General features: G+C 28.7%; 2 protein-coding genes across 2 annotated transcripts; one reads left to right on the top strand and one right to left on the bottom strand.

Moving 5' to 3' along the window:
- Positions 1–10,317: 10,317 nt before the first annotated feature.
- LOC139426860 (putative RNA-directed DNA polymerase from transposon X-element) lies at positions 10,318–13,995 on the top strand. Its single transcript, XM_071186973.2, has one exon. It carries the CDS (start codon positions 10,318–10,320, stop codon positions 13,993–13,995), a length of 3,678 nt encoding a protein of 1,225 aa, XP_071043074.2.
- Positions 13,996–37,377: 23,382 nt separating this feature from the next.
- LOC107451220 (neural cell adhesion molecule 2) lies at positions 37,378–132,244 on the bottom strand. Its single transcript, XM_071178756.2, has 16 exons — positions 131,792–132,244; positions 86,158–86,496; positions 82,050–82,160; positions 75,192–75,395; positions 62,211–62,507; positions 61,025–61,315; positions 59,734–60,021; positions 57,796–58,098; positions 50,806–50,934; positions 50,083–50,107; positions 48,236–48,327; positions 46,437–46,561; positions 45,198–45,396; positions 41,079–41,209; positions 39,811–39,906; positions 37,378–37,908 (listed from the first exon to the last, which is right to left on the bottom strand). Exons 1-13 carry the CDS (start codon positions 131,889–131,891, stop codon positions 45,376–45,378), a joined length of 2,325 nt encoding a protein of 774 aa, XP_071034857.1. The 5' UTR covers positions 131,892–132,244; the 3' UTR covers positions 37,378–37,908; positions 39,811–39,906; positions 41,079–41,209; positions 45,198–45,375.
- Between the last annotated feature and the right edge of the window lie 11,935 nt (positions 132,245–144,179).

The raw sequence follows: 144,179 nt of genomic DNA, 5'->3' as shown, positions 1-144,179 counted from the left end.
GTGGCAACTTTGCCATAATGCCTTATGGGTAATTTTAATACCACCATCATTCTGTGGCAGATAAAGAAGAATGTTAATTTTCTCACAACCTAGTGATATGCGTGTTACGATTACAACAGTTGAATAAATTGTTATTCAGCAATTTTTTTCGAGAAATGTTTGACTTAATATAAAAACGATATTTTATTTTTTATAAATTATAAAATTATATTTTTATAAAGAATAATGATAATTTTTAGAAAATTCTTTTCCACTTAAGAGTTTCATGTACTTCAAAACTTTTATATTGAACACTTCTTAAATCAGTCATGCTTGTATAGATTTCCGAAATATTTGCTTATCGACTAATATTGATTAATTCGCTCCCTAAGTGTTAGATAAAATAATAAATTTGCTTCACATCTAAATAAATATTGAAAATCACAAGATTATGTTGATTTATAGCAGGGAAATATTTCTAAATTTAATATATATAGACACACACTTCAATATGTTTTTTACCATGATTTTACAATAAAGTAATTTTTTTGAATTCCGGAAACTTTTCACATTCCAATATAATTTTGTTAAACTTAAAATTTTTGAAAGTTTTTGAAATATATCATAATACTATTTTTCATATCATAGTATTAATTATTTTGTTATATTTTTATAGTATGGTAAAACTAAAAATTTGACAAGTCATGGCTTATTCAAAAATTGGTATAAAATATTTTCAGTGCCGGTGTTATTTTCGATTTTATCTTCCCATAAATTTTACGAAGTTTTAATATCAAAGATTCATGGTTATTATTTATTTCAAAACATATTATTAAAACATTGTAAGGGCTTATTATTATAGAAATAAGAAAATGCTTATATTTAACTATGCATAATTTGAAAAAATGGAGAATTAAATAATTATATTTTTGGTTGGGGTTTTAAAAACTTATTAGCAATATATTTACAATTATTAACAAAAGATAAAGTGTAATATTAATGTTCTTTAGAAAATGAATGCTTTTGATGTGAATAGTAAGAATAAAAATGTAGAATAAAAACGTGTAAAAATGTACAATAAATATAATGTAGAATAAAAACGTGTAAAAATGTAGAATAAATATAATGTAGAATAATGTAGAACAATAAAAATGTAGATTGTAACTAAGGCTATATGCTAATGCCCCAGGGGTATCATAATAATTAGTTCCTCTTTTCAAATTTTCAGGAAGATATTGTTTTGATATAATACCATGATTCCCATACATGTATAATCTTTGTTTAGAGTTGTTTCCAGATGTAAATTCTGTAAACATGCAAATAGCATATCTTCAAGCATTATTATTTTATTAGAGAAAAAATCTGTTCTTTCATTTTTCTTTTCCAGCCCTGTAATCTCAAGTGTTTCAGTATTAATTATAGTATAATTAATACAAAAATAAATAATTTTTTCAGCCGTCATTTTTTTTTACGAACACTCAGCAAGATATTCTAAGATACATGAGAACTTACTTTTTGAGTGACCCATGATAGAAATTTCTTGTGTAAATATTATAGTTTATGTTTGCTTATTTAACGACAGTAAATGAAAAGTTTTACTGTTCCAAACAACAAAAAAATTGTTTTATTGTTTTCTCAATTTTCTTCTCAAGCCCTGTAATCTCATGTGTTTCAGAATTAATTATAGTATTAATAAAACAAAAAATAATAAATTTTTTACCCGTTTTCCTTTTACAAACACTCAGCATAGTATTTTAAAATACACGGGAACTTACTTTTTGAGTGAGCTATGATAGAAATTTCGTGCTTAATTATTCTAGTTTATGTTTACCTAAAGGGGAACACATTAAAAGGAAGTTCTACTGATCCAAACCCCCAAGGAAATGTTTTTGCCAAATTTATGAGGGAAAAAAAATATTAATTTGAATTTTACGTATTTCAGTTACTATTGACAAAAGAAATGAAACGCTATAAGGCTGTCCTAAAACGAAACAAAAAATACATTTCAAACAATTAAATCATGCATCCTACATAAATTCGAATAAAATTTGTTAATAAATCTCGTTTAAAAAATATACATTGAAAAGTAGGTATTTAAATATTTGGATGAATGTCTTTTTCTCCATAGTGATATATATAAAGAGCACAATCGTTCGCAACATTCAGAAATATGTAATTGTTTTCATAAATTAAACTATTTAATTTCAAATTTTACTGTGGATTCAAAATCTAACATAAGTTTAATTTCAATATTCAATGAGTTCAAGTAATTGTGACGATTTTTCGGCATACACATGAAATGGAACTTAATAACTTTATATTGAATCTGAAGCTTTTATTTTTATTTAATATTAAATTTTAAAAAAAAGTTTCTAAATATATTGCACAAATAATTGTTTCGGTACAGCAAATAAATGATTAAACAAGGATGTAAATGGTCTATTCATAATACATATTTATTTTATTATTACTGTTAAAACATCCGTCAATTTTAGTTTTCTATTTTCCCTTTATAGTGCTTTTTGAAAACCCTAACACTTCTTAATGAAATTCATTAGAATTAGAAAGTTTTTCAACAAACGTTAGATCGAAACACTTTTATTTATCTTTGATTCTTTTCCAATTGCTCTTCATCTTCTTTTTTCCGTTCTTAATGAGCATTGGTGGATTGCATTTTCCCATAACAATGATTGGAAAATGAATGAAGACGGAAGAAACTAATAAGACTAAGCTTTTTCGTTATACTAGTATTTCCATTGATACAATGAATTTCCTTTTTTTTACTAATTACATGGATAAATTCAAATTCTACTTCAGAGATTTGAGCCACAAAAGCAAACACTATGTTTTTGAATTTTTTTTGACAATTTGAAATTAATATTTCTTTCTAAGAATTCAAAGAATTTAAATGTAAGAAATGTCGCTTAATTAGAAATAGAATTTAATATTACATAAATTTAAAAGGGTATACCATAGTCATCTTTTTTGTTCAAATTTTTAATCTGTTGTAAGTCAGAGTTTTGTCATTTCAATTTTTAATGCCTATTCCAGGTTCTAAGTATAAAGATTTTATATATTTCACACATTTGAGTCATTTATGAGCAGTTGTTTGCCTGTATCACATTTTAATATTATTTTGTAGTAATAACTGATTCGTGTGTGCAAAATAAATTTAAACTGCTCTTAATATTTAAAAAAAAAATTATTTGTACAAATGGAGATAAAAAAGGATCCAGACATGTTTAACTACAGGAGTACAATTTAATCGAATCACTGTGATGCCACAATTGGCATACATATTTAGTTTCTATCTTTTAAAATATCTTTCAGCACTTAAGCTGATTTTTATTAATAGAATTACATTTAAAATAAATCAAAGACTTAATCTTTTAAAATGAACACAAAATATTTATTCTTTGCTTATAGATCAATGTAACGGATACTTCTTATTTCATTACTAATGCAGACTTATTAATTCACTGTCGCCTCTAAACGAAAACAAAAATCTATTTATAACTTTTAATTCTAATTTCTAACCGCAAAAATGTTTCAGTTGCATGGTTGTAATAATTCTCATAAATTTATTGGCGACACGTGATCGCCAAGGTATTTTTTAAACCCAATATTGATATGCTGGTTGGCTTTGTTTCGGCTATGCTATATTATGATAATTCGCCAATTTTGGATCTCCTACCCATGCTTGTGTGTTCATTGGGAACAAAATTACATGGACTTTTTAATTTGGCTTTTGATTAGGCAGGTTGTGGGGGATTTATCTCCCATGGCCTGTCCTTATTAATATTATTATGCAAAGTTGATTCAACTGAAATTCTTATGGATTATATTTATATTTTGGTGCCTCGAGCTCTGCAAGAATACTAAATAAAAGCTTTTTTATTAAATATGATCCGGTTCAACTGTTAATTTTCATCACCCTTCTGTTTTCATCGCAATCTTCAATTTGTCAGTATTCTTTAACTTGGCCCACTATACCAATACAAACTCCAACCTCACCTGATATATCCATCATCTCAACATAAATTGGCACCCGGAATCTTCCTTCTTCATAATCACGTTTAAAAAAAAACAATTATTAAAGTAAATCTCTAAAGGAAACTTAAACTTTACGAAAAATAATAAAACATGGCATGTTCATATAGTGTAATCAAGGTTGAACATTTCAAAGACAGATTTCAAATAGATCAAATGTATTTAAAGCGTACCATCGCTTTTTGTCATCTAATGTAAGCTTATAAGAGTGATGCAAGCTTAATCTTTTTCAAAGATATTTGAAATCGAAGATATTTAGAAACACAGATCAGGGGAGAGAGCACTCGCTGCCCTGCCCAATAAGGTGATCAGGGTTCGAGTCCCAGCTATGGTTGGTCGATAGGAATTCCAGACACTGCTCGCACCGACCACAATGCTGATGCAAAATCACGGATCATGGGTTATAATCACTTTTCCGAATGGTTAAACATGTGAGGTTTTCGTGGTATTCCCCTTCATGTTACGCAAATGTGGATTAGTTTCATCAAAAAATTTCTCCATAAAGGCAAATTTTCCCCAATACTTTATCAAATAGTTCCCTTTTCTTTTGGATCGAGCTCAAAATTACAAGACTGCGGAGTTGAACAATGGCAGTCGTAAACTCAAAATTGAGTCTGTTGCTTAAAGACGGTGATAAGATATGATAAGATATTTAAAAACGTGTTTTGACAGGAAAGTTAAGCTAAACGTTTTTTAGGCAATAATACTACACTAGGGCAGGGCTATAGAGAATAGAAGGGCTGGTTCACTCCTTTGAAGTAGCTCTCACCGCGCCAATCCTCCCATTTTCTCTAGTGACGTCACTTTGGCGCAAAGCTCGCACTTTTACTTCAAGAACGGGAGCTTTCGGCCTTACTAGCTCTAACTAATATTGGAGCATTTCTTTTTGCGACATATTCTAAGACATTTGTTATTTTCTATAATGACTTTCCTCAGTTTTTGCAGCAAATTTACACAAATTTAAAACTATTATAGAAATGCCAGTTTGCGCGATTGCAACTTGAAAAAATTTTGATAGAAAAACAAAAGGAAAAAATATAATTTTCCGCGTGTTCCCTAAAGTAAATGAACAACTATGTAAAGAATGGATTCCGAAATGACACAGTTAATATAAAACAGCAATACGTTTATTCTGTCGTTAAGAACTTTTATAAAAATTCATTATCTAAATAGAAACCGCCTCGTTACTTCAAAAAGAAAGGCAGGTGAAAAAAATGGATAAAGTCAAAGAAAATTAAAATGTAAATAAAAAGTATAAATAAAATATATAGTTGGAATTCTCCTAATTTCATATCATATTTTTTAATGTAGTTAGTCTTAATATTTATGATTTTTTTTTAAAAACTATACTCTCTTAAATTTAAATATCTATAAATTATACCATCGTAAATTTAAATATCTATAAATTATATCATCGTAAATTTAAATATCTAATTGTAAAATTTCTAATGTCATTATGAATCTAAATTATTATTTTGTTTCAGTAATTATCGTTTAAGTTTGATGTTTCCTAATGATAAAGTATGAACAAATGGCTATTAACGGCATATTTTAAAATCGGGGATTCTAAATTTAACTCAACTTATTGTTATTCTAAATTTAACTCAACTTATTGTTATAAAAGAATATGTAGATAAAAAAGTGTCGATATATACTTTCATTTTTCTTAATAATTAAAGTTAAAACTGAACTTTTTAAAATAAAGTATTTATAGTGTCATTTCCGCCAACTAGTAAAATATTTTTATAAGTTTGAAATGGTATTTTTTTAAATTTACTGGCCAAGAAAGTTTTTTTAAACTATGTTTATGAATGGAAATAATGTGTTAATTACCTAAAGTTTGAAAACTAATAACCAGAAAATGTCTAACTTATTTTTACAAAGAGAAAGATGCAAAGTTATAATATCTTTGCGTGCAATCTTCCGAGATCCGTGGACACAGTGACGTCATGAGGAGGGAAATCGTAGCTTCAGTTCTAAGAGCGGAGTGAACTAGCCCTTCTATTCTCTTTATCCCTGATACTAGGGTATATGAGTATTCCTAATATTGGCTGTGCCGACTGTTCTGTGTAGGGGGCAGGGAACTGTCCTTGCATCAGAAAGGTTTTGGATTCGAATCCCGGGTAAGGCATGGATGTTTCTTTCTCTCTGTGTGTTCTATGTCCTTTCTCCTTTGTGCGTGTGAATGTGACCCGACCTTTAAACGGGTTTGCGGTTGAATGAATGGTGTGGCAGAAGTCGAATTCTTGGCCATAGATGGCCTGTATACTTCTCCAGCCTGACAAACAATGTTGTTGCCATCGTGAGAAATAGACTCGTTATGAGTCCACATCTGGTTATTCTGACTGTTAACATAAACATGTCGGGTTAAGTAAATGGTAACCTTAGTATAATAGTCCATGTTATAAGAAGTATTTCTTCAAAAACAATTACTGTGTCTCTGCTAGCTTGAAGCTTATTTCATGATTTCCAGAGAGTTAGCTAATTTTTGGCCATTTATCTTATGTTCATAACAGAGTTTTACAAAATTTTGGCTGCTGAATATAAGAACAGATTTTTAGATCAAAACTGCATAGAAAGTTACGTAATTTTATAATATACGATAGTTAATTTATATTATTTTTCACAAGAAAAAAAATAACATTTCTTTCATGATATTTTGGTTTGCATGCATCAAATTTCATTCCTTATTTAGTTTGTGAAAATTCACTTTGATTTGTAATTTTTATTTGACTTTAGCTAACTTCAAGAAATATTTTCGTATTATTTTTACGCATAAATAACATGTAAAACCATGTCAGCAGTATTGAATCAATTTCCAACATGGGCTTATTTCAGACTTATGCGATTCTTTAGCATGTTAAAATAAATCTGTTTTCCAGAGTTTGAAATATTTGTCCTTTGAAGCTACGCTTAATGAAGGCAGTATTTGACAGAGAATAAATAACTTTCCTTTGATCTTAATATTTTGCATTGATCAAAGAATATTTTGAAATATTCAATATCCTACGAAAGGAAGTATATATTTCATAATATTTTATGATTTTGTGAGTTATTTGCCGAAGATTGCAATTTTGTTTCTTATTGTGTAATTTATTAAAAAAATGGCTCTTTTTTTTAAAAAAAACAACAACTTTATTTTAAGTAGGTTCTGCTAAAACAAAATTGGTAGCAATTTAAATAAATTTTGAATTTTAATTATATTTAAATCAAATATATATTAAATATATCAATAAATAAGGAGATGTTATATGATAATATGAAGTGATATATGAATTCGATTATTTGAATTATTAGCCGCTAGCAGTTTTATTTCTTATAGTAAAATGTAATATCAAAACAAAAAAATTTAAAGCGTGGATTTCTAAAAAGCAATGAAAAATGGTTTCAAAAATAAATTTAAAATGTCAGATATATTTTATCAAAGTAAGATGAATACATTAATACAATTTTGTCCATATTTCAGATATTTGATCGCCAGTTCACGAATAAAAGAAATAATACAATTAGAATTTAGGCGGTGCATTCTAAAATTATTGAACTCAAATACTTCAAAATAAATTTGAAATAGCAAATGCTTAATATATAATATCTATATATTAAACTTAATAATAAACTAATACAATATAAAGACTAATTATATAAAGAATAATAATAAAGAAATGTTTCATTGTAATTTTACTACATGGATCTTCTTTTAATAAAACATATAAACAAAAAAAGGTCATAAAATACAGCCCTAAATACTAAGCAAGCTATAAAGTTAAATTGGTCACCCATAAAAATTACTATCATGTTGATGATACTTGTTATCGCAAGGTTTTCTCTGCATTTAAAATGTTTTATTAATGCCTTTTAAATAATGATTCTTACAGTACAAATATAGATAAAAGTGGAGTAAGACCGGATTTGGGGATCAGACAGAGTAACCTCGATTGTTTTGAAATTAGCTCTGTTTTCTAGTGGACACATGTAATAGAATTATATTTTACTAGTCAAGAAAAATGAATTATTAGGAGAAGAACGAGAGAATTATTGTTTATTAGTCAAGAAGAGGGATCTATTCAATTGGCGTGTTCTTGTTGAGTAAATCTAATAGTTTTTTTGAATATTTTTATTGTTTCCAAAAACCGATGAACAAGTGTAACTCCTAATCTCCATAATACCAACAAGAAGTCTTATAGCAATCAGTCTTTACATTAGAAGCCCCCCCCCAGGGGCACACTCTTGTGTGACGGGCGCGGCGCACCCGGGGCCCCGAGCTGGACCTGAGCATTTTTCCATTTCTCTCTTGCGACGGTCCTGTTTTGAGTTTCCGACTTTTCATCAAATATTATATTGACCTAGTGAACGAATTTTATTTCATTCCATTCAAAAACACTGTATATTATTTACAGACTATAGATCTTCAGATTTCTGTATGTTTTTTACTGTTTTTGTCGATATTCCTGATTTATGATGTTTCACCTATTTATTTTAAGTAACCAATTTTCCCCTAAAGTAAACAGACTAACAACGTTAGCTTTTGCTGACCAGCACGTTTGCCGTGTGCTGCGTCTCGTAAGGTGGAAAGGGGGAGCCTGGAGCTACCTGTCTGCTCTCTCATACGAGTGTGGCGCCCAAGGGGGCATTTTCATCTCGGAGTTAGTCGACTGCGTACTCTTTGGCCCCTGCTTCACTGTAGACGAGTGGAAGGAGGTTAGGTCCCCCTCCCTTTCAATCGGCTGGTAGGGCATGCGTAGCACCCTGCTAGGGACTACGTGCTGCATCAGGAGAGTGCCCTTGAACTGTGATAGTTTTGGCGGATCCACGCTCCCCTGTTGTAGTGCTATACCTGGAGCTACCCTGAACAGAACACCGAGGCTGAGCTTTTCAGAGCCGGTGCTTCTTTTCCCCTTGTTGGGCTCGATGGTGGGCATGGGAGTGCCCAGATGAACGTTTTTATGAGCTATGGAGTTACCCAAAGATTCTGCACACAGTATCGCAAATACATCTAAATTTGATCTATCCAAATGTCCCAACTACGACCCAGCAAAATCCAGATTTCTAGTTCTTAATTCTAAAGACAAAAAACTTAGTACTGTTTCACCATTCATTATTCAAAAATTCTTAGAATCCCAAATCGGAAACCCTAAAAATGTTCGTCAATTGCCGTCAGGTGATTTACTAGTTGAAACCAATTCTAATAAGCAAACCATGTCACTTCTACAATCACGTAAAATAGATAATATATCTATAACTGTTACTCCTCATAATACCCTCAACATATCAAAAGGTGTCATTACAGTTCAATCATTACAATATCTCCCAATCAGCGAGATTATTGAAGGTCTTTCTGATCAATCAGTTGTTGATGCACGCCATATAACCATTAAGAGAGGCAAAGATATAATTACTACTCAACATTTAATATTAACTTTCAATTCCGCCACTCTACCAACTGACATTAAAGTAGGCTATATTAATTGCAAAGTACGACCATATGTTCCTAACCCTCTTCGATGTTTTAAGTGTCAGAAGTTTGGCCATTCGACTAATCACTGCAGAGGTAAAGAAACCTGTTCTCGCTGCAGTGAATTTGGACATACATTTCAAACTTGCACCCGGCCTGAAAAATGTACCAACTGTTCAGAACCTCACTCCGCCAACTCCCGACTCTGTCAAAAATGGAAAACGGAAAAACAAATCATCAACATCAAAGTTAATCAAAATCTGACATACACTGAAGCTAAAGCTAAGTTCTTAAGTTCACAACCAAGACCTAATATTTCATATTCTGCAGCATTATCCAATAGTAAACCGAAGATATCCATAGGTATTCAGTATGACGCAGCTGATACCGAACCAAATAATACAAATTTCAAAGTACTATTGCCTAAACCAACAGCAAGCTCAACTAATAAAGAGCATTCTCAATCATCATTAAAATCACAGAACTCTGGAAAATCTGTTATCTCTCGTACAACCCCTTCACAAACCTCTACAGAAAAACAAAAATATCTGAAACTGACTCCACAATTGGTAACTGCGTTACAGCAAAAACTTACCCAATCTCCACTAGTGACTAAACACAAATATATACCAAAGAGCAGACAAAATAAATTTCATAAGAATAGGCCAAAACAATCAAAAGACAAAGAACAGGAATACTTACAATCAGATGCAATGAGCACAGACGAAAACACTGCAGATGAAATTTCAGATACACAAATGCAAACAGATAAAGGGTTGGAAACACCACCCAATCTCTGTCCAAAAAATACTAAATCTAAAAATCGGAAGCAATAAATGGCTAAAATAATATCTTGGAATTGTAGGAGTTACAACACTAATAAACCTGACGTTATAGATATAATAAATAAGTTCTCTCCGTGTTGCATTTGCTTACAGGAAACATCACTAAAACCTATTCATCGAACTAAATTACACGGATATAACGTCATCAGGAAGGATAATATAGGCAATAGTAAAGCTTCAGGTGGAGTCATGATCATGACTTCCTGTATGTATCCCTCTAGTATGGTTTCACTAAATACCCCTTTGCAGGCAGTTGCTGTCCGCCTTAGTATTCAATATTTATTGACAGTATGTTGCATCTATCTCCCACCTCGAGATGATGTATCTGAAGCAGATCTTGATGAACTTATTGCACAACTCCCACAACCTTTCATTATAATAGGAGATTTTAATGGTCATAATCCCATCTGGGGTAGTTCGGACACAAATAGTAGAGGAATCTTAATTGAAAAACTTATCAACAATCATTTACTCAGTCTTCTCAATTCTGGTGAGAATACCTATTTTCACGCCCCTTCACAATCATATCATGCCATAGATTTAGCAATTTGCAGCTCATCTCAATATCCATATTGGTCATTTTTGGCTCATGATAACCTTTTTAATAGTGATCACTTCCCTTTAATACTAACTTATACAGGCAGCAGTAACTTTCAAAGTTCCCGCATGCCACGGCTTAAAATGAGCACTATGAACTGGAACAAATTTAAATTCATTGTAACAATAACTGAAAATTTGATAAATCAAACTAATATAAATGACGCGGTAGAACATGTCACATCGAATATACTTGAAGCAGCGAAACACTGCACAAAGATGACATCAGCTAAGCTCCCAAAACATCCTAAACCTTGGTGGAATCAAAACTGTTATCAAGCACAGAAAGAACAAAAAAAACAATGGCAGATCTTTCGTAGACACCCAACCACAGACAATCTAATTGCATTTAAAAAAGCTCGGTCTATAGCCCGAAGAGTTCGAAGAAATGCTCAAAGAGCCTCGTGGAAAAATTATGTCTCCTCAATAAACTGTAATACACCATCAATTGAAATCTGGAAAAAAATTAAAACTATATCCGGTAAATATTGTGAACACATCATACCTATTCTCAAAGTTAATAATACACATATCTCTCATATCCCTGATATTGCAAATGCTCTGGCTGCTGCTTTCTCTGAAATCTCAAGCGCTTCAAATTATAAAGAACCTTTCGCCACGTTTAAGAGAAATATGGAAAGAATTAAATTGACGCCAAAAGACGACACAGATTGTAACTATAACCGGCCATTTACAATAAATGAACTCCAATATGTTTTAAAAAACACCCGTCCTTCAGCACCTGGACCAGATGAAATCCATTATTCAATGCTACAAAACCTGCCCGATAGAGCTTTAGTGCTTCTACTTCAATTATATAATCGTATCTGGACAGAGAGAATTTTTCCACAGAACTGGTCAACAGCATATGTTATCCCCATTTTAAAACCTGGCAAGAATCTCGAAGAAACAACAAGCTATAGACCAATAGCCTTAACTAGCTGTTTTTGTAAACTTTTTGAAAAGATGGTGAACAAACGTTTAATATTTTTACTTGAATCGCGAAATAAATTTTCTCCGTATCAAAGTGGTTTTCGTAGAGGCCGCAGCACCTCTGACAATTTACTAAAACTTGAAACCGATATCCGTCACAGCTTTCTTAAAAATCAACATTTTGTTTCAATATTTTTTGACATGGAGAAAGCATATGACAGGACATGGAGATATGGAATCTTGCGTGATTTAATCAATTGTGACATAGGTGGTAACTTATTTTATTTTATCAAAAACTTTTTATCAAATAGGATATTTAGAGTTAAACTTAATTCAACTTTATCAGATGTTTTTCCCCAGGAGCAGGGTGTTCCTCAGGGAAGTGTTTTAAGTGTGACACTTTTCATTTTGAAAATTAACGAAATTTTAAATCAACTTCCCCCGACTGTCTATGGCGAACTGTTTGTAGACGATTTTAGAATTTCATGCCGATCTGTCAATATGTCTCTCATTGAACGACAACTACAAATAGCTGTAAATAAAATTTTAAAATGGGCAAATGAAAACGGTTTTACATTTTCTCCACATAAAACTCATTGTGTTCATTTCTGTCGTAAACGTGGTATGCATCTTCATCCTGAGATAACTCTTAATAATAACGTGATTCCTGTTCTAGCTGAAACCAAGTATCTAGGCATGATTTTCGATGAAAAGCTTACATTCAAACCACACATATTTTATATTAAAAGAAAATGTTCTCAATCACTTAACATTCTTAAGGTCCTCACAAACTGCTCATGGGGGGCTGACATGGACGCAATGCTTAAAATATACCGCTCCGTTATCCGTTCCAAACTTGACTATGGTATTTCTGTATACTCATCAGCCCGCCAATCTGTATTAAAATATCTGGATACCATCCATCATCAAGGACTAAGAATTTCATCAGGTGCATTCAGGACTTCACCAGTTGAGAGTCTGTATGTGTTATGTTCTGAACCTTCTCTGCATTTTCGTCGATATAAGTTATCTCTGGACTATTATTTTAAAATAAAAGCGAATCCTCTTCATCCACTTTACTCTTGTGTTTGCCATCCACAACTTGTTACTCACTTCTCTTCACGCCCGTCTTACATTCCTTCATTTGGAATAAGAATCACCAACATTTTATGTGAACTTAACATTTTAAATTTTGAGGTTTTTACTTACACAGACGCTATCCCACCATGGGTTGACTTTACAGCTTGTGTTTTAAACGTTTTTAATAATTTGAAAAAATCCGAGACAAACCCAACAGTTTTTACCCAAAGATTTTACGAACATCGTCATCAATATATGGATTTTACGCCTATTTACACAGATGGATCGAAGCATGATAACCATGTTGGTTGCGGTGTTGCTTACGAAAGTTTTAATATGTCTGAAAAATTTCTTCACGAAACTTCAATTTTCACTGCTGAATGTTATGCTATTTTGCTAGCGCTTAATTTTATTTCAGACCAAACTAAAAATAAATGGATAATTTATACTGACTCTCGTAGCTTTATATCTAGTGTTCCTTACATTGGAAAAAACCCCATAATTCAAAAAATACAAAACCACTTTATGCAATTGCAAGTCCGAGGGTTCAACATATATTTTTGTTGGATACCCTCACACGTCGGCATTCTTGGAAATGACCGTGCTGATATCATAGCTAAAACTACTCAAAACTTAAGCAGTAATCTCTTGACATGTTTGGACCTCAAACACATTTGTAAATCTTCAGTTCATCAAGCCTGGAAAAATCATTGGAATAGACAAAATAATAATAAATTACATGAAATTTATCCTAATCTTGATAATTGTAAGACATTAACTGTTGATCGCAAAACCCAGACTTTAATAAACAGACTACGTATCGGGCATACTCGTTTTACGCATATGCATTTACTGGTAGCCGAACCTGCACCCAGCTGTACTCTATGTCAAGTTGACGTTTCAATTAAACACATATTAACTAACTGCAAACGATTCAAATATTTGAGGAAGAAACTTTTCGGCAGATTTTATCCCAATCTTTCATCCCTACTTAGTGACCCTATACATCACAATTTAATCAAGTTCATCAAAACAATAGGACTGTATTCACTAATATAAGAAAAAGTGCTATTCTTTTACCTAGTGACTGGCGCAGTATAGCCACTTCTGGCTCTTGTGCCATTAAACTTTAACTAACCAACCAACCAACCATTAGAAGCCATTTTACAAAATGGAATGAAAGCACTGACACTTGCTTAATTATCTTCCTTTGTATCACACCAGCATTCGCATTTCTTATTTGCATTGTTTTTCCAATTAATGTATATTTGGTTGAATGATGTCCAACATAAATAAGTAGTTGGTATGATGAAAATATAATAAATCAAAAGGAATTGGAAATATATTATTTTAGTAGTCTGAGATTTGATGCCGCATGTGTAAAGATTAATGTTAATCGAAAGATAACTGAAATTAGTTAAATAATTTAAAATGTTAGTTAACTAATTTGAGTTTTCTTAAGGGGAAGTATGCAAGCAAACTTAACTTGCAAAATAAATAAATAATAAAAAAATAAAATAAAGCTCTAAATACGAAACAATGTAGAAACAATAAAATTCACAGTAAACAAGTACCACCCACGTTTAATCCAGACAATGATTCTGTCAACATAAGTAGATTCCTAATTTATTTCAGTACACCAGAAATGAGCTTGCATTACGCATTTTGGTCCCAAATGACGGTGATTTATACCAAATGAATTAAATTAATATGTTCGTACTGCTTCTGTAATTTTGTTAGGAAGATGGGAATCAAACATAAGAATATTTGCATAGCAATAAAACTTAACCATAACCACTCAAAAATAACTTCTTAAGTAAGAAAAACATTATATCCAATTATTTCAAACATCACAAGCGTTCAAAAGTTCACTTTATAAACTACATCTTCCATTTTAATTTTTACGTTTAAATACTAAATTTTCAACAATAGCAGATTTACCTAGTTACATAAGTAAAGTGTTTGAATAAATTCCATTTATACAGTCATAAGTTTGCCACTTTTGAACAAATGTAAGCAAGCGTGTGCAATTTCGATGCTTGGTAAACAATGAATAGTTGAATGTTTTTTTAAAGAACAATGCCTGAAAATGGAAAACAGGAAATGGCAGTAAAATGAATAAGTTTCATTTAAATCATCTCTTTTCCCTGCGTTTTAATATAGCTTCTAGCTGGTAAATGTAAAGTAAAGTAAAGAAAATGTAAAGAAATAAGTTTATGTAAAGAAATAAGTTTTAATAATTTAGTTTCACTTAGCAGAAAAATAAGTATATCGTAAAACGTAAATTTAAATGAGAGATTTACAGTTCAGCAAGAGTTCTCAAAGAAGTAAGAGCAAGAGATAAAAAAAACAAGATATACAGATGTTATTTTTTTAACCATGATAGAGCTGCAAAATCTGACTTTTTGTTACTTAAAAAAATTTTAAAATTAAGGTATAAATTTTACGATAAAAATAAATTTTATGATAAAAGGGATTTTACGGATGATGCACCCAAAAGGCCAGTACTTTTTGCTGTAAAGTCCATTTTTACTGTCAAATTTTACGGAACAAGGAATCGGATATACCTTAATTTTTAAAGTTGTGTTTACCATAAGATCACTGAATCACTGCAATTAAATAAATACTACTCTTAAAATTATATTCTAATAGTTTACCATAAAATTGAATTTTTTGAAAAAATTAAATTAGCATTTATCTGAGTTACTCTTATAATTTGCAACATCAATTAAATATCTGCAGTCATGGTTCATGAGATGCTAAAAAGAAACTTCGGAAAATGAGTTGCTGTGACGTCACGGAGTCACGTTCTACATGGTTGTTTATCGCAAAAAGTAACATCAAGTATATCACAATTCAGATCCATTATAAAACGGGAAATAACGAAAAATGTAAAAATTTCACGATCAAACTACACTGAAACTTACTGGCCCTCAGGGTGGTGTTGCAATTTACCGTAAAATCATTTTCACCGGGACTTTTTTTTATTTCATTTCCAATGAGCTGCACAATCAGTCTTCCCGATGAGCAGACCTAGTGCGTTCTCCAGAAGTGGTATCCACTCTTTCAGGACCACCACAATGGGTGAGATACCGTTGGCCATGTTAATTTGGACGTCTAGTTTCTGCCACACTAGATGGCAGCACCGAGACACTATTTGGATGCTGAAGTGCACTAGGAATTTAATTTTGCCGGATATGTCAAGAGCCAATAAGGCACTCCAGGGATCTTTTACTTGCCGAATAATCATACGACATGGCAGCTGAGGATTTTCTGCGTTCCGAAAATCGAAAATCCGGTGTCTGGGCCGAGGATCGAACCCGCAGACTTGGGCTCAGAAGGCCGACGACAAACCAACTGCGCCACCCAGCCACCGAATTTTGTCATGGAACAAATTATCCAATATACCGTAATTTTTACAATTATAATTACCGTGATTATTATAAATATTGCTGTAAACCAACTTAATAAAATATTACCTTAAAAAGTACGGTATAATTTTCTACGGTAAAATTAATTTTACAGATGATGCACCCAGAATTTCTTCAGTGTAGGCATTTTTCATATAGCACTTCTTGCAAAAAATGAAAATGCGATTTCTTTTAAGATCTAAAATAAAAAGACGCTGCAAAAAAGCGTGAAAAAATGATAAAATAGGAGTTTAGCAAGATAGAAATGTTTTATGTTAATACTTTTTTTCTTTTAGTATACGTAAAATTACTTACACTTCGAGAATAGATATGACTGAAATAGCGTAAACAAATAAATCATCCAAGATACGTTATGTAAAAATATTTTCTACCTCTCCCTATTTTCTCTGGAGAGAATTTTTTAGAAGTAAATAACACTGGAGCAGAATAATAAACAGAGTTAGAGACGTGGAAAAACACATTTTGTTTCTTGATCTACAAAGTGTAGAGGGCGGACGAGACTGAAGTAAGTCAGTTGTGAAATGACATGAAACCAGACTTGCTAAATAAAATGCAAATGAATTTCACCTTAATTACAGTAAGTGAACAAATTTAAAATACAACTGTTTTTTTAATTAAAATGTCCAATTATAAGGTACATTTAAAACAATCAATTTTATGAGAAACCTTTGATTTGCGAACATTTACAAAAGATGAATTATTATCATAAAAGAGGTTCAACATCAAATACGAATTGAGCAGCAAAATGCCCAGTTTAAGGACAGTCAGGTAATTGAAGATTATCTAAACTGTTGTTCATTTTATTTGTTCAAAACTAATTTATCTTGTTAAGCTATCTGTCTGAAGCAAATTTCTAAATATTAAATTCATAGATACACTTGATTCCTCTACGACTACTAAACGGGAAATCTGAATTCTATATGTCTGAATTTTAATATAGTGTCTAGTTTATTTTATTTTAAGACCGGCGTTTAGCAGCAGACTCAATTTTTAGTTTATGACTATCACTGTCCGACTTGTAATTTTGAACCCAAACCATTGATCGTGGGTCACCTCCCTGGATGGTAAATGCTGGTATGGTGTTTTTTTTTTATTATAACCGTCGTTGAACAGCCCACCCAATTTTGGATTTCGACAAATAATATTCAACCCCTTAGCCTTGTACTTTTGAACCCAATCTGCAAGACAAGGAAATTTTTGAGTCAAATATTAAGAGAAATTTGCCTTTGTGGAGGACTTTTGGATGGAACTAACCCGAATTTATGCTGCATGGAGAGAAAGACCATGGAAATTGCCCGTGGTTAGCACGTCGGTAAAGGGACTCTAACCTATGATCTACCATTGAGCATGATTTACGTCAGCACTGTAGTCAGTGTGAGCCGGGTGTGGAATTCGTATCGACCAGCCATTGCTGAGTTTTGGTGGAGTTCACCTCATTGCATGACGAATACTCTTTCCTCTGAGCCACAACGGCTCACTAATATGGTGTGTTTGTAAAAAGTGCGTTTACGAAACAAGTGGTTCTGACTGGTACAGATAGAAATCCAGAGGCTTAATTTATACCGTTTACCTAAACTGCCTAGAGTATGATATTTATTTGACTGCAGATATAAATCAAAAGTGTGACAGTCTTAAAATACTCTAGGAATAATTTTTCTGGATATAAGTGTGAAGTTAAATTCATTTCTTTACCAGCCATTTCTGAGTTTTGAAGGAGCTCACCTCATTGGAAAACGAATGCTCTATCCTCTGAGCCACAATGGTTCACTAATAAGGTGTTTTTGTAAAAAGTGCGTCTACGAAACAAGTGGTTCTGACTGGTACAGATAGAAATCCAGAGGCTTAATTTATACCGTTTACCTAAACTGCCTAGAGTATGATATTTATTTGACTGCAGATATAAATCAAAAGTGTGACAGTCTTAAAATACTCTAGGAATATTTTTTATGGATATAAGTGTGAAGTTAAATTAATTTCTTTACTAAGTGGAGCAATATTTAGATAAGTTTTCATACAGATCGTCACTAGTTTAATTCTCATTGTTCATCAGTTGATTGTTTAAACTAAATTGATATAACCTTCTGCTACCTACCACTTTAGCTTCGAAAAAGGCGTTGATTTTAAATTTCAAATTCCGGTAAAAAAATTACATTTCTAACATATTATAATGGGTACGTATATTTATTTTTGAAAAGTAAATGCTCTATTTATCTCCTTGATATATTGATTTATATTACGTTACTGTGGCTCATTGCTCAATTCATTAAGCTGGCATTCATCGAAAATTTTAATGTCAGTGGTGGTTTGAAACCTTCCCAGATCCATGAACACCAACTTATCTGGTATTTAATGTCGGTCAGTGCTCATTCCTGACTACAATGACGCTCTCATGTTTTTTGCCTCGAAATTGTTGAGCCTTAACGTTTGCAAATTCATTGGCTAACAACTGCAGGACTACCAGTACTTCGCAAAACAATGAGAAGATATTTTATATAGAACATTTGCAATAAATTGAATAATAATGGGTCTATTCCACTTCATTAAACAAATATTTTTAGGTTAGGAAAACTATTTTAGTTCTCCATCTACTCGAAACATGATATATAGTAAAATTTAATTCTAGTACACCTTATGTTTATGTATACAATGTCGAACTAAATTTCTATTTTGTGTAAAATCTGTTCACACTGAATAAAAATAAAACAGCAACACGCTGCAAATATTCTTAAAAAGGATACTAAATATTTATAAGTAGTTTTTTCCGATACACAAAAATCTTAAGAATCATTCCTTGCGAACGAAATTTCTTTGGGAATTTGCATGCATACCTATTATAGTTTAAACTTTATAGGTATTGAAAATTTCCATGAATATTAAACAACCACTCCTTTTTCTATAGCTTCTTTTGAAGCTTAAAATGTATGTAGTTTGGGGAAAAAAGTATTGTCAAGTAAAACGCAAAAGATTACATGTCACTGGAAGTAATCAACTTCTGGGAGAACGGAATTTTTTTTATTATGCAAGGTAAGATTTTATGCAAATTATACATTTGTTACAATTTGCGATAACAAAAATAAAACGCGACATCTTTTGCATAATGTTGAGCTAGGGTATTCATAATATTTTATTCGGTTTTCAGTATTATTTGATTTTTCTCTGCAAGAAAACAATAAAATCTGTAATATATCATTAAAATGGGAATTATTACCAAACATGATTTTTTTTAATCCATTGGTGGCTCTCTGCGTAAAAAGTCCCCTTACAGAAATTTAATGAATTTTCGCAGGGTTTGTTTGAGATTGTTTTTGAGGGTGTCAATTTTTATTTGAGGTTTATTTGAAGCTGATTTCAAAAACAACCTTAAAATATCAACCTCCCCAGGTATTTAACGTCATTTCATTTAAACTTTAGGTTGTATTTAAGCTGATGGAAATCTGATTTAGAGCAACACAGCTTAGGGTGGTTGTTTTTGAGATGTACGGATTATTTCTTTTGCACTTAAAGCAAATACAGATATGTGAGGTGTGAAATATTTCACACAATCTAAACTAAATTATTTCTAAGTAATATATGAGGTTGATTTTTTGAGGTATAAATGATGTTGAAATTGAGGTTCATTAATGAGGTTATTTTGGGGCCAAATATAATCTCATTTTCTACCTCAGGTGTATTTATTTTGCCACTGTCAACCTTAAAAAACCCTCAACTCTTTATTTTTTGTAAGCATCGTATTTTAGCATGCACTTTACTCCGCATAGCAAAAGCAATACTGGTTTTTCTATGTTAATAGATAGGACAATAGTGTATTGGGGTGAAACATACTCCTATTTTTACCCAATATCTAAACCGCCGATGGGAAATAAATGGACGAAGAATAGTAATATATTTTCCGAACAATATATATTGAAATAAACAGTATATAATGCACAGAGTGTCTACTTCTTTAAGAGTCCTCCTCTTCCAGAAAAATTATTTTACTGTGTTCACGTCAACCTATAGAATTATATGACTGCACATATAGGTATAATTGTTCGAAATTTTCCTACATTAACTAATTAATGTTTGAGAATATTTTTTATCATATTATATATTATAAGGTGCCCTATTGAATTTAATTAGCGAATTTAAAACTTTATGAGTTTAAGTGAAACTTTTTAAAAGTTTAATTTTTAAAAATAGTTGAAAATTTTAAGAACTAAATTTAGTAAACTAAGTTCAATAGAACTAATTTTAATGAATACCATGAAACAAACATTAGTCAGAAATATTAATTAGTTACTGGGAATATAGAAAAATTCGGACATATAATTATCTGAAGGTTAACACGGACGAAGAAAATTCATTTTTCTGACCGAAGGGAACACTTAAGACCATCATGTTTGGTTGCTTTTTTTATCTTTTAAAGTAGCCAAAACTTTTCCAGGCCTCATTCATCTATATTTTAGTAATCATTTTGGGCAAGTTCATAAGACTTTCTTAAGAGTTTAAAAGAATATGACACTAAATCTCTAATGGCAACATTGTGACGTAATAGGTTATTTGCATAAAACTGTTAAGAAGTCATAATGAAGTAGCCGTTGAGTTTGTAACAAATGTTTATCTCCCATAAAAAAATTGGTCCTCTTTCAAAAAAAACTCTTATAGATGTACGTCTTCAATCATCATTATCATCATTTGAGATACACACTGTATGTAACTCGGTTTGTTAGAAATGTTTAATACCATTTTTAAATCGATTGCAATTTTCGGGGGAAATATTATTCAAGAATAATTCCCTAATCAGGATTTTTTTAAGAATTAAATTATTGTTATAAATTTGACTGTTTTCAGATTCTCGATCAGTATATTTGCTTTTGCATGATTTAAGTTTAAAAAAAAATCCAGCATCATCTAATCAGTTTTTATTTTTATGTTTATGAGCAGTAATAAAAGTATTTTTCTTTAAAAAAAAATACTAATACACGGATACATGCAAGCACTAAATTTCCGAATCCAAACTATTTAGAGCATAATTTTGTTGCACTTCATTATGAGAAAAAAATTTTCCAAATGCTGTTTTCCGTAATCTAAAACAGCGACATCTTCATTTTCTGACTTTTTTGAAAGACATAGTGCTATCAAAGGCATAGTACTGTCAAATGATATCAGAGCAAAATAATAAAAAAATCACTAAGAAAATGAAAATCGAAAATTTAACAAAAATAAATACTACAGTTGAAGAAACATCTTACTGCTCGGTATTGTCAACGAAGTTGCACAATGCACCAAAAAAGAAACAAAAACGGACCACCTGAAGATTGTGTTTATCCCCTATATTTCGGAGATCAGAAATTGGAATCCGTTGAAAAAGGGTATGTTAATTCGGAGAAAGTATATTTATGTGCCTGATTTCGTATCTAAAAATATCGTCTGTTCTAATTAGTTACATACATGAGGTCATCCCCTTAAATTATTGTGGTTGAGTCATTGAAAGTGAAAATCTGGTCATTAGATGAAAAGTTACTTAGGGTTGTCCTTTGTTTTGGTGCACTGTACATGTACGTATTGAAAACCACAGTTTTCTAATGCATGCATAAAAATGCCGTTTCACATGCATTTAAAAATGTGAAAGAAGTATTAAAACTGTGGAAAAAATTTAGATTTAAAAACAATTATAGAAAAAGAATCAACAATTTAGTCCCTATGCATTTATATTGTTAAACAAAAACTGGTTTGAAAACAAATTATGCTACTTTATTAAAAAAAAATAAAAAATATAAAATAAACGGCATTCTTCAAATATAATTTCAATGTTATTAATTTAATTCTTCATTCTGTTGCTTTGTTTAATTCTGCTAATTAATCTGTGGTTTCGAGAAGAATTTGGTTTTTTATCTCTTAATATTTTAATTATTTTAAAGTAAAATTTAAGACTATGAATAATTCGATTTACATAGAATTTTTTAAGAACATTCTAATTCATAATGCATTATAAGATCTAAAAAGTGTATTTTTTCTTCACGTAATAATCGATCTTTTTTAACCAAACCTTTCATTGTTTTAGATTTAATCTGTAAGAGGTATTATTGATTAAAGTAACTATCATTTGTTTAGAATCATTTTCTCCCTCTTTTCGTAAATTGAAAAAAGAACATATGCCAGTATACATTACAAAAATCACTAATTCATAGTAACTCCTAATTTAAATAGTTTTATTATTAAGAGCTTATCAATTATAGATATAGATATCAATTATTGATTTATCAAATATGAATTATAGATATATCAAATATAGCACATCAAATATAAATTATAGATTGATCAATTATAGATTTATCGAATATAGAATTCATTTAATTTTTTGAATAAATTAATTCAACATATTTATTTTTCTAAATCCGCAAAAAAATTTAGTGTGAATTTCAATTATCAGCCATTTATTGTGTCAATTTCCAGTCATGTCAATATTCAGTCAATTCCCAGTCATTTATAGTGAATTTCTATTTTAAATTAATATTTAAGTTTTTTTCCTTTTTCCGTAACAGTTAATGCTATTGATATTTGCATAATGTTTATTTCATAAGATCGATTTAAACTCTTAGAATTTATTCGAATAAAAATATCAATTCACTTTTCTGTCAAAGAAAAATTTTGTTTTACGTGCACAATTAATTTTTTTTGTCTTCCTTACAAGTTCAAATATTAGGCTTCTATGTAATGACTAACAAAAAACTACAATAAAATAAGTAAACTTATCCATTAGTGTAAACTCCCATGTCCCCCTGTATCTTAATAAAAACCTTACAAAGCGAGCTTACTTTTTTTTATTTACATTATGGAGTTAAATTTTCTTTCATTATTTAAAACTAACTTTGTGAAAACAGAACTTATTCATTCTAATCATGTAAATTATGATTCAATTTTACTTGATATCTCACAAACTCTATTTTTAAAAATTGTTTTGTCTGTACCATTGAAATTCATCATCATCCAATTTATGTATATTAATAAGATTTAATCCGAATATATTTAAACAAAAAGTAAATAACTGTAAAAAGAATGAATAACACATTTGAAATCTCGGTATTTTAATCTGCTTTGCATATTAAATCAGGGGCTGCAACAGAATTTATTATGAAATAGATGTAGAATAAATTACTTTTTGACGTAAGTGAAACAAAGTCTTCATCAAAATATTATTAATCTAAATCCGTTCAATTATATGAAACCAATTATCAGCACGTTATCATTTATTTTCTGAAAATAATCATTTCATATCTATTGACGCTCCAGAAAACTGCGGAGAAATTCTATTACATTATTAATTGTGTATTACGTTTGTCGTGACATCTAATTACTCGCGCTGCACATCATAATTTATTCAAATGCTGATTACGTTAATATAAGCAATATTATTCTCGCTTTGCATTTTTCGTGTTTTCGAGAAATGTCCTACACATAATAATTAAAATTTTCTTCTGGAATTTAGTTATCGAAAGATTTTGCTCTAAAATAACAATTCATGAGATGATACGATTTTACTGTTGAGTATAATTTACTTTCCAAAAGGTTTAAACTTTTAATTGCTCTAAAATGTTCAGATATTTGTTTCACTAATCTTTTATTTATATACTTTAGTATAAAACTAATATTATATTTTTAAAATTTGATTTTCGTTATTGAATTTTTTTCGTTAAAATGTACATAATTTCTCTTCACAATTAAAATTGTGTTACGAAATCCGGACATAATAGAAGGGCAAATTGATGAAATATTAATGCTTAACAGGCTTTTATAGATAAAGCATTTTTAAACTAGCTTAAGTTTCACTTTATGTTGAAATGATCAAAATTCGATAAATAAAGTGTGTTAACTAATGTAATTCTAACTTTCCGATTAATTCTAACTAATATAATTCTAACTTCAGATAATGTTAACTATTTGATTTAAATGAATATGATAATATTCGATTTTCATGATTAGAATAAAAAGTAATGCCCAAAGAATAACTGATATCGTAGTATTAATAGATAAAGTAGAATTATCGAACCAAATATAAAAGTTAGTGGCATTATCTGAAACCAATTATTAGCACGTTATCACTTATTTTCTGGAAAAAAATCATTTTATATCTATTGATGCTACTAAAAACTGCCGAAGAATTCTATAACATTATTAATTGTGTATTACGTTTGTCGTGACATCCAATTATTCGTGCGGCACATCATAATTAATTCAAATGCTGATTACGTTAATGTAAACGTTATCATTCATGCCTGTATTTTTCATGTTTTAGAGAAATGTCTTACACATAATAATTCTAATTTTCTTCTAGAAATTAATTACCGGAAGAATCCATACTAACGTTACAATTCATAAGATGATACAATTATATCATTAATTTACTATCCGAATGGTTTAAACTCATAATTGCATAAAAATTTATAGAATTTTTTTTTAAATTTTTTAAGTACACTGATAGAATTTTCATTCTAAAATTAGGGGAAAATAACCGTCAGCAGTCTCATCCAATTAACTGTCAGAACATTTTTTACCTCTTCGGTATAGAAACAGTTCAGAAGTAGTATAGTTAAAAAACCATTAATACCACTATAAGGTTTTTTAACCATTAAGACTAATTTTTTTTGAAAAAACGCCCGATAAAACGGTAATTTACTGGACTTTGGAGCTAGATTTTTGGTTAGGTAATGGGCAATGGAGTTGGGAGTGCAGGATACTGGAAACTCTTCCCGTGAAGAGAATGGGGGAAATATCTTGATGTCAAAACTGGGACTGAAGCCCCCGTTTTGCCAGTCATGAGATTGACAGATTTATCCTCTCGGCTATAATCTGTACCCAACTGCTGCAAACCATAGGGCCTCATTAGGTGGTCCAAGTTGGTGCGAAAAAAATTCTGATTGTTTAACTGTATTTCGTATGATTTATAGCGACTGCACTGTGAAAAATTCCAGTATAAGTATATATTCAAATTACGGTATAATGCACCGGCACTCCGGGTGCAACATGCCTAAAATCTATTTTCAGTAACAGTTATTTTTTTCTTGTCCCGCAGTAGACAGATCGTAAAAGCGTGATTCCAGTAGAACACTGAAGTCAAGCATATCTGACAGCGGTCAGTAAGAGAGCGGGTGACCACTTTGATCAGTCTGCTTTGGGACCGAGGGTGAGCAGTATTGGTCCTCATTAAACTGCACTACCGTAAAGTACCCGACTTCGCGAGCATATTGCCGTACTACCAAAGCGAAGGGAGCCATCCCCTCTGCAGAAGATCAAATTTGCGATTTCATGTCTTCGGATCATTCTCAGAGATATTTTCTAATAATATCTACGGTACTTACTACCGTAAAAATTACGGTATAACAAATATTTTGTTCCTTAATATGTTCTGGTTAAATAGATTTTACTACTAAAAACAGCTCCTTGAGTGCGGTACTTTTTACTGGATTTTATCCGGTAAAGTGATCAAAATTTGATCCAGAATTTTCCACAGTATACTACATTTTCATATTCAAGATTGTGACAATCATGATTCAAAGCCATCGCCTATATGATATAATATTTAAGTAACTATTTGTTTAAGCTGAGGTTTTTAAAATGCAAGATTTGGCTTGGATAAAAATCCATTTGGGTTGATGTAAAATATGGAAACGTGCATCACAAATATTAATACCGGTAGAGTACCAAAATTAAAATCCCCACAAACAATACAATAAAAAAAGAAACTTATTTTAATTTTAGAGCTTACAAATAAAAAGTGAAAACACATACATATCATTCAATGCAAGAATTCGAATTTTCGAATAACGGAAATCTCTTTTTTTTGTCATCTGGGTACCAGGATGCCTAACATTATGCTGTAGGCTTTTACTTAAGATTAGCATGGAAATAAGCCTTAAGGTCTAATCTTCGGTGATAGAAATTTTTATCTGCCACTTCATAACTACAATTGTCCTATTGACCGGTTACTTCTTATACACCACAGCCTATATACAGATTTCAGAAAAAAATTGAGTCTTTGAGTTGAATTAGAGGTGTGTCTTGATGTGTGTCGAGATAGAAAACTCATCTGTAATTTTATACATTTCTTTTATTAGCACTTGTTATTATGATTATAAGAAAAATAACATCGGCATGAGATATTTTAACAAAAGTTAGATACTTTCAAAGCCTTAATTTTAAATGTGCAATTGCCTTCTCTCTCGAAACTACAGTTTTTTAATGATATTTTCAGTCATTCATTTTTATCGAATAGTATAATTTTGAAGTATTACATTTACAAAAATAGGTCACATAAATATTACAACATCACAGAAGTTCGGTCACATCATCCAGGATTCAAATTGCATACGAACCCATCCTCGGAAATGTCATCATAAGCCGCTAAGTGTACTTCCCTAATATGAACTGTTTCTACTTGTGCTTCTGAACAGGTCATAACAGGATAGCGCTCCCAGCAGCGTACGACGACATTTCCGAACAATGGTTCCATTGCAATTTTAATCCTGACTTGCCTTATCTTTCCCAGAAATTTGTCACTGCATTTATGTGACCCTTTGTTGTATATGTAACGATTTAAAAATTATACATTTGGATAAAAAATTGACTGAAAATATCATTAAAAACTCTAAGTAAGGTAGAGAAACCGAATGCACATTTAAAATTAGCTATATCCTATTATGCGTCTCCCTATTACATACAGAGTTTTAAAAATTATACATTTGGACAAAAAATATTCTTTTAAAAGCGCACCATACGTTTAGGAGTATCAGATTTGAGATCCCCACACATGAATCAGACAAAATCAAATATTATTATAAATGCAAAAGGAAAATGCTCCCTAGTATAATTAACCCAAAAGTTTTTTCACGAAAATAAATTTTAGTTATGTTTAGTTTTTTTTACTATAACTTACAATAATTATACAATTCAATTACATAATTTGCAAGTTTCGGTACAAATTTGAGAGCAACCATTAAAGTAATAGCAATTGGATTAATCTGATTTCAGCTTGGAAATTGCATTATACTACTGCCTTACAAAAGAAAATTTCAAAACTTTCATAGAAACAATTTAAAACTGTTCAATACAACGTTGTAGTCATGTAAAAGTTTCAACGAATTTCGAAATAGGGAATGTCTATCAGGATTTTTTTTTACGTATACGGATATAAAATCTACAAAGTGGGTGAAGCTCGTAAACTAGTTACCTTAAATATAATAAAAATAGTAGAGCTGAATAGCTTCCGAATACAACTTTTCTAGTCATTTCAACGAGTAGTTACCTGAAAGTTAAAGTGAGTTTAAAAACAGAAAATGGATACAGAAATACGTCTGACGTAGAGATAAAGAGGACGCAATGTTCATTCCTTTTCCATGCACAAGAAAAGGGAAAGAGAGATTTTCGTAAAAGACTGCCTTCCAATACTTGTTTCTTTTTATCTATTTACTATAATGCCTTACTAGTCAAGCTGAAGAAAAGTTACTATTTCAAAAGGTATTTCTAACATTCTTTTAAAAAATTGGAGAAAAAGGATACACAAAATGCATGTTTAATCTTAGAATTGCTTGAGAAATTTAAAAAAAATATTATAGATACATTTTCATGAATTTAAATCTATTTATCTAAAAATACATCAAACATTTCTCACATTTATTTATCAACATTTTCCTTACATCAAAAACTTTAAAATATTCTTCTGCATTCTCGTTTACTTAATACTTTTTTAAATCAAAACTTGCAGTAAAACTACTCAAAAAAGGTAAAATATATTTCAGTCATGAACTGATTTTTTTTTATTACTTTGCTCAAAAAAAGGAAAAAAAACTGTCCTTTTTTGATTTAAAATATGAAAGCACTGCATATTTGAAAAGCTTAGATGAATTTAGACATACTGTTTACAGAAAGTATTTTTTTTTTTTGAAGAAAATATTTTTTGAAAAGATTAAATTTAACATAATTTGATGTCTTTTAAGTTGATTTTTAAGCTTTACTTTCTGCAACTAATTTTAGTCAAACGTATTTCTTTCAACTAAAAAATTTTAAAGTGCATTTTTCTGATTTAATAAAATGAGATGAATGCAAATAAAAACGGTTAATAAATAAAAAATAAGACCCGCAGGTTGCTTTTGAGTAAAATTAAAGTGATATATAGTTAAATAAATGTTGGGCGCAACATTTATTTAATAAACATTATTCCGTCATTATACTGCAGTACATTTAAAGTAATATTACAATCATTGTTTCAGAAGTATATTTTTCTAATGTATCCACCAAAAAACGACAGTTATTTCTATTACAGCTCTTCAGTTATTATTAGACTGTAAACTACAATTATACAATCATAACTGAATAATATAGTAACTCAATAATATAGTAATAAGACACAATCAGGTTATACAGTAATTCGAAACACTTTCTTCGAAAAGTGAAATTTTTTTATCACGCTGTTCCCTAATATTTTGTCCATATCGAGCATTGCAATGTTGTATTTATATAAATAGTAGAACAGTACATATAATTATTTATTTTCCTTCGTAGAAATTGTGGTATTTTTGATTGAAAAAGCACATTAAAGTTAAAAGAAAAAAGATACCGTAAACCGGGGCGAGTCTACCCATTTTTTTCAGTTTGTCAACTTTCAAGTGGTCAAACTTTTGTAAATATTAAAGAAAAAAGGCTTTTAATAGGTGTTTCGGAATCGCTATTTATCCCTCTTTAAAGCTGTGAAATCGATTTTAGAAAATATTAACAGTTACGCTGTTACTGTATATTTTTATAGAACTGCTGACAAATCTCTCGTATGGGGCGAGTCTACCCATTCTACTAAAATGAATGTTAACAGTGTAAATAATCAAATTTTACTATTAAATTGTTATTTTAGTTACCACATGGGATATGTATGAAGTAAAATTCATAATTTTATTATATATTCCATTTTTTTATTCATAAAATAACACAAATTGAGTATTTGATCGATTATCACATTTTGATCACAGTTTTGTTTTTATAATCATTAACATTATAAAATAACATTTTTTTCTGATTATTGTTGATAAAAATAAATTAAAATTAATATAAATTTACAATTAAATAATTAATAAATAATAATAATTAAAGATTATTAACAAAATCGAAATTCAAACATTAGGAATCATGAAAAATCCTTTCCCCATTCTTTTGGGAGGTGTCATTTTTCTTACAATGTTTTCTCGTTTAAATATAATATTAAATAAAAAAAATTAATTTTGTAATATAAAAATTGAAAAAATTGGTAAAATAAACATATTTTATATTTACATTTATATTTAACCTATAAATTTTTTATTAATGATAAACTTATCAATGCAGAATTAAAATAATATAATAAAATTCATTTAAAATTACTTAATTTTAATGTAAACAAAGTTCTAAATTACATTATTATGCTTTATTAAAACTAAATACGAATGGGTAGACTCGCCCCGCGAATTCTGGCTTTTTGTTCACAACAGCAAAACTTACATTCTGTTTGTTTTTTTTCATATAAAATTAATGTAATCTTAGTCTTAGATAAGTTTATCACTTAACCACAGTGAAAATAGTAATAATAATAATATACTTACTGAGCACCAACTAAAAGTTTGCTGATTTTCAATACTAATCTCTCAAAAGACGTTTGAACAGGTCGGTTAAAAAGATGACAAATAAATAAAAACGGATCAAACTACTACAGCTCCATCTTCCTTAGAGACTGAACTAAGTCCTCCGTCGGTAAAAAAAAATTTATTTGCAATTTAAAATAGTGAAAATTAAATAAAACTAAAATGGGTAGACTCGCCCCTGGATGGGTAGACTCGCCCAGGTTTACGGTAGCAAATAATGGCAATAAGATACGACAAAATCAAAAATTATATAAATATGAACTGCTTCAGAACTGCTATGGCAATTAAGGTGATTTTATAGATGGTACAGAATAAGAAGTAAATTAATTCTTTGATCGTGAGGATCGTCTCTTTTAAGTGTAATATGATGACAATATTATTATTTGAGGCTCACAGCATCCTTGCTGAGCTACAAGCTAGTTTTGTTGTTTATATTTCAATGGAGCTTGTAGAGCAATATTGTATATATTTCAATAGAGCCTATAGTTCAATGTTGTCTATAGTTAAATAAAGTTTCGAGAATTTTTTTATGAACAGAAATAGATAAAATAAATTCATAAAAAATTTTCATTTTTAATAAAATATTACTCTGTTATATCTTAAAAAAATTCGGAAAACACTCTAATATGAAGAAAACTAAACTTTCCAGCATGCAAAATACCTCTCCCCGTTTCCTCCCATTCTACCCAAAATTTCACTATGGATGAATTCTAAAACCAAACAGGTAATAGAGCTCACAAAGAGGTCGAGAAAAATTGAAAAAGTAGGACTTTGTACTTTCTTCTCTAGTGAAAAACTGTTAGAAACAAAATGTCTTAAATGTTTTTTTCTGATATATTATAAACTATTTTTTGATGGATTCCCATCTGCACTATAAGTGCAATAGAATTACACTTCTTAGAGCAGCGTTTTACAATGAAGCACTATCTTTTATGCAATTTTTTGAATCTTCGAAAACGCTCTAGTGAAGGTGGTTTGAAAATGTGGTTTATCATTATATTTCTCCAACAGCATCAAATTAAAATCTCATACATTTTAGGAAACAAATCGTATTGTTCGAAGTGAATAATTTAATATGGTAAAATAATAAAAAAATTAATTTTTCCGAGTTTAGAATAAAAAGTTTAGTCAATATCTAAAGAACTATTTAACATAATTCATTCAATTATTTTATCTGGAAGTTTAAAATTTATTTTATGCATATTATGTAAAATATAAGATTCTTTACATTTTAAAAGGATATCAAATTTCATTTACATTTAGGTTTCCTGCATTCAGTTTACATTTCTTGCATTCGAAAGACAAATCCTGGAAACTATATTTACGAAATATTCTTATCTCAGACAAACACGCAAACCACACTCGTGTGGCAACGCATTTAGATTAGTTTATAATTATAAACTAAGACACTGAACCATTGATGTGATGGTTTTGGCGACACTTCCATTAACTCCTTCCTCACTTTGCTTCTAATAAGACTCAGCGATGTGGTCATTTGATGTCTCAAAAGACACTTAACGATTTGACGATATTAATTCCTGATTCAGCCAAGTATAGTTCTTTAACTGCTCTGATCTTCACGCTGGCAAAATTTCAATAACGCTATTATATTGAGTTTCTGAGTCAAGAAACATAATTTAATACGGATTGGAAAATCAGTCATTCACACAGCCCGGATGTATGGAAACATAAAAATTGTTCTCGTTATTTCGATATCAATACAAAAAGATTCAGTTTTATATATTGTAAAGCTAAAATGTTAACTAACTTAAAAAAATTACTTTTTCAACTTATTAAATTTAATTTTATATACCAGTAATGTTCATTTCTTAGAAGTAAATTCATCTGATTCTTCATTTGTAATACATTAAAAAGTGAATCTGCAGAAAGTTGAAATAATATTTGTATGTTCAGGATGCTTGGACCTTCCTTACTATGCATAATTAGAATCATTATCATAAGTAAAAGTATGCATAGTATGAACTAAGGCTAACAACGTTAATGAGCACAAATATATTTATAGAATACAGACAGCTGCTTCGGATGCTCAAAGGGCAACCCTCATCAGTGCAACAGATGTCATCGGAGCATCTGAGCATCTGTGCTACAGAGATGCATCAGTGCATCGCTGTTGCACTGATGAAGGTTGCACATCGAGCATCCGAAACAGCTGTCTGTATTCCATAAATATATTTGTGCTCTTTAACGTTGTCAGCCTTAGTTTGTATTTTTGCACAAAAGTCACCCACGTGTGTATTTAAGCATAGTATGATCGTAAAATTTATCTAAAATGAAAACAAAAGCACAATCGTCATCTGATAATTCGTTGTTTTCTGTCAGCATCCGTATGAGCCAGAAGAAGAGTTTGTATCAACCACCTAACCCAGGGATTCGTTCCTAGGTCACCTCTTTGAGAGGGGAGCACTAGACCCCAGGTATACCACGGCTCCTGTTTTGATATTTATTACAATTGCTTTTATTACAATTTTTCAGATTCCGTATGCCTTTTTTTCCTTTCTTAAATATTGATTTGCGTCCCCTTATTCGCACATACCTTTACGTTTTCATTTTTGATAAGGATTCTACATTCAGAGCAGCCTTCACAGAGCACCTTGAACTTAAGAAAAGTCTTACATTCAGTAGATTTTTAGACAAGATTTTATATTATATATTTTTTTAATTACGTTTTATATATTGTGTTGCTTATTTGCGAATTATTTATTTTGACTTAAAGTAATGCACTCAATTAAGTATGTAAGATTATTGCAACTAAGTTATAAGTTAGATTCTTTCCTACAAAGTTATCTTCAATTTTTTCGCAGATAATGAATCCTTTTTTCAGTTACTTTCTTTAATTAAAGATCTAATTTCCCCGAAATAATCTCGAATGATCCTGATTCTGAAGGCACATTTGTAACCTATGCTAATTAAATAAAGCTACGCATTAATTAAATCACGAAATCAAAGGCTAAAACTAACATTTCTATCTGGCAATGACTTCTTTTTTTTCAATCCAGATTGTTTAGTCCATATAGGGAAGGTAGCTGCAAGGAATACTGTAAGTATTTATTGGAAGTGAAAGTAAACTGAAATGGAGTTGTTTCGATAATAGTTTAATATGGAAAACAGGTTATAATTGAAAAGTTTTATTATTATATTTATTAGATATTTTTAAATGTAACAAAAGTTATCAAATGTTAAACAGTGTATCACTTTGTAGAATTATTCAAAAGTGTCATAAGACTTCTGAATCGTACCATATCGCATGATTTATATCTAAGGGATGCAGAATTTACGTTTTTAATGTAATGTAATCTTAATCAAACGTTTCCTACGCAAATAATGGGGGAATGTTGAATAAGATGATGCAGTGCAGTAAAGCTGAGTGATTGTGTCAAAATTAATTTTGTTTTCTAGCGGACAAACACTGAATTAAATTTTACAAGTAAAAAAAAAGGACCTACTGTATTTGTTCATTGTTGTTTAATTCTCGGCGACTGTGTATATAAGTTTGTTTTACTATTCCAACTCTATAATGTTCCTTTATATTAAAACTATTCACATTTTTTGGTCATTACAATTACAAAAATTATTTTTAATCCTACTTAATATACGTATATTAAAGATTCATGGAACAATAAAAATTTAGTACAATAGTGATTTGCTTTCGTTCAATTAGCTCCTGTAATAGTTTAGTTTAATAATCTCTGCTTTTAGGGTAAGAACGGGTACGACCTGGCCCACTCCTTGATGCGAATGCTAAGCCTATGAAAGCTGCAGTGTGGTGGAAGAATATGAAAGCTACATCAAGTGTAAATTACATGTATAATATTTTTAAATTGCAGAAGTGACTGGTACATTTTCACTAAAATTCTAGTATTTCTGAATTCCCCATAGACTTAGCATGTACACCCTAGCTTACCCAGCTAGTAGAATAAGACCGGGTAATTAAACTTTTTTCTAGAAAAAAGTGACTACAAGTTTTATACAAGTTAGTTACAAAAGAAAAAAAATGGCCTTTTTACGGATTAGTGATTAGTTACCGATATAGTGGCCGGATCATTTAACCAGCTGAGATGAAATATATCAGATATGGTAGGCTCGGAAACTCGACATTTTCGAAAGGAAACATCAATTGTTTTCGTCGCAAAATGTTCAGCGTTTGTAAAGACCCTAAACAGCGTTAAAATGGTGCGCTTATCAAAACAAAACAAAAAAAGGGACGTGCTATGCTCAATGCAAAAAGAGAAAAAAAAGCAACTCTTGACGCGGCTAAAAAATGGCTCACGAAGGATATTCGCACATGCAGAGTCAAGACAATAACCACTGAATAACGTTTGCCAAACATTGAATGTAGAAGACTTATAAAAAGTAGGGTTCTTTATTTGGGACCTTGCTAGCACATGCCGACGAAATGATTTTGGCGAAGAAAATTTGGGGTAAATTAGTAAAACTCTTTTATCAAATTGGGAAGAATGCTATGAAAACTATACATGATTACCGTCGAAAATATGCGTAAATATGTGACTCGTGTTTCCCGAAAGCTCTGCTTGATATCTTGATAAATTCGAAGAAACTGGCTGTCTCAGTGCCTGTGATAGGCAATGATCCGAACGGTCAACTATTCCTCACAGCGCTGCTATTGAAATGCATTAAATAATGACTTCAGAACAAAGACAAACTGAAAACCGCTCTTGTATTTAATATATCAAAATAAACAGTTCCAGTACTAATACGCTCTGTTCTGCTCATATTTCAATACCGATATCAGAGCGGCCAGATTTTGGTCGCGAGGTTAACAATGTATCAACAACGTATTGACTTTGAGAGTCAGTTTCTTATCCGATATAATTGGGATAACAAGTGGTCTCTTCACCCATTATTTAATGTCTGCTCACAGGGTCTTATAACAGCATTTTAGCAATCGTATCATCTCCCATCCTTTTCTATTTCTCTGGTCATCATCAGTGATTGTTGTCTGACCTCCTCGCATTAAAATATTTATCCTGCGCCACAATTCTGCATTTATTGCCCTACCGCAAGGCTACCTTTTGAGCGTTAGTTGTCAATAGCAATAAGTTTCTATTGTCTGTGATGGTACAGCTATAAAGACTGTTTGCAGAATGTTTCAAAACCCTTATAAAAGGGTTCATTTGTCTCGCTTACATTTTTAATATATGGATGGTCAAACTACAGGCCCAGATAGGTTTAATTGAATCATTGGAAAAGCCTTAAATGACTGTAAGACCTGTCATTTACCTTGAAGAGTTGAAAAAACTGGAAATACAACATTGGAAGTTTCACATTGGACATTGGAAGTTTCAAAAATTGGCATTATAAATTTCTTAAATTGTCATGAGGAATTTTCAAACATTGGCATGAGGAATCATCAAAAGTATTTATTGCATATTGTCAAGGCAATAAGTGAATCTAATTTTGCTCTCAGGAATCCATTATTATTAAGTAATACCGTTTGAGTTGCTGTCGATTTGGGGATAGAGCTTTACCCTCCCAATGAGGTGAACCAGCTTTGAATCCCAGGGGTGGCTGGTTAATACAAATTTTACTTCCGGTTCACACCGATGACAGTGCTTACGTATAATATCCTCAGTGGAAGACGAATAATGAGTTAGAATCCCCTTGCTGTCTGGTTAAGTGTGAGATATTTTCATGGCTTTCCTGTCCATTTAACGCAAGAGCCCAGTTCCCGCCCGGTGTTTGATCCAGGACTTCCCTTATCTTTTTGCTGGTATTGGCAAGTGGTATTAAAAACAACAACAACAGAAGAAAACCTTATCCTTCACATACAAGTTTCTTTTCACAGTTCAAGGATATTTATGACTGCAGCTTTCTTTCTTTTGTTTGGAGGAACCGAAGTATTAAGAATGTATCACAGGATTTATCTGTTTTAAAATAATTAGAACAAAACAAAGAAATTAGCTGTTTCAGGATAAATCTTTGAAAATGAGGTATCAAAAAAAATATATCACATATCTATTAAATCTAACTCTGACTTAATAAATTACTGAAATGGTACCATTGCGGGAAATTAATAGTAAATCAATAATGCATATAAATTATTAATGCATTAGAGGTCAGTGAATTTTTATTTTATGAATTTTTCTTTATATTTGGGCTTCGCAATTTTAGTTTTCTCAATAAGTGAAGAAAAAATTTGTTTTGCCAAGATTAGTAATTAAGAGACATCACTAGAATATTTCAAAATTTTTTAGAATTTATTAAATATTTGCTAATATTTTTTAAAAAAACTAGCCAGAGGGATTTAACATTGATCAAAAAATTATGCTATACATACATATAAACTTTTGTGAATTTAACTCAAAACAATGTCAATCGATTATTAGCTGCAATCATTAGATAAAAAACTTAAATATAATTTTAGTCTATTATTATTGGAAATAATATAAACTAATATTTACTGTTAAGCAATATTTTCTAGTTTTCGAAGTTATGGCAATAGTTATTTATCTCTTTAAGTTTCATTTCAATATCAATCTAATTAAGTTGCAATTTATCTATGAGCTTATAATTTATAAAACATTATTAAAAAGAATTTCACTCCAAAGTTTCATGGAATTCCGTAGAAAGTATAAGTGACAAAATAATTATTATTTTTTTGTCTCAAATGATTTTTTTTTAATTAAAAGTTTTTTACATGCCATTTTTTTCCTTCTTTTAAATATCATTTCTGGAATAAGAATTTTTTTAACAATACCTGTTAGTGTAACAACAATTTAAAATATAGAACTATTATCAAAAATGAAATAAAAATATGAAATCAAAAAAAAGTTTAACTAACTGTAAAATCTCTCTAATGTCATTAAATATCATTGTCTATAAAATATCATTATTTATTATTATAACGCCTTGTATATTTTTTTCTTGCTTCTCTGGATATAGATCAGCAATAAATATTTACTCGAAAAAATATTCCTTTAATGCATATAAATATGAAGTTTTATTTATGTAATAACATAAAGATCATTATCTATCTCTCAATTTTTATAATGATTAACTTTCAAAATTACGTGAATTACAAACGTATTACAAAATTACGTTTTACAATTAGGATTATTAAAAGCGTTTTAGGATACAAGTGTATGATAATGTGTTGTTTATTTAATATTTGCGACTAAAAAGTTAAAATCACCATGGATGCTAAAATTCTGCTTTCATAATTGTTGAAATACTGACAGTGCAGTAAAAATTATTTTGTTTGAACTCTTGACGAAATGAAAAATATTGATTGAGCAAAATCCTGATTGTGCTAATTCAACTCTTAAATTTTCATCTATTTAAATTAAACATTTAAATTTGCAAGAAGCTTAAGTAAAAAAAAAACAACGATGAAACACCATCATTTATTTATTATCTTTCTTTCAAAAATTATGCAAACACAAGTTTAAATACATTTTTTTTATCAGAAAATACAAAAATAGATTTCCACAAATAGTTATGATTATAACACTCCAATGAATTGGCACAGTCTTAAAGTTGATGATATTTCTGTTTTGATCGATCTTCTTCAAAGAAGGCACTTTGTGAATTTTGGTGTATATTTTGAACCATTTATGTGCAGTTGATCGTGCTCTTTCATTTCCATTATTAGCTGAGCAGTATATTTTATACATTAAAGAGTTCAATCAAAAGATCAACATAAAATCTCCATGTCTCATGCAAGCTCTTAGTGTAAATAAATTAAAATAACAATTTCGAGAAACAAAATTAGGAAAAAAATGAAAACTCCTGATACAGAACTACGGAATTAGAAGATTTTCATGAGTTTTGGATTTCATTTTCTTGGAAATAATTTTGTTGTTCGTTATAGGCATGTCGCACAGCATTTTCTTCTCTGGAATTGCTTTTAATTTCTCGAATGCCTGAAAAATAGTCATTCACTTTATGTATGCGTGAGTAATGAAATAGCATATAATCTAAATAACTTTTTTTTAATCTAATGATCATATTTTTCATGCTAAGATTTAAGCAATACATATTAAACGTGCCAATCAATGCAAGTGATATTTAACTAACGAACTCAATGGCCAACAACAACAACGTTTAGGGGCAAAGCAACGAAGAGTCTTGAAGCGGATTTCAACCCTACTCTCCTACTAACCACTACTTTTGTTGCGGAGGAGAAGAAAAGTTGTCTCTTTTCATTTATTGTTGGCTTGTTCTGCCTTTTTACCCTATTGTTAAACAAACTGTACCATTAATTAAGATATTTCTTTGAAAATACATTTATAACATCCATGTTGATAAAATCTGTTAACACATTTTGACATAGAAATAAGGAATAAAATAATGGTTGGCGGGATGCAGCATATCCAACCATATCTTAAAAATTACATTTAAAAGTTTAATCTACTCTCCAAAATTATTAGAAGAATAAGTTAGCAGGCAATTACTCCTCCGCCATTATTGAGTATTAGAATTTCAATGCTTCTTTCAGAGAAATTAAGGTTTTGTTTTTAATTTCGTAGTTTAAAATATTATCTGTGCTAGTGACTTCTCATATCTATGATGTCTTCACCCATTTCAAGATGCTTCTCGAACAATTAGGAATAATACTTGAAAGTACAGTGGAAGACTGAAGGAGAAAAACTGTTCCATTTTTGTCCATTTTTCGCAAACATTGCAATCGGATCAATGTTTATTGCATTTTGAGGTTTACTAGGCTTTTTAAATTATTAATGTGAAAAGTTGATTCTCAACGAGAGTTATTTCAGTGTGAAAATGAGCCATATTGTGGAAAAAGCTCTTCTTGTTGCCTTACAAAAAAATTTTTGCTCCAAATCAGCTTTCATAGGCATAAACACTCCTTTTCGCTCCGTCAGTAAGAGGAATCAAGACTTTTTTTAAAGTGCTTAATTATTCAGAAAACTGTAGTATGTAATAAAACTACATTTTGTATATATTATTCAGAACATTACATATGAGTTATCAATTTTATTACTTATAAATATTGTGGCAACTAACACTATAAAGGGTTGCTATAACTCATAAATTATACTTTGATCGTTGATATACACAATTAGCTGCTATGAAAAAATTTCCAGATCAAATTATGGAATAAAAGGACTGCATATTGGTTCATAAGCCGTAAAATCCATTTTTACCATAAAATTCGTTTTAACTGTGAAATATTATACCGTCAATTTTAGAGTTATTTTATTTAGATAAAGGGAATCAGTGATTCTAGGGTAATTATTAATGAAAAAATTACGGTATGGGACATTTTTTGTTCCACAAGATTCTCTAGTAAATATGGATTAGCCTTTAAATTAATACGATTTAGATGATCATTATGAAACAAAAATCGAATAGATATTGAAAAAGAAACTTCTCAGTATATACTGGAATAGATTTTGAATAATATATTTACTTATTTGTGATAAGAAGAGTACAAAATTATTTTCTATTTGGAAACTAAGAGAAACTAAGAGAAAACTAGTAATGTACTAAAAGTTTAAATAATTGTTAATATATAATTGGTAATTGTGTAGATATATTGTTTTGAGTTTATTTTTAAAATCTTTATTTAATTAAATCATGGGAAAAAAACTTTAAAACACTGTAAACAATTAAATCTTTTCATTACACTGAAATTTGTTTCCTAATAAAGTTAAATTATGTTCATAAAGTTAAAAACTAGAAACTTCTCATTTTTGTTTTATTGTATATTAATCTGTTGTTATTATTCCATTATAGTTATTTAATATTTTCTAACTAAGCGCAGATTAGAAATGCATGTTTACTTAAATCTGAAATGAACTTACCTGAATTCTAGATGAAATGTTGAAACACTTTTGGATCAATATTTCTATTCGGCGTCTTCCACTTTCAGGTGTGAAACAAAAACTTGTTGTTGGACTCTAAAAAGTAAAAATTTACTGCATTTTGCATTATTTATCAGTAGTGAAAACCTACGTTTTCGCTTCAGTATTTGATTTTTTTAAAGTGTAAAACAATGTAAAAAATTTCAAATATATTTTTGCTCTAGATAGATTGTAAAAAGAGTATATTAAGGTTTCACATGCTGAGTGTTTCGAGTCAAATGAATTACGTGAACGGATTTTCGAATTATATAGCATTATTTAGTAATTTTTATTATTTTGTTATTGTTATTATTTTGTTATTGTTATTATTTTGTTATTGTTATTATTTTGTATTACTTTATCACTGTAATTAAATATATGAGCACTTTTGTTTTCATCCAATTATAATTTAAGTACCAATATTTTTTTTTTAATATTTAAAATCAACTTACTTGTATCTTGATTATACATTAATAACAATGCTCATTAGTTAAAACTTTATTTGAAAACAATAATGTTTTTTATATAATTGTATTTTTATTTTTACAGCAGAGAATTTCATTTATGTACTTAATTGTGAGTAGAGTATATTTTTAAAGTGTTATACTTTACATATAGGCTCACTTATTTGCACGAAAATCAATGTATCAAGTATATATATATATATATATTCAAAATGTAGAGAAAACAAGGGAAAAATACTGAACAATGAAAAAAGAACAAAAAATTTTAAAAAATCCGGAAAATAAAAGATATAATCTTTTCATTAGCTCACATGATTATATCAGCAAAAAAGAGAGGATGAACTGACGAAAAAGTGAGTTGATAAAAAGGTTATATCTTTTATTTTCCTGATTTTTTAAAATTTCGTGTCCTTTTTTTTCCTGTTTCTTGTTATTTTCATTTTTATTATTACTTTTCTTTTCTTCCCCTTTTTTCATTGTTCTGTAATTTTCCCTTGTTTTCTCTACATTTTGAACTTATTTTATGAGTTCTATTTACTTGCAGCTTATGCGCAATAATTAAAACTTGTTGCTTTTCTTTATAGAATTTAGGAATTTATTTTTTACTTAAGAGAAACATATATATATATATATATAGTTCATACAGAGTAAAAATGGCACAGCACCATTGAAATAAAACCTAAAATTACAAATATAATAATGATAATAATAATAATACAAATATTCACAGAATAGCTTTAAGATTGTTATTAAAAATTGTCTCACCTCTGTTATTTTCCTGACGTCTCGTAATATAATAATTTTATGAGATAATTTTCTGTAATTGATTAATTTTCTGTAATCGACTTCGTCTAGAAACAAATGACTGATAGCAGATTTGCGTCAAGAGTAGATAGCTGAAATGACAAAATGAGGGCTTTACCACATTTCAAATTTCTAAGTAATGTTATTATGTAAGCTTACCGGGTAAAAAGTAGTTAATATATCATGCATTTGGAAGTGGATATATGATGTTTTGGTGATCTTTTATTATTATAATTATTATTGTTGATTGATCCTAATCTCTGATCTGACAAATGACGTGGATCAGCCTTTTTCTTTCAATGTTTTTAATTGTTTTTCTTCTCAGTAAACATCTTTATGATTATGATTTTAATAATCTTACGTTTCGACTTGAAAATATTAAAGGACAAGTGATTGGAATTATTAACAAAGATTCTCCCCATTTCATCTCGATTGACCTCCGAAGTCACCTAACCTGAAACAAATTGATAATTTAATACGTGTTGGAACCGCTCGCGAACCACCAATATCTGCACCCCTGTAATTTTACGGATTCTGAATATTCTTCAGCAAGTGACTTTAACTGGTTGAGATTTATCTAAAACACCGTGGGAAATCCTTCATTAACTGAATCAGTTATCACGTTCAGAAACGCAGATGTAGGGGTTTTTTTTATTTCCCTTGGTGCGATTATTTTTCCTGTCTTGTCCGGACAGCTTAGTTTAAATTATTAACTATTTTAAAGTTTGCAAACTAAACGAGTATAATAAATGTGATTCATTTGTAAAATAGATGTCTAATAGATGTAAAAAAATAAAATAATTTCTTTGATTGCAATAGTTTACGTTATTGAATTTTTCACGCTATAAATGTAGGGAAAAAATTAAAATTTATACTTGGCACACACAAAAATCATTGGCCGGGATAGCCTGGTCGGTAGGGCGCAGGGGGCATCTCCGAGAGTTCGTGAGTTCGAACCCCGCCAGCCAAAGACTCCCCGTGCAGTAAAGTGACTGATGCACGTTAAATCTGTCGAGTCACAAAAGTCCTCCATGTTCCCATAAGAAATCATTATCTCTGGGGGTACTGGATTGGAGATCGATTGTTCTCTGATTCAGGTCAAAATTACGATCTGTGGATGAATGAACGGACATATGAATGGTTCCGCCCTATAAACGGGTGCGATGTATGGTGTGGCGGAAGTCTAATTCTTGGGCATAGATGGCGCCACTGGAAAACAAGAACAATCGCACACCCTCTGCCTAAACAGGCATACGTCAGCAACAAAAATCATTTAATAGAAGGATGGAAATAGCAGTCTAATTTATAGTACAGAACTCATATAAAGTGTTTATGATCTGAGAAATAAACCTTGTTTTTTCAAGGAGAAAAAAAGTTTGAGTAAAGTAACCGTATTGTGTGTGTTGTGTATTAACGACATTTCTAGTAGAAGGAACATAAACTCACTAATCTTATTATTTTTATAAACTTGGTACAAAATTGGACGGTAAATGTAGTAACAAGGTCAGTTTATTTTATGTAGTGGTAGGCTATGGACCAAAATTGAAAGGTGCGCCCGAATGGCAAGGACTTCAGACTAAGAAAGACAGCTAGAACTCCAACAGTGCAGCTATTTACCCCTCTGTTGAAAAATATCATAATAAAAATAAAAAAGTTTTCGAAATTTTCCAGATTTTTACCACATATTACAAAATTGCATTTCATTGTTCTTACCGAGCTTTTGGGTGTAACCAAAAGGCCTGAAACACGATACATTTTAAAATATTCCAGTGAGTTTGACCATACTTTTTTTAGTGAGAAAAATAGAAGCTGATCAAGCATAAATTTAGTTTATAGCAAACATAGATAAACGTGATTTATTTGGTAAAATAATCCAAAAAATCAGACTACTTTATTTTATTTTAGAAAAAAAACACATTTTTCTTCAACTCATTCTTGCTCAATGAAGAACCGAAAAAACAGGTTAAAATCACAAAGATCATTGTTATAAAAGTCAATATAACACAAGATAAAACTTCACCAAAAGTAATTTTTTAAGGAGTAAGTATTTGAGTAACTTGACAATTCTAGTGAGTGCTTAATGTTTATTTCTTACTCAGTAATTACCAGCAACTTTTAATGGGAAGTTTCAGAAAATGCATTTTAAAAGAATTTCCTTTTTTATACATTCATTTTCCTTTTTATATATTCATTTTTCTTTTTATGTATTCATTTTTCTCTTTTTATATTCCTTTTCCTCTTTATATATTTTTTGCACAGGATTATATACTTTATGATTTATCTATGACAGCACTTTTCACATATTTGGATGTTAATGCAGTTTATTTTAAGTTCAAGTTAGATTAGAGAGTATTATTTGAAATTGATGGAAAGTAAATAATCAATCTCTCAGTTTTAATTTTTTGGCATTTTATGTGAAGTCCTTAAATTAATGAACTTAATCGACTTTTCAATTTCTTTCTTATTAAAATAAATCACATTTTGTAGTATTTTTTTTCATAATTTCTGGTTCAATTTATGACATCATTTAGTTTGAAAGTAAGTTTAACAAAAAATCTGTTTTTTGGCATATAATTTAAAGCAGACTATTTTAAGAGGAACGGATTGCCATTTTAATATACTTATGCGCACAGAGAAAAAATTATGGCTAAAATGATGGATTGTAAAAAATTCTGTATGTTAAAGATATTACTGATTAAAAATTTATTTACACAATTTATTTGGTAATTTACCACTCGCTATGGTAACGATCGTTATCCGGAAATTCTGGTTTTCAAAATTATAGTTCTTATTACCATACATTTAGTAACGGATACAAAACTAAAATGTAAATTTAAACAAAATAAATGATTCTAATGCCATGCTCTAAAGTATCACAATAAAATTTTCAAAATGTTCTTTAAAACATCTCACTCTTTGAGGATTTTAACCTTTTAATGCATATGGCTCTTACCAAATAGAATTGCAATAATCTGTTTACACTTCTATGCTTTATTTAAAATAAGGGTTTATTTAAATGGTTGACAGAAGTTAGATGACAACTAATTATTTCTTTTTCTAATATATTTCTCAATTATAACGAGGAAGAAAGGGACATAAATGTTGGTTTGAAATGTTAAAGTGCTTTTAAGATCCTTAACTCAGATATATGGAATTATTTTGTCTGTTTTATCCATCTTTTATGAGGCTAGTGGAATTAACTTGCTTTCCCACGTACATAAGTAAATTTCTTTGTATATGCAAAGAATAGCATTAAAACTCATTCCATTTTGAAAAACAGAGAGCACAAAATTGAGAAAGATGGAAAGAATATGCATCTAGCGTTTCTTTAAGAATGGTTAGCGAGACACTGAAACCGTATGGTGAAGAATACCTTTAGAATTAATTCGAAATGAAATAGCGAACCGTTTTGAGACCTCCGTTACTGAGGGGTATTGTCATTTCAAAAAGCACTCGGGAGTGTAGAGGTAGCTGGTTCAGTATTTTTGCGCCATATTTCCTGTTTTTGTGCAATTTGTTCCGATTTAAAAAAAAAGAAAGGACAAGCCATTCTTTGTATTAAGCACACGAGCCTGTATATGTACCCTAACCAAATTTGCTTATTTGATGTTACACACCCAAGTTTACGGAGAAATTCGAACCCACTTTCTTTACTTGAAAGAATAAAGGCAAGACCACTTGGCCCGGAAAGCACATGTAAAGCGAAAAAATGGAATATTAAGTAAATACTATGCCATTGCTTATTTATTGTTACACATATATATGCAGATTTGTGAGCTCATTACAAAGCACGATTCATTATAAGTTCTTGTCAAATTAAATAATAGACAGAATTGAAGAGAAAACTTTTTCTGCGAAAAAAAATTTAAAAGAAAACAATGATGATAAAACAAAGAATAAGAAAAAAGTGGAATCCGATTGGAATGACGGTGGCTGAAAGAGGATATTCATACAGAATACATCAATTCTAAAGAGTATTAGCGTGTGGCAAAAAACGTAAATCATAAGCCAGGAAAAGAGAATTCATCTAATTATCATACGTCATATAATTTATTTGAAATAAAACAATGTTCTACTCACCACTGGTATACATTTATCAGCTTTTCTGGTATTTCCGATCCTTTTACATTAGTCTAGAAGACCAACTATATGTTTGATTACACAAGGATTTTTGCTTCGCTTTTCCCTCTTTGAACGACACAATCCATGATCCATGCCTGATACACCTTCTAAAAAGTACCTTGCTAAAAGATACTTATTAAAAGGTACTCTCCTGCGCCTGAAAATGACATTACTTTTTGATGAAGTAGTTTTTCCATTTTTTGTAAACTAATAAAATATATTGGTATTGGCATTTTTTTGTAAACTAATAAAAATATAACACATGGATGTTTTGTATTTGTTTAAAAGACACAAATTTGACTATATTAATCATATTTGACAGAAATTAGAAAACACTCAGAATATATTGATTGAAATTATTCATTTTTTAAATAATTTCATTTATTCACATTAAGTTTGAAAAGAACAGAAATTTTTGATTAAAAATTTTGTGATTATTTTGCAGATTTATTTTGCTTTGGATTTGATTCGGAGTATTTATTTATAGTTATTAAAGAGTATCTCTAAAATTGCAAAAAAGACTGATAATAAGCTTTTTTTAAATCAGCAATTTTTAAGTTTCTCAATATATGTGTCATAAAATATCGTTTTGTTAAAAATTTATAAATCTTTTATTATTAAGGATCATAATGAAATGTAAATCTCTAAAAATATTTCCTCAATGTTCACGTTATCATTTCTATTTCAAGCAAAATATTTAAAGTGAAAATTAGATATATGATTATTTATAACACAATTTTTGGTTTTGAAATAAAAAACAAATAGGAAAATATTGATTTTATAAAAATGTAAAAGCACCAAATTACATGCAAGTGAAAATTACGTATTATAAAACGGTAATTTTACAAAATTTATAAAGATATTTAAAGTTTAAAGTTTTTTTTTATTTGATAATATTTTCCTTTATACGACACATTTATGCTAATTTTTAAGATAAGAGCATGAAAATCAATTTCTAGTTTTTGAAAATCCTATTTCTTTTATCATTTTATTTCCGAAAAATCTTGTTGAATTGTTTATGGTTTTGCTTTTTAAAGATTGTATAATTTAAAATGCTTTACTTTTTGTCTCATTTTTTTTTCTCGAGCACACTTTCCTTCATTGTTAATATTTTTGCTTTGCTTAGTTATGAAATTTTCTTATTTTTTGAATCTTTTATGTTAAAATAAGGAATTAAGAAATTGCGTGAGAACTTACAAATATACTGTCTCTTCTACGTAGGGGTTCGTTATTATCAAGATCTCCTGGATATGAGGACGTTGGAGACTTATCTCTCTGCTTATAGAGTTGATTGTCTATAAAGCTGGCCATAGTTATTACTTCTACAAAATCGAAACAAAGTGTTTAAATAAATGTTTAATGTTAAATATATGTTAAATAATGTAAAATAAAAATAAGATAAATAATTTTTTTCACATTTATTAAACCGTAAAAATAAAATTTTAATCGTACTTTTCGAATTCTTATTTTTTTTTTTATTTCTTCCTCCTGTTATTCGCACTATGCTGTTTTCAAAGTTTTTGGCTATTGTTAAGGTTATATTTCAATCTAATCATTAGACAGCCATTTGAACTTCCTCTTTAAAAAATTTAAATGTTTCTCACTGTTACAGTTCCATATAAATATTATATTGGTAAACGAACTATTTTATTTTATAAAAAGTAATATTATTCTTAGTTATTGAACTGTTATCAGATCTAAATCATTTCGTAAGAAATTATACTATTCTTACTGTTACTCTTAGCCATTACATTATTAGTATAACTGCGTTGCTATACGAAAATTCAGACCATTTTTATTGTAATTTTTTTCCCCAATGCCCACCTCGATAATGACCTAGGTCATACAGGCACCTGAAAGGCAGATTTGTTGGTCACTCTTTCAGGGGTACCATGTTAGGTGGGCCAACGTTGCCCCCACAGTAAGGACAGATAGTACAGAGAAGGAAAGAACATCCATGCCTCCTTGCCCGGGATTCGAACCCAGAACCTTTCTGATGCAAGGGCAGTTCCCTAACCCCTACACAGGTCGGTCGGCATTCGTATTGTAATAGAACAGTCTTTTGGCACATTATGTTAGTCTAATATATAAGTATTTTAATGTTTTTTGAAGAATATAACTTTTAGACTTTTATTTCTGTCGCATTTTAATATTTGCATTCAATATTCGATATACATTTCAATATTCGATAATTTTGCAATATCTTCCTTCACAAAAGCTTAGGTTATTCTTACTGTTATAGTTCTATATTTGATATCCCATTGTTCGAATTGTTTTTAATGTCTTAAATCATAATATCATAATAGAGGTTTTGAATTACTATGATATTTTGCAAATAATGAGTCTAACTCAATAGAATCTCTTTCCATTCTTTTTACTTGTTTACTCTCATCTCAATTGATGTTGAGATAATATTGAATATCAAATTTATTTCTCTTATTACCATGCAAAATAGTTGTTAAAAGCATTGGTTTTGAATAAACTATAGTACATTATTCATTACCGTCATTTAATATAATCATATTAAGTAACAATAACACTTAAGTTTTTTTTTAATTTGCTATTTCCAATGAGCTGCACATTCGGACTTGCCGATGAGCAGACCTAGTGCGTTCTCCAGAGGTGGTATCCACTCTTTCAGAACCACCACAATGGGTGAGATACCGTTGGTCATGTTAATTTGGACGTTTAGTTTCTGCCACACTAGATGGCAGCACCGGGACTCTATTTGGATGCTAAAGTGCACTAGGAATTTAATTGCGCCGGAAATGCCAAGAGCCAATAAGGCACTTCAGGGATCTTTTACACAGCACTTAAGTAATTCAATCATCTTAAAATTGAAAAAATAAATTTCTACTCTTTAAACTTTTTTAATAAGTTTAGCATACATAGCAGATTTTAAATCAGATTGTATTTATTGATATTCTATGTAATTTTGTTGTTACACATTTTGAATCGCGTTTAATATTTTTTAAATATCTTTGGGTGAAACTTACCAGGCGTCATAACAGTTGGTTTTTCCTCCTCATCGGACGTACATATACAATCTCTGTTTCCATCTTTGCTATTTTTCAGCAGCGAATCACATCTAAATAGAAATAAAAACATTGCAAATAGCAAACAATGAAATTACATTTGATAAAAATGTTTATGAATTATGTGAATTAATTTTAAAGTAAAGAAAATAAATTAAGATACATTTCAAAATGAACATCTTCATCATCAGTTATGAAAAAAAAAAGATTATGTAAGGAATTTTAATTGGACATTTGATAACATTTGATAAATGGAAATAATTAATTCATGCAAATGCATTTCCTTTAAAATATAGAATTTATTATCATACTATGGGATCTATCCTAATCTTATGAAATAATTTAAAAATATAAGTATTTAAATTGACATAATAATTTCCATGATGTATGTAATAATAAAGATAGGTATTTTTGACCTTCTAACCAATCCATTTAATGCCATTTTCTTGTCAAATTAGCTTTGTTACGAAATAATATGGAATATGATACAGTCGAACGCGTTATAAAATATATTGTTACATTCCTTAAGCACCTTTATCTCCATGCGGAATGCAATATTAAAAAATAAACATTAAATAAAATCCAAAATCGCTCTTTAAATCCAAACTTTTTAAATAAAATTTATTTAAAAAGTTTGTGACATATTATGTCATATCCTCAATGGCTCCTGATTTTAACTAATAATTGAGCAATTAATTTTTTAGTTTCATTTAGAAATCAATTTCAGGGTTAAGCTTTAGATGATATAAATAATCGGAATAATTCAAAAAACAGTTGTTCCGTTCTTTAATATACATTACTTTTTAATATACATTTTTTTTTACTATATATATTATTTTTATTCCAACCTCACGCACTATTTTAATTTATTACTTTTGTTCTAATATATTTACTTTATTCTAACATAGATAAAACGTTCGTTATTTTGAAAAACAAATTGACACATCGAGTTCTAAAAATTTTAGTTTGAGACTTAACAAAATATTTTTCCTCTTAAATATTTTTTCTCCAAAATACTTTATGGATCGTAGTTTCAAATGAAAAAAAAAGAATTACTTGGAAAATTGTACGGAATAAAGTTAAATAACTGAAATTATGTCTCAATCAATAAACAATGTAACTCTAAGTCTCAATATAGTTTATCTTTTAAATAGCAGAGCATTTTTCATACGATTAACTGCTGAGCCATCGTAGCTAGAATCGAGATTAAGCTTTTCCCTAACGAAAAATCATAAGAAAATATTTAATCATGTTTCTAATGCTTTAACGAAACTATTTTAAAATAAAAAGTTGAAGGAATTTAAGGTTTTTTTTTAGTTTAATGTGTGGCACCGATAACAAGTTTTCTATATCTAGCAAAAATATATGCTTACAAATACGGTTTCATATATATGTCTAGCAAAGATATACGTATGTTACAAAGATACAGTGATAATCAGCGCTATTTTTTAAAAGTAAATTTTTTTTTTGAAATTTTTAAAATTGTTAATAATTTTTTGAATTGTCTATTGAATTGTCTGAGAATTTTCAGTTAAATTATTTGAATTGTCTGAAGTTGCACAATTAGTGAATATAAATATTACGAAGCAATACGGATACATCCAAATATGATGTACGATAAATATTATTTATCGTACGCAATAGTTAAATCTAGCGTAATTCGAGTTTAAAATGATTTTAGATTTATGTGAAATGCTTGGATTTACAGGTAAAAAATAAAAGAACACGAAGAGATAAAAGTTAAAAGGACTTAATATTATGGTAAGCGAAATGTTAAGTTCTAATAAAAAATCATAGTTATCACTTACGTTTTAGAATTTCTTTTGACATTTCCTGAAAGATAAAATAAAGTTCAAATGATTAGAAGAAAATTAAAATGCAGCTCATAAAATAAAGCGTATAAAATAAGTAGAAATTTTTTTTGTTATACTTCCTTCGAATTCTTGAAGATTTTTGATTTATTTGCCGAATGAACTTATGTATTTTAACTTAATTAACAATCAAAGCATATTTTATACTAATAACTGACTTTTTTAAAAACTTTCCTTCCAAATAAGTAATTTGTTTTTTCTGCCTTTTAATAACAGAATTTAATGTATATTTTTAAAATCTCGATAAGAAATTAGAGTAAAAAAAAAAAATAATAATATATATGTATATATATATATATATATATATATATATATATATATATATATATATATATATATATATATATAGGTTTATTCATAATTCCCTCCGGGGTTTCGAAGTGTTATAGTAAAAAAACGAAAACGAATAATGCAAAAGAGAACATATCAAATTATTCTGAAAGTATTCAAGTTTTAATTTAAGCAGTTGCCGGTAGATGGCAGTAACATGTACCACTGAAGCCAGTTGTAGTAAAAAAAATGGCGTTTACGGCTGGAGGGAATTATGAATAACCCTGTATATATATCGAGAGCGCTATTTAAGGAGCACCCTGCATATAGTGATATTACTTTTCATCTAAATTCACAAAATAATTGCTAAGTAAAATGCAAAACACTTACTTTTCTGCTCCAACATGCGCCTTCTTAACTTTCTGATGAGAATTACTGTTATTCCAGACAAAAGTACAACCAAAATGACAGCAGCGAGTATTACAATCATAACCTGAGATGTGAACTGAAATCTGCTCCCTATATATGCATCAAATCATAATATATTTTATTTTAAATATTTTTAATTTAAATACTAAAAGAGTTCAAATCAAAAATTTTAAATTTATGGAAATATATGTAACTATAGATGTATTGCTTTTACATATACACATTTTACTTATTTTCAAAAGTAGTTATGAAGATAATGGCCAGATGGCACTTTAATGCGAAAGTTTAAACTTAATCGGTATAAGAAACAACAACGTGGTACTATATGTCAGCAAATTGTGTTCTTTCTTAAGAAGAATAAAATAAACAACACGTTTCTAATTCCTTCTGATTTCAGTAAATTTATTTTAAAATTCATTAGCAATTTAAGGGTCTTTTAGGTATATGCTTATCAATGGTTGTAAAGAAAAATAAATAAATTTTGCTTAGTGAAAGTTAAAGTGGAAAACAATTTCTTTGAAAATCATTACCCTATATGGTAATGTCATTTCAGGTAAAAAATCCACATATGTGGTTAATAAAAAGAAAATAAGTGATATTTTAACTATTCATTTGGTAATTTTTCCATTCACATAGTTAATATTCTATTATTCAAAATTATAGTTCTTATAAGCACATATTTAATGAAAAATACCAAAGTGAATAGCAAATTTAACCTAATATATGCTTTTTATGTCATGCTCTAAGGTATCATGCTAAAATTGCCAAATTTTATCATTTATTATAAACCATACTTTTATCACTTATACTTTAAAACTTATAAAACTTATTACGAAACTATACACTTTATACATAGTTAAGCATTTTCATACAGCAGTTGCGGCCGTTAACACTTTATAAATATATGTTATCTAGTATTAAATTTTAATGCGAACATACTTATACAAATCGTAACTGTATAAGTATGTAATACGTGCATACTTATACAGTTTACTAGAAATTCAAGTTTTCAAAAGTATAGCTCTTATTTCCATACATTTAGTAAACAATACAAAACTAATAAGTAAATTTTACGAAATAAACGGTTTTTATGCCATATTCTGAGGTATCATCATGAAAAAATGCCATATTTTATCACATTAACCAAATTTTAACACATATCATAAAATGTTACTTTACTGTTAAATTTAACAAAAGCGTTATTTAAGCGCTTCGGTAAAAATTACCGAGCTTTTTGATGATTTGATTTCAATAGAGCCAGAATTTTACTTTATTCTGGTAGTTTTGAGCTTCCTTTTTCCCCATTTATAGATAACACACAACATTTTCCGACTTCGCAAATTTTTGTTTACTCATCTGCGGTAATGACGGCAAAAGTATACAAACAACTGAAACTGCTTCATAGTTTATTGATTTTTTAATTATAAACTTATTTTTATAGATTGCATTGTCTAAAATCGTAAATATTATTTTTGGACTAAAATTTAAATAGCTAAAAACAATAGTAAATATTTTTATAGATTGCATTGTCTATAATCGCAAACATTATTTTTGGACTAAAATTTAAATAGCTGAAAACAATAGTAAATATTTGTATAGATTACATTGTCTATAATCGTAAATATTATTTTTGAACTAAAATTTAAATGACTAAAAACAATTGTAAATATTTGTATAGATTGCTTTGTCTATAATCGTAAATATTATTTTTGGACAAAAATTTAAATAGCTAAAAACAATACTAAATGATAAAAAATGCATTTCATAATAGCTCCAAATGTGTCTATTTTGACTTTTGAAAACTATTTTATCTTAATTAAATTGTCCGAACAATTTGGACTATAATTATGGTCATTTAAATTATGTCATAAATCCGAAAGAACTAATTTTTTTTCCGTTTCTCAAAAGCGCAAAATCTCTTTCTGCTTTCACTTCATTCTTTCGTTAAACTTCCCTTCTGCGTGGATTATTTATTTTCTTCAAAAAAATACACCACTGAATAGAAATAAATATAAAATATTCTAAAAATATTCACATCCATGCCTTGAAGGTTAACGGAAATCCAATATTCATTCCCGATATTCACTTCTGGAAAGTTACAAAACTATTGCTCCGAATTTTTCTACGTTTGAAAGAGTGTTTTTTTTCTTATAAAAACATTGATCTTATTTTCTTAAATTCATTTAAAATTATAGATTTTACCACTTTTATCTCTTTATTTTATTTTTAAAGAACTCTCTGGCACTCTTGTTTGTAAGAAAAATATTGGAATGCGACAAAACTTTCAAGTTGTCATAAAGAAGTTTGAATATTTATTTATTTATTTTCCTTTTCATCAAGTTTGGATGAGGAAATTGAATTGCACTAGTAAAAATGTATTAAATTTTCTATTTCAAAAAATCTTGAAAATCAGTTTTCTTTTGCTCCGTTATTTTCTTTCTAATAAATGCCATTGGATAACAATATAAAAATGTTTCAAGATTTGAATACTTGAAGTGACGAAGTATTTATCTATTTTTTTTGGTTCTCTGCATTTTTAACATAATGCAAAATAGACATAATTTAAATTACTTGAAAATGGCTGTTTTCTGTGATTCATTCTTTGGTACTAGAAACATATCGTGGAAAAACTTAGAAATGCAATAATTATTGAATTTAATTATTTCTAAAAGTTTGAAAAATGTTTGTCTAGGAAATTCATCAATGTTTATTAGTTGTTCATCTAAATTATTTTTGTTAGTATGTAATAATCCAAATAGTGTTATTGATAGGAGAAACTTTTTTTTAGAATTCCTATAATTATAGTTGCGTATTATTTGCAATAGACAGCATGGGCAGCTAAGATGCATTTAATCCATGCCTTTAATTTACTCATTGTAATATTGACTGCTTTATTCCATTATTTACATTGAATTATTAATGAATCAACCAGATTTGAAATAGGATATAAATTGTATAGACTCTTCAATTTTACTGGTTAAAATTATGAAAATTATTAATAAAATGTTAATTTAGTAAGTTGTATGAATCTGGATATATTTTTTTGTCTGCAATAGTTTCAACTCAGTGTATTATAAACCAAATATTATGTCCAAGATATTGATTTATCATTTTTATATCAGATTCATCATTCTTATTTACACTTTTAATTAGTAGCCTAGCACTAATTGTTACTTACGCTTAGAAAAAAAACTTAGTTATTTCATAAGTCTACAAAAATGCAATAGACGTCCATTCATTTGAATACAATGAAGTTGTTTCATGGAATGATTTCCCGTCAGACAGAGATTCAAATCAATACAGTTTCTTTCATTTTGTATTGATTTGGTTTTTCTAATACCGTAATTGACAATGACAATGTTCCAAAAAGAGGATATATATCGCAGTAAAGAATATCGAGTGATAGGTAAAATTATGTGTTTTTTTTAAACATACACACAAAATCGAGCATGTGACTTTTAGATGTTTAAGTAGCATATGCCATGTGTCTTAAAATTAATGATTTCAACAAAAAAAGAAGGAAAAGCAGCTTCACCGAAAAAATGAGTATTCTGTGATAAAAACCATTGCATTTTATCTAGTAAGTAGGGGAGAGTGGGGTCAATTGTAACAGGGTACGATTGTAACAGAGCAAAAATTTCGAGTGTCGGGCTCTAGATTTGGTTCCTAGGTAGCGCACAAGGTGTATTTAATAGATATACATGTGCACCCCTGCTGGCAACCATTTTTATGTACTTTTGAAAGAGTTACATCACAAAAGATATTTTCACACTACGTAAGTACTTTTGTTGGTATTAGAATATTATATTAAAACAAAGTAATTTCGTTTAAGCAAATAAAAATTATTAACCGAATATGTAAGTGGACACCTTAATTAACATTTCAATAAAAAAAATTAGTTTTGTTAATTAACTAGCATTGATTTTAACAAATGAAGCTAAGCTGAAATGGCGTCTTGGGAACGAGTGTAACAATAAGTAAAGGGACGATTGTAACAGCTGAAAATAAATAATCTTGCGTTTACAAACCATTACTTAACTCTTTAAGTACCACCAATAGTTTCCTATATCATTTATATTGTGTTGCATTATTTTATTTGTCCCCTTTCACTGCATAAATTAAGATTTTTAACCCCTTAAAGCTAAAAGTTTAACCCTTTAGGTCTCTGCTCATTATTATTTTTACTCCTAAAATATCACTACTATTTTGATCTATAAAAAATATATCACAACTATGATAATATGTGTAATTAACTATGTTTTAGTTGAATTTATGAACTGTTACAATTGACCCCGTAAGTGGGGACAATTGTAACAAGTGCATGACTGTCAAAAATTGTTCCTAACTAATATAATAACATTTAAAGTAAAGTATTTATTTTTTTTCTAGTTGAGGATAGTCTACTTTACTCGTCTGTCAATTAATATTAACAATATATTGGACTTTTTAGTTAAAAATAGTTTAGTAAAAAATGTTACAATTGTCCCCACTCTCCCCTACATAATATGTATATGATTTTAAGATAAATATAGGTACACTTTTTATTCCCTGGGAGAAGAAGAGGAGGTAAAAAGGATAATACACTTAAACATTGCTATCAAGACAATTGACTCAGTCCTCTTAATACTATTTTAGATTAAATCAGTTATAATCAATTTCACGGGAATAGGGTTGATAGAATTTATGGTACGTATTTACCCTACCCATCATTTATCCTGCTACTACCATTTATTCTGGTATTTACCCATCAGGTATTGCTATCTAGGTAAGTAAAGTAATGATTCTTGATGTATTTATTTAATTGAATGAGTTCAAAACAGGGTTGATAAGATCAGTATTTCAAGTATTATAAAAGCTTCACTTACAAAACATACAGTTTCATACTTAGCTTATTAACGTCTGCTTTATACAAATAAGATTAATTCAATTCAGCGTATAAGAAATTCAACAGAAACAATACCCCATTTCAGCGTACTGATAGCAATAATTTAATCTGTTCCTTTTTTATCTCTTCTTCTACCCCAGTATCGATTGAATACAATATGTTCAAAATCTTTAAATAACGTTAATGTTATATTTAAGCAATGATTAAAATCGTATGTATTTATTATGAAATGCGCAATTATTGTATATTTTAATAGTATGCAGCTTTATTAAAAACTCAATTAAAATAGAAAGAAAAAGATATGAAATGCTTGTAGGTGTTCTGCTCATAAAACTAGGTTTTTAACATCAAGTTTTAAAATAATTAAACATACAGATTATGTAGTCAAAAAAGTGCTTTGTTAAGAGAGAAAAGTTGACTAAATACAATTTTTTTTCAAAATAATTACTTTTACTGTGCAGACAGGTGACAAAATTAGCAGACATCCATGCAAATAGTTTCTAATGATTAGTTTGTGGTACAGAAAAAAAGGTATTATTTTATAGTTTTCTGCGCCATAGTTAATGGCGTGATTTGCATATGAACTTTGTGATTAATCTTAAATTTTATTTGATTAAAATTCTGGTTTTCTCAGAAAAGTGTAATATTTTATATCCACTTCTGTTTTATAATTAATTTTAAATCACGAATAATTTTTGGAATATCAGACAGTTGGATCTAAGACAGAAATAAGGAGAATATTAAGTATTTTATTTCGTGAACATTTTTGCTAAATCGAAAAAAGAAAAATAATACAATCGGTTTGGAATTGATTCCAGTTTTAAAAGGTTAATAAATAGATTAAGTTCATTTAGGATTGTGAAATAATTAATTATATTTAATTTTATATGGCAGGGAGTTTATTTGTGGCTATGTACTTTCGTTTCATTAGATTGATTAGATGAGGTGTAACTTACTTAAATATAATAAAACCATGAAAAAATTTAAAGTTCTGAAAATTTAGAGAACTTTTCACTCGATAGGGAACTATTTAGAGAGCTAACAACTGTAACATTTCGCAAAATGTTATATTTTAACCAATCACATACTCGAAATAAGGAAAAAAAATGTTTTACATCATAGTACACTCATAGAATGTTCGATTGAAAATTGTTAAATAACAATTTATTTCATGCTTATTTTACCATATTCAAACACAACCGTCAAATAACCATAAATAACAATAAGAAGGTATTCCGTTTATTAACTGTTTTCAGCTAATAGAGTTAAAAAACCAGAAATTCATCGCGCTAACAAGACCTACCTAATTAAGTCTCTTAGTTCCTTACAGATGGGACCATATTATAGCCGAGAGGGTTAATAAATTTACGAGATGGCAAGACAACGAGAAATAACGAGATGGCAGCACAATAAACTCGCTTAACACAAACAAGTTCTGTATTTCCCATCTCCTACGATAGATGAAATAACCCAATAAACTTATTAAACCGAATTCCTCGGTTCAGTTGACAAACCTCAACTCACCCACATTCATAAATCTCAACTCCAATGCCTGCTAGTTTTAAATGGTTAAGCAACGGTATACTTATGTATTCACGGTTTTTTAGCCATATTATTTATAAATGATTTCAAAACCTTAAAGTTAGAAAATGTTATTTACAGTAAACTTTACTGAAAATTGGACGGACAGACTGCTGATGGTCATTTCACTGTAATTTTAGAATGAGAATTTTGACAGTGTAGAATTTTAAACCTTTTGACTTGTTTCAGACCTTCAAAACACAACGTTACCCTTCAGGATGATACATGAATGATAATAATTCAGCAATAACTTGGAAATATTAATAAAATTTAACACGTTAATAAATGTTTCCCAATTCATTTGGAAGTTTTCATTGCACACGCGGTCGTCGCCACAAAGAGCATCAAGTTTTGCTTGCTAAATACATGTCAACCTTTCTACTATGTAAAAAACAAAGTTTTAATTTTCAAATATATTTTTTACTTCACTTTTCTTGGGTTCATTCAACTCATAAAACGAGAATATTTAAACTAGTAATGCATACCTTTTCTTTGATCAGCTTGTTTAGAATGAAGTGTATTTACTCGTAGTACTACGGCTTGGCTTCTTCCTTTTGTATTTACAGCGTACACAACGACCACAAAGCTAGTAGCTGATGGTAGATCTCTCGCCAAAAAGAAAGGAATATCCGCCGTATGGTTGCCTCTTAATCTATGTAAAGCTGTATCATGAACCTCCATGACGAAATATTGACGTAATCCTCCATTTAATCCTTCGACGCACTCAACGCGAAATGAATGCTGGGTAATGTTCATTACGGTACAATTCTGAACCGGATCGGGTGGACCTGATAAAAAATATTGAACAAGTGTAAGATTGAATACATGATTTTTATTTTATTTAAATGTCGATAATTTAGATTACTCAGCGAATATTGTAATCTTGAAATATAAAAAAAAGCTAAAATCATTTTTTTAAATACTTAATTGAATTTGAAATACGTTTTGAAATACGTATACACTGTAAACAATTCCAGATCAAATTCCAGTAAAACTAATATAGCTTGAAAACTTATAAACATAATATAACTTAACATCACTCAATAAAAAAATATGTTATCTTCAAAAAACTTGCATAAATTCATTTTAGTAGCATTTTATATATATTTTATATATTTTTCTGTTTTTAACAAGTTATTGTATTGTAGTTTTTATTCCATTAATAGTGAATTTTTTTTTTCTGGAACACGCAGGAAAGAAGAAAAAAATATCACACCAATATTTATTAAGTTTAAATTAACGTTATGAGGGATTTAACTAAGCTAAACAATAAATAAAAGAGCTTCATGCAATCAGAGACATCTCGAACAAAAATAATGAGGGGATTAATCCTTCTTTGATATAAATAATCTTTGTTTTCTCTATAATAAGATCAACATTTCATATTAGATGTTGATTTTTATTTAATTTAAATGTCGACTATTTAGATTACTCAGCGATATTGTAATCTTGATTAATAAAAAAAGGCTAAATTCGTTTCTGAAATACTTAATTGAATTTGAAATACGCTTTGGAATGCTTATAGACTGTAACAAATTCTAGATCAAATTCCAGTAAAGTTAATATAGCTAGAAAACTTATAAACATAATATAACTTAACATAAGCATAACACTCAATAAAAAAATAATATGTTATCTTCAAAAAACTTGCATAAATTCATTTTATTAGCATTTTATATATCCTTTATATATTTTACTGCTTTTGAACACTTACTGTATTGTAGTTTTTATTCCATTAATAGTGAAATTTTATTTTTTCTAGACCACGAAGGAAAAAAGACAAAATAACACACCAATATTTATTAAGTTTAAATTAACTTTATGAGGGATTTGACTAGGCTAAGCAGCTTTATGAAATCAGAGTCTTCTGGCACACAAATAATGAGGGGATTAATGTTTCTTTGATATAAATAATCTTTGTTTTCTCAATAATAAGATCAGCATTTCATATAAGATGTTATTATGTTAATTATAGCAAAAGATATGTCAAAATATAGACGTAAGCAAAGGAGTAGTACCTCGGGCGATTTATTTGTCATGTAGTTGGTTTGACATTTCTGTGGTTAATAAAAATAAAATAAGGTGTAATATGAAATGTCTGAACTTCTAGTAAATGAAGGGCCTGGGGTAATATAGTTATAAGCTTTTCGTTTCTCAAAAGTCGTATCATTTTTATATCTAACGGTTTCCTAATATTTAATCTCTAAGTTTTAAAAATTAACACTTCATAAATATATGTTATCTTGTTTTAAATTTTAATGCATATATATATTTATAGAAATCATTTTGTTGAGAAACATTTTGTATGTTGTCAACAACGTCTTGTTCGCAACATTTATTACAGAATTTTATGTATTTTATGATGCGTGCTATAGATAACAAACAAAATTTTTCAATTCCTCCCAACTTTTTTGGTTACTTGCCTGCTGTAATGACAGTATAAACACAAGGTTCCCTCTGTATACCGACGCTATTGCTGCTTGAGCAAGTAAGTGTTCCATAGTCGTAGTCACTCTTTGTATTAACAGTAGCAGTGCTCCGAGTTCCTTCACTAACAAAGGGTACCTCTTCCATATTTTCTCCGGACTTGTTGAAACTCCAGTGAAACGTGACGTCAGTCGGGTCAGCATCCACTTCACAGACCACTTTGACTTCTTCATGCCTCGTGGCACCATAGAGTATCTTTTGACCAGGTACACAAACTGGAGAGTCTAGGGAAAAAAAGTATTTTCTTCCAGATACGGTTTTTTTTCTCTATAAAATATGTGAAATAAATGCAGAAGATTTTATTGCACACAAAATTACATTTTCTAAAAATTAAGCAAATTAGAAAAAAAAATATGCTTGTGCAAAAGGGGTTCACTTTTCTACTTTCACACATTTACTTTTTTTAAATATTGTAGTTATGCTTAGCAGAACTAAAGTTTTATAAACTGATTCTATTTAAAAACAAAAAAAAATATGTTTTGCATAATTTAATGAAAATAAAAAATAAAAAAATTACTACTAAAGAAAAAAATTTATTCTCCGTTTAACTAAACATTGTTTTAAATATGCAGTTATTTTCTTTCAAATTCATGCTTTGAAACTCTATGGTTTTCTTCTGATATTTTTAAATGCATAAAAGAATTAAATAAAATTTAAAAGAAATATGGTAAAGAAAAAGTCAAATTTTGAGAAATTAAAACCTGGAAGAAATAAAAATAACGACGCAATTATATGAGTATAATCATACCATTAAAATGAGAACTGAATCAATGATAAATAACTATATAGATTTACACATTTAAATATATGTTTAACAACTATAAAGGTGGGTGTTGGAATCATAGCTATTTTTATTCTATCTGAAATTGGGTCACACAGGCAGAATTTGTTTTTTTCTTAGAAAAGAAATCGAAACAATTGAAATCATGTTCAAAATTTTCCCAAAACCTTAAAAATTGTAATAACATGGAGGGTGATGGGCAAATTTACAGACAATGTGTTGAATTTCCACACATTTAAGCAGAGTGTTTCTGAATAACAGCTTTAAAATCGTCATGAGAAATCATATTTAAAATCCTTTTATTATTTAATCACCAATTTTTGGTTTCAAATCAAAAAAACAAAATATGAGTCAAAGCTTTTACACCTCTTTACGATTGTTAGGATATTAAAACTAAATTCAGTCTTAGTTCTATTAATCAAGATTTTAAAATAAAAGTAACTTACATTGTATTGATAAATAGAGAGCTTTGCTTTCTCCCATTCCTTCTGAGTTTGAAGCTGAGCATGTGTAATGTCCTCTGTTTATTCTTTGCACCCTTTGAAGTACTAAAGATTGATTACTGATTATTATTCCTGCAGACACATTGGTGTGTAGTTCTCTGCCTTCAAAAGACCAGCCAATTTCAGAAACCCAAGGATTCGCCCGAATGTCACATTCCATGTAAACATCATTACCTTCCTGGATTCGAAAATGTCTCAGTTTGCTGCCTAATCTTAACGCTAATTGAGGTTTGTCTGAAAATTGAAATGAGGTCAAAATAAGCAAGTCATCAGCAGAAATAACGTAAAAAAGCTTTAAGAGGGCTATTTGGGATTGATTTTGTATTAACATTAATTTTTAATGAGTTAGTCAAACACTACCGGATATTTCTCATTATATTCTTGAAATTAAAAAGATTAATTTTTTTTCCTAATCCTACTCCTTACGTTTTTAATTTCGATGAATAAAATGTAATATGCATGTAATATATTTCAGTTGGATCAAAATAAATTTTCATTGTACAAACATAATAAAAATAATGATAGTAGAGTAGGAAGTGGTTATTAAATATTTGCATTTGGTTATTAATTTCAATACCCTTATCAATTGGTTCACAAAATGCGTTTTAAAGTTTTTTTCCTCAAATTACCCTCTTTGTAAATTCGAATAGGTTTGTAAAATTAAACTTTTTCTTCTTTTATAATTATCATAAACTTTTGATTCTTAAATTTAATTATTCTAATGGTTTTTCTTTGTTTGATATAAATCTGCAATCAAACGTAAAGAATGTGGTTCAAGCAAAAAAAAAAAAGCCTGAAATGAATAAACAAAAGCAGTTAATGAAACTATTTATAAAAACTTCAACCATCCCTTGTAAGACACAATTGTATCTGCTAAATCTCTACTAAGACACTAAACTGCTTAAAATATATTTTTGTTGATTCGTGCAGTTTTAGCACATTTTATAAATTACCTAATTAATGTTTGTTCATCTGTATGAATTTAATTTCTTTAAAATGCATGTGTGTATATTTAAAAGACACCAATTATCCCTGAAAACGTCAAAAAAGAATTATCATTTACTGCATCACATGCCTGAATGAAGTAATGTTATTATTAAATGGAATATAGAATTAAAAATGTGCTTACAGTGTATTTCTAGATCCCAAGTATCATCAAGAGCTGAACCTGCAATGAGAGGGTTTTCTGCTCTACACGTCAGCTGTTTCCCATTATCTTCAATGGATGGTCTAAAATTGAGGACACTTGTTGTGAAGTTGCCATCAGTCGAAACTGTATCTTTGTTGTGTTTCAGTCGAGTTGCTCCCATCCACCAAGATATAATTGCGGGTGGTTTGGAACCAGCACTTTTGCAGAGTAAATCAACGGATTTTCCTGCAGACATGGATCTTGGACCGACATCCAGTTTGACTGACACTGGTCTAACTAAAATGAGCAAGACACATTTGAAATTATCAACTTTCCTCTGTATTATAGCCACAGATAGTTTAAATAGATAACGGGCATAATAAACGGGCATATAATTTATTATATGCTCGTTTAAAAAAATCATTAAATCGTAAGGAATTAATATTTAATGTACAAAAGGAGTTCATATAGATAAAGTTTAATATATGAAGTACAAAATTCGTTTAGTTTAAATGAGGTTATTTTATTTTGATTTTTGAATGTTGGTTTATAGATATGTATATTTAAAATTATAAAACTAAACTGAACTCAGTGGCGCGACAGCTCATAGAGGGCCAAGGCCTACTGTGCCTATCTCAGTTTTCTTGACCTTGGGCTCAGGGGTGCAGGAGCAGATGTTCCGGTCAGGTGGTCAGCCGAACGCTGAACCCCCAGTGCTTAGTTCCCCAGCATGCTTGGTACTCAATTATCGACACACTGAAGGAATGAAAGGCTGAGTCAACCTTGCCCGGCTCGAGGATCGAACCAGGGACCTGCGGCACGACAACTCGAAGCGCTACCACTCAGTCACCGGATTTAAATTTCATTTGTGTAAAATATGGATTCAGAAATCAAATTCTTCGCACTCACTGACTTATTCCTTTGTGGTTCTTCATTGTTTAGTTTCAAACCTTATATTTAGAATGAAAAGAAATAAAAGTCATTTATAGTTAACGAACTAAAGTGAAACTAACTGTAACAAGAAATTCCTTTTACGAATCGCGATACTGTTCAAATTTGCTTCAACTTGAACTGGAGTGCTAAATTAAACAATATTATTTTGTAACCTAATCATCATTAAAATTAGACATACAATTGTTTGCAAACGGAAACACAGATAGCTTAATCAGTGTTTATTAATTTATTTTAAACAGAAATATAAATAGTTCAACCAGTGATCACAATTTTAGCTTCACCAGAAACACAGATACTTTAACTAGTGTTTATAATTTTATTTTAAATGGAAATACAGATAGATTAACCAGTGTTTACTATTTCAATTTAAACGAAAACATATATAATTTAACTAGTGTTTATAATTTTAATTTAAACGGACGGATAGTTTAACCAGTGTTAATTATTTAAATTCACACGAAAACACATATAGCTTAACCAGTGTTTATAATTTTAATGTTAATGGAAACTTAGATAGTTTAAGAACTTATTTAGTTTGCTACAAGGTTTCACGGTATTATGATTTAAATGTGTCAATTTAGTTTAATATAGAAGGGTTTCTTCGAGAAATTGAGATAAAGCATCAAAATTTCTATAAGCAAGCATTACTTAAACTTGGCAGGTAATTTGTTTAGTTATCCATCGCTAATAAAAATCTAAGATTAATATGAAAGTCAATATGTAACACACTACCCTTTAAGAAAAAAATTTAGATTCTGTCAATCACCATGAAAAGTTTTGTGATAAACATAATTAATGCAATTTATACAAAATTACTTTTTTAGTCTAGCATTTCCGACAGATAATTAAAGAAACTCTATTGAAAATGTAAAATAAATGCCATAATATTACCATAAAATTAATACCATTCCATAACTTAATACCGTAATATTAATACACTTAATACCGTAATATTAATACACTTAATACCATAACATTAAATTAATACCATAATATATACTTTGGTCACATTGTTTTTAACAGTATTTTATAATTTCTTCACATTATCCACAAATTTATACGAATTTGATGAACCCTTATTATTTGTTGCATAGAAAATAATAATACAGCATGAAATGCAATTGTGTCCCTCTTCTTACTTCTAAAACTTTTGTTTTGAATAACAATTCAATTAAATTAAGCCCTACGATTAATCAAAATATCATCTCTTTTTTGTAGCAGTTACAGATTGTCACACATAAAATTGTAAGCTAGCTTTTGGAATTGTTTTATTATAAAAATAAAATTCTTTTAGTTTTAATCAGATTTAGATACCTAGGTATAAGAAAACTATATATATAACTTTATTAAATGTTTTAATTAGCATAAAAATGGAATGATAATGTGTTATGCAAATAACCTAATCAGCAAGAGTAACTAGACATTATCTCCAACCACGAATGTGGGTGTATTATGAATAATTAATTAATTTAATAGGATAAAAGAATCCAGTATGACATCTTCATGTAAGATTAAATTAACATTGTTTCTCGGAATTAGAACTTAAAAATATAACATTTTGTTTTTCTTTGATCTACAATTTAAAAATTCTAAGATTTCTAAGTTTTTAAAAAAAACCTACTGCTTTATTCTTTGCAAATTTATTGAAAGAGATTGAGATTTTCTTCTCATTTGTATACTTTAAATTACTTAAACTTTTTACTTGTAAATTAATACTGCAATTTAAAACTTTAATTTCTTGCACTACATATCTTTCTTACTACTTATTTATTAAAAAAAATTTATTTGTTTTAAATGTAAATTCCTTTTAAAAATTAAGAAGAGATTACAAAAAAGGTGTTTATTTTCAAATTTCAAAAGTGCTTCAGAATTGTATAATAAATAAAATAAGTTTCCATCCAAAATTATCTGCAAATAATTCGGAGAAATTACAGTTTTCATATGATGCAATTTAGAAATTCGCTCTCCTGTTCGTAACTCATAGGAATCCTATTGAATGCATGCCTCAAATAAATTATTATTTCAACTAAAATTTTAAAAAAAAGTAACAAGATTTAAAGTGGAAAAAAACGTCAAAACAATCCAAATATCAACTCGTTTTATCAATTTTATGTCTTATTATCATATTTTATGTCTGATATGCAACAAATATATGCTATTCTAAACACGTAATTACAAGTGTGTTCATGATTCATATATTAATTTAAATAAAATTAAGAAAAAAATATCCCTTCAACATCTATTGTTAAAAAAAATGCCATAAATAAAGACAAATATCATTTTATTATACGAAGTAATTTTTTAAGTGGTTTTATTAAACTCTTCGAAATTTCTCTGAAAAAGCAGTTAAATAATATTTAAATTGATTGTTATTTTACCACATTCAAACAAAGCAGTCAAATAACCATAAATAAAATGTTATTCAAACTGATAACTGTGAGAAAAATCGTTTATTAACTGGTTTCATATAGGGTTAAACAACAAGAATTTTATCGCATTAACTAGACCTACCTAATGAAGCCATGTTTTTGTCGTATGCCTGTTTAGGCAATAGGGGTGCGATTGTTCCTTTTTTTCAGTGGCGCCATCTATGGCCAGGAATTTGACTTCTGTCACGCCATTCACACAACCACAACCCGTTTATAGGGCGGGTCACATTCACACACATTCGCACACAAAGGAGAAGAGGCATAGAACACAGAGAGAGAGAGAAAGAAACTTCCATGCCTTGCCCGGGATTCGAACCCAGGACCTTTCTGATGCAAGGACAGTTCCCGGTCGGCAATGAAGCCATTTAGTTCCCTGATAATAGGCACATATTATTGCCGAGATAGATAATCTGTGACCTCTCATGACTGACAGAACGTGGATTCGAGTCTCAGCGCTAGCACCCCTATATGTTCTCTATTCCCTTCAACACATGAAGACCTTCCAGTGTCCTGCACACCCCAATGTGTGACCCTAGGCGGTTAGAAAACGATAGTATCATTTTCGCTTAGATGGTAGAACTATAAAACTGTTAATCTATTTCCAATGTCCAGTGAAACATCAGTTTGTGGTTTCACAACTGTAAAGGTAAAAAGTGTTTCTTAATTAATTGGAAGCACAGGCTGATGCCAGTTATTTTACCATAATTTTAGAATGAACATTCTAACAGTGTACGATATTTTTATTTTTAAATTTACTCTAACGCGTGAAATTCATTTATCGAACCAATACGTTTGTTAATATTAATTTTTAACAATATAAATAAAAAAATTCTTCTTTGGAAAGGTAAAAGAAGAAAACATGAGGTAAAATTAAAAAAAAAAAACATTTATTTTCCAACAAATACTTTGTTTATAGATACTAATACTTCCGTTAGTAAAATTAAAGTGATTTTAATAGTTTTACAACCTAGATAAAGATAAATATTAACAAGGAATTTTAAAATTATTATATTTAATTAAAGATCCTAAAAAGCATATCTAACCAAACGAGATATGTATTTATTACTTTTATTTTAAATATTTTTATTAATGAGCTACTTTTAATTTAAATAATTTCGTCTTCATATTTTTTTTATTTAAAATCATTTTAGGGCATTACGTTAAGCTGTAAATTTTATTTTCTACTATAAATGTTTCGAAAAAAAGATGAATTGAGAAAAAGAGATTTTTTTTCCAGAGTTGTAAGATTTTCCAGAATTCCTTATTTGGCCAAAGTATCAAATTACTTTTGCCTGAACGTCCATCTTCTTTTTCGCGATATTGCTTTTTCCGGGTAAAAATGGAGAGAACATTGTTGAAATGTTTTGAAATCTCCAAAAAAGCAATAAAAACATCAAACACTTCAGAAAGAGTAAAGGTTCGTTTCAATTTCTAAAGAAAAGGAAGAAAAGAAAATAATACCTGAAGCCGTTAACCTTTAAGCAATAAATAGTATAGTAAAAATAGTGAAATTCATAATTTCACTTAGCTAAAAAATATGTGGTTATGTACTTGCCCCCACCCCCTTCAAAAAATGTTTAACCAAATTAGAAAGCATTTATTTCTTTTGGAATGGGAACATGATTTAATATTTTATGTTTTAAATAAACCGCCCCATGCAGAAAATAAATGCTTCGATTTTTCTAACTATTTTTTCAAATGAAGACGACTATGTTTCAATTATCCAATCAGTGAATAAAAACTGGAAAAAAAGTATAATTAGGGTTGAACTAGTAATCCAAAAATATAAATATTTCTAATCGCCCTCGTGAATGAAAACAGAAAACAGAAAATAGTTTTCGTTTTTAGTTTTTCGAATTGTCCTTTTCAATATTGAAACATTTATGTATATGGCATTTTCCTCTCTAATATTAGTTTATCCCTTTTTTACCTCTTTCTCTAAATCTCTCATTTTTTTAGTTACTAGTTGATTACCCATACTGTGTACGGGTTGTAGGAAATAAATTGACATTATTCATTGTAAACAACTCTACAAAATTCTGCTCAAAACTGAAAGACATGTATACACACACACACACACACACACACACATATATATATATATATATATATATATATATATATATATATATATATATATATATATATATATATATATATATATATATATATATTAAAATAGTGCAATATTCACGCAGTGTTAGTATGTACCAAATATACCAAAACACACTGTACCTATGTTCAATGGACTCAAGTTACTGCATTTTGTTTACCATCTTTTATTGTATTTTACTTTTCTTATTGTGATGTAACTACAGTCCAATAAATTTGCCATTGGAGGTAAAAAAATTTAAAAAAACATTGTACCCACGTTAGTATATTTAGTACCTATTGAAAGTGTAATAATTATACAACAAGTAGTGCTAAAACCGAAATTAATTAGGCATCATTTGCGTCAATTATTGTACGGCGAATTTTTACGCTTTTTTCTAAGTGAATTAGCAGCATTTTTTAAATTTTCTTTTCAGGATATAGCTTATTCATTTACTACCTGTTACCGAAAATAATTAAGTACCATTGGCATGAAGATGTTTTTTTTTTTAATTTTTTACTTTTCTGCTAAAGGAATTTAGGCCATTACTCCATCAATTTTGCTTTTTAGTGCATAGCTAATTTTTCCTGTTTCAGCTAGTATCTATAACCAAAATTAATTAAGTATCATTGTTGTCAATAATATTTTGCTGTTTTTTTTGCGTACTTCCTAACGGATTAGTATTATCTCTCCATTAATTTTGTTTTCAAATAGGCAGCTCCTTTTTTTGCAAACACCATTAATTCTAAATTATTTTGTTATATAGAAACACAATTTTGTAGCATAACTACATACAGAATATACACGTTATTTCAGATAGATTTAGAAATACTATTTTTTTATGTAGCTCACCTATGCCTCCACGTTCCCATTGATTTAATCTGACAAAACAAATAGAAAAATAACCATAAAACAGCATGGAATATTTTTCTAAACAAGCTGCAAGCTGGTTAGCATTACTGAAGTTATCTTTTAACTATTTGAAAATCAAAATCACCTACGGTATAATTTTTCACAATCACTTTATCTGCACCAATGAAAAATCTCCTATTCTTATTCCATTTATTCTATTAATCAAATATCGCACCCAGGCTACCTGACTGAAATTTTTCAGTGGTTTTTAAGATCAAAAGCTATACTTTTCCCTTAAACCCATTGTTTTAATTTCAGGATGATAGAACTAACCATCCTGGATCATAAGTGAGGCAACCACACAGACAGAAAAACGCCTCATTTTATTATTATGAATTTTATTTCTAAACAAATAAAAAGTGAAGCAATAAAATAGTCCGGCCTGCGAGTGTTGCTCCGTTTTTTTCCATTCAAATGTTACGTTTTTATTATATGATTCATGAAAAAATTCATTGGTTTCTTCCTATTGATAATAAATTTACATTATAAAAAGATCTGAATAAGTTCAAGTCAGAAATAAAACATTCTTCCAATGACAGTTTTTACATTGAAATGTGAAAGAAAGCAACAGATACTCTCGTAAAAAAGTGCCTTCAACAATATTTAGATAAAAAACTGAACTTTTACCAAATATTTTTGCTAATTAATCATAAATAACGTAATTAACACCAAGAATAGAAGCTATCTTTTTTCTTGCTGATAATACACTTTGTTTATAAAAATATACGTTTTAAATAAAGCATTTATAAGTAGTTTAAAATTTAAGAATAAACAGATTTATCTAAGTTTAAAAATAAACAGAATTATCACATTTGTAATATGTCTGGCGGATATGAAAAATTTAGATATATTCTTAAATCATAAAACAATGAGAAAGAAACTAATAATTAAAACACTGAGCATGTTTTGTAATGCGAATTCAATGGAGATCGTTTTGCAAAACAGCAATTTTTATGTTGACTGTATTTGCTTGACTATGTACTTTTCAAATCATACAATGCATAATATTCATCGAACTTTAATCCATGATTTTCCAAACATTTTTTTTCAAAAGTTGAAAATAATTGTATAAAAACAAGTAATTATCTAATGCGATAAAGAATAATTATTTCGCGATATAATTTTTAGAAACTTAGTTTTCAATCTCACAGTATCGTTGAACCAAACATCATGAATTGCACCAAATAAATTATCAATTTTCTTTTTTTATTTCATATAAAATTTTATTTGAATAAAAAATAACAATATAAAATGCAATCGGTATAATATTATATAATGCTCTCGATTATACATAAAAGTTTAACATTGAACCATTTCAGAGAATTTTAAACAATTTGTTTAGATAATTATAACGTCTTCACTATTGCTTTAAAACCAGTTAAAAATTTTCAGTTCACTAAGTTCGGTAGCAGCTTTAATACTATATAATGGCTGAACTAGCTTAGCATCACAAAATTCCTACATCTCATCCTCCTCTTACTCTTACATCATCTTACATCTCATCAAGAATACTAAAATCCCCATTACAAAAAAGTAAGGACTTTTTAGGTCGTTTTGAGGTTCACAGGTGCAAAAAATACACCTGAGGTAGAAAATGAGGTTATGTTTTGCACCAAAAATAACCTCATCAATAAACTTCAATTTCAACCTCATTTGTAGCTCATAAGATCAACCTCATTAACAGCTCAGTAATAATTATAGCTGAAATCGAGTGAAATTATGCAGAAAAATTAACATGTACAACTCCAAAACAACCTCACTCTGCTGATTAGCGGGAATAAAACAACTTCATACGCTTTGATTATAATCCTTGGGAGGTTGATCTTATAGAGTCGTTTTTGAACTCAACTTTAAATAAACTTCAAATTAGCCTTAACACCTCAAAACGACCTTACACAAACATCAAAAACGCTTTAAATGTTTGCAAGGGGTCGTTTTCCGCTTAACAAAACAATCGAAATTTTTTTTATTTATAATCACAATTGTTTTGATTTCAATAAAAACTTATTGCAATGACAATAAAAATACATTCAATCCATTTGGAGAAATTCCTCACAAAACATAAAATGAAATCAATGAATTTTAAATATCCTATATTCGAAACAATTGACAAAAAAAATTCTCCCTTAAACTTTCAAATTATATGAACGTCGATAGCGTTGAAAGAGTGTTTAATCAATTTTTAATTTGCGCAGCACATAAGTGCAGAAATAAAAGTAAATACATATAAAATGAAACAAAATCTATGTATTAATGAGAAAAATCCAAACAAGGTATTCAATTATCCGTCCTGCTCAGGAACTTAATATTGTCTCCGAAATTTTAAGATTAAAAAATATGTTTATACAAAAGAAAACAAACCATTTTGAAGAATGGCTTTCCTCCCCCTTTCATGCCACGATCGATCAGCTCAGAATGAAAATAAAACAAATTTTAACTCCCACGGAACCTACCTGATCAATTTAATAGATTAAGCACTTTATGAAATGGAACTCTTTCAGAAATATCGTGGAGAGGGGGAGTTTTCCTTTCTCTTTTTTTTTGTTCTAATAGAAGTTTTAGAAAATTCGAATCGAACAATGGCTGGTAATGATCCAACCTGTGCGTGACGCTTGCCTTTGTTTGCGAGATTTAAAAAGAGAAATGTTACGAAAAAGCCAGTTTTGATTTCTTGGCCGTCTATTATTTGAGATCATTGAACAATGGAGAACGTGTTTTCTGCCTTTATAAGCTTATTTAATTTTCATATTTGAAGGTAAGATTTTATTCGTTTCAGGATCAAAATTAGGGAATAAATATTGAAAGATATTGTAAGAAATCACTGCATAAACGACATACACAGGAAAAAATTCTAAAAATGTCAGACTTCTTTTTAAAGACTTACATTGTGCATTTCAATTCGACTTCCATTTCTTTTTTTGGAAACATTGAAAGTCATTAATTAGTTTCGAAATTTCTAACAAGCAACTGCAAACACCCATTTCATAGATTTGAACTAATTTGATTTCTTCCGTGTTCAGGACATAAATTGGAAAATTAACAAATTATAATGATAGCGGCATTCAACGACCAGAACGGAATTAAGTGTTTACAATTCTTAAATTGCATTTTATGGGCATTCATTTCATTTTTATAACATAAGAATTTTATGCGTAAATGTGCACGATTGATTATTAAAAAGTAACGTACACTTAATTTAAACTCTAAACATTACTTATAACACCAAATAAATCAAACGGCTGAAAAAAAATTGCAAGACTAATTAAATTCATGTTGGTGAGAGAAATTTTATGAATTATACTGTTGAGTTTCACTCCAAGCTTTCTTATTGAGAAACAACCTAATGAAAATAATTATGATCCTTTCGATTAGAAAACTCATTAAAAAGTAAATATAATTAGTGTGCAACACATAATTATGATAAAACCACAACTAAATATCTCTATTATAAATTTTTACATAATAAGCTAATATTTTATGATTAAAGTACAGGGCATGTCATAATTTCTTTCACGATGAATGAGGCTTTCAACAAATAAAATATTACCAATACATCAATATATTTTACTTACCTTGTAAAGAAACATCAACATTTTGTCTACCACTGTTCAATTTGTGAAACTTTGGTGGTGTGGCAGTTCTCAAGTCTAAAGTCTAAGTCTTTCTACACTGGCTGCATCGTATCACGTTTAATGGTAGCGAAAGAGGCTATGAATGATGATGCGTCGTTGAAATTCTGTTAAATCGCTTGGTGTGCAGGTCACAAATGTATAATGTGACCCCAGAAAAAAAAAGTCACAGAAAATTGTGTTAAGTCATGAGAGCCCGGTGGTCATGGAGGAAGTTGCGTCTCGTTGTTTAAACCGCGTTCTATCCATCGATGGCACTCGTTATTTAGGAAACAACGAATGTTCAATAAGGATAGGGAAGACCAATCTTATTAAAAAATGAACGATACACAATATCCCTGTAACAGTACAAATATCCTCAATCGCAGCATATGTAGGTAAACAACGCCATTAACTACAAATTGACTTAAGTCTGTCTTTTTTCTAAAGATTCATATATTGAAAATTTGCGGAAAAATTGATATTTTTTACCAAAGTAAAATTTGTTGATGTATTGGTAATATTTTATTTGTTATAAGCTTTTCGAAAATAGGTCTTCCGATTTGTGACACACTCTCCGTAATAAAAGAACAACACCACTAGTTTAAAGCCTTTAATTTCGAATAATAAACATAACTGAAAATGCAATAAGAACAACTATTATTAATAAGAAGGGATTAAAAGTCTTTAAAGGCAAATATCTTTATAACTTTTAGAAGTTATTTGCCAAATTTACAGCAATTGCATGCAAATTACAAAGTCATCTGGATGCTTCTCATTTATTACTGACTATATCAAATGATTTATTTATGCAATATGCATGCACGAAACAATAAGACGACAATTACATTTTTGATGTACAGAGATATTATCTGATATATGACTAAAGTAGTAGGCATGTATTTCAAACCAATTGATAGTGATTTCGTGCCAGCGTCTTCATATATTCCTATTTGCTAAATCATAAGCACGGTTTAAGATAAATTTTAGGAGATCTGCGATTGAAAATATATGCATTTAATTGTTCATTAAAAACATAACTACATTGTTGCTTTCTAAAATGAAAGAAATAAAACATAACAATGGCATACATAACTCTCAAGCAATGTCATGCAAATATAATGCGTTAAAAAAGTAACGTTTATATCTATAAATTTATGATTTATATTTTCCCCTCTATTTCTTTTTTCTACGAGAGTTCTGCTCTCTCATGTGAGCTAAAATCAATCTTAAATATTGTTCTGGGTGACGTGACTTACCATTCTTTGTGTAGTACGAGCTGGTCTTCTTTTCAGGTTGATTTGATTGGATCAGATTTGTTCCGATAAGAGAATATTGAATTGCTCGGGGCTAGATATAAATCTTATGTCTCCATAAGAATATTAGATAAAGCATTCCAAGTACTGATATATATATATTAAGTAAAGTGCGTCATCAAATCAAATGAGCAAAATTGACAAGAATATTGAGAGATATTTTGATTTTGAATAAACTCTGCTTTTCCAAATAAGTATGCGAGTAAATGTGGGAAGATGTTACTTGGCATTTTTGTAGTTCTTAAATTGTTTTTTTCCTCAAAAAAATTGTATGAAATTTATAGAACGTAAAGGATTAAACCAAGAAATATGGCCCAGGTAAAATTACTTACAAAAATTGTTTATATATATATATATATATATATATATATATATATATATATATATATATATATATATATATATATATATATATATATATATATATATATATATATATATATACTATATATATATACTATATATATATACTATATATATATATATATATATATATATATATAAATAGAAGGAAACTCAACGAAAGTTAAGAAAAACAATAAGTTTCATTGTTTTGCGGATATAATCGTGTGGGCTGATGAAAAGATTATATCTTTTTCTTCCGGTTTTTTTAAATAAAATTTCATCCTTTTTTCTTTTTTTTTTAAACTGTTGTTATTTTTTTACTTATTATTCCCCCAAAGAAAAATTATGTCTATAATTTTTCTTTGTTTTATCTTCATTTTGAACTGATTCATTTCATTTTTGAATATATATACATACAAAAAGGAACATATGTAAGTTACATAATAAGCAATTTAAAATTTATCTTGATCAGTTTCTGTTATTTCAAACATAAAATAATTTTTTCTAACCTTATAATATGTATAAGTGCACTTATACATTTTTATAATTTATCAGATTGAGTTAAGTTCTACATAATTAAAGCAAATTAATTATCTAATATTCAAGACAAATTTATTGCAGTTGTGCCCTCCCCTGTTCGCTGACATTCCCCACCCCTCTATGTTTGCTACGCAATATGTTTGCTACGCAAATGTTTAATACGCAATTTTATATAGTTGCCTTAGTAAATAATGTTCACTTCTCTCACTATTACAATAAAATCATTTGAAATATGCTCAAGCGTAAAATCTTAAAACATTTTTAATCAATTATTTAAATCTTTAAAACCAATTAATACTTGAAAAAAATGTAATCTTTAATCAAAAAGTTATTGAAATAAAAATTTAATTTGAAATAAATGACATGCAATGGAAAAACTCTCAGAAACAAAACTGTTATTTAAAAACATCACGTATGGCGACAAGTGTTCGACGCATTTTTTCAATAATGCGTCTTTCATAACTGTCATGACCGCTTTCTTTTCTTCTTCATATTACCTTTTTTTTATTACATGGAAAAAACGGAGCAGCTTAACTAATGCTCGATTTTCAATGAATAATAATAATAATAATGAATCAAAATGTCATTATTGATTCTGCATAAATATAATTAAAACAAAATATAGATCATTCTATTTGTTGATGTGAACCATTCGCTTTTAACAGTTCAATTCTTCCAACTAATGACTTATTTTGTTTGAACTTTTTGTTGAGCGAAAAGGAATTTCCTTACCCTATTTCCATAACAACAATGAAAGTGATTAATTCTAAAGGAATGTAACTTACAGTTCATGTCAACTGTTACAGCAGCTAGTGAGGGTTGAGAAAAATTATTGTTTGAAGCTTGGCATGTGTAGACAGCCATAAGATCATGACGTTTCAGTGAGTGGATTTCAAGCTCGTTTCGGACAACTCCGTGAGGTGTTACGGTGTATGTGTCATCTAGAAGGACAGATTCTCTCCACCATGTCACTGAAGGAAGGGGCTTCCCTGTGAATATAAATATTCAACATCAAGGTGAAGGTGACATAAAAAATTTATATCTAGTGATAAGCAATTTTGATTTAAAAAAATTATATAAAATTACAGATTTATCTAAATCATTTATCAAAATACTTGTATTTCTGATATAGCTGTAGCGTAACACTTATTGTGTTGTTTAAAATGCTTTCATGTTTAAAATTCTGGTTTCCTTTTATATATACAGCATTTATAAGAACTTTTCTGTATCGCGTAATTATTAAATCATGCAAGTATTAAAGTGATCGGAATATAATGTCATTTTTTTACAATAAATTCAGCTAGTGAGCAGCAATAAATGATTTAATAGCCTTTGTCATCAACAGCCTTTTGCTAACTTTTTTCTTAATTTTCATTGCAGCGTCGATAAAAGTCAGTTGATTTTTAAGCCAGAAAATGGCATTTCGAACTTCATCCGCTTAGAAAATTCTGTAGCTATCGAAATAAATAGAATAAATAAATTCGAAATAAATTCCATGGCACAGTATGTGGTTAAGTCAGTTCCTCCAACCATGACTCACTAGCTTTTTATCAGACTTTAGTATTTCTGGTCAATAGAAAGTTGCAATGTTCAAAATTACTGGATTTGAATTCAGAAAATCAACTTTTGACATCACACTTAAATACTCATAAGCGCTTAAATACACATTGCAAATGTTTATTTCTTTATAATTTGTAGAGTAAAGTTATTTTGGAGAATTTAATTTCTGGTTCCCCATACACAATTTTAATGATTGTTTTTATTAAAATAGACTTTCTTGCATCACGCCGCCGGTTAAAAAGATTTAAAAAATGAAATGAAAAAGTATATATATATTTATATATATATATATATATATATATATATATATATATATATATATATATATATATATATATATATATATATATATATATATATATATATATATATATATATATATATATATATATATATATATATATATACGAGGGTTGTAAATTAAATAGTGGCAACTTAACCTTGAAACTCACAGAAGGACTTGCATGTGCAAATAGGATATGGGAAAGGTGATGTGGCGCTGTTGTCGATGTGTAGAGTGCAAAAAACAGTCGATCTGCTTAGTAGGGTAGGTGTTGTGTGGCGTTAAAGTGAGGAGTTTCGTTCCCATCACTCTAAAGCATGTTTTCAAAAGGCTTAGGCTGAGTTGTCAGAACGAGGTTTAACTTTAAACCTTGTCTAAACCGCGAAGTTAAACCAAGCTGCATTGCAGAAACGAAGTTAAAGGAAAAACGCGGTTCTAAAGATCTAGTTCAGCCTTGTCTAAGTTAAACCTAGTCTGAGGTAGGTTTAAACCAGGCAGACGAGTTTTAAACCTCGATCGTCTGCTTACAATCGGAGAACGTCTATCTAGCTTTCCTATATGTTTAGTTCTGTATTGTTTTATCAGTTTTAATACATAAATACGTGCGTGTTATTGAGAAACCATAATATAATTTAGTGTTAATATCGTATATTTTTTTCTGTGTCTTTTTAAGTGTTGATAAAATCTTATGAAAGAATGCCTCTTTTATTTTCTTAATTGATAGTATACTATTCAGTAATTTTTGTTTTCTTGAGAATAAACATTGAGATAATTTTATATCTCACTTGCTGAATGGGGCTTTCTTTTTGAGTGATTTTGTATATTATATTCAACCACTCAGAAGATAGACCTTTTCGGAATAATAAAACGTGAGGGATACGAAATTACAAATTTAAGGATTAAAAAGAGTGAGATTACTTTTTTTAAAATTAAAAATCATGAATGTTTGAATAGACTAATTACTGATCTTAAAATAGTGCGATTGTCAATAAAAAGTATTGGATTCTTTACATATTGACAACAATTATTACTATTTACTTTATTTGATAGTTTCAAACATTGATTAGATTTTTTTAAAGAGGGGAGTTTCATTTATTTATAAAATTTCTTATCTCTTAACATATGTTTTTTTAGTAGCAGTCAACAGATTTTCAAAGCACATACATTAATTTATCTTTTTTGATTTGTTTGCTACATTTTTCTAAAGTATTAAAAAAAACATCACTTAGTAAAATGTTCTAAATCAGAGAATAACAACTTCATGCCATGAATAAAAGTTACAGTGCATGTTATAATTCTCCTTTTTATAAATCTTAACTACATAAATGCTAGCAGCTGTAAGTTGAAAAAAGTTTTGTTTTTAAAACTTAACTTAGAAGAAAAAGAATTCACAGCCACTTTTCACTTTATTTTGTTACTATTGATGAAGTTGTAGTGTGAATTGGTGAAAACATTTTTTATTTCAACTAAATTATAAGAAAAATAAAAGTGAAAATTAATTTGTTAAAGACTACATATCTGTTTTCGTAACACTAAGTGCAGAGATATTTACTTGAATAGAGTAACTTAGCAGAATTTTCTTAAATTTTTATTTGCATGTCTCTAGCACAGCTCAAATAGACTAAATGAAAAAGAATTTTTCATTACTGTAATATGAGATAGCAATAATTTTTAGTTCATGCCATACCAAAATTTTTCTTTGAACTGCTTTATGAGCTATGTAAAATCACATTTTAATTTTTTATATTTAATTGACTGAAAGTCATTTGAAAACTGGTTCTTCTTGGCACTATTAACTAAGTTTGATAAATAGGTTGCATTTAAATATTTTTTCTTTGCATATTGTCAATAACCAGGAGATAAACTTTTAATGTTATGGAAACGAGTGATTCTTGCCCTGTAAGAGTGGCAGAAAGTAGTTGTCTCTTAAGGGAAAATAGACTATTAAATGAACTAACACAGTTCAGGGATATTTCCGTAACATGATCTATCGGGCCAACTAAAATGAGTGATGTGCCAACTAAATTTTAAAATTGCTATTTTTCTAGACTTCTGCAACTGAGCATGTGAACACCACAACATGATTCTTTGAAGAGAGCTTGTTTTAACTAAGTATAATTTTATTGAATCCTTAATAAATGAAGACGTGCTCATGTTTTTATTATTCTACATTTTTGAGATATATTTAAGGAAAAAATATGAGAAACAAACTTTGCGTATGTAGTCAATGATAAAAGACAACAAATATGTGACATTAGTTGGCTCAATAACTTCATTCCATGGAATTAAAAATTAAACACCATAATATTATCATTCATGTTGGTTTATGTTACAGTAAAAATATGATTCATTCAAAAAATTTTTATAGATCAAATAATGCTAATGTTTTATTGTTTTATAATTAAAAACTATAATGCAATTTAAAAAGTAAAAAAAAGCAAGTTTAAAAAAATCTGTGTTATATAAATAGTATGTATATAATATATAACATCTTATATGTTATAAAAAATTACAGATATCAGCATAGTGATACATTTAGCAATAAATTAAGTTAGTAAGCCAGAAAAAAAGTTTAAGAAGTTATTGAGCCTGTGAGTAATAAAAAGTGCTGTTTGAAAAATAATAAAACTTTTGAAGTTCACAAAAGCTTACTTCATTTTTAAATGCATACAAATGATTTTCCTCTCTTATTAATAGTTTTCAATTATGCTTTTGAGTAAATTTTCTAGAATGTGCATGCCCTTGAATTTCAAGAATAAAATCTAATACAGTAGAATTTTTCCTTAATACAAATTTAAACTCTTAAGTTCATTTTTTCATCTCTATTAGTCCTGCATTGGACTGATCGTTAAGACACGGTTACGAGTAGAACACTGAAGTCAAGCACCACTGGCTGCAGTCAATAAGTGGTTGAGTAACCATTTTGATCAGCTTGCGTAGAGACTGAGGGTGTGCTGTACCGGTTCTCCTAAAACTGTTTTACCATGAAGTGCAAGACTTCGCATGCAGGACGTCGGGTTACCAAATCAGGTGAGCCATTCCTTCTGCAGATGATCAAAATTGTAATGGCATGTCTTCGAATCACCAAAGTAAATAAAGCAACCTGACGCAATACCTTTCACTGATTGGTGCCAAAGTTATGGCAAACAGTACTAATCTAACTAGTAGTCAATAACAATTGTTTGTGTCAACAACAATTGCCAAAAGAAACAAAATTACCTTAAAAAAATATGCAGTTGTTTACTCGGGAAAGATTACGAGTTAGCCCTTAAATTTCATACTCTGTCATGATGTTTTTTTTCTTCTTTCTTGTAAGCTACTGCCTGGTTGTGGGCTAAAATTTGATTTAGGTACACAGGGAGCAATCTATAAATATTTTTTGCTAATGGACAAACATATTCTTTTTTAAATATTGTAAAACCTGAGGTCTATAACGAACAATGGTTGCCTGAGTGACTTACAAAACATCATTGTAAAATAGTTTATCTACTTAATACTAAGTCTCATAATCAAGTATTAATGTTGCTTAAACCAATAGAAATAATATGAATATATATATATAATTAAATATATATACATATATTCTACATATATATATATTCTTGTTGCATAGAAATTATGCAGATTCCTTAATGTTGTGCATTGAAAGGAAACACACATAAGAAAATTATTTATAAAGATATGTGATCAACAAATATACTAAAATGAGGCTCTAAGATTGTGTGTCTCGTGCTGTGTGTGAGTCCTATAAAAATTTTACTTTGTATATTTATTGGAAAAACTTAATTGTTAGTAAATTTTCTTCAAGAAATTTTATTTTAAAACCAATTTTATAAACAAGTTAATTTTATGTCTAGAATACCAATGTTGATTATATCTATATTACTTACCTTCACTTAATTGGTAACTGTTAAGTTCTAACAAAAATCATAGCAAAATCAATCATAATAATAAAATGTTTCATGCATGATAGAAAAATTATTTTTCACTCATTTTCATTTATATAGAATGAAAAAAAATCAGATTATTTTATTAAATGTATTTTTGTATAACACATAAAGAGAAATAAAGTAATAAAAACAAGCATACATGTTATTATACATCAATTTTATTTATAAAGCACTTTTTAATTCAGATTTTAATTTGCCATGTGAAGTTTTTATTTAAAAATCCATTATTTCTTAAAATTTTCTTTCTAAAATAAGTCAGATAAGTATTATTTTATTTGCAATAGAATATAGACCAATGTTCATTGTTCAATATTTAAAATATAATGTTCTGCATGAGAACTTTTCTTACAAACACGCAACAACATTTAACAAAACCGAATTCTATCTCATAAAAAAACATTTCTTTCTTGATTAACTATGCAATGATTCTAACATAACTAACTTTATTTTCATTATGATCGTATCTACAAAATGTAAACAAAACATCCCAAGACTTTTCCAAATAGTGACAGATATGATTCCTTCAACCTGATTGGGTGAATTTATCAACCAGGCAAACTTTTGGTGCAAATACATCCGATAAGCTTGGTCTTGCTCCAGTCTCGTTAAACCTCGGCAAAACATTTGCGCCACAGGCTTCCACTAATCCTCGACAGCATTCTGTTGCATTTTTGCCCCGGGCAACCTCGATTTTAAGCCACGACCGCTGATCACCTTTTGAAAACATGCTTTAGAGCGACAGAAACGAAACTCCCCACTTTAACACCACACAACACCTACCCTTCTAAGCAGATCGGCTGTTTTTTGCACTCTACACATCGATAACAGCGCCACCTCACCTTTCCCATATCCTATTTGCACATGTCCGCTCTTCTGTGAGTTTCAAGGTTAAGTTGCCGCTATTTAATTTACAAACCTCGTACATATATATATATATATATATATATATATATATATATATTGGCAGCAGCATATACGTTAGTTTCCCGAATAGGTACACTGATTTAAATATGGGCATAAGGTCCTAATACTGGTATTTCACATTATTCTACCTAATTGATGTTTGGAACTCTTTTTTCATTCTTGGTTGTTACTCTTTGTAAGGAACAAAGGCATCAGCAAATGTTCACATTATTTTTTGCTGAAACGAAAATTTGATTAATTAAAATCTTAGGCGCGCCTAAATTTTACTCACTTGCATTACAAGATAAAGTCTGATATTATTTTGCACTAGCAGTATTTATAAAATAATTTTACAATTATTTTTTTGAATGCAAGTGGCGTTTTATCCCCAGATGTTATAAATGAGTTAAACTGTAGAAAACATCTGGATAAGACAAAATTATGACAAAATTTAGCAAGCACCTCGGCCCAGACACCGGATTTTCGCAATGCGGAAAATCCTCAGCGGCCATGTCGCATGATTATGCGGCATGTAAAAGATCCCTGGAGTGCCTAGTTGGCTCTTGGCATTTCCGGCAAAATTAAAATTCCTAGTGCACTTTAGCATCCAAATAGAGTCTCGGTGCTGCCATCTAGTGTGGCAGAAACTCGACGTCCAAATTAACATGGCCAACGGTATCTCACCCATTGTGGTGGTCCTGAAAAAAAGGATACCACTTCTGGAGAATGCACTAGTTTCTGCTCATCGGGAAGACTGATTGTGCAGCTCATAGGAAATTTAAAAAAAAAAATAAAAAAAAAAAAAAAAAAAAAATTGTCAAAAAAAAATTTTTAGGATACATTTTTTTAAAAAAGTTAAGGAAGGAATTCTAAATGTCAATCTGGGGTAGAATTGACCTAATTTTAGCAAATCTAGGTGTTAGCTATAAATTTCAAGATATGCTTACCTTCTTCAGCTTCACAAATTAAATGAAGATTATCGCCTTCATTATATGGTCCAATTAAGCTCTCAAGAATTTCCCCATTATGATCAGTTATGATTGGTTTCTTGGGTGGAACTGAAAAAAGTAAATAAAGTTTAATTTCAATTTCTAAATCTGTTTCTTATATTACATTTTATAGCAATCTTTTTCAAAACTTGAGTAAACTCTTTGAAAAAAAATTTAATATTTAAAAGTAAATTTCAATAAGAACGGAACCACAAAACTATTATTATTTCACATTTTGATGCATTTTATTTCTTATTTAAAAAGGTAACGCATTTTCTACAGCAATTGTTAATTTAGTGTAATGATCTCTTTTACACTTAAACAAGTTATTAGGATGTTTTTTCTAGATTTTGAGTGGATATTTACAAACCTTGTGAATTTATGTTTGTAGGGGATTTGAACTAGCAAAAGTAGGCATTTTGATAGTCATTGATGATTGATATTTTATTTAGTATCTAAAAACAATTATTTCCTATTTCATTTCTTTGTAAATTTCAACATAGAATATTGGTAGCTTTCTTCAAGTGTTGAAAAATAACCTTTGCATTTTAAAAACAACCTCTCATGACTGGGTTGCTATAAAATAGATTTACGCCGCTCTTAGAACAATCTCAAGTATAAATAGAAAGTTCTTTTCACTCCTTAAAATACATCTTTATGCTTTTAATGGAAATTAAGTGAAATAATGTACACTTCGAATACACTTCATTTGCTTGAAGTGTAGAAAAAATAACCTGCACAACTTCAAAACAACCTAATGTAACAGGTTTGCTGTGAAGTAGGTTTAAATTAACCTCAAAACAAATTTAAGTGTGAAAAAGAGCAACTGTGTACACCCAATAAACACCTCAATCAATAAACGCCTCAATACTTTCCGTGGAAATCAGATGAAATTAATCTCCCCTCGAATAAACTTCATTTACTTAAAGAGATAAGAAAAAAAGATCACACACACGAAAAAACTTCCCTCAGCAGGCTGCTATGATGTAGATTTAAATCAACCTCAACACAATTTGAGATGTAAAGAAAACATGTTCACTTTCAAAACAACCGCTCTCAGCAGGCTAATATAAAGTGCACTCATATCTACCTTAAGTCAGAAGAAAACAACTATATAAAGCCTTATGAGGTTAATTTCGTGATTTTGTTACACCTTAACTCTTCAATCTAGACTCCTCAAAACAAACGGTAACAAAACCGCAAAGGTTTTGTTACCGTAACTGATCTTGACTCCTCAAAAACAACTTCTTCTGGAAAGAAATTCTAGAAAGAAAAACTGGCGTGGAACAATTTAGTGATCTTTAGTTAACGGACTTGTATTGAAAGAGTTTTTAATAAGAGCGTTAGTAAAGTATAAGAACGAGAGGCAAGTGAAGACAAAATTTACTTGGTGTGATAAACATATTATTAATTAAAGCGCATATATTCAGTTAAGGCTGATATGTGGGTTTCTCTAAATAAAGCATTTCGTCAAACTTCTTAAAACTTCGTTAAAAAAAATTAAAATACTAGTAATCTTCATTCATGTTAAATTTTATATAATGTAACAAAATCTGCATTGGGTTTAATTTTAAAAAGCTGAAAAATAATTGAATAAAGTGTTTTTGAATGTACACAAATAAATGAAAATTAAATAATATGTTTTTACATGCTTTTATTTATTACAGACAATGATTTGTGACTACTATGTAATGTCAACGTGTTTTCTGAGATTTTCCAAAAACATAAGAATTATTTCTCTTCCATCCGTTCGTGCAGTGTAGACCTCTAAATCATGCCAAAAGTAAATTAGCTTTTTTATATAATTTTTTATTCATCAGTTTAGAGGTGAAAACTAAAAATGATATTTCAACGCTGAAAAATTCATAAATCACGCAAGAAGTTCATTTTTCTCTCTTTTAGCGTGATTTCAACAGTAAAGTGTGTATCCGTATTTAAGCTTTCCCACTCTATAATAAAAACAAAGCATATTTACGTTTTTGCGAAAAATTAATATGTTCAACTTCTAACTGGCTGTAAAGTAAAAAACACTCTAATAACATTTAATTTTAAACAAAAGTTTCTTAAATTTTGTTGGAAACTATATGATTTATAGCTTACGTGATAGTAATTTCATAGATGATTAAAAGCGCACAAAAAAGTAAACAATATATTTAAAGCAATTAAAACATAACTATAAAATATCTTGAAATAATAGTAGACTGCGTCGTTACACACCGTTAGAATTTTCTTTCTAAAATGATGGCAAAATATACATCAGCATTCTTCCTATCCAATTAACCGTAAAGTAGTTTTTTTTTACATTTACGGTTTGTTACCGTTTACATCTAGTATGGTTAAGGAACCATGAATACAAAACTATACAGTTTTTTAACCACTTACAACTGGCATGGTTTCAAAATCATGAAAAAGGAATTTAATCGAACATTGGAGATATTTTAGTAGCTTTATGGTGCTGTAATCTATGCGTCAACGAGAATATCGTATTCTTCATATCCAAACAGGTCAGGGGTACAAATTGACGAGTGCAGGACGTGTGTTAAATGGAATGGATGAAATATTGCGGTGACATGCTGGATTCGAACCTCCGTTCCGATCCACCATAATAATCATAAGATAAATAGATTAGACCTCTCGGATATAATAAGCACCCTGCTGCAGACAACAAAGTGGCTTCATGAAGTGCTAGTTGGTGCTATAAAATTCTGGTCATTTAACTTTATCAGGTGAAAGCAGTTAATAAACGGTTCTTTTCACAGTTAACAGTATGAATACCATCTTATTCATGGTAATTTGACTATTTTGTTTGAATATAGTAAAATAGCAATTAAAAAATTAATTGGTCTTTAACCATTTTTGCGAGAAATTTCTAACAGTGTTCAACATTTCCATTATTGGATAACACATAGTTTCACGAATTCTTCTTCTTTCTTAGAAAATATTTTGAGTTTTTTATTCTAGCACATTCTAACATTTAACTCTAGTTGAATTAGAATAATTTATTAAGGAATGGTAGAAAATCCTTTTCTTGCGTCTTTAGGTTAACATTTACCATTATCTTCCGCTGTGTGAATAGACAATAGAACTGAAAACTTCTACTCCAAAAAAGAAAAAAACAGAATCTATTTTTTTACCTTGAATTAGCATTGTTATACGCATAACTACTATTAATGATTCTTCTCTTCATTAATCTACATATTTTTGAAATCCTTGTCAAAAATGAGGTTCATGCATTTGAGATGCTCAGACAAATATTTAATTTAAAACTTTAGGAAAAATATTTCATTAAAGTCTTATAAATCTCTACTGGAACAGATGTAGCAAAAGCTGTTAAATTGTCGCATTGAGAAGTTAAAAAGTTATATACATCTAAAATTAGATTTTATGCCTTCCTAACTTCTTCGATCGTTGTTAGAAATATTTCGGTAAAGTTCTTGTTTTATACCAGATCAAATATACACTGTAAATAAATTCAGTATCAAATTACAGTAAAAAGTATCGACCCTCAGGATGAAGGTACTTTTTACTAAAAAATGTTACGGAGTGAAAATCTGACATACCGTGATTTTAACAGTAGTAATTACAGTAAGATGACTTAATAACTCTAATTAAGCAAATATTATTGTGAAAATTAGAGTAAAATGGATTTAACGGTATAAATGGATTTAACGGTATAAATGGATTTATCGGTAAAAATAGATTTTACTTTTAATGCACCCAATGTGGTGGTACTTTTTATCGTAATTTGATCCAGAATCTCTTACTGTTTAATTCACGATTACTATTATGAGTATTTTTACCAAAAATTAAAAAATTAAATACTTATACTTGATTTTTGACCAGAATTCAAAAAAGGGAAGGATGGTCATTAAACAGCTGATATTGAAAAAAAAAACATAAAAATATTAAACAAAAAAGCATCGAGCATCCTTACTTCCGAAATTTTTTTCAAATGGCTTTTGGCAAAAAATAATCTTTCTAATGCTTTTTGAATGGATATAAATATCAAAACATGACACACAAAATTAACACATAAAAATAAAATTGAAATTTTTATTCAACTTACCTACAAGTTGTAAAAAAACGATCGCATTTCTACTTCTCGATCTCCGAAAATCAACTCTACATCGATATTCACCTTCATCTTCCTCTGTTAAATATTCCAAGTACAGCATTGATGGGTGATCATCAAGGCTGAGGCTAACTCTACTAGAAACTGCATCGCCTGTCACGTGTCTTGCTTGTTCGATGTTCGTTTTCCTTGCATCAACACTATAGATGGGCTTTGTAATATCATCCTTATACCATAAGATGAGCGCAACTGCGTCATCCGTCACAGGAGGGGTGATGTTACATGGTAAGGCTACTTTACTACCGGTGATACCAAGGACACTGGAAACAGTTTCTGAAAATACAAAAAATACTGTGCTTAGGTTGTGGAAATATATTTTTTTTTCTGGTTGCTGAAACTTAGTTTTGCCGCAAAATATTTAATTATTATGTGGTATGTTTAGTATGTTTCCTAAGTCAAGTTTTTATGAGTATAATAAAGCAGGAATAATGAAAATTAATAGATTTCAACAAAATAATAATTTGGTAAAAAAAGGCCAATTACTTTTTGTGAAATATAAAATAATAGTTTAACGAACTACTCTGTAGTCTATTCCTTAGACACACACACACATATACGCACATATATATATATATATATATATATATATATATATATATATATATATATATATATATATATATATATATATATATATATATATATATATATATATATATATATATATATATATATATATATATATATATATATATATATATATATATATATACTGAAAACATTCGTGAACATTTTTAAGTATTTTAGCTAAAATGTTCGAAGAAATTGGATTTAAGTTTCAATAAAATAATTAAAAAATTAGTCTTGAGGAAAGGGACAATAGAGTTACAATGATCAGTGTAATAACCAAAACAATTGTTTTTTTTTAATCATCATAACTTCTGTTCTTCATGACTTAAACAAAACTCAAAAGATTTTAGAATGATAAAAGTTCATAGTTTTATCTTAAAAAAAACATTTTTTAATCAAAATCGGCTTTAAAAAGATAGACTGGCTCCTTGAAAGCAATTACTCTTGAAAATAAACAATGGGTTTACTAACAGCATGATAGTAATTTGAAATATAGGCAATAATTTGTAAAAACAAAATAAAGAATACTTAGTTAACAGAATAATTGCTTTTTCTAACGCCAGTATCATTGAATAAAATAAACGACAACGTTAAACATTAAACAAAAAAATTTGCAAATGAGCCGTAAGAACCTTTTGAAATGGTTAAAGAAAACATAAAATATTCTAGGCTTAAGCGAAGCGAAACAAAATATTTTTGCAAAAAATTCCTACTAAGGTTATCGGTAAAATGCTTACAAAAGTATTCAACAAAAAAAAAACATTATCTGTAATGCGAGAACATAATTTTCTTTTGAAAAAATTAAGTACAAAAAAAATTTAATTATTAATTAAAATAGTTAAGCCATGAAAAATAATGAATTGAAATTAACAAAAATTGGACAGAAAAGAGAAAACCAACCTATAATAATTTCTTCATTATAAATGAATTTTTTTTAAAAGCTTAATTAGCTGCTTAAGAGTTCAAATACTTAAAACAGTGCTTTTATATATATTATAGCGTAAGTTACACACAAAAGTTCGATTTTTTTTATAGAAAATGCAAACATCTTTTTATTTAATTGCTTTTTTTATGAAAGTTTTACTATTAAAAAGATATTCAAGGTCTTACAAATCCTCTTTGAGAAAGTTAAAGAAGTAAAAATTTAAGATCTTCAACGACAAATTTTAACTTTTAATTGGATGCTACTAAAGTAAACCAGAGTTTTTAATATTTAGTTAAATAATTGAAGTTAAAACTTATAAAAGTGTTATTGTCTAACTCATTAGTATATCACATATTAGTTGATAAATAAATCTCTTTTTTCTACGTTAAAAATAGGATAAATAATAGAATATCTTAGAAAAATTAAAGATTCTTGGTTTAAAATAAAGCAACCTGTTATTAAAACGTTGCTCTATATATTGAATTCTAAAATTTGCAATAAATTCAACATAATTTGTTCCTTATCACTAGAAGAGCCATTGAAGTCCTTTTGATAGTTAGTTAAGTAATTTTTTATGTTATTCTTGAAGATACACGCAAGCTTCGAAGCTCATCTTTTTTGGCATTTCCTAAATTGTTTCTAAGTATACTATACCAAAATTTCATGCCTTCATGTTGTTTAGTACAATAAATACTTAAGGAAATTCCTAAAGCAGCCAAAACGGGTCATTTTGACCTCAATAAGAAAAACATTCATTTTTGAAGATTTATGTCTGTTTTTGATTTTCAGAACTGCAAATATTATAAAGATGAATGTTTGAACAGAAATTACGATCCACCGTGATAAAAAATTTCACTTGGAGAATGTTTTGGGGAATTATATTGTATCTTATATTAGATTTCCGAAGTAGCTCAACTCACTATTGAATTATAATTTCGTTGTTGCTTTTTAAAAAAACCATGTACATGCTGATTATAAGTGGTTATATTTGTTATAATCATGGACATAGTATAGTTGGGAAACAGTTATTGCCATGTAAATAATAATGAAAATTCATTGTGTGACGTTCAAGAAACATGAAGTTGATTTTAACAGAGATTGAAGTTTTAGAATATAAAACTAGTAATGATACAGATTAAGCAATATAATCTATTATTAACGAATGTTTAACTATTTTCTTGTTTTTTTCTAAGCAGAGAAGTCAATTTAAAGAAAATTATGGATCAACAAGCTACAAAATAGCAAATATTTTTTTCAAGTAAAAGTTTTTTGATTGAAGTTTATCGAAGTAAAATTTATGTCAAAACATAGTAAACATTATAATCTATTGTAAAGATATATTAAATTCAAAAAAAAAATTCTTTAAAAGGAAAAAATTTTAACAATATCAGGAATGAACTCGCTCCAAATTATCTAACATTGTCGCAAATTAAAGTTAAACTGATTGAAGTTTATTATGCCGAAATTCATTGCATTACAATTTAAGGTAACATATTTATTCTAATATTTATTAATAAATATTAATTTAATTTTTTGTAAGACACTGAAATTGTCATGAAACTCAATAAAATAAGGCAGTAGCAATAAATTATAATAAAAAGTAATCGGATAAATATTGTAAAATAAGGTAACCTAAAGAAGTAAATAACGGAAATGATAAATAATATTTTTAACATGTTTTCAATTTATCGATTATCTTTATTTTCTGTACTTTATAAAACTAAGGAGACAATTAAAAATTCATTGTAAAACATTGTTAGTAAAATAATAGATACAAGCTTTCGGTTATAATTATTGAGTATCGAGAAAGAAATATTTCCCTCAAGTACATTAATAATATGTATTTCCAATAAATTGATTTTTAACTTCCACACCTTTTTTTTATTATAAATTCCACGATTCATCAATGTCTTATTATGGTTTAACTCCCGCAAAGTACGTTAATTAGGTAGAGGGAGCTACTTAAAAACTCACTATTCTACTTATTTTCATAAACTTGCTACAAAATTAGATACTTAAGCTCGAACTTTTGCAATAAATCAATGAACAGTAATCTTAGATAGAACGTAAAATAAATAATTTATTTTATTGCGTTTGCTTTAACAAGCTTTTATTATTAACATCACGCACTTTGGTTTATTATATATATATATATATATATATATATATATATATATATATATATATATATATATATATATATATATATATATATATATATATATATATATATATATATATATATATATATATATATATATATATGTATATATATATATATATATATATATATATATATATATATATATATATGTATATATATATCTTTAAACGTTTTGGTAAAACAAAACTGTTTTGTAGAAGTTTTTTGGTTATTTTTTTAAACTAATGAAGTGATAAAGTATTTCAAGTTTTCATTATTGCACACATTAATCAAAAATATTGTCTTTTCGACATTATGTTTTGGTTTAGGTTAGTGATACAGATAGATTAATGACATTGATTCTGCTGATATATATGTACTTACTTATACACTGTTTTCTGCTTTAAGTAGCACATTATCTTTAATAGCGACATTTAATATTTTGTTTTAAATTGAAACCATTTACACTTGTAATTATGTTTTAACTTTTTTCCTGAAACATCATGCACGGAGAAAGAAATTCCGGTAAAATTGCTGTACTGTATTGTAAGGACATTTTTAATTTTAAAGAAAAGAAAGAAAAAACATTAACTCTGGTTAGTAAAATCATAATATATGATATTTAAACTGTTCATATTATTGCCGTTATTGTAACATGTTATCTGAATCTCTGGATTTAAAATTATAGGTATAGTTCTTATTACACACGTTTAGTAAGAAAATGAAAAACTAACAAGCTAATTTGATCAAATATGTGTTTTTTATGCTCTGCTCTAATGCTAGAAAGGAGGATGGGGTGGGCTTGGTCTCTCTCGTTTTTTGTTGTTCTTTAATTAAAAAATAACTTGCTGAAAAGTGATTGTAATTTCTGACTTTTCATAATGTGATCCAATTTAAGTTCAAGTATTTAGAACCTTTTATCTAGAATGAAAAAGCCAAAATCCTTAAGTATTTCGTAACGCAGCTAACCCAGGTAGTTTGGGAGTACAAGGTACCATTCTTTCTACAAGAGATATCCAAGTTTCAGAAAAAAAGAGTATTTCAACGCATCCATAATGTATACACGCATAATGTATACACGTAGGTTCCGTTTAATCAAATATCATTGCTAATTAAATTGGATAAAATACCATGTAATTTTTATGATGAAGTCTATAACACGTTTTTAATGATTTTATTATGATTATTATTGAAGATTTTAAATTTTGAATTGATCAACACAAAAAAAAATTGGGAAGGGTTAAATTGGCTCCTTCAGTATTCCAAGGTATACAACAATGTTAAATTTTTGAGTGCTGAGGTGACCCTACAAAATTACAAATTTTACCACATTTATCAAATTTTATCACACATTATAAAACTATATTTTATTGCTAATTTTATCAAATTACTCAGCTTTTTGATTCTCCCATAGAGCCTGAAACGCGGTAAATTATATCGTATCACTGTTGTTTTGACCAAATGTTTTAGTCAGTGTATTTTATGGCACTCTAAACAAGACAAGTCATATTATATGCTCCATGCATATCACAATTCTCATTTTTCGCCATATCCCATTCCATAGTTTCTTAAATGGGCGATAAATAAAAATCAGTTTTTACGATCTTTCAGATATTCGTACGCTTGTTTGCGCATAAGTTATGGTAAAATTATTACAGACAAACATTAACAAAGGCACTTTATATAATTTGTGTAAATACTACTAAAACAATTACATTCATCTTTCAAAACACAAGGATGCATTGCTTTTCCTTAAATCAATATTTACGAAATTTATATGAATTAAAATTAAATTAACATTATGTAATACCTAAAATTCGCAGCATAACCCTTAACATTTTGGGTCAAATTCATTGACTTTAATCCTGTCATTCATATAGCTTTAGTTTATGAACCCTCTGCCCACAAACATTTCATATACTGGACTTGGCAGTATTAGTAAATGCATTAAATCATTAAATGATATTTAAAGTTAGGGATAGTAAGTATGAATTGGACTATGATGTGAGTTACTTAAAAATTGTTTTTAAACTATATTGAGTTTGATTTTCCTCAATAACTTATCAGGAAAATTGTTTTATTATTATTTAATGCGTATGTATATTATACGTATGTATATTAAGTTATATTATTCAATATAGCATTTGATATTTTACCCATAATGTAAATGTTTTTGCATAATTTGCTGAATAGGTAATACAAAATAATAAATAATTATTAATTTTTATTTTTTGTATAAGTTCTTTTTTGTTAAAAAGTATACATATGCCATTTTCAACGATTTCGAAGTAATTGTTATGTTATAAATTATAAAAAAACAGCAAATGTTACTTTAAATAATCGCTAAATGCTATTAACCCCACAGACAAACAGCAATATTTGCTTTTAAAGATTGCTTTGATTTAAGATTCCTCAATTTAAAGTTTAAACCAGAAACTCCAATGTATGCGTTTTGAAGGTTGAGACTAGAAGATTGCATTTAAAAATTAGAATAAAAGTTCTTTTGTTTCGAATAACAATTTGCAAAATACTTGCATAACTCTGAATTTGATAAGCTGAGTCTCTATGATAATACGATAATTTATTATTTAAAGCGAATCATCCTACTATATTCGTTATCACACATTTGACGAAACATCTGAGAATCTTTATAAATTTATTTGTTCAAACTTACATTTTCTATACTTAACATTATCAATAATTTGCATAAATGTCTTAGATACAGTAAGTTACAACCAAAAAAGCTAATTTTAAAAGTTCAGCTTTATTTGCGAGTGACACTTCGGGTACCTGCTTAATTAAGATTCACAAAAACGTTTTTCTAATTTAATCACCAAACACCCATTTTAAAGAAACTGTCTGTAAATTTTAACATACTTTCAAATAGTACTTGTATGATTGGTTTAACTTAAAGTTACGTTCCTACTTTGATTTTTTTTTTTTTTTTTACTGTCTAAGATAAAAATAACCCTTAAGATTTCCATACAAAACTTTATACATTGTCGTTACTGCCTCGCTTTCATCGACTTCTATATAGTTTAATACGTTCCCCTTTAAGCTTTAAATATTAGCTTCGGTATTCTGAAGTTTTTAGTAAATGTTAATATCAAGGACCCTGAAACTGCGAAACAATTAAAATTTTGACACTTTCAATTCTTCTTACAAATGTTTGGAAAATATATGCGTATTAATTTAATACTTTTTATAACATCTTACAAACTAAAAGATAAGTTGGTTTCCGCTGATGTTTTAATTAACTCGTGTTCACGGGTAATTTAAGATAGGTATTTTTTTCTATTTTAATTTATTTTGTTATTATTAACCCTTTGACGCAATATTTTCATTAAAAAAATTTCCATACTTTTTGTTATCTTGCATTAATTTAGGTCAAATTAAGTGAAGATATTTAAACTAGCGTTTAAATAGTTTATGATTTTAAAATACACCATGGTACACCGTTGTCTTTTTCTATGTTACAGTTAAATTCCTCAAAACACGGCCCAGTTTCTAAGAATAATTTTTCAAATTTAACTCTCCTATAGTGATTTAATCTCAGAGAAACAGTTATTAGTACTTGAAATATATCCAATCAACAAAATCATTTATTGATAATTCTTTGATTATGAATAAGAAAAAAATTCAAATTCCTTTTTTTTCGATAATCTAACATATATTTTTAGTAACTATTGAACTGCTTATTAATTGCTAATAAATACCAAAATGTATTTTTACTTTAAATTAGAACGCTCGAAAAAATACATAAATGAGACACCGTTGTTCCATATAGAAATATGCTCTAGAAAACTTCCATGCCTGTAAACATAGAGTGTGTGATTAAGCATGTTTTGCAATAGCAAACTAATCTTTTAAGTAAATGATTACCGAGCGTGCTTGAAAAATTTAGGATAAAATCTTCAATTTGAGAAGTATGTTGGGAATATTATGCGTATTTCGCATGGTAGTATATGTTTCAGTTATTTTATATTTCCAAGAGCAATTCAAAGCTCTTTATAATCTATACGTAATCAAAAAATAAAACGTTTTTAATGAGAGTTTAAATCAAATGTAATATCAAATTCGTAATTTTGCGGTTTAAGATTACTTTCTATCCAACTACGATATAAGAACTGTGATTTATGCTTATATTGAAACCTCAATTTCCGACTTTTCATATTGTAAAAAGTACTACAATTATGTTTTCTGAATTACTTAAAATTTGGTTTGAAGATATTTATAGGTTAGGTTAAATCAGAGTTTTCTAACTCGTAAAAAATGCCGACCTGAATGTTCAAGTTAAGTAAAACATTTCAGAAACTAATTTTGACTCTACAATAATGTCTCCAAAAATCTCAGAGGACATAGTTTATCAAAATTTCAGAGGTCATAATTGTCCTTTTTCCGATCAACTGAGAACTATTTGTTTTGTTCTCAAAGTAGGAAACTCAATCACATCAACGCCGAATCAGTCTTAGAGTGTAGCGTAGCTACCACGACAATTATTAAATTTCAATTCACTAGTATATAAAATGTTAGTATATCACATGTTAGCTCGAATCAGTCGGGATTGAGGAATAATGTAGTGAAATTACCAATACAACTATATAATTTCTATTCACTTGTATATAAGACATGTAAACTCGATTTTATCAGGAAGGACTTTTTGATAGATAGTGATTGACAGTTTCAGTAATCTAGCCCCACATGTGTGACTCCGAACGTGATCTGAGCACTCTACCACGACTAAAACTCTCACTTAAATTTAAGCACACCAAGTTTGATGGATGGTTCCCAGAGAACGTTTGACTTGCTATGTGTTAATGCAGCATAGTCCTCCTCATGCTGTTGTTCCTCAGTTTGAATCACACACAACGAGGACCTGTACGCATCTGACTGCTGATTGCTACACATGAATGACAGCGCCTGGAACCGTGATTCTGATACAGCTCTCGAGACCAGCACTCAAATCCTAGTGATATTAATACAGCTCTCCCGGCCTCTCGTAAAACAGCAATGAATCAAATAGTGGTATTCATTTATCGAATAAAACTATGGTGGGGGAGTTATGTAGCATACCTACCACTACAACTATTAAATTCCAATCAACTAGTATGTAAGACATGTTAACTCGATTCTATTTTGAGGCATCATTTGATAGATGGCGGTTCGTATTGTTGGTAGCCTAGCCCACACGAAAGGTTTCTGATATATTAAGAAAGGTTTAGGAAAGTGACATGCACCGTAACTGCCCCATATATTCAGAATTTTTTTACAATGTTGATGGTGGTCATGCAATTAAAAATAAATTATAACATTAAATCACCTTAGTTTGGTATTTAGGAACTTTTTTTACATCTCACTCGTAGAGAGAAATAAAACAAATGTCTTCACATCATGAGATTTGATAGTAATTTCAAATGTAATTTAAGTTTAAATTAACAATTTTAAATTCTAGAGCAATTCTGAGCTTTTCTCTTGTATTTTTAACGTTTTAACTCAATCTTGCAGTTAAAACATCTTTCTTCTTGAAATCAATTTCAATCAAATAATTAATATATTTCTAGACAGGGGACATTTTAAAATCTAACAATGCGTTAAAGAAATATGCTATTTACGAATAAATACTGAAGCTTATTATCCCTGAGTTAGACCGGATGTGATTATAAAATGAATATAATTCTCTAACTATCAAATAATGTTAAATTCAAATCATTAAAACGGATCAATGAGTCTGTCAAACAATATTGCAATTTAGAAATTTTGCATTAAATTATTTTAGAAATCGAGAATAATTGAATATGATAATATAAAAAAATTAAATATATCATTTTTTAATGAAAATAAAAAGATTTCTATTCAGGTTTGATTATTGTGTTTAACTATAACAAACGAGTTTATGCATTAATAATTCTAAACAGAATATGTTGTTATCTCGTATTTTCGCTTTGAAGTGCATCTTCTAGTATCGAAGTTTGTTTCTAAGCATTATCTAAGCTTTATTCAAATCACTATTTCTAAGCAGATAACGGTACAACAATATATTTTCAAAAATTGCAGAACTAATTTCTATTTTTTTTTCCTTTAGGTGTTCGAAGGGAATTAATTAATATTAAATATAAATATTTTTTTGTGATCTCTATATTTTAATTAACGGTATAATTTCTCATTAACAGTAACTAAATTAGTTATTAAATTATTAGGTTTTTTACCTAAAAAATACATTTTGTTTACTGTATGATTTCCTAAATATAGAAAATTGTATTAATACATTTTATTTATTGTAATTAGTATTATTATTGAAATCTAGATTCTGGAATTCAGATGAAAGGTCCAATAAAAAAGTATTTTTAGCTTTGCTTTTTTTCCAAGTCTATCTAAAAAACGGACTTGTCCAAATTCTCCTTTAATTCTAGATTCCAACTTCCGATGAAAAGGTATTAGTAAAGCAACAAAATAAAAAACAGTTTAAAATATGAAGCACTCAGCATAAAAAAGACGACTCCCTCTCTCTATCATTTCAAACCGTTAGTTATGAATCTGAATTATAATTTCTCAGAAATAATCTGCATTTAAATACAAGTTTATGATCATACCCTTATGCAATTGAATTGAATATAGTTCAGTCTATTAATAAATAGTACTTTTTTATTTTTTAGAAGTATATTGCTTAGTAGTAATTTTATTCATCTAAGCAGTCCCTATTATTAGTAATTTACTTTATGCGCATTATAGCGTTTACGCCTAGAGGCAAAATGGCTTTTATACTCCTACTTGCAATATAGTCTGCGCATTGAAATATTTTTCAAATGTTTCTTACATAATAACAACTAAAATCATACTTCAGAAATTCAGATGTTTATCTCTCTCTCTCTCTCTCTTTATATATATATATATATACATTTTTTTTTCAATGGCAGGCACTGAATTTGAATCTTTGCCTATACTATGCCAGAATTGTTGCTCATTTCGCGTTACCCAGTGGGCACCTGTGAACCAAAGTCATGGAGGCGAGCAACATTGCCCACGCCACACTGCCACAAACCCGTTTATAGGGTGGGCCACATTCACACATCATACAGCACAAAGAGAGAGAGAAACATCCATGCCCAGAGCGGGATTCGAACCCGCAGCCTATGGCTTCGCAGTCAGGCACCCTAACCGCTCGGCCACCTAGCCGGCATATATATATATATATATATATATATATATATATATATATATATATATATATATATATATATATATATATATATATATATATATATATATATATATATATATATATATATATATATATATATATATATATAGAGGCTAAATTCCCGTTCTTCGTACAGGATCAGGATGAGTGAATAAAAGTAAATAAACGTTAAAATCATGCACAAAACTTAACGACATATACGAATACAATAAATAAAGTTAAAATAATTCCAATTTTTTTTATTGCCATTTTCCGTTTCTTTACGCTATTAGCTTGAGGAAAAAGAATCATTTAAAGTAGTTTCATCTGATCAAAGTATTGATTAACTGTATTCAATATCATTTGGCGTGATACTGTTCCTCAAGACCAGCACACGATAGTTAAAATTTACCACAATCAAGCAATTTCCCCTGTACTTGCAACATTTGAATAGACGTAAAAAAGCTTATTCCACAGTGTCTATTATAAATCTGCACAATATTCATGCAGTGTAAATAGGTGCCAAAAATATTATTTTAATATATTGTACCTATATTAGTATATTTGATACCTATTAAAACTACAACAATTATCATAATACCATTACCAAATTTAAAAGAATTATTCGCATTATATGCTGATTTTTTCAAGGTTCTCTTAAAAGATTTAGCACCATTTCTCATTGATTTTTCAGCACATTTTTTCCATCTCAATTGACATTTGATATTAATTTAGTCTCATAGAAAAGACGTTTACAAAACATAAATATAAATAAAAAAAACGTGCCTTCAAAAACTTTAAAAATACTAATTTATTGAAGTAGTCCACGCATGTTTCACTTTCATATTAATTAAAAAAGGAGTTTTAATAAAAAATAAGTGTCCATTTCAGAGGTTGAACTATATCACTTAATAAAACCTTCAATTGTCGTTTTTAGCATTCCTATTGGGTGATTCATATTCGCATTGCAATAGAAACGTGTTCCTATTGGTTGCTACCTGGAACTGAGTGATTTACAGTGGACATGCAAGTAAAGTGATGTCAGCTTAAACATATCTATGATAAGATCTCAAAATAACTTAAGAAATTTAAAACAAAAAATTGCTTAATGTATAACGCTAAACTGAAACCCCAGATTTTCTTGATTTTACTTAATATATTAGCATTTATTTAACAGTTTATGTAATATTTAAAATTTGAGTAGGTTTTATTTGTTTCTGCAAATCTAAACTTGGTGTTGGCTTTAGTTAAAATCTTAAAAAAATATTTTTTCAAGCTGATTTAGCAGCTAATAACACTTGCCTTTATTACTCATGCAGCGTTAATTCATTGCCCCAGATATTCATTTTTAGGTGTAATTTATTGTGTTTAATGCGTTGCCTGAGTTTTAGCACGATAATTAAGATATGGAGCTGTTATTGAGTAAGAGTTCTATCCCAGTGGCAACTTATTCCCTAACAAATCCTTCGACACAAGCTAGAATAGGAAGAAAAAAGCGATTGGTGTACAATGTGGAGAATATAGTCGCCAGGAAAAAAGAACGACGTCGCCCCCTGTAAGTCTTGAATGGAGCCTTAAACTACATGGCCAGCAATAAACTTTTGTGAGAGGGTATTCTTATGTACGCAGAATATCACATATTAGTGTTTCGGTTGCAAAATTATTAATCCTATAACAAATTAACTAAAATAAAAAATGCTGGCAGAAATAATTGCATAAATAAGGAGCTAGAAAAAAAATCATGAAATCCAATGTTTAATCTTAAATAAAAAAAGCAGCAAAAAGCTAAAATAATTGCAAAATCATGCATCACGTGTAATACATGCATAGATCTTAGTTATTAATCAATAAAAACAAAAATATTAAATGTACTAAAGATTTAAAACACTGGAGAAAAAAAAAGATCTTAAAATGTTCTGTAAAAAATCACAACAAAACACATTTTTCAAAAATTTATATGGAATACAAATCATCTCGCTAATTTAAAATTATTCAACAAAATTTTGTGTATTTTTCTTTTTTATTTGTTTAATATTCACAAGAGAGACATTCAAAATTACAGTGTATAAATTTTTGTGAGAAATTTGCAAGGATTTGAAAAAGAAAAAGTCATAGAACATTATGTCTGAAGTTAATGTTATTTTCCTCTTTTTTTTCTCGATTTTTATTGCTCGAGGATATGTTTTATTGACTCTTAAGAATCTAATGTGTTTTGTTTGCTTCTGTGATAGAGAAAGAGAAAGAGCTATAAATCTCATGGGGTTGGTGGAAAAAAAACATACATATTCTGATGACAAGAGCTTCTTTTTTAAATGGAAAACATTTAAGATAAAATACTTTTTTTAAGGTCAAAGCATTTTGGCAACATAACTCATTCGGTGCACAGCAATAAATTTCAAAAAGAAAAGTATTTAAAAATAATAATGCTATATTAAAAAGTAGTCTGTAGCAACAGATGGTGCAAACATTATTTAAATGTCTGTCTATCTTATATAGTATTACTATAATTCATTTTAACAAAAGCCGATGAGTTTGATAATTGTAGGTAAATTTGCTCATAAAGATCCACATTTCTGAGGCCGGAATAGCCAGGTTTGTAGGGCGTTGGGCTCAAGTGCAATATGTCATCAGTTTGATTCCCAACTGCCGAAGACTCCCCATGTAGTAAATGGTGACTGGCGCACGTTAAATATATCAGGTTACAAACTTCTCCAGATTTCCATAAACAATCAATGCCGCTGGGGATACTGAATTGGAGAACGATCATTCTCAGTGCCGGGTCAAAATTAAAATCTGGGGAAGAATGGGTGCATGAATGGGTCTACCTTATAAACGGATCATGACGTGGGTGTGTGGCTGAAGTCTTATTCTTGGCAATAGATGGCTGCACTGAATACAAGAAATGACCATTTGTTTCTTAAATTCGATTAGTTTCAAAAGGCAGGCTTGCTGGAATAGCAAGTGGCATTAGAAACAACAACACAACAAAAAAAAACAGATCCACATTTCAAAAAATATTCCACTTTGGAAAAATTCTGTGACTATCTTCAGAAATGTTTGTTTTTGAAAATGTAAGCTGTAAAAAGGGGTTTCTAAAAAGCATAGCAAAAAGGCGTTGAAATAGCTCTGAAACAAATAATTATCAAATATGTATACCTCACGGATTTAAATTTTAAATAGAATACACTCATTTTTAAGCTAATTGCAGGTGTTGGAAAAAATGTGAGGGAGAGATGTTCGTTGCCCGCATGCGAGATTCGAATCAAGGACCTCTGGGTCGTTAGTAGGATGCTCTAATCACCACAGTTCTACTCCCCTGTCCAGACAGAGTAAGGAATTATTATATAACGGGCACCACAATGAGCACACCAATGAACACACATTCCATTCACTTTAAAATTTTTCGGATATGGTGAAATAAGAACAAAGTGAAATTAAAATTACCTATCTCCTTACTTAGCTATTAGGACCATATAAATTTTTTTTCAAATTGCAACCCTTTGTATCCTTGCAAATAGAAATGGGTATGCTTTGATGTGACATTTCGTCGGCCAGTTTGGACTATGTATACAACTATAGTGGTTAGAAAAGCCTGCTAACAACCCAGAGATTATCATCCCTCTCTCTTCATATATTTTACTCAAAAATGAGCATATGCTGCTTCTATTTTTAATGCATGGAGTTTTCAAATAATCGATTATCATCTGTTTTAGAGTTATTTCAACTCGTCTTTGCTAAATTTTGAAAAATATTTTTACAGTGAAGTATTTTTTTGAAATATTTTTACAGTTAGTAGTTTAAGACCATATTTATTTATAGCTCTAGGTAGTCTGTAAACTATGATTAAAATAGTTAATTAAGCTTGTGTTATGAAAAACCTGCACTTTCAGTCAATGATGTTAAACTTATAATTAAAGCATTTTTAACAAGAGTTTTAATCTCTTCTTCATTTATTGCATACTATTCAGAAACTAAGAAAATTGCGCGGATTTTTGAAGTGGAATGCGTACAATTTGTTTTTAAGAAAATAATTGTCACAAATATCAAAAAATAAGATAATAACGGCTTGAAAAACTAGATTAAACGCTTACTTGATGAAAAGCTATCAATATTCTAAAAAAATTAAATCCGTAGAACTTCATAACTAAGCACAAAACATATTTAATCATAGAGTTAACTAGAGAGAGTGACTAGAGAAAATTAGAGAAATCATACAGTTTTTCTAACAGATTTAATAATAGAGTTAAGATTACGCAGGCTTGAAATTTTTTTGAAATTAATTTATTTAAAAAGGCATTTTAAAGTGACAAAACATCATAAAAAAACAATAACAACATTCTGATTTGTTATAAAATTTATAGCACATGGCCAAAATGAAATTTATATGGAATAGTTTCGTGTTTTATCTATCCCATCAATTTCACTGTATCAGAAATCTCATTTTTTACTACAATTGTTTTCTTTATTCGTTAAAACCTGGATCCTAACTGTATCATAATTTGTTACTTGATGTGAGAGAAAAGAAAATAGTTTTAATTGGGAGAAACAATAAACAGAAATGTTCATTCGACAATGATACTTTAAATAAATAAAAAAAAACAAGCAAAGCATTTCCAATAAAATATATTTTCCTGCTGTTATTCTATTTAATTACAGTAAAATATTATTGTATGACTTTGACTTAAAAAAAAAGAGGAAAAATACTTTAAAATTTTTAATTTATGTAATACTTTTCATTTCATTTTAAAATTTTCTCTGAAGCAATTAAACCAAAAAAAATATATTTCTGTTATTATGCTTAATTTTATGGTCCTAATTCCGCAAACATGCATTAATTGAGCATTAACTTGAACTAGTACAGAGCAAATTATAAAGCCTTACTGCAATGGAAAATTTTAAATTTTTCTATATAGCAGCACTATGTAAAAGAGAAAAATCATTAGTATAAATATTTGCAATATTCTAAAAAGTAAGAATTCAAGCAAAATAATTTATACTGTTTAAGCAATTTACTTTGACAATACTTGTAAAAAACACAAAAAGCGTTGATTTTGTAATAAATGAAGCTTTCAACAATTTTATCGTGTTAAATTAAAGTTACTTTGTTTGGAAAGTATATAAGTAAGAATTCCAATATCAACGATTGAAGAGGTAAAAGAAATATGCGGGTTAATACAAACGAGCCGTTTACCTGAAAAGCACAAACAAGGAAGAAAGATAAATAACAGTTGAGTGGAAAATCGCCAAACAAAAGAACGGATCCTTAAAATATCTGGGATTGAAATATATCGTGCCTGAGGCACAAAGTGCTTCAATATTTGGAGGTTCTATTTAGTTTTTATTTTCAAAATACAATACTATTATTTAGTTTGAAATTATAATAATGATCTAAGTTATTCTTTATGCTCGTAAATAATTAGCAAACCAGGCACATAAATGTCATTTTATCTATTATATTACGATTGCATTGGTACATTACGATTCTGTTACCTTCTCAAAATTATTCAAAATTAAAAGCACATTTTTGTTATAATGTATCGGACTTTTGTGAAGAGAATTCAAATTATGAATGATTTAATTTTAATTAATGTTTAGATTCTTTTTGACAGTTAAATTTATATTTCTAATTACACTCTATAACAAAAAAAATCGACGCACCAAGAAGCAATCATCCGATTGCTTTGAAATTTCGTATGCATGAATGTTTTGAACATATATGGCTGAAATGATGCCGACTGGGGGACGTATAGTCTTTAGCGACGAATCCCGCTTCCAACTGTGTCCTGACGATCATCGAAGACGTGTTTGGAGACGCACAGGGCAGAGGGGGATCCTGCCTTCACTATTGCATGCCACACCGGCCCTCAACAAGGTATTATGATCTGGGGTGCCATTTCCTTTGACAGCCTGACCCCTTTGGTCGTCATTATAGGTATACTTATTGCACAGCGGAACGTCGACGACTTCCTAAGACCTGTTTTGCTACCGTTCCTTTTGCAACGCCCTAGGCTAGTTTTTCAGCAGGCAATGCCAGACCACATACGGCACGATTTGCTATGAATTGTCTGCAGCTTGTGAAACACTTCCTTGGCCTGCCAGATCACCAGATCTCTCTCCCATCGAGCATGTCTGGGATATGATGGGAAGGCGATTGCATCTGGCACGGAATGTTGATGACCTCGTTCGACAATTGGATCGAATTTGGCAGGAAAAACCGCAAGAGACCATCCGGAAGCTTTATCGGTCTATGCCACGCCGTATGACCGCTTGTATCCAGGCTAGAGGCGGGTCATCACCATATTGAACTTGTTATTGTAACTCTGCAATAAATTATTCAATTGTTCTGAAAATTTAATCATTTACTATTCTGTACATTGTCTTCCTATCCACCAATGTTCGTTTCATTCGGACAACTCCTTCTTGGTGCGTCGATTTTTTTTGTTATAGAGTGTATGTGCAGTATTTTGAAGTCTCGAGGTCCCAGAATGTATAATAATAATTAAGTTTACCAATTATTTAATTGCAGTGATTTTAAATATAAAACGAATATTTTTAAACAAGTTTTAGATGTTTTAAACATTTCATACATACTTTTTCTGTTTTTACGTATACTATAAGAAAATTATTTTTCGGAAATTACTCCCCGAACTTACCAAACTTAAGGAAAGGTGATTTTGTATTTTTTTTTAATGGTTTTAGTTGAGAATGGTTAGTTGGAGTGCCTTATTGGCTCTTGGCATTTCCGGCACAATTAAATTCCTAGTGCACTTTAGCATCCAAATAAAGTCTCGGTGCTGCCATCTAGTGTGGCAGAAACTAGACGTCCAAATTAACATGACCAACGGTATCTCACCCATTGTGGTGGTCCTGAAAGAGTGGATACCACCTCTGGAGAACGTACTAGGTCTGCTCATCGGCAAGACCGACTGTGCAAAAAGTTGAGAAAATAATACGAAGCAAGAAAATTCCAAACATTTTTGCAGAGAGTTAAGAATCTCAGAGGTTATAAAATACATTCTAATAACATTATGTAAAATTATTCATTCTACTCTATTGAGATATTCAATTACAATTTTTTTGAAGACTAAGTCTTTAGACTTGGAAAACAAGAAGTAAATCAGAATAGAATTTGATTTGACAAAGTTGAAAGACGAAACTGCAATTACGTGATTTATGTGACAATGGGATGGCTTAAAGGTTAGTGAAGTGTGAACTTCATGGTGTTTCGTTTCCGTCAACTTTATTTTCCAGGCCAAAATCCGGTCTTCCCCCCTTACGTGACTAGCTTATGACAATTGAGATTAAATGGGGAAATGGTTCTTGAGTTCCGGTAAAAATTGTGTACTTTCTGCAGAAACTAAAATAGGAAGCGAAAGAATATTGCTGATACAGCGCAGTTCAGAAATTTTGTGAAATTCAGGTATTTCTTTACTTAGATGGATTAAGAAAGGTGTAGAATATGTATACGCGTTGATCATTTTCCTGAAATATTTGACTTAAATAAATCTAAATATCTACTTGTACACATGAAAAGAAAATCTGAACATTTTTAATTTTTATTTTTTTCCAATACATCAAAAAGACTAATTTATAAATTTAAATCAGTGCCATGGAATTAAAATTAGAGGATAAAATATTCCGCTGATATTGCACAGCTAAATTTTTTTCAGTAAATTTTAAGTGTTTTTTTTATTAGATGTATTAAGGAAAGTACGTACATAATTTCTACAAAATATTTGTTTTAAAATCTAAATTTCTACTTGTGCTCATTAAAAGAAAATCTACACATTTTAATAATTTTTTTTTCAATTATCATTAAAAAAATCTATGAACTAAAATTAGTGCAGTGAAGTATTTGCCATTAAAAACATAGTTTGAATCTTTCATGAGAATTAGTAACATGCATTAAAAAAGATGGAACAAATAATATAAGTAGTAAAGCACTACAGCAACAGCTAGTTGTTGGCCAAGAATATCATAAAGGTTATCGATGCCAAATTTAATACAATTAGCATGTTGAAAGCAAAATGGTCATCATTGCGTGGTAGCTGCCTTAAGTTCTTCAACAAACAGTTATTGAACAGAAATAGGTTGGTCTCAAACCTTTGAAAGATAAAGCCTAGTTTAGAGTTTTATGAGGGGATCATTTCCTTTATATATATATATATATATATATATATATATATATATATATATATATATATATATATATATATATATATATATATATATATATATATATATATATATATATATATATATATATATATTATTTTTAATATCCACAATCCTTAAAAAAGTCCACTGTTTGAGTACATTATCTATTTATTTAACTTTCAGGAGCAGAAACTTTTTAATAATCATCATTCCGAAATATGAAACCAATTTCAGTGTTTCTTTTGTAAATAAGTGTTGCATTAAATAATACAGTGCAGCTAAACTGTATTATTCAAATTCCAATCACTATGAAAGCAGCTAAATTACAGGCAGAGAATATTCTTTTAACATCTCCAAATATCAAAATAGGTGAACTGTTTGACAGTTTTATTCATTTATACAGCAATTCATTAATTGGGCTAAACAATAACGTTGCAGAAGCAAACATCAAATCAGTTTTGTCCAAATAAATGTGGGAAAAAAGAATTAGTCGAAGATATATATATATATAATTACAAAATGATGACTATATAAATGGAATCGAACAATTATTTACTTGATACAGCTAAATCCTACAGTGCACCTTTTGTATGCATTAACTGCAAAGGCAAAGGAAGAAAAACGTCACTTAGCTCTTCATCGATGAATACACAATGATGGAAATTTCCATAAAAAAAATCGTTAAATACTATTTTATTTAACTGTTATTTTAACATAACAGTTAAATAATCATAAAAAATTATCATGATAATATTCAAACTGTTAACTGAGAAAAATAGTTATTTATCTGTTTTAATCTATAACAGTTAAACAACAAGAATTTAATCCGCATATTCATTAAAAGCTGAAATCTAAAGAATGTGATAAGAATAAGAAATTTACATTTTTATTTCTTATCATCGGAGACCTAATAGTTTTAAACCAATAAATGTGCGGTGAATGAAGTCACTTAGTTCCCAGCAACTAGGTGAATATTTCTTTCGAGAGTGCTAATCTGAAAATCACATGACCGTCTAAACGAACGTTCGATTCCCAGCATTAAGACGACAATGTTTCGTTCATTATTTTTACACAGGAATAATTCCCATTCCTAAATCGGTGACCACGGATAATTAGAAACCGAAATTCTCATCCGCGCACAAAGAGTAGTGCTTGCACATAAAACATATAATGTTTGTCTGTTCTCACGATAGATGGCACCATTGACTAAATAAATTAAGTCATAGTATCTAGTTTACCTAACAAAACGCAACTCAAACGCAACTTAACCCAACATTACCTAACGAAAAGCCTAACATGATCTTACCTAACATGAGCCTAACATGTCCAGTTAAATTTAATTTTTACGGTTTTGAACCTATGTTACTTGTAAATGCTTACAAAACCATTTTTTTTAACCATACCAGTTATAAACGGTTTCGAACTCGTTAAGTATATAAATATTTCTAATTATAAACTTTATGGCTAATTGGACAGGCAGACTACTGCTGGTTATTTTACCATGATTTTTAGAGCGGAAATTCTCATAGTGCATGGTTTGGCTATAAATTGTCATAATTTATTTCCAACGACTTTTTTCTTTGCCTATTATATTCGTCTGGATTGGCATCAAATAATTATCAGAAGCGATAAATGAAGACTTTTTAATAAAGACAAAGCAATGTATTAATCATGCAACAATTTCAAGAATGTCATGTAAATGAATGACACAGATTGTAGAAAGTAATCTATAAATAGAATTGATTTCCATTCTCATGCCATATATACTTAATAAGAATTAAAATGCTTATTATACATTGAAAAGAAAATAATGAAATAGTGATTTAGATTTTAAGCAATAAGAAATATGTTAATAGTTCTTTGTAAGATATGGTTTTAAATTTATATTTTAAAAAAAATTATCGAATTTTAAAAACAGTAATATTCTAAATCTACGCTGCTAAATCTAAGACTGAAATTTTAATATCCAAAGTCATTAAAATTGATCCATCATTAGAACTTTTAACATCCCCACGATATAAAAATCACAACATTTTATTGATCTACAATGTCAGCTTTCTTGGAGGAAACAGCAAACTATGGTGGCTAAGAGGATAGAGCATTCATTGTCCAATGAAGTGACCCAGGTTCGAATTCCTGCGGTGACTGGTAAATACGAATTCTATTCCCGACTCGCTCCGACCACAATTCTGTCATTAAATATCCTCGGTGGTAGAGTGACGATAGATTAGAATCCCCTTGACGTTGGGATAACCGTCCCAGGTTTACGTAGTTTTCTTCTCATTGTGACGCAAATGTGGGTAGGATCCTCTACGAAGGCTAGTTTGTTCAATGCTTCTGGTTATTGTTCAGCTTCTAGGATTGGTATGAAAATTAAAAGGATGCGAAGTTGAACACTGATAGTCATAAACTCAGAATTGAGTCGGGTATTCAACAATAGTTATAACGTAAAGTATCCATACACCCAATGAAATGCGACTAACTGCACTATTTTTCTGTTTGTCTTATTTCTACACCCTTTAGATGCAGTTATATTTGATTGAGCCACACCATAAGTGTCAAAGAAACAAATATCGAAATGAATGTTGAATTTTTTTTAAACCATAATATTCAAATAATATGAATATTCAACTGTATTTTATAAACCATAATATTCAAATTCCAAACACTATGTAAGTGTAGCTAAACAGAGACAGGGAATAACATTTTAATATCCCCAATCATTAAAACATGCCCGCAGTTTGATTGTTTTATTTATTTCCCCGCCGTTCAGGAATAGAAACATTTTATTGGAACACAACATCAGTGTTCCAGAAGCATTTAATCGAAATATATGGCCTGACTCTTCCATATCCTCTTTGCGTTTGTGGCATATTTTACTCCTTTTCACGTCTCTTCCAGTAGAAACTACGTAACAGCTCGATACATTTCTTTTCTTGCCTCTGGTTTTATTTGCCTTCCTCGGGCAACGGCAGAACAGTCGCAAGTTACAGTGTCACGTACATGCTGAGAAACTAGAATCGATTTATCGAAGCCACCGTGAATATGTGTAGAGTAAAACCCCCAGAAAGTTTTGGTATTCAATCTACCGTGAGCGGGATTAAAGAATCATTCCAATAGATCTCTTCAGCTGAATGATTCAGTATAATAATATATACTTCCAAAAGATGTGGTGAAATATAAATTTTAATCTCTCTTGAAATGTTTATGTCTCGGAAAGTGATTTATTTTGACGTTGTTTGAGGGGTGCTAGATCTTATTTAGTAGTTTTTATTTTATTACATTAAATTCAATCTATCATATTTAACTCGTATATATATGTATATATATATATATATATATATATATATATATATATATATATATATATATATATATATATATATATATATATGAATATATATATATATATATATATATATATATATATATATATATATATATATATATATATATGAATATATATATATATATATATATATATATATATATATATATATATATATATATATATATATATATATATATATATATATATATATATATATCATGCATCAAAAATGTATTAACGTATAGGTAATTAACAGTGGTTTATTCTATATTACCTAGATTGAGTTTATCAAGATGTGCTTGGGAAATGTAAATAAATAAATAGTCACGTAATAATTTGTATTGATCGACTATATCAACAAAATTGCAATATTTAATTAGCATAAATCGAAATTTTATTATTATAAATGTTTCTTTCTTAACATTTTTACTAACATTATTATTATAATGCTGAACCTTATAAAGAAACAAACATTTAATAGTTAAATATATTTATTTGTTAATGTTTGAATTCAAATTATGAAATAAAATTGTGTTTCAATTAAATTTTCTGGGCCTAATTATAAATTTTGAATAATAGTGAACGGCTAAGTATAAAAGTTTCACGTGTACGTATTGTTATTATTAGGTTTCACGTATTATTATTATTATTATTATTATTGTTATTGTGTATTTCTGCTTTAATAATAACAATTAATGTGAAAATAAATTCATACATTAGGTCATTTATTGATTTTTTTAAGCATTTGGTTCGTAACTTTATTATTCTGTCTGCACTCTGAGAAAGTTTCAGCCATACATTACGGCAAGTGACAGGCTAAAAGTACTTCAGTCAATGACCGTAAAAATAAATTTCTGCCTGTAAAGCTAGCATTGCCGTAAAATATAAATCTGCCTGTAAGTTTTTTTCTCGTTAAATAGATGACCATTGACCGCAAATGAAGTCTATGCTCATAAATGTTATGTTAAGTGTTTGGCCTTAGGGCTTAGTTTATGATCTTTGTGTCCCTGGCCAGATGCTTTAATGAACCATTTAAAATGCTGTTTATCCCCGAATCCTGTTAGGAAGTTGTTTATAGTAACAGTATAAATTAACTATCTAATTTTTTGAAATATTGATATAAAATAGCAGTTTTTTTGTAATTCATTACGATCACGGGATACTGGGCGTATCTCTTATAGAAGGCTGCTGGCCTTCTAAACTGATAACCCACGCTTCTAATTTTGTAGAAATTTCTTAGAATATGGCATATTTTATTGCTAAGCCAATTTTTTAGAAGTCTGATTTTGAAAATGATTATTTTATTTTTGATTGCTAAATATATTTAGAAAAATGTAATATTCTAGCAAAGTTTAGTTGAATATTCCCTTCTTTTTCTTAAATTCTTGCCTAATTCTCAAAAAAGAGAGACATTCAAGCAAATGTTAATTAAAATCAACAATTTTTACCAAGAATCCTGCCTAAACCATATGGTAAAAAGTTATTAATATCAAAAAGTTAATTGTTATTAAACTTATTAAGTTTAAAGCAACTATGTTTTTCAATTTTCTAAAAGGAAATAACAGATATTAAATATCTTTTCCTAATTTAATAATCTTTATAAATTTTCTTATTCACACAAATAATAAACAAATTGTTAGATACAAACATTACCAAAATAAGATTTTCCTTACTTTGTCACTCATATGAAAAAAAAATTTGAAACATTGGGACAAATCTTTAGTTACTTTTAATTAACTTTCCAACGCTAAAAAAATTTTCCTATTTATTTTATAATTATTTTTTATCAGCAAAAAAGTGCATCAAGAATTTGTTGAGTAAAAAATAAATAATTTAAATGCATTTTTTATTTAAAATATTAAATTGAATTTTTTTTATTTGATAACAATACCTGAACTTTATGTTTTTTTCTAATTTTTTTCAATTCATGTAACGAACCTAATAACAAGGGAGAAAGAGAAAATAGCTACATTTTTCTAATACTGAAATTTTTTTTTATTTTTCTGCTTTCTATTATTTCTAATTTCGGTCTTTTAGAATTATTATTTACGTTTTTAAAAATCAATGCAGATCAAATCATTTGTATTGTTCTAAGAAGAAGAGTTAATAGTTTTATGCTAATTTTTTTTCTGCAAAATAAGCTTTGATTGCAATTTCTCCAGAAGATGAATACTTTTTTAAATAAAAGAAAGCAATGATTTTAGATACAAAAGCCAAATTGAATGAATTATTTAGGAACATTAAAAAAAGTTTTGAAATTATTTTTTATCTACACATAAAATCAATGAATTGTTCTTAAATGAATTTTAAATAATGTATTTTCTTTGCATACGCGTCATAAACTATAATATATATATGTTCAAAATGAGGATAAAACAAAGGAAAATTATACACATATGAAAGGGAATTTTTGAAAATTTTAAAGCTTTATTTCCATTAAAAGATTTTAACATTAGTAAAAGTCTTAAATATAACAAATCTCTTGGTAGAACCATATTTAACTATAATGATATAAGCAAAAATTTAGGGAGTATTAATATATCTGATTATGAATGTCACTGTGAGGAAGAGAAATATTTTGATTTTGTTGATAAACATCGTAAACATATTATTACTGGTAATTTAAATATTATAGGAAACCTAGAACTTAGGAATTTAATGATAAAAGGCACAAAATTTAGACCCATTTTCCATATATCAATCAATAAAATTCTAAAATACTTTCTTAATGATCTCAATAGTTTTTGTTGAAAGATATGAAATAGATTTTCTTTACCTTTAGGTATGCTAACAGAATTGAAATGGGGTGTTTATTATTACTTTAAAAACTTTGTTTTCGATAATAAGGATAATTTAAATAAAAGTAACAATCCAACCATTTTTTCTAATATTGTTCAATCAATTAAGCAACTAGACAAAGTTAACAATAATTATGCTATATTCTATGAAAAAATTCTATGCTAAACTTTTAAATACGGAATTAAAAAATAGTAAAAATTTTAAACTTAGTAATTTTAATAATAATATTGTCATTAAAAAAATTTCAGCTTTTTATAAGAGATTAAAAATTAAAATTAGCAATACACAATTTCCTCACTTAATTATCTGTCCTAAAATTCATAAAATTCCTTTAAAATTTTGAACTATCACATGTGGATCTAATTCCATCAATCCATTTTCTCTAACTACTTAAATAAAATTATTAACAATATTTCTAAAGAAGGTTTCTCTTGGATTATCACTTATAATCAACCTATTTTAGATTTCACTTAACATAATAAAATAAATTCTATTGCGACTTTTGATTTCCAGGATCTTTTTAATAGCATTCTAGTTTTCATAGCCCTTTCTAAACTAAAGGATGTCCTTTTGAATTATTACTATGATTTTAAAAATATCCTTTGTTAGGATATTGATTATTGGGAAATTTTGAATAATTTTTGTCTTTTTAGTAATTATCTTTACAATGGAAAGGATATTTTTCTTCAAATTGATGGAATACCACAAGGATCTAATTATTCATCTCTCTTAGCTAACTTCTTTTTGCATTAATATGAAAAAAATTACACTCTTAGTAGTATTAGATTTGTTTTTAGATATATTGATGATTTAATTATCTTCAATTTTCGAGATTAATATTTTATTAAATGATATTTACCCCGAGGAATTAATCTTACTTCGTAATGATAATATTAATTTCAATTTTTTGGATTTGGGAATTATGAAAGTTGAAAATATCTGCTTTGTTGATTTATACGATAAAAGAAATTATTTTAATTTTGATATTAATAAACTAATTACTTGGAATTCTAATGCTTCTATGAGCATCTATTTAAATACCACTTTTAATGAAATGAACTGAATTCAAAGAATATATAGTAATATTTATTTATCCAAAAAATAAATTGATAATTTTTTTCAAAATTTGATAAAAAACAATGGATACCAGACTAAAGTAATAAAATTTTATATTAAATCATTGAATTAATCGTATATTTTTCTGGATATAATTACTAAGCATTTTCTTTGTTAATTTATATAATTTTTCCATGTGCGAATCCATTTCGGGCCAATCCATGGCTAAAATTATTTACTAAAAATTACTTCATTAACTTATACAATTTTTCCATGTGCAAATCCATTTCGGGCAAATCCGTGGCTAAAAGTATTTGCAAAACAAGCAATTTATGTGTCTCTTTTCTATTTTATATTTTTTCTTAAATAAATATTTATTTTCTAAAATTATTTAAGGTCAACTTTTTTAAATTATCCAATATAATATTACCTTGCGCACATCCATTTCGGGCCCATACTTGGTAACTAAGAAATCAATGCACAGCATAACAAATATCACTTCAGCAATGCAGTAAGAACGGCACTTTAAAACAAAACTCTTCTAGTTACACTCAATTTGTGCTTTTGCTTTCATATTTTGTAATCTGGCAATCTTGTTGCGAAAATATTTTTAAATCATTCTTGAAAAATTCCCCGTTCATGTAAGTACATCTGATTTCGCTACTCGCTTTATAGATTTTGTTTTATACTGTTTTTTCTTTTTATTTTATTTTATTTTCTGTTTTTACGTGTTATTTTTACTTATTGTGTTCTATTTTATTTGTTGTAATTTTTGTAAAAATTTTTTATTTGAATGCTCCTCAAACTATTGTATTAATATGTTTTACTTTGGCTATATTGATACAATATCAGAACGCACTCTTTTTTGCGGATATAATCGTATGGGCTGGTGAAAAGATTATATGTTTTATTTTCTGGATATTTTTAAAAAAATTCATCCTTTTTTTCAGTTGTTTGTTATTTTTTTCATTATTATTTCCCTCCCCCTTGTTCATATGTCTATAATTTTCCTATAATCTTCATTTTGAACTTATCTAATGAGTTCTGTTTACTTGCAGCTTATGCGCAACAAATGAAACTTATTGTTTTTCTTAACTTTCTACGTGTTTTCTTGTATTTATTTACTTTGTTGTAAATATATATATATATATATATAAATATATATAAATATATATATATATATATATAATTTATATATATATATATATATACACTGGTTATCATAAATTAAGGAAAATTCACAAAAATCGCGATAACTCAAGAAATTACACATGGAATTTTATGAAACTTACCCACAATATACAACACATAGTAAGGTATTAAACAACATAAAAAGAAATTATCAGACATTAATAGTAGTATAGAAATTAGCACATGTATAAAATAAACAAATTGGAAGTATCGGTTTGCAATAGAAAAAGTACCTTTAATATGGAATATGATTGCCTCTAGAAGCAATACAGCACAAACAGCGATGTGTGATGCTTTCAATTATGCGGTCTATCAGTTCAATAGGAAGTGAGAGCCATTGCTCTTGTAAAGCAGTTGCAAGCGTGGCAAGGGTCTGAGGGGGCGGATTGATGGCAGATACACGCCTCCCTAGAGCATCCCAAACGTGCTCGATAGGATTCAAGTCCGGGGATCGAGCTGGCCACTCCATGCGAGTAATTGTTTCCTGTTGAAGATAATCATCAACAATGCGAGCTCTGTGTGGTCTTGCATTATCGTCCTGTAACAGGAAGCAATCACCAATTGCCCCGGCATATGGGCGCACATAAGCATCAAGGATGTTGTCTCGATAAACCTGAGCATTCACGGTTCCCCTTGGAAAGACATGGAGGTATGTGCGCCCTCCTAAGGATATGCCTCCCCAAACACAGACACTGCCTCTTCCGTATGCATCTCTTTCACGGATGTTTGATGGATGATAACGGGTCCCAGGTTCTCTCCATATCAAATAACGTCTACTGTCACTTTCTAGACTAAACCTGGACTCATCCGTAAAGAGAACAGGCCTCCATTGATCTGACGTCCAGTGGACATGTTGTCGGGCCCACTGCAAACGGTCTCTCCTATGGCGTGATGTGAGCGGCACGCAAATGGCTGGTCGTCTCGCATACAGACCACCTTCGTGGAGCCTTCTGCGCACAGTTGACGTTGACACCAACCTTCCGGTGGCTGCAGCAAGAGAGGATCTAAGATGTGTCGGAGTAGCGGTTCTATTCCTGCGTGCACTTAATGTCAAATATCGGTCATCGGCACTGGTCGTAACAGTTGGCCGTCCTTGACTGAACCTCCTAGATGCCGAATCTGTGGTTTGAAATTGCCTCCAAAGTCTATGAACCACAGATGGACTCACATTTAGCCATCTGGCCACTTCTGATTGACTCTGCCCTGCCTCTAGTCTCCCGATGGCTCTCCATCGTAGTTCTTCAGGCAAATGATGCCTAGAGGTCATTATTACGAATTGGCTATCTCAGATTTTCAATGTCGCAATCACAGTAAAATTTGTGTGCTTTCTCTCAAACTTGGACTTTTATGCTCCAGGCAGATGACGTAAGCCGAGTGCAGCGCCACTAATTTGCATATTGCAATTTTACTCAGCTACTCTTAGTGGACAACATATGCAAATTTTGCACGGTTTGGCTTACTTTTGAAAGAGTTATCGCTATTTTTGTGATTTTTCCTTAATTTATGATAACCAGTGTATATATATATATATATAATATATATATATAATATATATATAAATATATATATAAATATATATATATATATATATATATATAAGTTTAAATATTTAGAAAACTTGGACAAAGATTAATCAATTAATTAATTAAGGTAATCGAAATATATGAAATGTGTTTTACTGAAGAACCAACATGATAAAAAAATGAGCATGTAAGTATTCTAACATGCGACGTTCCTGACTGGAAAATAAACTGCAAATCAATCTCTTCTGCTGTCTTATTATACCATTCTAACAAAATTATTTACAGAGTTGATTGTTTATTCTCCCTGATTCCGCCAAATTGCTGCTCAAATTAGTGATTTTTTAAAATAAAAAAAATTCTATAGGCTTTTTATACTAGCATCGCCATCTGCTGACAAAATTCTTAGGCGAATTTGAACCTATGTAAGAATTATTAACTGGTTTCATACACAAAAGGCTGCAGATTTTACATTTGAATCTCCTACTGTTTTTCTTAACTTTATTTTCAAATCATCAGTCATTTTAGAATACAATAAATATATTGGTATGTACTGACCATGCTAAGCAAGAAAAAATTCCACAAAATGTGCTTAAAAGTTGTTCTGTAGTAAATTGATAACTGTATTTTTTTCCTCCGAGACTCTTCAACATACGGCGCTGTTTCATAAATCTATTTATTTAATGTCATATATGTGACATATTTGTTCGAGATTTTGTCTTGTTTCAACGATTTATGTTTATCAGTTTGAATTCTTGTTAGTTCAATTGGATATCACGCAAGATAAACTACATTAAGGTTGGGATGTCATAAGAGAAAAACCCTCCTTTTTCCTCTAATTTGCATTTACATTTTCTGTCATTGATGAATTATCTCATTGATATTTGAATTAAAAAAAACGAGAAAAATGAAATTGTGTCACGTTTCATCCCACGATTCTGAGCACACCTTCTTCTTAAGGGGAGAGTTTAAACAAGAACGTGTTCAATGGAATCGAAAATGATTTTAAAAATGGAAGTTCTGAATGTAGGAACCGTGCTTTGAATTTTAAATGAATTAAGCATTGAAGGATCTATGCAAATGTTGAGGATGCGTGACTACACTCATCGATTCTCTTTTGTCAGAATCCACTCAAATTCTGGTGATAGTAAAAAAAACGAAAAAGAAGGTAAAAAACGGAACTTTGTCAAGCAATCATCAGTCATTTTATTCAAATTTTTACTTTGAAACTAGTAAAACTTAGTTACATTTCAGTTTATTTAACGGTACTTCTACTAAAAATGTAATGGTCTCTTTTTTGTGTATATTTTCTTTTACAAAATATCTGATTAAAATTAAATAGTTCATGTCAATGCTTTAAAGTAATATTGAATGGATTTAACCAAATTTACGAAAAAGAGAGTAAAGGATGAAATGTAAAAAGAGAAATCAAAATTAAATGTTTTACTCTATGAGAAAAATGTCAGAGCTTTACTGTAAGAAATTCTCGTCTATTGCGTCAGTATATTGAACAAGTTAATTGTAGAAATTTGAAACAGATTTAAAAAGTATTGTTAAACAATAGTTTAGTTGATAGTTCAGCTTTTGTATGACTTCGAGTTAAACAGTAACATTTGCCACCAAAGATGACTGATGAGTTGGGCAATCAATTATTGATAAAAAAGACAATTCTCGAAATATGCAGTTTGTTGCATTTAACTTAGAATTAAAGACTATTTACTCCTTGAAATTTTATACTCAGACACTTAATTTATTAAAAATATCTAATTAAACTGCTGACTAAGAAAAACTGTTAAATACTATCTTCAATCCTCTTTGAAATTCTAGCAACAGCGTGACATAGTCAGAAATTATAATTGTTTATCAGTTGAAATGATCTGATAAAAAAAACAGGTCATTGTTTTACGGTTACATAAGCGTGTCATCATCATCTGTAAATGAACTTGCCACTAATTTTAAAGCTTGGGGTTAAAATTAATTTTCTTTTTTCTGGGATCGATTACAAAAAACCGTACGTTACTCTTTACATTTTTTTTAAATTTTATTTTTCAATTCCTCGACTATCAGAGCTATATTGCGTTAACATTGTCGATCTATTAGATTAATTACATCACTTCTTGAAAGCACTACATAAAATCAGCACTCAAATTCCAGATTTTTTTTTTTTTACTAACAGCTTCAAACCAGAAAAATTATAATAAGAAATATCGATCAACAAGTTTGGTCTCAAACTACTACAGAAAATAAAAGTAGTATGAGTGTATGAATATTCTATAATTGCCAGAAACTAAACTCGGAAAAATTTGTTGATAAGTCAGTGCATTTAACAGCTTTCAAAGCTGTATTTTCTCTTCATACAAAGCAAATGAATTTTAAGTAAAATAACAAATATTCATGAATCGCTTACAATATCAATGTAGGGGCAAGGTATATAGCTATTGACAATAATTCAAACTGGTACCACGCATAATTAACTGTAAATTTCAAATGCTATTATATTTTACTATTATATTACTTTCTGTTATATTTTAGAATAATATTTATGAAATAAGTAGGAAACAACATAAATTTATAAAATGCACTGATATGGCACACGAGTAAAGAAGCGATTTCTTCGAACATTTCGTTTATATTATACAATTTTATTCAAAAATCTCGTAATAATTGCTTAAAAAATTCTAAAACTACTGAACTGACAAATATGAGAATTTTATGTTGAGAGTATAATAAAAACTTTCCCTGGTAAAAATATGGACAAAACGTCCTTAATATGGTAAAATTTGCCATGATTCTGGCTTTATGAGAATAACAAAAAGCTCGGTAATTTTTACCGAAGCGCTTTGGTAATGATTTTGATAATATTAAGAATAAAAAATGCTTTTATGATATACGATAAAACTTGGCAAATGTGGTAAAGTTTGCTAATTTAATCTGGATACCTTATTACAAGGCATAAAAACCATTTATTTACAATTATGTTTTTCATTGATTCAATTTCGGGGTACTTATGTTTTATCCTGTTGATCATTTTCGCCAACATCGATGCCAAATTCTTTTTAGCATATTCAAATTATTTTAAGACTGTAATTGATTGTAAGAAAATTGACAAAATTCAAATATGCCTTATTGCGTGCAAAAAATGAGATAACATTTAAATTTGAAGCATTTCCAAATTTGTTTTCATAACTACACACACACACATATATATATATATATATATATATATATATATATATATATATATATATATATATATATATATATATATATATATAGGTATAAATCAGGATTTCTGGTAAACCGTTACCACATGAACAGAAAAATTAGCAAATAAATGGTTTAAATATCGTATAGTTTGGTTATATGAACCAAAACTGTGTTTTGTATCAGATTTTTCATTATATTACAGTTCGTTAATTTAACAAGATTTTTTTTTCTCCCTGTGGTTAATATCACTTTAATATCTCTACTTACTTTCATAGAAACCATATCTGTGTAAAATTTTAAAATTTTAAATATTCAATTTAAATGTGCGCATCTCATAAAAATCTTACTGAAGAATGCAATTAATATATATTCTTCTAATAGTTAAGATTAATCTAAAAGTCCAAAACTTCGAGATATCCGAGTGAAATATTAAGATACTTGGAATTCTTCGACAACCTTTAATTCCGTTCATTTCAATTTTATCTCTTAGCAACATCTAAAACTACTTCCACTGTATTTAATTCCGTTCCGATTGACATTCATTACACCGCTTTCGAAACGCAGACACTAATAAAACGCGTAGTTGTAAAGATGTCAGGAATTCGGTTAGAAAAGACTTGCCTTTGAAGTTTTTTAGTTTAATGAGGGAAAAACCTGCTGCGGGAATAAAGTAACTTTTCTTTGATCTTAAGAAATTCTTTTTTCTTCCTGTTGCAGTTAGATGAAATTTAAAAGATTTTTGGAGAGATTTAACATGATGTAGTTCTAAAGAAATAGATGTATTATTCTAGATATTCGGGAGATTTTAAAACGGCAGTTTATTTCATTCGTTAAGAGATTTTAAAGTATTCTACATCCAACACCTTATTTAGGCAGTATTTATTTTTTTCATTTTTAAATAATCTTTTTAGCCTTATCTTAGGAATTAATAATCTTTTTCGTCTTTCATTTTTAAATAATCTTTTCGTTATTATTTTTTAATATCATGCAAATAACTGACTAAGAGTAAAACTAATCATGGATGAAGTATTGAAATATTAAGAAAATAACATTTAAAACACATAAAGTTTGTTATTTGCGTTTACGTGCAATTTTGTGGTAAAATAATTCATTAAAAATATCTGTTTATTTCCGTCACCTGTAGATTTTCAAGAATAATAAGAATGTTATTACAAAAGAAAAATAATCGTTATTGCAAGCTCTTCTATTTTCACTTCGCTTAAATCTTACAGTTTAAAATGGCGCTTTATTTTATAAATTAACCAATTTGTCTTTTCTTTAATGGTAATTTGAATTCAATCGATCCTTCTTCTTTGATCCATGCAATCAACGTTCGATACACATATCTACCCGCTCTACAAAAATAAATTTTAATATACTAAAAACATTTCCATTTTGCTTTATTTCGAAAACACAATTTTTTAAACTAGATGTTCTCAAACAATAAAAGAAGTGTTGCAACTGCCAAGTTGCTACTGCTTTATGAGATTAAAATTTGCTTTACGGCACTTAAGATATATATTTGTTTACGGTATCCATACGCATAATATGCGATTTATTTTTGCAAGACTGTAAAATAATATCTTTAGTAGTGAGAATAAAAACACGTTTAACACATAGAGTTTTTAAAATTCACTTACCGTCATTCTATTTGTGCAGCGGGGGCTACTTTGTGCAAATTCGAATTTCGCATTTTTCAAGTGCTGCTATTCAGTATTATGTTTATTTCACGTTAAAAATGTGTGGAATTTGAAGATAGAAGTCTCTTCTATTACTACAAACATTTTTTCGAATTTTAAAACAATCTCAGAGTGTGTTTCGTTCATCGAATGTCAACAACTTTCCGAGGACGTCGGATGTCGAAAAGTGTGCGTAGAAACTTTAGCTGTGAAATGCAAAGACGTTGATGAAACAATTGTCGTAAGTGCAAAATTTTTTATTTATATATTAATAAACAATTATATCATGTTAGCGTTAAAAAAATTTGAAAATTAATAACAAATAAACGAAAAATGAAAAAAAAATGCACTTTGGGGCTACTTTGTGCAAAGTTTCATTCGTTCTTTTTTTCGACAGAAAAATGGTCAGACGTTATAAAAAAATACCTGGAACGAGAAACTACCGTGATTACACTTCAGAAAAGCTGCAACAATGTTTGCAAGCAGTTGCTGGTGGTATGTCGATTGCAGAAGCTTCTCGGAAGTACAAAATCCACAGAAATACTATCTCTAATAAAATTCACAAGAAACATATGAAACGTGCTGGTAAACTATTATTTTTCTTCTACAAAAAGTTTTCTAATGAATTAATCAAACGATTTAACACATAAAAATATATTTTATAGGACATTCGGTGATTTTGACAGAAACTAAAGAGCAAGTTCTGGCATGTTCATTCAAGCATGTTATGTTCAAATGTATCAATATTATAAATGTTAATGAATATGTAATAATTATTATTTTTGAAATATCATCCATTTCAATGTTAAAAAAAATATATGGTTTCCTTTTGTTTAAACTCAAATGTTTTGAAATAAACATTCTTTTTAAAAAAAAATTCTTCAAAAACAATGATTTTTTAACGCTGAAAATTATTTTCCATCTAATTTCCTTACATATCTTGATGTTTTTGTCTCTAAAAATGTCAACAATTAACTTTTTTAACAATTTTATATCAATATTTTACTAAAAATATGATTATTAAACTGAATTCCTATCGCTACACAAAGTAGCCCCATTCGGGGGCTACTTTGTGCAAGGTATGTTTTGACTTATTATTCGTAAATATTACATACAAATAATGCCAATATTGATCAAATTCACTCGTCTGAGTCCAGTTATGAATAAAATATCGATAAATTTTACTAAAGTTTGAATTAACATAGTTTTTTTACATGTCAAAGTTCAAAAACTGCGAAATCCTGCACAAAGTATGACGGTAGTTTCTTTTGTGTAAATGATAAGAGGTTATTCACAATTTTAAAATTCATTAATAATATAGGAGGAATTATTAATAAAGTGAAATAACCACGCACACTAGAAGGTATTGTAAATGAGCTTAATGCGATAGGTAAGTGCGCTTGCTGCCTGGATATAGTTAAACGAGTTACTTTTTCGATAACTGTTTCCAAGTAATATTTTCTCTTTAAAGCAGTGAATGCTTGATGCCTTGCTTCACAAGGGCAAAACAAGAAGCAACAAATGGAGTAAAAATCATCATTTTTTTTCTCTTGAGATAAAATTTTCGTATGTAACATGAATCCAAAATTCTATACACGACAATGAAACTTTTTTTCTCTTCTAAACAATAGCAGCTATCTATCGATGGATTAATAATACAGTGGTTCCCAAATGGTGATTCATGGGGTGAACGGATCACCTGCGTTCCGAAAACTGCCGTGCAAAAGAAAACGTAAGCGGCAACAAATTCAAAATTGAGATTTCTATATATTTGGCGTTACCGTATGATAAGCTACTTCTTGCAAAATATTATTTTTTTAAATTAAATTTCGTGTTGTAAGTTTTTCGAATTTCTTTCACACACAGTATCAGCAATAGTAAGAAAATATTTGTCATGCCACTTTTCTCGATATCTAATGTGAGGTACTTACATTGTTTCTTCATTTGCACGGCATAAAACTAGGACTGTTTTAATCAGTTACAAATTTAGTAAACCGGTCATTAAGATTTTGTTTAATTAAATATCCATTATTTATTTAAAAAGTACATCATTTTAATGAAGATGTTTCATTAACATGCTTGAGAAGAAAGAAAACTAAAATTAAAAAAATTTATTTTCTGACAACAATATATTGAATGAATAATGCATTTATGAAAAATTGCATCATTCTTTCACATCAAATAAAAATAGCACTGAGAAGTATGTTTCTCTAACAACCAATCTCAACATTTATTTCCCTTATTTTCTGTCTTTATTTCAACGAAAACTATATCTCAGTTCATTCATTTTATGTTTATGCAAACACTAAAAATAAAGATATAAATATATAAAGCTCGAGATTTGTAAATTCTACTTTCTGACTTAAAACCCGATTTTAAGATCAGTATTGTTGAAACAATATGATAAAAAAATGTCTACTTCATATACTCATTAAATATTTTTATAATGATGAATTAAATTCCAATCGTTAAATATTTTCAAATTAGTTAATAGCGCCTTGATTGCTAATGAAATTTAATCATTAAGTCTAGGGTTTCTACTTAAGGAAGATCAATCATTTAGGGCTCCATACAGAACCGCTGGAGTAATATATATTAGACTTTTGAAGTCTTGCTTATCTTGCGGCAAAAGAGGGTGCCATGGCACACATTTTAGGAAACCTTCTTTCTGAAACAAATGTCATTCTATTTTAACTTTTTCTGATTAATAGGAATGATTAAATATTTTTCCTACACAGAATGAATAATGGATCAAAAATATCCCACTGAGCAATTTTTTTAAAATACTATCTGATTATGAAAAACATTTAAGTATTGTATGAAAGATCAACTAATCTATGTTAAGTTTAAAACTAATACACAATTAAAGTGAAACGTCGAACGCATTGCCATATGGATAAAACAATGTTATAACAGAATATTCCAGAGCTAAACGTTGATATAAAATAAATTATCTGACAACCGAATTTTTAGATAATATTTTTTTTAAGAAAATATTATGATACAGCCCTTCTGAAAAAAATTTAATTCTATTTTTGCTTTTTTCAGCGTAATAGGAACGATTAAATATTTTTCTTTAGTTAATAATTTCGTCCCTTAAAAAAAAAAAATTAGGATACAGCCCTTCTGAAACAAATGTCATTCCGTTTTTACTTTTTTCTGAGTAATAGGAACAATGAAATATTTTTCCTACTCAGAACGAATAATATATATCAAAAATATCCCACTGATAAATTTTCTTAAGAAATTATCTTAAAAAATTAAATGATTATGACAAAAAAACATTTAAGTATTGTATGTAAGAACAACTTATCTATGTTAAGTTTAAAACTAATACACATTTAAAGTGAAACATCTAACGCATTGCCATATTGAAAAAACAATGTTATAATAAAATATTTCTGAGCTAAACGTTGATATAAATTAAATTATTTGACAACCAAATCTAAAGACAATATTTTTTGTAGGAATCTATTAGAAAACAAATGTTATTATACAGCCATGCGATTATTATGCATGGTATTCATTAAAACAACAGTATAAATTTAAGTAAGAAAAAAATTTTAATTTATACTTATCGTGCATTGCAGTAGTTAATTGTATTGAATTTTGCGAAAAAAAAAGAAAAAACATTAATTTGCATCTTTTCTCCACCTAATATCTTGATTTTCATCGTATATAGACTTCAGAAGATATAAAAATCTTGAAGTGTTAAGAAAAATATGTATACGATTCTCCGGTTTCTTGAATACAAAATATCATGTCATGTAAGAAATTTTTCGTTGGAAAAAAGGAATGTTTGAATATTTTCAATTGAGAAAATACTCAGCGCTGACACGAAAGATCAAATAGAATAGGAATTCGACTTTTTTGCGTATTCTAGAGAAACACCTCAACTTGAAAAAATAGAAATAGGGACAGCAGAAAGAACATGCTAGATTATCTTTGTAAGATCCATGTAATGTTGATAAATATGAAAAAAGTTAATAGTATAAATGTAGCTTGAAAACTTATGTGGTCTTTAAAAATTAAATTTCACTGTATAGCACCTATAATAGGGTGTGAAAACATATTTTCTTAAACTTTTAATTCTATATTTGCCAAAAGCATTGCTTTATAGTAAATAAAAAAATACAAAATTTCAGAATTCTAATATATATTTTGAGGTTTTCCTATTGAATCAAAATGTTATTAAATTCCAAAAACAGAAAATCACGATGTTATTAATAACGCTTAGGTTTAATAAATATGTCGATTTAAATCTGGTTAATATCTTCTTACATATTCTATTAATATTTTATTATTTATATTAATATCTTATTATCAAAAAAATTAATTGTTCTAACGGTTCAATTTGCGCTAAAATGTTATAATATTTGTGAGAATATTATTATTATTATCTTTAACCCATACATCAGTGCCTATCTTAGTATTCAATAAAATATTAATTAAATGATGCATTAAATCCGTTAATTTTGAACTTAAAATTTAATACTATTACAAAATATGTAAAACCGCAGAAGTATGAAATAAATAACTTTCCCGAAAAAGTTTTAATTATTTAATAGCAAATCTGCTTAATAATCAACTAAATAAATACTACTTTCAATTAAATAAAACGGTGCAAATCGAATTCGGAAAACGTCAAAATGACAAATTCGTAAACACGCGAAAGTTTAACATTTGATATATAATTACATCTTCTTGTTTCAAGTTTAATATTTAGTTTTTAAAGTCGGAAATAAGCCTACCTTAGTTCGAAGATCTCTCTTTGAGTTGAATCATATAACCTATGTCACTCTATTGAAGTTTGAATATAAATATCACTTGACTGCAGCTAATGCTTTTGTGTCACATTTTTCTGTAGTTTGGTAATAACTCGGTAGTTTAGTTAAATTATTGTTCTCTTAATTCCATCCCTGGAAGCTTCTTTATTTCGTCTCTATTAATCTTAGTTATAGAACAGTGTTATAAGTAATAGAACAGTGACTTTAATATGGATACGGTTCAGTCAATCCGGTCATTATAGTCCAGAGTTTTGAAGATTAATTTTAGAACATTAAAATACCTTATAAGCAGGTTATTTTCCTTTTATTTTTTTTTTGTTTTTCTTTAGCTATTGCTCTTAGCTGTCGAAGTTCAATGAACTTCTGATCTTTGCTTATCCGATAACGTGGCGAAATATTTTTAGTGTGGTCGAAGAAACCCTTTTAGCTGAATTATAGGATCAATCACTAACGCAATAAGTTGCAAATCTGTCCTTGCAGTATGGAAATAACTTTACAGTAATACGATCAGATGTTGTTGACAGCCGAGAATGGATAATTCCACAATTTCTAGCAGACACGTTTTCAGAAAGTCGATCTGTAGCAACAGCGTGGCATATTCTGAAGAGAAATTTCAGATAGGGGCTTAAATATTAGGGGGACAGGAAAATAATATCGTTTCGTTGCGTCTGATATTTGTTATCAAGATTTCATTTTTAGTCAATAATGTACTCAGCCTCGTTAGCAACAACCTCTCATTACCGAACAGAAAATTAATCGAAATGGATCGAAAAAAAATAATTGGTTTTTAAGAGTAACGGGCGAGTATTTACTACTCCGAAACGGCATTATTTTACGGTCCCCCTAAAATTTCAAGAAACCTTCAGTTTTTCAGATTTTTATCCCCAATTAGTTGTTCCAAACCAAAAATAAAAGTAAGGTAAAACAACGTTTAAGAGCAATTTTCATGTATTTTTAGTGCTCTTAAACGTTGTTTTACCTTACTTTGTATTTCAGCGCATTGGTCGCCCTTATGTGTATTTTCAAAAATAAAAGATTTAAATAAACTATTTGTTTGGAGAAAAAACAATTTTTTTCCAGTCTTAAAAAAAACATAGTATTCCAACCGTAGGGTAACATAAATGTTTTATGAAATGGCTTACCAGAAATTCAGTTCCGTATAATATTCAGGATAATATCCTTTTGATATGTTATTGATAAGAAAGGTGATTTTATTGTATTCGATAAATATAGTTACGATAATTATCACGATATTGTTGTATTTGTTAAACCTATTTGCATTATCGGTAGCCGGTGTACTGTGTAAATCAAAACTTGACAATGTTCGTCGCGTTTGTGAATTCTGCTTCTTAGTTCCTTTAACCTATAACTACCGATACAATTATTTCATTTGAGCCAAAATTATAATAAAGTTTGAAGATTAAAAGATCGTGTCTTAAAAATAAGATAACAAATAATGATTATTATTATTATTGGTAACAAAATATTTTAATAAACTTGAATACTTTGAAATTAAACTGAAGTTTGGTCAAATAAGAATAACCCTATATAATTACCACTGACTGTCAAATATAGTAGTTTGCTTATGTTTTATAAGTTATGGCAAACTAAATATTTGTTTCTAGAAAATGTTTTTATTTTAATATTTAAACCATTAGTTTACCATGATTAAGGAAATTCTTTATCACGATTTCATCATCTTATATCTTCTTAAACATTCTCTAAGAATACTGTTTTCATGACAGACGACATTGAAACAATGGAAACATATTTTCATTTTTGCAAGCCGTGCTGGCTGAGGGAATAGAGAGCTGGCCATAAATATTTCAATGCATTATTTCACATTAAAATATTAATATATTTTAAAAACATTAATAAATTAAATTTTTTATTTAAAAATCTTAAATAAAAATTAACGTTGAAAAAATCAGCTTTTTACGTTATAAAATTAATGGAATAATAATGGTAGAAGTTTTCTGTTTTGATAATGGTAGAAGATTCTGTTTTGTTGGTAGAAAAAAAGTTTTTCAGAAGTTCGAAATTAAGTACGTGAAAACTATTTTTTGAGAGTTACCCCTTGAAAAGGTTCGTAAAAAACCTATCTATCAGAGTATCGATATTGAAACTGCGCAGTATTAATTGAAGCTTTAATACGCAGCAAATACATGAACAAAGCTTACATTCGCGTGTATGCACTAATTGAAATTTCTCGAAAAAAAGGTTACATTGCAATTTATTTAATTGTTATTTGACCATATTAAAAAACAGTCAAATAACCATAAATAAAAGGGTATTCAAACTGTTAACTGTGGAGAAAAACGTTTATTAACTGCTTTCAATAAATACGGTTAAGCAACGAGAATTTTGTGACACCAACAATTCACCTAGTGAAGTGACTTAGTTCCTTGCATCTGCGTACCTGTTATTTTACCACAATTTTAGAAGGAAAATTCTGACACTGTGTTAACAATTCTACAGTAAATTGCACCATGACAAATACCAATAATACCAAAAATGCCCATTAACAAAATTAATTTAACACATTGGCAACAATAATAGTATGGTGATTTATGTTCCTCCTGGCCGAGTTAATATCATATTTTCCTTAATTTTGCTTCTCATTCTAAAACGTATTTCTTATTTCACTCGGTATCTATTACCAGAATTAACTAAGTATCATTTGTGTAAATAATAGCACTCTAACTTTTTATGTTTTGTCACTAAGAATTATTAATTTTTCTCACTTAATTTTGCTTTCGAATGTACATATATTATTGTCTTATTTTAATTAGCAATTATTACCAAATTTAGAATGGCATTACAGGTGTAAAATATAGTATGACGCGTTTTAACTTTTCTCTAGGAGAAATTTGTACCATTTCTCCATTAATTATGCTTTTTAGAACATATTTTTTTATTTCAATAATCACCGATGTTCAAATTACTTACGAGTTATAGGCATCAGTGTTAGTTAGGAAATTTACTATGCTTCTCCTAAATGAATTATTGTCCTCGCTCCACCAAGTTTTCTCTTTGAAAAACTAGTTATGTAATGTAAAGCAAAATTAATGAGGAAAGAGTACAAAATTGCTGAGGAGAAAAACTGAAAAATCGTTATAGTATTATTGAAAACATTGATGTTAGAATTATTTTGGTCAAAGATATTAATTGAATAAAAAAATAAACTACGTAAAAAGGAGGAAAGTTAATGGAGAAATGATACTAATACATTTATGAGAGGCGTAGTAAATCTCTGTACTAATAGTGATGATCATAGCGTTTTTTAATTTGATAATCGCTATTAACTGAAATAAAAAAAATATGTACTAAAACGCACGTTTAATGGAAAAATGGTGAAAATTCGTTTAGAAGAAAAGTAAAAATTCTCCATAATATTATTGAATCCAATGATCCATAATTAATTTTGTCAATAAGTGCTAATTAAAATAAAATAAATTTTGTAGTGAGAACTAAAATCAATGGATTAATGGTACTACTTCATTCAGGTGGGACATAAATCAACACTCTAATATTGATATTTTAGTATCTTTTGGTATCATGTGAATTCGTGAAATATAAATCAATATTAATTCAATATTATATTAATGTTGGTAAAGTTACTTATTTTGTTACCAATTAAAACTGCATCAACGCTAGGCAGTTTTAATATAAATACTGTGATTAAAATGTTCAACCTGCCTTAAAAAGGAATAAGTACTAGAAAAAAATCGCTTAATATTGGTACATTTTAATCATCATGATTTTGTCTTGAACAATAGCATCATTTCAAAAGATACTGAGTAAATTCATCATTATTTTGACGGGATGACCTACTAGAACTGTGTTTCTATTCATCTAATACCGTAAAGCCTCCGGCGATAATAACAATAACAAATAATAATAAATAAATAAATTTGGAATTATTTTTGGGTGTTGTGTTGCTATATGTCTTTCAAATTTGTGCATGACTTCATAGTGCTATTCAGCACTGATTTATTGACTGTTTAACTTTTGTCATAACATTCGGCTGATTCAATATTCAACTAGTGTTCAACATAAAAAAAATTAATCTAATGCGTGGTTGACAAAAGCTGTCTTTTTTAAATTTGTCTAAAAATTCTAAAAACGAATATTTATCTACATGGAGAAAAATATTCTGATAAAACTACCGTACTGTATGATAATGACATATCTCGTAACATAATTCTGGTTAATAAAACCAAAATATACGGTTTCTAAACCACTCATTTGATAATTAATAAACGTTTATCTGGTAGCAGTTTAACGGAAATGCAGGTTTTCAGTTCTTATCACCACACATGTAGGGATGTGTTAATATCTTATTGCATTTTCGTTAAAGGCAATGTTTTTAAAAAGGATTAAAAATTGAGCAGTTTAAAAAATAATTTTATTATATAATACGCTTGCAATTAGTCGAAAAAGAAAGCTCTATACTCTCTACAAATTGGGTACAATCTATTAAATTGCATCTTATTTAGTCATCCAAAAAAAATCAATTTACCTAACAAATGGCGTATAATTTAGGTAAATATAATTCTGTTCTATATTAAACGAAAGAGTTAAAATCCTTCTATTTAAAATTAGTGAAGTGGTCCGTGCTGAGTACAATGAAAAATGACAGTTTTTCAACTTTTTTTTCCTGCATAAATGTGAATAAAACATTTTATAAATATGACTAAAAATATTTGTACAAAGATATTTAATGCACAGATATTTCTTCATATAATGAACTTTTGATAAAAAAAAACATTATAATAATTAACATGAATCACGTCGAGACAATATTGCAAAATGTCATTGATTATATGTACTTGTCCGTTCACTTTGAGAAAGCGATTGATTTAAAAATAATGAAAAATTAAGGAAAATAGAAAATATATTTTAAATATAAATTATCTTAATTGTTAAAACATATAGTTTATCTTTAGCAAATCAAGCTAATATTGATTCAACTGCATTTCATTTCTTAACTAGGGGTTTCATCATCTACTCGCCAACTCCCGGAATTTATTTCACAGCTCTTATCAGATTGCTTATCAATTCGAACTAGCTTCGCTCATTCCTTAGACACTTATGTATTTCGGTATACCTTTACATGTACTTTGTATGCCAATACATATACGGTGTTAAAATATGCAAACTATATATTGTGTAAAACCCTTATTTTAAAAACATTCAATTCCATTTATATAAATTACGATCATTTATATACAAAATTATATATTGTAGTGCTTAAAGGCACAACGTTAGTTTAGCCAACATTTGTTGATGAAATATATCTTACACAATCGATAATCATAAAGCCTCGTTGAAACTAAAATATTGCTCTGAATCTGCTTAAATTAATTAACATATTTAAACAAATATTTAGATACATCATATATGGGGCAAAAAGTGTACCTGTTCGAAATAAATTTGATTTTTTAACTCTTTTAATAATTCAATACGCTTAAAAGCAATAAATAAAATAAACATCTCAAAAATGGATAGTTGCTAGGTGACAAAATTGTATTTTTAAATTTAGTAAAACAATTGAATCAATGAGTTTGAAAACACGTCATCTACATATGAGTTCCAATGAAGATTACTTGTTTTCGGACGCATCGATTCAATTAGATGCAAATTTTTCTTATTACAAAGAAAAAGTTTTAAAATTCCTTACCGCCACTATCTTTCAAACTATTTATAGTTCGTGATTTATATTTCACTACTTTTTATCTGTGTCTATTCATTCTCATTTCATACAAAGATATTTTTGGCATAGATAATTGTTTACAAATATTTTTTAATAACATTATTAATTAGTTGCATGCGTTCAAGCAGATGCAAAATCGCGAAATTGTCCTAAATTATTTTTAGTTTTTTTATAAAAAAAAGACTAAAACTATATAAAATAATACGTTTACTTACATATACATATTACGTATTCATATTATGATCTCCTTTAATTGTCAAATAAAGCTCTAAACTCCAATATACCAGATATAATCAAGGCAGTTAAATTTTTTTTTCTAAATTCAACGAAAATAATTCTGCTCTGTCAATAAATGCATAATCCAAGCAACTAGATCATCTTTCTAACTTCAACCGAAAAATTCGATGAAAATTATTCCTTTAAAACTAATAGGTTATTATACTTCGGAGCAACCAAAAATTTATATTGCTTATCTCATTTTTTTTAATCTCAATAAATCAATTATGAAAATTGGCATTTAGTACAAAGTTATTCAGGAATCAATACACATTTACAAAAGATTTCTTTAATAAAATAATTGTATGCATTCATACTCGAAGAAAAAAAAGTATTGTTAAAACTGTCATAACATTGCAAAATTTACTGTATTTTTGGCTGTGTGAGAACACCTAAAGGCTCGGTAATTTTTAGCGAATAGCTTTAGTAGTGATCCTGGTAAAAATAGACATAAAATGTGGTTTTATAATATGTGATAAATGTTTGTAAATGTGATAAAATTAGATAATTTGAACGTAATTCCTTAAATCAGATCGCAAAAAACATTTGTTTCGTAAGATTTACTTTTCAGTTTTTGTTATTTAAATGTGTTATAATAAAGACCATAATTTTGAAAACCAGATTCCTGTAAACTGCTATCATATGAACGAAAAAATTACCAAATGATTTATTAAAATGCTGTATATTTTAGTTTTATAAATCAGAATTATCACTACTCTACGGTGAGATAATTTTATAAAAATTTTTCCTTCGTGTGATTCTATGTGATTCAAAATACGAAAATTACCCTGAATAATATTTTCTTTTTGTTTTCCCCATGCTATGCTATTTTCTGGTTGTGCAATGCACATTTAAAAAATAAAATAAATAAACAACCTAAAAATAATGGATTTTACGCTTTCCTTTTTTTGTAAAAAAAAAAAAAAAAATAGCTCTACACTCTCAAATCCTCTATGTTCTAAACAACTACATTTTCTTTCTAAATTCGGAGCAGCAATTAGATTGAAATTGCCTCTGAGGTAAAAAATTCTTACCTTCGCTATCTTTTTCTTCTTCTCCCAAAACTGGCACAAAAAGAAACACACACACTATAAAACTAATTGCGAAGTTGAAAGGAAACGAATCCAAACCCATTAGTGCAGACACAAGAAACACAGAATGAATCCTCAACTGAAATTCCTCCTCTTTCGATAAATGAGGGGAAACAAAGAAGAAAAATCAGTCCCACTCACTGTAAAATATACTACCGAGAAAAGTTAATCATTGGAAAGAAATGTTCGAATGGATACGACATAAACATTCGAACTGTTTCCTTTGATTAGAAGAAACCGGCCAAAAAGAACTCGGAATGAATTTTTTCATTTTACTTCATTCATTGAGGGTCATATCTGCAGTTTTTCATTCAAGGAAAGAGTATTTGAAGAAATTCCAGAAAGATGTGATCTTCGTAAGAAGTCTGAAATTGAGCACATCTGCAACCTTTATGCGTTTTGAGTTCCAATGGATATTCTCCGAGGATTCTAACGCCCTCTAGTGTTGTTTTTCGTTAGCTACTTCCCTGATTAGCGTGGTGAGGTGCTGTATTGGACTTTGATCTTTCTACATTCCTTCGGTACTAGTTATTTAAGGATTGTTTAGAGTGAAGCAAGGAAAATTAATACATTTTATGAATTTAAAATAAATACGGATTGTAATTTATGAATCTGAAAAATTAAGCTCTAGATTATATTTCTCTGAAAGTATCTTTTATGTTGTTAATAAACTATATTACCTAAAATAGTTAATTAATGTTTTTGAAATAAAACTATTTAGTGATAAATATTTAATAAGTAAATATAACTTTGTAGCACAGTTTAAACTTAAAAAGTTTTAGCCTTAGAAACAAAAATTTCAGTTCTTGGAAAAAGAAATAATGAAATTTAAAAATAGAACGATTGTTTGCCCCCCAAAAATTCGATTAATAGTTTTATCGTAGGTAATACGTAAAAACAATTTGTTCAACTTTGAAGAGTTAAAATTAAGTTGAAGTCCTACAAAGTTACTTTTTTAAGTTAATTTCTTAATTATTATTTTTTATTTTTACAATTTTTTTTAATTTCTTCCTATCTGTTTTGTACAATTATCGTTTCAATTTCTTATTATTTTCTTTATCTATTATTTCTACATCATTTTGTCAAAAAGTATTGATTTTGCAAAATAGTTTAAGAGAATAGGTTTATGTCTGAAATTAAAAAAATTGTAATTCTTAAGGAAATAAATTTTAATCTTTGAAAACTAAAAAAAAATTAAAATGAATTAATGCGCGTAATATGCGTAAATGTATTAAGCATCCTTAGTAAATGTTTAAGAACTCTTAGAGTTCTAAAGCTTTCACCCGTTTAACTTATTTTTTAAATCTATTATAATCCATTCTGCCTTGTTCTTTAATATTACGTTACTTTTAACAATTTTCAGCTATTTCTTTCAATTTTATCTGTTTTAATCAAAAGCTATTTATTCTACATTATTTCATCAGTTTCTCCATATTTGCATTCTAAGCTTTTGACTTTAGGGTGAGAGTTTTAAAAATTTAAATCAAGAAAACTGTTTTAGTTAAAGAGTAAATATAACTGCAGTCAAATCATCAATTAAACAGCTTTGATTAGGTAAGTTAAATAATAAATTTTTAAAAAAATATCACTGGAAGCAACTTTATCATAAATACATACAAATTTTAAAGTGACAATTATAATCAAACTGCACTGAGAAAAAATATGTTTAAATTACCGCTTTGTATTGTATTGATAATAATATTTCTGGTGAAAAAAAACCTTACTTCTAGTTAATAAACCCAAAACATAAACATTTAAACCACTGTTTAGTAATTGTTTCGTTTATATGGAAACGGTTAAGAGGAAATTCCGTTGTTTAAAAGTACAGATCTTATTAACACACGCTTGGCAAAAAATACAAAACGGAAAAGTAAATTTAACCGAATAAATGGAAATGTAAATTTAACCATATACTATTATTCTGGTAATTTTGAGAGATTTTATGCATTTGTTCCTAAGTTTTGAAAAATTTTCACTTGACAAAACCTACGAGTACTTTCTTTTATGTTTGGCTTTTTCATGCTAAAAATATTATTCCAACACCATATAATTGTTTTTCTTAGATGTTAATGTTCTAATAAAATAGAGATTGTTCCCTTAGAAAATTTCTAAATTATGTCACTGTGAAAATAACTTAAACATTTTTAAATTGTACAGTGGTCTTTAATTGAATTTAGTTATTTTTATTATTACTTAAGTTCTTTAAAAATTCAATACAAATTTCATTTTACGTTCTCATGAGCAGCATGTACAGTGCCCAAAGGAACAAAAAAACGGACCACACTGAATAACTTTTGATCTAATGACTGGATCATCCCGTTTTAGGACTCAGTCTTAATGGCTCGTAAAAGTGGCCTCAAATATTATAATTAGTTTGTGCAGCCGATATTTCAAGTAATGAAATAAGATGCGAAAACATAATTTCTCTGAATACCTTTTAGGACCATTTTTTTCAACTGTTGAGGATTTCTGACCCCCAAAATATAGGGGGTAGTAGCAATCTGGGAAATATGGTTTCCATTGTTTTGCCAGGTGAGAAATCCAAAGTTTGGTCCCTATAATGTTAATTTAATTTTACTTTTTGCGTATTTCACTATATCTCGAGATTTTCTTAAGTGAATTGAAAAACTTTAACTCATTTATCTAAAAATAATTCCACGAAAATGAAATTTGGTAAATATTTGTCATTTTGTGTTATTTTAGTTAATAAAAGTTGAAATAATTGGAATCAATTTATCAGGAACTTTTCAACTGATCTCGCTCAAATTTGTATTTTGCTGTGTAAAATTACATACTTTAAAATGACATGAGAAATCGTATACCTTAGAATTTAAAATTCTCTCATATATTATTAAAAAATAATAATAAAGAAATCATAAATATATACTAAAAATTATTTCTTGCATGGAATTAAGTTTGGATAAACGAAATGTATATGAATTTTCACTGTGTGCAAAAAATTTTAAATTCTCTTTAAAAAATCTTAAAATATATGCAAAAAGTAGAATTATTATTAAGGGATCCAAATTTCGGATTACTCTCCTGGCCAATCAATGGAGATAATATTTCCCAGATTGCGGCTACTTCCTATATTTTGGGGTCAGAAATTCGAATGCCTTGAAAAAAAAGCTAATTAATTTGAATGTTTCAGGTCACCCAGTTGAACCATTAGCTATTGAACGTGAAGGTCCGATCATTAGATCAAAAGTTATTCAGGATGGCCTTTTTTGCGCACTGTACAGCGAAATCATTTGTTAATATTCGTGTTCGCATTAATTACTCTAAAGTATCAGTATTCAATCATATAAACAGTTGATGTTAAATGCGAAAAATATTTCCTTAAACGGCACCTAAATTTATTCAGGTATATAATATTCTTCAGCTTTTGAAGTGCTAACTTTTCAATAAATTATGAAAAATCATTTTTATCTTTTATTTCATAAGCGGAATAAGAACTGCTTTCACAAGATTATTTTAATATAAAATCCGAACATGTGCGAAAGTGAACAAAAAAGAGTTCCTGAAATTGAAAATACGAGTACATTTATCCGCATGATACAATTTGATATCTTCATTTCTTTCCAGCGTCTCCAAACTTCATGTTTAAAATACTTATTCTATTGTTTTAACGCACTCATTTTAATGCAGAAATTGAAAGTTTCAATTTGAAAGTAGGTTTTGCTTATTACAAGTTTTGAACTTATGTCACTGTGACCGTAATAATGAGAAGTTTTTTTTCCAATGTCCACCTGGATAATGACTTAGGTCATACAGGCACCTGAAGGACAGATTTGTTGGCCACTCTTTCAGGGACACCATATTAGGTGGGCCAACGTTGCTTCCACAGTAAGGACAAATAGTACACAGAAGGAAAGAACATCCAGGCCTTTCCCGGGATTCGAACCCAGAACCTTTCTGATGCAAGGCTCAGACTTTAAAATAATTTTCTCATCTCTGATAAATCAAACAAATTTCTTCTAAACAATATACATAAGGGACAATACTTATGGACCTTTTATTGTTTTTTTTTTTTAAGTTGGACTTAATGTGACCCACACTTAGGATCGTAATTTTGGAAAAAAAAGGAGTAACTGGTATCCTCCCTATAACAAAACAAAACAAAAAAAGAAACTTTTAATTTTTTTTCTTCAAATAATTTAATTTTTTTACAATTTTTACTCTTTAACTCTGAAAATCTTAATAACAAATACAGATTTAGGTTTTTTTCTAAAAAGAATTTTCTATCAGAAGACTATTATGAAAGCAAAACTGATTCTTGAACGTTTGAATACGTCACAAAATTTAGCTGTTATTATTTTTTCTCCTATTTTTTAACAACATTTTCTTTAAGGTTTATAATTCCCTCTAAGGAAACAATTAAAAAATTTGTTTCTCCGTATCAAATAATATTTTTAAATTATTATTACATTGCAATCGGTTTGATTTTCTCTTCTGTTATCAACAACTCAACTTTAATTTCAGGGTTCAGTTTTTATTATCTCTTTATAGGTAAGTGCTCTTTTTGAGATTTGTTTTTAAAAAATGAAGCCAATTGATTATTTTTTGATAAAAAAGATAAGGCAAAAAAGAGAAATAAATAATCAATAAAGAGTGTAAAACATTGTTGTCGAACTTATTCATTCTTCTTTCAAAACAGAAGCAATTGTTCCCCACAGAATTGATTCAAAGGTAAATTATGTTTTCAATAATTTTTTTATAATTATTTCCTTCTAAGAGTATTTTTAATCAATTATTGATAAAACAATTAATAAAAAATGGATTATAGGTACTCATATGTACCTATAATCTATTTTATTTTGTTTGAATTACTTTCCAATGAAAATATTATTGATTCAAGAAAATAATATTTTGAATTAATATTTTAAGAAGGAATTTTCAATGAATGTATTACAATTATAAACTGAACTTAATTTAGTTAGTAATTTATTTAGATTAAAATATGTGTCGCTAAAGGGCATATTATAGTTCCTTACCTTAATAATAATATAAAATCTATTTTAGTACAATAACTTTCAATTTCTGGTGTAATTTGAAATTTAAATTTTCTTTTTAGTTCTTAATTATTTATTAAATACAGCTATGAAATTCGAAGAGCCATAAATATATATATTAATATTTGTTTTATCCAGTTTTTTTTATTATGTTGTACATAGACTTTTTCGGTCACTTCATCGTTCTCTTTGCAATTCCTATAAATTTTGATGTAAGTTAAACAGGGTGTTTAAATGTACTATGTATGTACCTTATACGAATCCTCAATTCCGAACCGATAAGCACTAAATTTAGTGCAAGTGCTTTCGAATTGCCCTCAAACCGAACTTTTTATTATAAACTTGTGTTCCCCCTCCAGTTTGCGCTACATTCCAAATGAGAGAATTTTCTATGGGATTTGATAAATATTTAATAATTTGAGTGACTTAGATTAAAGATTGAACTAAAATTAGTTTTATCGCTCTATCTTATGAATTATGTATATAAGGTTTCCTTGTGTGTTAGGTCTTCGCATGTAAAATAAACGTTAATAATTTCGAAACGTACGGAATGAAATTCGGTATTAATATTAAATATTCATATTAATATCGATTTTGTATTTGAAACGGTATATGAAACCACGTACTTCTTAAATTGCATTTACGCTTTTAAAGCTTGTTTCTGTTTCTATAAACTTAATTAACGGAAATTAACAAAAACTAATAAAATGAAATAGAAGTTAACTCATGGAGATATTGTGATAAATTCTGAATATCACATTTTAAATTATACTATATGGGTATTTTATCTTTCTTTTAGTAAGTTAAATTTTCAACTCAAGTCGTGCTGAATCTAATACAATGAAGCCTTACTAGAATATGCAGCAAATAATAAAAAATGAAGTTTGTATATTAGGTGCAATTAGTGTGTAGGGTTATAGTAAATTTTTCCGCTTCAAAGAGTGGTAAAAAATATTACCACTGTACCTATGTTGTATATTTAGTTATATTATTATGATTAGGTTCAAATTACCACAGTACTTGTAACGGAAATATCATAAGTATTTAATGCATCATTTAATTAATCATTACAGATGTCAATAATAGTTTGTCGTTTTTTTATGGCCTTTGCCAATAATAGTTCGTTTGCCAATTAGGAATATAAAAATATAAGTCCCGTTTCTAGTTATTTTTGAGAACTACAATGAATTAATCAAAAAATAAGTACAAATTTAAACAAAAAATTAATATATTAAAATGATAAATTAATGTGAGAAGTTACTTATTCGTAGATTTAAGCCATAAAATATTTACTTACTGTTATTCATACCAACGATGCTAAATTAGTTCCACCGAAAGGAATAAATGTCCGTATTCAGATAGTTTGTAATATGTAAAAAGAAAAACTGTACAAAACTATCACAGAAACTCGAAAAAATGTTTAGACCAAGCATCTGCTTCTTAATCTTCATAAACTACATTGTCTCCAAAAGGTATTCACTATAAAAATCATTTTACCACAGCTGTATTAAGAACTCATAGCGTTATATTTAGTATTTATTAAACAGCACCTAATACCTTAAAAGGAATAGCACTAATTACAAAAATTAATTAAGCATTGTTGGAGTCAAAACTAGCTGTTTTGGTTGTTTCTTATGGTTTCCTGAAACGAATAATTATCTTTTCTGGATTAATTTTGCTCTATTGTACATAACTTATAATTATTATTATTATTAATTTTAAATTTCAAACATCATTGAATTTATTTTATTCACTTTATTTTTAATTTTTTACTTTTAAAGTAATATCTTTAAAATTGGTAACACTAAAAACATACATACTTGACTTCAGCTAACTTCAGGAATACTAATTTAGTGAAATAACTCTCAAATGATTTTACCAGACATAATGAATCAAAAATAATTAGTTATTGAAAAACGTGCAAGAAACTTTATTTTTTAATCAAGTAGAGCTGTAAACAAGAGTAAACGACTGGTTTAAGCTTTAAATATACGAAAAAAGCATGAACATCTACTGTTCAATTTCTAACAGTGTCTAATGTTTAACCAATGAGAAAATTTTGTCTACTTTAAGAACAAACATTAAGAGAAAACCACAAATGTTTCTGGAAACACAGACAGACACACCCACAAAATCTTCCTCATAGATATTATTGTAATTCAGACTTGATTTATTATCCCATTGATTGATTGACAAAAATAGTTGAACAGATATTAACTATTTTTTCTATTGAAAGTGATTGATAAAATGTTATATATCATAGAACACTTATGTACGAGATGTGTTTGTGATTTAAAACTGCTTGTTTTAAATAGTAAAGGAATTATAAAATGAAACCGAGTATACATTTTAAATATTTACTATATTTTAAATATAACATTGTTTTTTTTAGTTTTCTTTTATTAGTATTAGTTTGCTTTTTTCAAAATTCAATGAAAAGTTAAAAGTAAACATTAAATACAAGTATAATTTTTTCCCCACTAAAATCTATATCAACTGTTAAGACAATTTTATTTATATAAAAATAAATATCAATTTCATAAATTAACTTTATTTTAATTATTTATTGAGCAGTCTCCTTCCCCTTCCTACAGCTGAATGCTAAATATATTACTGTGTACTCAAAATTTCTTTAAAGGTTCAAAATGATCTTAATTTGTTTGAAGTATGCGAATCCTTGAGAAAATATTTAGTAACAACTTTACAAAAATTCTTAAATATATACTTTAATTTAACTCTAATTATTCTACTGTAACCTAAAAAGAGGTTTAGCTACTACTAACTCTTGTAATTTAGAATAACTTTACCGATATTTTGAGTGAAGTTTGTTTTATTTTTTTTTATTTAGTTTATATGGTCGCTTCTTTAATTATTCTTATAATTGAATATTAGACTTCTGGTTTATGTAAACCGTAATTAAATAAATTTCGCCTTTTATGAAAGAGAAAAGCTATATTGAATTTTAGTTTTGCCTTCCGTTGTTATTTGAACAATTACCAAAACTAGTATGCTATCTAAATTAGCCATTAAACACTTCAGGCTAATTATTTCAATTTTGCGTCATTTTATTTTATTGCTCATTATAATTCTTAACGGTGAATTTAATAGTTCTTAGAATATTTTAAGCTAAATATTTTTTTAGCGTATGTTCCTAAGCAGAATATTATTATCCCATGCATGCTATTGTTTTAACCAAATACTGATCTTTGATAAAAGTGACTAAAAACGCAACATTTTTTAAACAAAGTCGAGGGAAAAAAAGAGAAACCTAAACCTTTTGCGCATAGGGTAAAGCTAAGAGAGTTTGCGCAAATTTTTTTAAAATGATGTAAAAAAAATAGTACATTTTTATTTTTTTAATTTTTGTTAAACTAACTGTTTTTGTGAAACAAGCTGTTAAATTACATTTGTTCTGATGCATTTTGGTCACTATTGTATTGTGATGCTCAAAACTATAATATGTAATGAAATCAAGAGAGATGAATATCACAATAAATCGTTACATGATTTGAGAATGATTTAAACAGAATTTTCGTAAATTTTAAGATGTTTTAAAATGTGAAATAAATACTTCAATTCAACCAGAAGAACAATATTACTTTCCTTGAAGCAATATTTTAATCAATCTGAAAAATTTACTTTCGGACATTGGGGCATTGAAAGATTTTCACACTTTGTCAGCTCCTTCCTCTTTTTTTTGGCTACCCAGGACACTTAATCTCCCTTAGCAAAGAAATAATGTCCTCTCTCACCTAAATTTGGAACAATGATCCATTTCTCTTAAGTAAAAAGCATGTAAACTCTCTTTCTTCGCATGAGATAGTTCGAAAGACTGTGGGGTCACTGTAAGCATTATAATATTTTACTACGATCCATTCAAGGGGGATGAACGAAAATCAAAATGGAATTTTCCGATAGGTTACATGTTAGTCATCGTTTTAATTAAAACTATAATTAATATATATATATATATATATATATATATATGAAGAAAGAATTATTCTGGGTGCCATTTTTAAGTGGTGATGATGGGTGGAGAAGTGTATTCGTATAGTATAGTGGACTAGTTGAAGACTATTGGCAAATTGAAGATGGCGATGTTGAAAACAGAAGATGATGAAAATAATAGTTGAGCCGGATTAGAATTAATGAAAAAGCTTTTATTTAGTAGTATATTTGCAGAGCTCGAGTTACAAAATATAAAAATCATTCGTAAGAATTTCAGTTGAATCAATTTTGCATAATAATATTAAAATAGGTCAGGCCATGGGAGACGAATCCCCCACAACCTGCCTAATCAAAAGCCAAATTAAAAGGTACATGTAATTTGTTCCCAGCGGACACAGAAGCATTGGTAGGAGATCCAAAATTGGCGATTTATTAAAATATAGCATAGCCAAAACAAAGCCAATCAGCGTATCAACATTGGGTTTAAAATAATACCTTGGCGATCACGAGTCGCCAACAAATTTATGAGAATTATTACAACCATGCAACCGAAACATTTAGCCGTTGGAAAATTAGAATAAAAAGTTATAAATAGATTTTTGTTTTCGATTAAAGGCGACAGTGAATATGTAAGTCTGCATTAGTAATGAAATAAAAAAAGTATCCATTACATTGATCTGGAAAAGAAGAAATAAATATTTTATGTTCGTTTAAAAAGATTAAGTTTTTGATTTATTTTAAAAATAATTCTATTAATAAAAATAATCAGCTTATGTAATGAAAGATATTTTAAAAGATAGAAAATAAATATGTGTATGACAATTCTGGCATCACAATATATATATATTTAATATTTAATTTAAGGTAACCTCAATTATATTTGCAAGCTTATAACTCTATTAGTGTAAAAATAGCTTATTGAACGTACTTAAATATTCAATTTTCTTTCATTCTTTATGTCAGATAAATTAAATGAAAAACGTTAACGTGCTAGCATTAGAGCATAACATCACCAAATTAGACTTAGCCGAATTTAGACAAATTTCTCAGACCTCGTGCTTGTTTTTTCTTACATTAATTCTTTTAAAACTGGTTATGCATGAGTAATAATTTAAATTCAATAATTGAAATGAAATAAAAAATCAGTTATGTTTGGAATAGCAAAATTAATCGAAAATGATGCTAATTCGTTTAGAGGAACAGTAAAAATCGCCCTACCATTTTCAACGCAAATTATGCTCAATTAACGTTTTTAATGAGTATTATTTGAAATAAAAATATAACTTGCGTACTAAAAGGCAAAGTTAATAGAGTAAAAATAGATATCTGTTTTGGGGAACAGTATAAAATTGTCAAATAATTATTGAAGTCAATTCTTAGTTATTATTGTTAATATATATTAATTGAAATAAAAAAAATGAACTATTCTATAAAAACAAAGTTAACGGAGAAAAAATACTTATCCATTTAGGAAAGCTGTTGAAAAACGCCATACGCAGATGACGCTTAATTGAGTTTCGTAATATGCTCTTCTGGTATTTTGGTAATTGGTGCAATTTTAATACAAAGTCCACTACATATTGTCCGTAGTTTAAGAAAATATTTATCCGATACAGTAAAAATATTGTATTAATCCATAATTGAATTAGATTTGAAAGAACTACTTCGCAACTACTTATAAATATATAAAACAGCACATTGAAAGTGAGATGTGGGAAATGTCTTGTTCCAAGGTCTTTATCAAAGTTTTGTTAAGATTTTTTGTATGTAATAGGTATACTAATAAAGGAATAAAGTATTACGTTGATATATTTAATAATTATTAAATCTTCACCAATTCTGAGTAGACTATTGCTACCTAACTGAGTAATGTGGAAATAAGTTTAAAATGAAAAAAACATGAAACGAAAGATACAAATTATTTAATTGCGATAAAGGATGACTATCATGAGTTGGCTGTGAGCAAAAGCATCATGCCAAGTGATCTGAATACAATTATTGTTTATTCAGATAGAATGAATCTAAAAAAACGTGTTTTGCTAATTTAATAACGTCGAGCTACACGGAAGGGCAACAAATAATAATAAATAAAAAAAATTATTATTTTAACTTTTTAAATTGTGTCATTATATTATTTTGTGCGTCACTTCTCAGTGTTGCTGTTCTGTACTTATTAATTATTTTCCTTCTTTTTTTCATTTACCCCGTTTGAAGGAAAGATATTAAGCTAGTTCTTAAAATATTTTTTTTACACTGCTGAGATTTTAACGGAAAGTTAAGAAAATATTTGAAAAAATGCAAGTACTTTCTCTGGGAAAACAAAACAACTTTGCTTTATCCATGACGAAGATACTAATAAACGTGTTCATTCAAATGTACATTGCAGTACTGTTCTTGTACTTGCAAAAAAACGGAATAAAATAGAGATTATTGCACTCTTTTCTCTTAATTCCTTTTGTGCATAGTCTTTCGTAACTGAACCTTAAGTATTAATCTTCATTTCATTTACACTTTTTTCCAAAGGTCATTTAATCAATGTGTGGTACATTTCGTAATTACACAACACATACCCTAGTTATTTATATAATTTGAAATGTACATTATTTTAGCCTTGCGGGAATATATAACAAATCTTAAGACTTTTAAAATGAAACTTTATCTAAATCAGAACATACAATTATGCAGCTAAGAAATATTGTTCTTATTACGAAATATACTCTAAAAGAAACTAAACTCCTTAATTTTACAGCTAATAAAAGTCGTTGTGTTAAGCCCTGTTTATCTTCTACCCACATGCATGTTTATGATTTACTAGAATTTTTGAACAACTGATAGGTGCCGTAGGGAAATTTCGGCTTTTTAAACGACAAGCCTATCGAAGCAAGCAACCAATTTCAGGGATTAGCAGTATTATAAATTCTTAATGCTTGCAGAGGCTTAGAAATTTGACTAGAAATCGTCAGTCATAATCTAATAGAACATGCCTTGCAATCCCCTCTGAGCCAGGTCGAGTTCTAACTTTCTCTTTTACAGGCAAACAACTTTGAAAGATAAGATGACACCATTTATTGACACTATGAGATGAGTGAAAGTTGTGAGGTTATGCAAAAGTATGTGTTGTTCACTGAATTTACTAAAGACAAAGCTGCGTATCTAATGATAAAAATTAAAATTAAAATGTACTGATGGTGGCACTAGTTTGTTTTATGTGAAGATGAATGAATGAATTTGGTATTTATTGTAATTTAGCAAGGTGCTAAACACAATCAAGTTAGTTTTTAATTAAGAAATTGTCTAATATATATATATATATATATATATATATATATATATATATATATATATATATATATATATATATATATATATAT

Source organism: Parasteatoda tepidariorum, chromosome 3 (assembly GCF_982258835.1).
Source record: "Parasteatoda tepidariorum strain Cologne lab strain chromosome 3, Ptep-v5.0, whole genome shotgun sequence".
Lineage (NCBI taxonomy): Eukaryota > Metazoa > Arthropoda > Arachnida > Araneae > Theridiidae > Parasteatoda > Parasteatoda tepidariorum.
The sequence above is the reverse complement of the archived record's forward strand: the minus strand, read 5'-3'. Positions and strand labels throughout refer to the sequence as shown.

Coding starts and splice junctions, on each gene's coding strand:
- LOC139426860 (XM_071186973.2), top strand. CDS start 10,318: ATGGCTAAAATAATATCTTGGAATTGTAGGAGTTACAACACTAATAAA.
- LOC107451220 (XM_071178756.2), bottom strand. CDS start 131,891: ATGGGTTTGGATTCGTTTCCTTTCAACTTCGCAATTAGTTTTATAGTG. Junction 75,396..82,049: donor AATTTGTGAAGCTGAAGAAG/GTAAGCATATCT, acceptor TTATATTCACAG/GGAAGCCCCTTCCTTCAGTG. Junction 61,316..62,210: donor TTGGGATCTAGAAATACACT/GTAAGCACATTT, acceptor TTCAATTTTCAG/ACAAACCTCAATTAGCGTTA.